Source organism: Odocoileus virginianus, chromosome 11, assembly GCF_023699985.2.
Source record: "Odocoileus virginianus isolate 20LAN1187 ecotype Illinois chromosome 11, Ovbor_1.2, whole genome shotgun sequence".
NCBI classification, from domain to species: Eukaryota; Metazoa; Chordata; class Mammalia; order Artiodactyla; family Cervidae; genus Odocoileus; species Odocoileus virginianus.
In genome coordinates this window covers 29,087,940-29,202,608 of record NC_069684.1, presented here as the reverse complement: position 1 = coordinate 29,202,608, position 114,669 = coordinate 29,087,940, and the positions used below count along the sequence as shown (strand labels likewise).

Below are 114,669 nucleotides of genomic sequence, written 5' to 3'. Positions count from 1 at the left end.
AGAGGATGAGGGTGCTGGGGTGGCTGGAAGTCCAGGCCCCAAAATTGAGTTACTATGTCAAAAAGAGAAAGATTTAATTTGCTGGATATTGAAGGCAGGAAGGAAAGACCATGCAGAGACTAACAGTGGCAGGGAGCCCCTTGTCCACCAGGGAAGGAGAAACAACAGGAAATGTCACAGTTCCCGAACCCAGGAGTGCAACCCCGGAGGCCATGGTACCTTGGGGGTCTCTGGGCATTGGGCACCCAGGTGCCACGTGTGTAGTTCCACACCCCACCTCTCGTCTCTCCAGGGTGCAGCAGCCCTTCTGAGATGGAAGCAAGCCCTGGGACCAACAGCACAACGGCATAGGACTCATTCCTCCTGGAGCGTTTATCATCTGGCACTTGGCATGATACACTGGCCAGGCCTGAAAACCAGAAAGTCACCTGGTGAGCAAAGCTGTGGGCCATCCAGGCTCAGGTCCCCAGGAGACCCTCCAAGCTTCATCCCTCAGACCCAGAGGAGGCAGACACCAAGAGTCTCCCCAGCATTCCTTACCCCTTGGGAATGCTGACCTCCTGAGGAGCCAGAGCCACCGTGTCGTGAGGTCTCTCGATGGCAGGGGGGAGAGGATGCGGAAGCCTCTGCCCAAGGAGCTCTCTGCCTCCCTGATGCCCACTCGCTGCCATGGACTTCAAGCTCCTGTCCACCCTGAGGGGGCAGTGGGGGCACAGGGCAGGCTGCAAGCAGCTGGGAGAGGCACTGGGATAAAGATGTAGCAGTCCTGTGAGCAGGGCTGTGTTTGTTCATTTATTCCCTTCTCTTTCCTGCCCTGCCCTGGGCTCCTCGTCTGCGCCAGGTCCCAGCTGGACACCAGGATCTGGGCTGTGTAGACCCAGCTCTGACCTTTAGGAAGCCCCATGCACACCCGAAGAGAAGCAGATTCTCAGCAATGATAGCCAAAATAGGGAGGTCGGCAGTCATCTCAGGGTGTGTCAGCACATCCTTGCTATGTCCTCACCCTGGGTCGCCTGGGTTCCAGTCTCCAAGCAGGCCAGCCAGACAGCATTCAATGTCCTCCTTGAAAGGTGGAGGGACCCTCCTCGCTGAAGTGCTGACCCACTACTCTGTGCCTGATGGTCAGATTGGGGCAAGCTAGGCACCAGGGTTTGGCAGTGAGGAAGTGGGCAGGGTTGCCCCTGTATCTCTTCATGTGCCCGGGCCATTGGGGGTCAGGCTGGCAAGCAGCCCTGTCCCCCTGGCCTCACCTGTCTCTGAAAGGGTCAGTTTCTTGGGGAGAGGCCCCCATCTTTGCTTGGCCCCCTCCTGACAGGTGTATCTGTTTCACAGGAGACCCATCAGAGGGAGAGTTTCTCTCCAGGTGATAATGCCTGTCCCTCCAACCCAACTCAGGTGATGCTGTTAGGATGGGCAGAAGCTCCCAGGCCTCTGGTGCTCCTGGGCCCTTTGTCTAGAGCCCTGCCTGCAAACCTGGAAAGAGAGACCCAACTCCTCCCTTAGAAACAGGGGTCCTGAGACAGCTGGGGGCTGGAGCTGGGCCAACCCTAATGAATGCATCCCGCAGGATAAAAAGTGGGCACGGCTCCCCAGGAGCTGCAAGCCCTGCTGGATGTCACTGCAGGGGCTGTGGAGGGCACAGCAACCGAGGTCACTGGGAGGCCGACCTGCTGACAAAGGGTCCAGGACACGGACGCCTGAGGTATCTCGGATCATGCCTGCTGGGGGCTTCAGGTCACTCAGTCCCAAGTGTGGAGGCAAAGGGAGCTGGTGGGACCCCTCCTGAGCTCGCTTCAGACTCTACCCTGCAGAGAAAGGGGCTACTACTCAAAGGGCTTGACCCCACCACCACCCACCTCCTCATCAGCCACAGGCGGCCTGAGCCCGCCCCTCACCCCTGAGCAGCGCAAGCACTGAGCCAGCCCTGTGAGGCGGCAGCCACCAGCCCCTCGTGGCACCACACCCCCCTGTTCCCCCAGCCCATGAGCCCCAGTAGTTCTCTGGGCCCCTCCCTCCTGGGGCTGGACTGGACAGGGTGGGCCTGAATGCAGCCTCGTAGGGATATCACATTCGGAAGGGATTTCTAAACAAGAACCATGTTCAGCTCCATTTCCTCCTTTCTTATGTTTGTTTCTTTGTTTTGTTGGTTGGTTGGGTTTTGGCCACGAAGTTTGCAGGATCTTCGTTCCCCAGAAAAAGTGAAAGCGTTAGTCACTCAGTCATGTCCAACTCTTTAGGACCCCATGGACAGTAGCCCACCAGGCTCCTCTGGTGGTTTAGTCGCTAAGTTGTGTCTGACTCTTGTGACCCCACGGACTGTAGCCTACCAGGCTCCTCTGTCCATGGGATCTTTTGGGCAAGAATATTAGGGTGGGTTGCCATTTCCTCTTCCAGGAGATCTTCCCAACCCAAGGATTGAACCCAGGTCTCCTGCATTGCAGGCAGACTCTTTACTGTCGGAGCCACCGACGCCCCCTTAGATCTCCAACCAGGGTCCACAGAAGTGAAAGCCCCGAGTTCTAACCACTGGACAGCCCGGAAATTCCCTTAGTTTGTTATTGAAAGATATATTTGGGACTTCCCTAGGGGCTCAGTGGTAAAGAATCTGCCTGCCAATGCAGGAGACACAGGCTCGATCCCTGGTCCAGGAAGATTCCACGTGCCGTGGAGCAGCTAAGCCGGTGAGCCACTGCTACAGAGCCCGCCCTCCAGAGCCCAGGAGCCACACCACAGAAGCCCTTGCACCTAGAGCCCAGGCGCCACCACTGCAATGAGAAGTCTGAGCTCTGCAGCAAAGACTAGCCCCCCGCTCACCACAACCCAAGAAAGCCTGCGCAGCAACAAAGACCTAGCATGACCAAAACTTACTTAATTTTTAAAAAGATATATTTGGAAGGAGATGATCTGAGATTCTATAAATCTGTTTCTCCTCAAACTTTCTGGGAAGTCATGAGAAGCAAGGACACTTCCCAGCAATGAGCCTGCTCCAGGAGACACGTTGAGACTGTGTAAATATCATATTTCTCATCAAGCTCTTTATCCACTGATTTTCTTCCCTGAATAAAGCAGCTGGATTGCTTGAGGCTCATATGCCCACAAGGGTCCCCGGCCCCACAGCTGGGCTCAGAGAGGCAGAGGCAGTGGCCTGGGTGACATGGTTAGTGGGCAGCTCTGTGTGTGAACACAGGTCTATCTGACTTTCCGGCCCCCATGCTGGGGTGGAGGGTGGCAGGTGGGGGTGGGGACAAGAGGAGGGAGCTGGAGGAGGGAGAACAGGAAGGAGTGAGGAAGGAGAGATGGGAAAGGAGAGGGCAAGGAAGAGAGGAGAGTGAGGCCTCAAGACCCAGAGTGGGAGAGAGACAGACCCAGAGGAGGAGGAGTGTGGAGAGAACCGTGTCAGGGATGGAAACTGTTGGAGCCAACACCACAGACAGAGGGACAGACCTGGGAAGACGAAGGGGGTGCAGGGTGGGAAGAGAGGACCCTCAGACTCCCTAACTGTGGCAGTCCCCTCGCTGCCCAGTGACCTCAGGCTCCCTCCAGAGTCTCTGAGCACCCAGGTCAGCTCGGGGGCCAGGGGATCAGCCTGTGGGGTTCCGCTTCAGGAGAGGGGTCCTCACTTCCAGAACCTCCCTTACAGGACCCCTGGAGCCCTCCCCCAGCCCTGACCTCAGAACCACAGGAGGGGCATCAGCACCCCTCTGCATCCACTCCATGGAAGGGCCATCATCCACCTCCAGGAAACCAGTACCTGCTGTCTCTGCCTCTCTCTGCTGGGGTGATGCGTGTGTGAGCCCAGGGTGCAGGTGACATCTTCTGGATGCTGGCACACGACGGGGAGCAGCCAGGGTGAGGCCTGTGGGCTTTCTGCTGGGGGAGGGCCCTTACCTCCCAGGAACATGGGGCTAAGACCAGGAGGACCACCTACTGGGTCTGGGGCTGGCACTCCTCCAGGGTCTGGCAGGAGAGAAGATCCCAGGAGGGCAGTTTTCACAGCCTGTCCAACCACTCAGTGCCTGAGCAATGAGAGGGACGGGCACAGGGGCCCAAGGACCCAGGTCAGGACGGGGAGCTGGGCTTGCCACCTCAGGCTTGGATCTGGGGTCTGTGTCTTCAGAGGGTTTCAGGGGACTAGGCTGCTCTTGTGCTGGCCAGAGACCTGGGAATCAGGGTACCCAGCCCCTCCAGCTCACCTCGCTCCAGAGACCTCTGGCTTGCTCTGCAGATGGTGTGGGGCCAGCCCCAGGATGGTCATCCCCATTCCTGCTATCAGAAGTGGTCTTGGTGGTGGCCACATGTGGTACCCTCTGTAGTGAAGCATGTCTGCCTGGAATAAGGGCATGCATCAGTTGGCAGCAGGATTTCGGGGTTAGGGTCAGCTTCCTACCTGGGTCACAGAGGGCACTGCAGGCCCTCAATCAGGCATTGGGGGGGGATGGTGGGCTTCCCCAGGGTGCGGGGAGCACACAGCATACCAGGCAACTCCCCCCAGGGCTGTTTCACCTGGTACCTGCCACCCAGGGGTCCAAGGGCACTCAGGGCTGACAGGGCCAAGGGGGCCCACCCACCACTGCCACCTGGATACTTCCCGCAGGTACAACCCACCCACAGGGACCTAAAGGCACCTGAGCTCTTCCTGGCCCCACAGTGAGCCTGCTGGGGTATGTCAGATCATTCTGCAAGTATGTCAGGCCCTCTAGGGGCCTGATTCTCTCACAGGGGCCACTCTGAGCCCCAGGCTCTGGCCAAAAATGAACTGGCAGGTACCCAGGCCAGGTTCCCTGTGCAGTGTGGCTGTGAGAATCTCGGGGGAAAGAATGGGAGCCACAGGGGGTGCCCGTATCTGTGCCTCTGTCAGGAGCTTCATGCCGCTGCTGGTGGGCGCTGTGAATGGAGGGGCTCCTGGACCCGGAGGGGTGGGGTGTCTGCCCTCAGCACATAGTGCTGACCCCCAGAAACAGCCCCTCAGAGGAGGTCCTTCCAGGGCTGCTCTCGGGCAGCACTCAGACCCTATCTCCTCCTCTTTGCCCAGGGTCATCACCAGGACACAGCGATGCAGGAGGAGGAGGTACAGCGCCTAAGCGAGATGGCACTGGCCTCAGTCTCTATCTCTGTGAAATGGGGCAGCAGCTCTGCTGCTGACCACGCTCTGCAGAAATGCCACAGTGGACCCAAGACCAACTCCAGGAATGGCTGAGTACGACTGCCCTGCTCAGGCCACAGCCTCCCTGTGGCAGAGTGGGAACCCCACCCCTCGGGATCCCAAGGCCCTCCAGGCTGAACAGCTCATCAGCCTCCCTGCAGGCCAGCACTGGGCCTGGGGCCCAGCAGGCCCGGCCAGAAAGAGAGAGACTGCTCTGGGCCAGGGGCTGGGAGAAGCCCCGCTGGGGGTCCTAGTTCCAGAGCAGGTTCTGCCTGGCTGTCAGGGGCCTCCCTGAGGAGTGACAGCTGGACTGGCAGGGGAGCCACACTGGCCAGGAGCAGGTGGTCTCCACCCGGCTGCAGGAGTATCTAGGCTTATCACCCAGGACCGGCTGCCAGCTGGGGGTGGAGATGGGCGCCAGCCACAGGGCCCCACCCCAAGGCACATTCCAGCCAAGTGCAGCCAGGCCAGGGAGCACCCTTACCTGCAGTGGGGTCACCTGAGACCCCTGAGTGGAGCTGTTGGGAAGGGGCCCACAGAGGGGTCTTCTGCTGAGGGTGGGTCTGGCTCTCCGGAGGTCAGGGGGACTGGGCATCAGCAACGTGGGTCAATCCAGGAGATCTGGATTCTGGGGGACAGAGGCCAAGTGAGGTCAGGACAGGGACATGGCCCAGGCTGGGACTGGGGAGAGAGGGGGTCACTGGGGTGCACCCAAGAGGTAGGAGTGGAGACAGGGCTGGCTGGTGAGACAGGCAGAGCCTCGGGGTCTCGCCAGGCTCCCAGTGTCAGCCTTGGGCCCCGGGCACCAGAGTGTGGACCTTACCTCGTAGAGCTCCATGTCCCTTCAGGACCCTTCAGACCCCGGCTACAGTGCCCTGGAAAGCCACACAGGGGTCACCTGAGGCAGGAAGGGCTTGCTCCCCACTCCCCAGTGTCCCCTGGGCCCACAGCTGCCGGTGGAGCAGCTCAGAGTCAGGTGCGGCTATGCTCAGGGGAGAGACCAGTGGGGAGACCAATGTCAGGCTGGGGGGGGTGCAGCCTGTGTGGGCGACAGGAGCTGACCAGCCAAAGGAGGGAGAGTGAAAGTGAGTGTTAGTCACTCAGTCATGTCTGACTCTCTGCGACCCCATGGACTATATCCCACCAGGCTCCTCTGTCCATGGGATTTGCCAGGCAAGAATACCAAGTGGGTTGCCATGCCCTTCTCCAGGAGATCTTCCCGACCCAGAGATTGAACCCAGGTTTCCTGCATTGCAGAAACTCTCTTTACTGGTTGAGCCACAAGGGGAGGGGCACATAAGTGGGGAGGTGAGGCCCCCCACAATCACAGATCCTCCCCCTGCCTCACCCAGTGAACCCGCTTCCTGGCCCCTCCCTCATGCATTAGCGTTCCTATAGAAGCAGGTGACCCCCAAAGGTCATCTGCCCCTCCCCTTGCTCTGACCCCCAGAGAGCCCACCTGCTGCTCCCCACAACACTGAGCCCACCAAAGAGCTCAGCTTGGCTTCCCCCTTACCAGTCTCAGACTCTGCAGAAACGGTAACCAGTCCTCCAGAGAAGCACCAGCAGCCCCCATGCAGCATGCCCAGTGCATGTCCCCACCTCTGCCAGGCTGTAGTTCTGGCTGTTTACCCCATTTCCCTCAGCTCTGCAGAGGGTGGCTCCTCTCCGACCACCGGAGGACCCGTGAGCTGCAGCAGGGTGTACTGAGCCATCTCTGATGACCACAGGGGCTCCCCACTGTGTCCACCCCCACCTGTCTCTGGAAAAGGGCTGGGCTTGACAGTTTTGCTCCACGTAGCTGAAAGGGAGATGGGGCTCAGAAAGGGAAAGGCCTCGCCCAGACTCTCCCCCGCAATCCTGGCCACCTGTGCTCGGACCTGAACCCCGATCTTCCCGTTCAGTGGGTCTTGGGGCTATCCCCACCCAGGCTTCTCAGTGCCTCAGCAGTCCTTAGATGGACAGGGAGCAGGCCTGGGGACAGGGACCTCTGGGCTGCAGAAGGAGGGTGTGAGGAGCCCCGCTTCCCACAGAGCAGGACACTGGGAGGGCAGGACTCCACGGGAAGGTCACATCCCCAAGCTGCAGGCACATGGGTCAGCCATTTTTGCCCAGCTCTCCCCAGGCAGGAGTTCTGCTGGTAGAACTGGCTAGCAGCCACCACGTGCTCATGGTCACCACCAACTTCCATTTCCAGGGGAGCCTGAGGAGGAGAACCTGGGATACGGCAGGGTTTCAGTCATGAGGGTGAGGCAGGGATTGACCGCCTTCCTGTTCTGCAAAGCTTCCCAGAGCTCAGAGGCAGAGCTGGCCCCCAGCCCGGCCTCCAGCCCCACGGACTCCAGGGCTTGGAGGCAGCGTGGAGGGCATTCAACCCAGCAGCTTGGGAGCCCCTGTGAGACGCCCACCAACACAGCTCTCATCCCCCTGGGAGGGTACATCAGATTGGGCTCCTGCCCCACTATTTACACAGACACTGTCTCCCTGCTGCCTGCAGGCACCTGGGGGTTTCCAGTGAAGGTCGCACCCCCCTGAAGCCTTGGCTCAGCCATGATGGACTCTGAGGAGTGCTTTAGAACATTCTGGAACCCCAATAGTACGTCAGGGGCCTATGGCCTGGTCTGGGGTGCTAGCACCTCCTCTGCTCCCTCCCACACCCTCACTGTCCTCCCATCTCCTGGGGTGTTCCTCCAGATGGGACTACCCCAACATCTTGAATCCCCCCCCACATCTGATACATCCTCAGAGATCATTTCATTCACCCTGCCCATGCTGGGCAGGTAGGGAAATTGAGGCACAGCAAGGAGCAGGACTTACCTGTTGAGGCCCGCCCCCAAGGCCACAGAAGCAGAGCCCAGAACCAAGGTCACCTCTGAAGCTGACTGAGCCCCTTTGTAACTGTTGCCAAAAGCCCCTGATGATCACTCAGGAGCTTCCTGACTCCCCATTAGGCAAAGATCCACTCCAGTAAGCACCCTGTAGCTCCCTAACCAATCACCTAACGCCAACCATCCAGCAGAATTTTGTTATAACAATTGGCTATTAACCCACAAAAACTGTCCATTTTCCCTGGTTTGTCAGGAGGTCAGCCCACTGTGCTTGCAGTGCACACATTATCTCTGCTCTTTGTTCTTAATAAACTCACTCCCTTCTGAAATGCTCTGTGTCTGGAAATTTTTTTCCAACTTGCTCTTGGACTGCTCCGACATTACCCACACGCATCAGTGAGTCAAAGCCTGAATGGGGAGCCGCACTGCTGGCTGGACCATCCTCCCCCTGCCCCACCCCTTCACCACCACACTCAAGCATTGGGTTGCAAGGCCTTGGATGGCCTCCTGGGGCTCATAGTCTAGTGAGGAAGCCAAGTCTAAAAGTCAAAGTAAGGCTTCTGTGGTGGTCTAGTGGTTAAAAGTCCACTGCCAAAGCAGGAGACACAGGTTCAATCCCTGGTCAGGAAAGATCCCACGTGCCGTGGAGCAACTAACCCCAGGTGCCACAACTATTGAGCCTGAGCTCTAGAGCCCACGAGCTACAATTACTGAGCCCGGGCACCTAGAGCCCATGCTCCAAAACAAGAGAAACCGCTTCAATGGAAAGCCCTCACACAGCAAGTAGAGTAGCCCCCACTCGCTGCAACTAGACAAACCCGGTGCCCAGCGACAAAGACCCAGGACAGCCAAAAATATAAGTAAATCTTTTTTAAAAAATAAAATTTTTTAAAAAGCCAAAGTAGCTTCATGCGCTGAAGGCTCACTTCTGGGCAGCAGATGCCAGGCAGGGCTCTGAAGGATGAACAGGAGCCCTGGGAGTCCGGGGGACAAGGTGAGAAAGGTGTACAGTGAGGACGGATGTGTGCTGAGCAGTGTGACCGGGTCCACTCTTGGTGAGATCTGGAGGGGGTGGTGACACTGATGGCCATGGCCCAACCTGTAGAGGGGCTGGAGCAAAGGCAAACCACCTGCAGGGAAAAAATACATCACATACATTAATATCTTGGAGCCAAAAGATATAACTGTTACAGGGTCTGCGCTTAGTCGTTCAGTCATGTCTGACTCTTTGCGACCCCAAGGACTGTAGCCCTTCAGGCTCCTCTGTCCATGGGGATTCTCCAGGTAAGAATACTGGAGTGGGTTGTCATGCCCTCCTCCAGGGGATCTTCCCAACCCAGAGATCAAACCCAGGTCTCCCGCATTGCAGGCGGGTTCTTTACCATTTGAGCCACCAGGGAACTGTTACAGTAAGACAATCCAATTTGCAGAGATTCGAATAATCCTTCAAACCCAATAAGATGAATAGAGAGCACTGGCAAAGCGGTGCAACATCATGAGTCAACAGGGAAACGCAAAGTGAAACCAACGGAAGGGCCAAGATTAACATCTGACCAAATGCTGACGAGCACACAGAGCCATTGGGAATCTCAACACTCCCAGGGACGAATGGAACATGGAACGGCCACTTTGGACCACGGATTGGCAAGTTGTTAGGAACTTACAGACACACCTAACACAGGACCAGGCAATTCCCCTCCTGGGTAAATAGGGAAGAGAAATGAGAAGACGTGTCCACACCAGAGGGCTTCCCAGGTGGTTCCTAGTGGTAAAGAACCCGTCTGCCGATGCAGGAGACCTGAGACACTTGTTCAATCCCTGGGTCAGGAAGATCCCTTGGAGGAGGAAATGGCAACCCACTCCAGTATTCTTGCCTGGAGGATCCCATGGACAGAGGAGGCTGGAGGGCGACATACGGTCCATAGGGTGGCAGAGTCAGACACGACTGAAGCGACCTAGCCTGCACACACGTCCAGAACTTGTTTACAGAAGTCCAGAGCAGCTTTCCCAGTAATAACCAAGAGCAGCACACCATCCAGATAGATGAGTAGACACATAAAGCGTGGCATATTCGTACAGTGGGACCCTACTCAGCAATAAGACAATGAGTCTTGGTGCACACAGCATCAGAGGAACCCTGCAGTCACTATGCTGCATGAAGAGCCAGGCTGCATGACTGCACTGATGTGAAATCTGGGAGCAGGCGGACGTCACCACGAGTGACAGAGATCAGGGATGCTTGAATGGGGCTGGGGCCTCCCTGGAAGGGGGCAGGGCTAGTGGTGAGGGCTGCCATGGCAATGTACCTGAGTCTGGAGGGCTCAAACAAGAAAAACTCATTTCTCACAGGTCTGGAGGCTGGAAGTCTGAGATCAAGGTGTCCAGGGTTGGCCTGAGGCCTCCCTCCTTGGCTTGCAGATGGCCGCCTTCTTGCCATGTCCTCACCCACATCCCCCATGTCTGTCTTCTTAGGAGCACGCCAGTCCCCTGGGACCAGCGCCCCTCCCTTCTACCCACCTCCTGAGAGCTTGTCTGCAGATGCAGTCACGCTGGGGGTCAGAACTTCAACATATGAATCCAGAGTAGATGGGTTTCAGGGCAAACAGTTGAGGAGCAGAATGCAATTCCCAAGGGTCACAAACTTTCCCCCTCGTTCAGTGCTGTCTGTGTCCCCAGCACCTGGCACGGAGCAGAGACTCAGAACAAACCCGATGGGCAACAGTGAGGTCGAGGAGAGCCGCTTCCCCACCTCGCTGTTCACTGAGAGAACATCACAGCACAGCCAATGCCCACAAAGACACGCCGACCAGGTCGGACCGTGGACGGAACGCAACTGCAGTCAGGCCACAGAAGTGACCCTGCTGATGCATTGACTGCTGCTCCTTCCTTCCTCAGCCTCAGTTCCAGCCTCGCTCCACCCACTCAGCAGGATGTACTGAGATGCTCCATCATCGACTTACCGTGTCCCTGACAGTGAAACCTATCAGAGCCTCTGGGGCTCCCAGGCATGGAAGACTTTCTGTGTCCACCATTTCTTGTTTGTAAGGAATAGATTCCAGCTTCCATGACCTTCCCTGAGTTCCAAAGAGCAGTTTCAGACAGTTGCTAATCAGGGAAGGAAGGGGACAATGGAGGAGAGCAACTGATGCCAGATTAAAGGAGTGCAGGCCCTGCCCGCACCCTGATCCTTATTAGCAATCCCACCCCTGAACCACTGTTGTAAAACTCCTCACCAAATCCCCCTGTGTGGGGACACCGTTTTTTAGGGAAGGCACCCACCATGGGCCCCTTTGCCTGATAAAGCTTCTGGATCTGGGGATGGGGGATGGAGGGATAGGAGTGTGGGGGGAGGAGGAAGGGCTGCCACAGACAACCTCCACTTTCTCCTCTATCCTCTTCTGCGGGCTGTGAGTTTTTGGAACTGCATTTTCACTTTTAAGAGAAAAAAGCTGATGAGGATATGGATTAACATTCACTGCTGGTCAAGGCCAGGTGACCAGGACAGCCCTGGGGGCCCCATACTGTCCCCAGAAGGAAGTCTTGCCAGGTATTCCTTGCCTGCTGCACCCCCCACTTCCTACCCTCCACAATGGGCCCCCACTAGTCAGCCCTGGACTGTGGGATTCAGAAATGAATCAGGTCTAGTCCTGCCCCCAGGGGCCATGTCCAGCACTCTGTACACTCACGTGGCACAGCAGAGTTAGTCACCTTTGTCACCAAAAGGTGGAAGACACCCGGGAGTCCAGCCACAGAAGAATGGCACCCCCATACAAGGGAGGGTTATTCATCCAGAAGAAGGGATAAAGCTCTGGCACCTGCCACAGTGTGGATGAACCTTGAGGACATGATGCTACGTGACAAGCTGACGTCAAGGGACAAGCACCGAATGACTCCAGTCACATGAGCGTCTAGAGCAGCCAAGTCCACAGAGATAGCAGGTGAAGAGGGGAAAGGGGAGTGAGTGCTTAATGGGGACAGACTTTCTATGGAGATGATGAAAAAGTTCTGGAGACGGATAGTCCTGATGGCTGAACAGCAATATTTATATCCTTAAGGTTGCAGAATTACACACTTAGAGACGGCTAAGGTGGTAACTTGTAGTATGTATGTATGTTTTATCACAATCTGAAATTAATGATTCAACAACGTTTTGTTTGCAAAGAAAGCAGGAGTGATCCTCGCACAGTTTTGGAATGTTCTATATCTGGACCCAATCAGCACCCCCAGTCTGATCCCTGTACTATAGTTGGTCTCCCCACCCCTGACCGTGCCATGCAGCATTCGAGACCAGGGATCAAACCCACACCCCCTCACCCCTGCAATGAAAGCATGGATTCTTAACCACTGGCCAGCCAGGGAAGTCCCCCTGCACTATAGTTTTGTGAAGTGTTACTGATGGTGAAGGGTGCATGAGCTCCTTCTGTGTTGTTTTGCACAATTCCTTGTGAATTATCTCCAAAGAAAGCATTCAACTAAAAGAATATAAATAAGGAAGCATGTGAACTAAAGGTCTGCACCTACACGCAGGAAGAGTTGGCCAACAGGTAGCCAGGCTCGTGGGCCATGGACCCTGCACCTTGAGATGCCACCCCGGGGTGTTGCTCCAGCTTCCTTCCTTGGCCAGAAAAAGGAACCACTGCCTCCAGGAGGTGACGCTGGAGGGTGGGGCCCCAGGGCCTGGGAGCTGGTGTTGTCCACCTTCAAGAGTTATGGTTTCCTTTTTAAATGTGAACCATGATCATATTCTTCCCCTGAACTGTTATCAGGACATTTAAAAGATGCTCACCCCGGCCTGTCTCCTTTGTTTCAACGTGGTCACAGGCTTCATTTCACAAAGAAAACCTGGGACATGAGGGGAATGTTGTGTGGCCACAGCCTGGTGAGAGGCTCCCCACCCCCAACTCGTGCTTTCTTGCCCTTTTGAGCAGCACTGTGAGTCAGCCCTGAGTCTCCACTGCCAGTGACATGGACATGGTCAACCTATCCCCCACATTCTGCTGCTGAGATATCTGACACGTGACAGATTGGCTCCCTGGATTCGCCAGCCAGCCACGCTAACCAACTGCCCAATTGACCCGGAAGCAGAGGACCGTGTCCACGGCCCCAGCCCCGCCCCTGAGCCAAGGTCCCCAGATAGGCTGGCGGGGAGGGGGGCCCTCCAGGGCCCAGGGACCAGGCAGTCACCCGCTGCACAGCTGAGGGTCTCTGCCCGCCTTTGATAGGGGAACTGGAGGGCTCTGAGCCAGCGGGCCTTACACTGAGTCCAGGCTCTTCAGGCCTCCAGGAAGCCAAGCTCTGTGTAACCCACATTTATTAAACACCTACTGGATGCTGGGGAATGGGGCAGAGGGATGGCCCATCGGTGGCTGCCCCCTCCCTCAGAGGAGTGACCTGCTGGTAGGGGGAATAACTGGAGCCCTGAGTGTGGAGCAGGGGGCTCAGAGATGGAAACCTTCATAGGGGTGGGGGATGGCTTACAACCCCACCATCTGGAGCCACTCCAGGCATAGAGGCAGCAGTGCCATCCACAAGGCTGCTGCCCGCTGCTGTGGTCACCACCTCTGCCCGCTGACCACCTTCTCTGACTCCCGCTTGCTCTCCGCATAGCCTCACCCCTTTTCCAGAGCTTGACTGAAGTCCCGCCCAGGCGGGGGCGGCCTCTGGCTGTCCGTCCGCACCGGGCCTGGGGCAGGCTTGGGCCCAGGGACCCTCCACCTCCACCTCTGCTGAGAAGCGAGGGAACTCGGAGCCCCTTCCCTTCTGGAAAACGCCAGGCGGCAGGACCAGGCCAGGAGACACCAGGGGGCAGCAAACCCCAGATCTGTGCCCCGGTCTTTCCTGGATGGACTTTAGTCAAGGAGCACGGAGAGGCGGGCGGGGGAAGGAACCTGGGGCCACACTCCCTTTAAGATTGTGAACCCGCGTCCCCTCCCATCCCGGTTCAGTGCGGGACACAGGCTGGGCCCAGGACCCGTGACTTTCTCAGCCTTGCCACCAAGGGAGGAGGGGGCTCTAATCGTGGGGAACAGATGGGGGCAAGATTGAGGGCTCCACGAAGAGGTACCTGGGGGAGCCCCAGTCCTTGCTCTGCTCAGTAACGTTGGCCAGCCACTGCAGGGGCAGAATGGGAGGGAGGGAGGTTACGGCCAGCCCACCCCCACCCAATTCCCAGTGCGTCCTTGTCAGGGTCCCTGGGTCAGCTGGGTCACACTAGGAATGCTCTGCTGTGAACTGGGGACAATGTCGCCCTGGCTCAGAACCCACATCGTGGGCACCATAGGGAGCTCACAGAGACAGGAGGCTCCCCCTAGGAGGCCTGGCTCAGAGCAGCCCCAGAAGACAGAGGGTCTTCTTTGTCCTTAAAGGCTTAAAGCACTGAGCAATGACCACTGTTCCAGGGAAGAGGTCAGCAGAACAGGGATCCAGCCCAGGACACCCTGGCACAATGCCCCACCCCTGGAGGTCCAGACCCCTCCCCATGCCCTGGGCAGGGACCCTGAATCTCAAGGGGGGTGGTCCCCTTGAGGGTGGGGCAGAGACTCAGGTGGAGTCTGCAGACCAGGACCTTTATTCAAGCTCCACGTGGTCCAGTGCTGAGACACACATGGTATGAACCCTGCGCCTCTGCAACGCATACCCCTGTATGCCACGGAGATGGCACGTGCCCCTTAGCCCACTGATGTCCAGCAGGTGGGCACACCCTTCAAGGACACAGCATACCACCACCTCACTCCCTCTCTAACATAAAGCATCCAGTCCTCTCCCAGCCTGAAAGAAGGAGAGGTGGAGCTGCAGGGCCCCGCTGGGATGACCAGGCACACCCGCCCCGGCCCCACCCCACTCCCTGCCGTGGACAAACTTGATCATTTACCGCCTTTGTAATATACAAAACCCTTGTCCCCAGGACTCCTCTTCAAGGTGAAGGCCTCGGCACAGCCCACAGCGGACAGTGGCAGGTCGGGCTGCTCGGCCTTGGCGGAAAAAGCGGCGGGGGGGGGGTGGGGTGGGGAATCCACATTGCCTTCTTCGGGAGGAGCACTGCACCTGGCCATCACGGCTAAGCCCCGACCTGGGCCTCATCCGCACCCTAGAGGGAGGGGAGTGCTTTTCGCGTGCGGCTCCCGGGCGGCGGGGGGCAGCGGTTCTTCCGCAAGTCGCCCTTCAGCTCCACCTAGGTCTCCATCCTCACTTGGTGCAGGGGAGGCCCGGAAGGCTTCTCGGAGGCCGCAGGTCACGCTTTCCCTGGATCCATCCGCAGTGTGAACAGTGTCAGGGAGAGTGAGCCCAGCTGGGGACTGCGCGGGGGCAGCGAGGGCTGTCTGGGGCCCGACCTCCGGGTTTGGGTGACACCCCTCCGCGACCCTCGCCAGGACGGACCCAAAGCGCACCAGGGATGGTGCCACCGCCGTCTCCAGCACGTCCTTCCCGGGCTCCGACCTGACGGCGCCTAACAGGAGGGAGAACAGAGCGGTAGCGCGAGGCGTCCGCTGGACCCTGCAGGAACCCCCAGGGACGCCCTGCGCTGCAGTCTCTCCAGACCCGGGTCAAGGTTCACTCTGAGGGTACTCACGGGGTCATGCCAAGGGCTGGGGCGCCTGGTGCAGGAGGGCGGCAGGAAGGCGGTAGTGGCGGTGCTTTTATGGGACCGGGTTGGGACGAGGGCAGGGGGCCCAAGGGCGGTCACGCTTCCCCACCTCCCCAGGCTCACTCAGCAGCCAATCGGAGGCCGGAGTTGGATGAAGCTCGGACGCCAGAGGCCGCTGGCTGGGGTAAGGAAGTGCCTCCGCCCCCAGCAGGTGGGGGTGTGGGCGGGGCGCTGGAGGACACGTGGGCCCAAGCTGGATATCTCTGCTCCTGATACCAGTCTTCAAAGCCCCATGGCCCGGCCCCCAGCGGCAGCAGCCTTACAGGAGGACTCAGGACCAGGCAAAGTGTCCCTCCCTGGGGTCTTGGCATACGGATCAGTTCCTTCCCAGACACTGAGGACAGGCGTCCCCAGTGGCCACATTCTGGTCACTGTCTGTCCACTGGTGACACATTTGGTCCCTCCTATGAACCTCTCCAGTGGCTCACACCTGACCAGGAGCTCTCCCAGTCAGGGGACCTTCTGGAGAAGGCCATCCTCACTGGGCGGCAATTGGTGCAGGGTCCCCCAAATGTGGAGCCCCATGGAGGCATGGCCTGAATCAGAAAAGGGTCCGACCAGCTGGGCTGCACCGAGAGGCCATTGCCTCTGCCCCCAGGAGTTCCCACACTCCTCCTTGCTTTTGAGAAGCCAGCCTCCAGCTGCCACCTCTTCCAGGAAGCTCCCCTGGCCTCCCCAGGCTGGTCCTTGTCTGATGTGCTCTGGGCAGTTAATTCCTGAGGCCAGGTACCCTGCCTCCCCTCCTCCCTTACCCCACCCCCTGCTTCCTCCAGGACTTGGCATTTTGAAACACCTGAATTTAGGGGGCTCTCACACCAGCCCAGGGAAGTGGCAGTGCTATCCCCCATCTTAGATGAGGAAGCTGAGGTCAAGGTGGAGGCTGTGCCCAGCCTTCTGCCTTCACCATGTCTCCCTCTTGTCACCTGCATGGTGTGGCAAAATGGGATTGGGGCAGGTGAGGGTGTCTAAGTAAAAAGGAGGTGAGAGCAGCAAGGCAACATGCCAGCGGGTGATGGGTGTCCTGAGGCCAGCGGGGGAGTGGGAGAGGGCAGCCCAGTGGCGAGGCAGGCACGGCAGTGGGAGTGTGCCAGTCCGAGGGAGGAGGCCAAGGATGAGTGACAGGCCCGAGAACCATGCCAGCTTCCAGCAGAGGGAGGAGAGGGGCGGGTGGCTGGCCTGGTGGCCCCATAGGGCTCTCCCAAGTTCCCAGGCCCAGGGACCTCCCAGCCCCCGGTGGTCAGTGGGCAGGCACCACCCCCATGGTCATGAGCTCTGCCTGGGGGTGGCCAGGTAGGCTGCACTGCGCCTCTGCTCACCCCGCCCGCAGCCGGGCCCTGAAAGGCTGGGAGCCTTTTGTGGGAGAGCAGCTGGCGGCCGGCCTTTATGTGGGGCTGTGGGAAAGTCCGCGGCCAGCCTCTCACAGCCTCTCAAAGGCAGGGATTATCTCGGGGCCTGCAGGACACCCTCTCAAGGACATCCCTCCCAGCGGGGGTGGGGGCAGGGCGCCTCCGCAGAGGTCCTGTCCGCTAAGCCCTGGCCCCACAGCCCCTTGGACAGGAAGGATCCCTGAGCGGGGGCGGGGGGGGGGGCGAAACCCTGACGCCCCGCTCCCTGCCCCCAGCCATCCAGCTGCCAGGTTCAGAACCTCCTGCCACATGAGGTGGAGTTTTCAGGGAGCCCCCTACCCTGCCCCTCGGGCTCTCCCCTCGGATTGTCCAGGTCCCTGGCCCTTCAGGGGCTAGTCAGCAGAAGGGTATGCTTGGGGCTGTGCCCACCCTGGGCTGACTCAGGGCAGGCCCAGGGTGGAGGTCAGGGGGCCTGAATGGGGAGAGTGGGGCACACTTACTTAGTGCCTATGGCATGCAGACTGAGCAGGACATGTGGCTTCTCCCCGGAATTGCTTGGAATCCTGAGACGGAGGCAGGCCCACCTGTGCTCTACTGGACAGAGGACAGACCAGCCCCCTACTGCTGAGGTCACATCATCCTGGGTGCTCCTTGGCCCTGCACCTGGCCTTTTCCTGTTCCATCAGGTGGCTTTCATGTGGCCCAGATGTGGGCAGGGATCACCAACCCAAGAAATGGAACCAAGTGGGGTGGGTGGGAACAAAGGCATTAGTACCAGCAGCGCCTGCATGGCCACCTGAATAGTCTGCCTTTATCCCCTCCCTTCGTCCTCAGCATGGTCCTGCGGTGGGCTGTTGTTAGTCCCATTTTACAGATGAAGAAACTGAGGTCCACTACTAAGTGGTAGTAGTAGTCGCAGTGCCTGGGTTTGAGTCCTGAGCCCACAGCCCTGTCCTGAGGCCATGCTGCCCCCAGAGGCTCTCTGATGGGTGCATCCAAAGGGTAGCAATCCTAAGGGCTGGGGAGGGGAGGCAGACATCCCCCTTGCCCCCTCGTCATCCTAGCAGTGCCAGGCTGGGGCATGCATGGGAGACCCTGGGGGCTGTGGGACAGGAAGGTGATGCCAGGCCAGATGTGTGGCCTTCCAGCCGCTGCTGCTTCCTTAACCTTCAAAGGCAGCCCGGGGCCCCGCCCTGCTGGGACGACTGCTCCCCAGATGGCCTCTGGGTCCGCAGCCCCGCACACAAAGCCTGGCGGCCCGTGTGAATGAGTTTGTCGCCGGCCACGCGCCTTTTGTGCTGGATGAATGTCCCCAGCAGGGGGCGGGGTGTGGGAAGCCACCCGGAGCGGGCCTCCCACCCAAATTCCCGCGGACTGGGGGTGGGCAGGGCTGCGGGGCGGCTGCTCAGAAAAAGCCCCAGAGCCAAGAGCCGGCATCAGGCTTGGGCAGCACAGGCCCCCTGTCCACAGGCCCCCCGGCTTTCTCAAGTAGCATCTGACGAAGGGGGTCCACAGAGCCAGCGAGACCACTGGGGTTCCCCCTGTCTTGTTCCACACGCAGGGAAACCGAGGAGCTCCAGGGTAGGTGGCAGCTGCCCCATGGGGCCCAGAGCTACTGGGTGAAACCAGGGGGTCGCCTGCTGGACACCTGTGATTGAGACCAGGAGCCGTCTGAGTCCCAGAGGCTAGAGGCAGGACACCGAAGATGGGGTCATTGCCAGACCCAGGGACAACCAGAGAAGGGAGGCCTCTCCTCTACCTGAGCGGAGACCTCATGGCCAGGCTCTGGGCACTCTGCCTGGCATTTAACCACCACTTTAAGTAGCTGGGAGTGGGCAGGCTTGATTTTGCCCCCTCCGCTAAGCTTTTGGCTGGCCAGGAGCCCAAGATTGGTTTGGCCACACTTGCCTTCACCTGTGAACCAGGCATCGTGTCCCCTGCCCCACTGAGTGGGTCCAAGGAGACTCCCCAGCCTAGTGGCTCAGGGAGCACCAAGTGTGCCCTGGGCCACTGCTGAGCCTCATTGAGGGACCCCCTCAATGAGCCTGGAGCCCCTGGCATTGGGCTCTGACTGCCAGTTATAATGTTGGGTCTGCAGGAGGTGGGGGCCAGCAGGTACCCACAGGGAATGCTGATGAAGTAGTTTGGCATCAGGACAGGGGTCCTGTGGGGGCAATAGGAAGGAACTGAGGGTCCAGGGATCAGGGAGGAATGACCAAGAAGGATGTGGAGCCTCACATCTGTGATCCCCATAATACCTGGGAGCAGAGGGTCCTGGCTGGGACAGTACCTGCAGAGCTGGATTCTTTTCTCCTTTCAGTCATCATAGGGTAGGGGGATGGGGCTGGGTCAACCCAGTGAGGCAAAGAGAACGGATTTCCAAACTCAGTGCCCCAGAATTGCAGGTCTCCTTGGCATCCCCCCATAATTGATCCAACAACAGGCAGGCCCCAGTGGGCCTGCCCAAAGCCCCCTTCCTCTGAGCTGCTGACCCCTGTATTTCCCATCCCTCAAGCCCCCAGTGACCTAAGCACAAGGCAGGTGAGTGCCTTACAGATCAGCTAGACCAATCCAACCATCAGTTGGGACACTGAGGCCCAGATCTGGGCTGCCGGTGGAGGAAGGGGTTGGACAAGCCAGCCTAAGGCCCCCAGTGAGCCCATGGAGGTAGCCATGTGAAAACTAACTTTAGCCCGGGCAGGGGGCGCGGGGTGGAGCTGGGTGCTTTTAGCACAAAACAGATCTTCTCTGTGGTGCACAACAGCACCTGTGCTGGGTGGCATGGAGTCCTCCCAATGGGTATGAAGGGGAAGATCCCCCCCAGGCAGTGGAAGACATGCAAGTGGGGTCTAGGAGCTGAGTGACCACTGTGGTGCTTTCTGCTGCCCCATCTGCCCTAACCCAGGATCCAGTCTGGTCTTAGCCACAAACTGGGCCTCAGTTTGCTTACCTGTACAATGGGCATGAGGGCTTCCCAGGTGGCACTAGTGGTAAAGAATCTGCCTGCCAGTGCAGGAGACTTAAGAGACTGGAATTCGATCCCTGGTGTGATCCCTGAATCAGGAAGATCCCCTGAAGGAGGGCATGGCAACCCACTCTAGTATTCTTGCCTGGAGAATCCCATGGACAGAGGAACCTGGCACGCACAGTGGCCATGAAAACCCTCACCCTCAGCAAGGTATCCCCTCTGAGTGGAGCTCCCACACCAGCCCCAGAAGCAAGAGGGATGGAGGGGTGGGCAAGACCTATCCCTGAGCTGGGGCTGGGGGAACGGCTAAGAATAGCAGTTAACACAGCAACCGTGTGGTGGGTGCCGTTCCTGACTGCAGGTGAGCGAACCTGCCCTACAGTAAATATGTCAGGGTTTAGGGGTCTGTGGTTCACCCACTCGGGTCTGCCTCCATCCAAGAGAACAGCACTCCTCATATTAATAGCAGAGGGATCGCCTGGCTGTGGTCCAGTAATATTTTATTTCTGGATGCTGAAATTTGAATTGCATCTCATTTTCACGTGTCTCAAAATATATTTCTCTTCTTCGGATGTTTTTTTCAAGGATTTAAACATGTAACAGCGCTCTTCTCGGAAGGCATGAAAAATGGCGGAAGGCCGCGGCCCGCCCCTGTTCAGCACTCCAAAACCTAGTAGGTGGGCGCAGGCATCCTCCCTGATTTACAGATGAGGAAACTGAGGCACGGTAGGGTTCAGGCTACCCGGTGAGGGCCGCCAGGAGTCCTTCCGCCCAGCCCGGCCCTCGAGCTCTCCACGGGCGAGCAGCCCCGCGGGAGCTCCGTGCGTGCCCATCCGTGCACCTCCCCGCGGGCGGGCTGTGGGTCCGCACTGCCGGGCGGTTCCCACACTGCGCGGCGGCCGCGGAAGCGTGCCTGCTCCCCCCGCCCCCAGCCTCCCGGCGGCATTAGCGCCGGGGTCTGCCCCTGAATGAATGAGGGCGGCCGCGGGGGGCGAGGGGGGGCAACTCCCAAAAGACCATCTGGCTCCGCGTTATAATAGAGCAATAAAGGGCTTGTCTGCCTTTCAGAGGTTGGGAACGAGCTGCTCTCTGACACCGCGGGGTTTTTAACCAGCTGGGGACAGCGACCTGGCCCTGCCCTGGCCTCGCGGGGCGGGGGCGGGGCGCGGCCACGTGGGCCCGCGCGGCCCCTAATCCCTAGGCGCCGTGAGACGCGCGGCTCCCGCACTTTCCCACCGCCCACCTCCACGCGTCTCTGTGGCTACCCCCCTGTGCCCCCCCCCCCCGCCCCCACCACCACCACCACCTTACACCTGGAAAACTGAAGCCCGGGAAGTAGGGGCTGATGGAGCCCTTGGTCTGTGCTCCTGTCTGTCAAGTCTGCCGGGCAGTTCTTTTGGGAACCTGGGGCCTGTTTGGTCCGCAAAATCCGGGGGAGGGAGTCCCCAAATCTACAGTCCCTGGCTGACCCCCCCACCCCCTCATGGAATGCAGGGGGTCCCTCCGATCTCTGGACACCTTGCTTCAACCCCAGGATAGAGCATAACCTTGATGAGATGAGAAAAGGGGGTAAGGGGTGGAGGAGGCCAGGCAGCCATCCAAGGGCAACTTCTGGGGAGGGTCCAAGCTCTGGGATCCCAGAATCTGATCCAGTTGTCAGGTTTATGACCTGGCCCAGCCCCTCTTTGGCCACCCTCAGTTAGCTCCAGCAACCTGGAGCCGGTCCCCTGCCTCAGGTGGTCTTGGCAGAGAAAGCCCATCCTATTAGAAAGCCCTAAATCGAGGCACAAAAGGCAAGGGCAGAGCCCAGCCTCGGCCTGGACACACTCTGTGCCCAGTCAGTCCCTCCTCCCCCAAAACCAGCTCCCCTCAGTGTACTACTGAAATGCCAAAGGGAAGGAGACCATCTTCTGGGTGGTGGGGGGTGGGGGGGGGTCTGTGTCTACACAGACAGGGGCAGTACAGAGCCCAGAAACTGGGAGCTGGCTGCAGAGTTGCCCCACCACAGGATGGGCAACTTGGTCCCACCCAGCACCCGGGGTGAGAGCTGAGAAGGGCACTGTCTGTGACCCCAGCAGTGCCCCTGGAAACCACCCCACTTTGGATGGGGGTCTCAGTGGTTCTCTGGGCACCCAGCCTGGAGAACTTTGAGCCTGGGGCTGAGAGCCTGACCCCCAGAAGCAGGCTTGGGCAGGGGCTCTGCGGCCTTAGGGCACAGGAGCAAAACTAACAGGAGCAAAGGGTGGGTAGAGAGGAGTGCAAAAGACAAAGCCACCAGCTCCTGCTTCAGCCCCTGGAGCTGCCACCTCCTCTGACCTGTGGGCAGGAGGAGCTGCACGGCCCTGGCTGTCTGGCTCAGTCTGCGGCCTTGGGCCAGACCCCTCCTCTTTTGAAGCCTCAGTTTCCTCATCTGTGCAATGAACATGATAATAATCATCCTTGGATCCCAGAGTTAGATGCCAAGCCTCTCCTCTGGGGCTCAGCATGCGGTGGGTGCTCAGGAAATGCCGGCTTTACTTTAGTGCCCTGTGAGCTGGGGTGGCCCAGCCTCCAGGTTGACTGGAGGAGGAGATGTGGAGAGAGTATGGCAGGACCCCCCCTTCCCGAATCGCCCCCTGCAGCCTGCTTTCTGTCCTGGAGCAAAAGGGGGTACCCCTGGAATCCCTGCCCAGCAGCACCCAGAATTGGCCAAGAAGCTGTCTGTGGAACCTCAACTGCCCTGGGGAGAGGGCTGGGGGCCCCCTTTCTGCAGCCTGGCCTCTATTATGGAGGCTTCAGGCTGAGGGACAGGAGGAGGCATCTGTGTGCCCCCTCCATCCCGGGCCTCGGGTTTCCTGCTCTTTGAAAGCATCCCCTGGCCCGCCATCCCCGGACTTCCAGTCCACCTCCCGGGTCCAGCATAACCCGGGAGCACTGGTCCTGAGCTCTGAGTGCCGTGCTTGGGGAGAGGACCCTCCCCAGTCACCCTGAACCCTCAGCCCCTTCTGGGCTTGGGGGGCTGGCTGACCCGCCATGTGGCCCGGCACCACGGCCCAGCCCCAGGAAGGGTGGTGGTGGACCATGGCACTCTCAACACCTCAGTTTCTCCTGTGAGATGGGGATAATCTTTCCTGCCTCTAAATGTTGCTGCAGGCCTGGGTGAGGCATGGTGCTGCCCTGGGGAGGGCACTGACCCCCAGACAGTTGAGGTCGGGGGTTGCTAACAGACAAGGTCTTCCCACACCCACCCAGAGCCCCGAGTTCACCTACTTCAGGAGGGGGCACCCAGAGTAGCCCAACTTGGGTCCTCCTCCAGCTGGGGCCCCTAATGCCAAGCCGCAGGAGGGAGGAGAGGACGCCTGAGGTGCGTACACACACTGACCCACCAAGGGAAGCGAGCCAGGCTGAGGGGCTGAGGGCAGTGCCAGGCCCTTTACCTCCAGAGCCCAGGCATGGGTGCACATCCATGGGTGTGCATGCCAGGGCACGCATGCATGTACACACATGGGAAAGCCTCCCCAGCCAGACCTGGAGACTTCCCATCCCTGCTTCGGCTCACCCCCAAGTCCGTATCCTCCCAATCTCTTTACCTGGATAAAGCTTCTCAGAATTCCTTACCAGGCACACAGCCAGTCTCCCTTCAAGGACCTCCTTGGGCACCGCCTCCTCCAGGAAGTCCTCCCTTGATACCCACACCTTTCTCTTCAGCCCTCTAAATCCAGGGCTCTTCTGAAAAATGTCAGTGTCTCAAGCTTTCCCCAAGACGCCCCATGTTCCCTGGGGCCCCGAGCGAGCCTAAATGTACCTGTTTAGAAATTATACAAGCAGCTGATGCTCCTTCCAGAAAATCTGAAGAAAGCAGACAGAAGAAAAACTAAGTTTCTGACCCCAAACTCTCAGCATTTGGGAAGCTTCTCCCCACCTCTCTGCTAATGTCAGGTGGACATTCTTTCTTCCATGTAACTCCATGGTGGGCTAACTACTCCCTCAAAGTGACCTCCTACGTGTAAGGTCTCCCAACCCAATTTTAGCCCCGCCCCAGCCCCAGGACAGGGGCCAGGCCTCAGTCCCCTCTCGGGCCAGGTGCATCATCCAGGTGTCTGCTGACCCAGGGAAGGAGAGGGAAGCATCCACAGTGGGAAGAGGGGAGAAGAGCCCTCTCTCACACCCAGTTCTCTGGTCTGGTTCTGGGGGTGCGGGGAGCTAGGGTGGAAGACAGAAGACAGTGGAGGGCCCCAGAGCACTCCTCCCCCAGAGCGCCTCCACCGCAGTGCGGCCACGTAGCCAGAGGTTCCCACACTCTGGACCCTCTGCCTTCAAGCCACAAAGGCAGTCCGCGTGCCTTGCAGCTTGCCTGGGAGCTGCGGCCGCCCTTTGTCCAGAGTCCTGGCCACCCGCCATCTGGAGCGTGGCTCCAGCCAGGGGATCCAGGGAGCGATCAATGTGCCCCCTCACACAGACCCGGGGGTAAGGGAGGGGGAAGCCCTCCCCAGTCCCATCTCCACAGCAGGCTCCACTCAGGTCTGTGCCCCAGGCCCCCAGCCCTGACTCTGCACTCCTTCCCCTCCCCAACCCCACCTCCGCAGGTCCAAGTCCTAGCTCCCACCCTCACCCTCCTTGTGGCTTCAGCAACCTCTCGATGTGCCTATGGGCTCTGCCCGCCTCGTACCTAGTAATAAATGCTCAAAAACATGGAATCACCACCATCACCATCATGTTAGCTGTCCCTGAGTTCATGGGACCGTGGGCAAGATTTAACCTCTGTGACCCCCTGGTTGCTGCCTGTCAAATAGGGAAGGGACAGTCCCCTCCCTGGGCAATCCTAAGAAGGCAAATTCTTGTTCCTTGTGTGGTGCTTAGTAGATGCTGAAAAACTGAAACTCTTATCCCCATCCAGCTCCACTTGGATCCCCACAGAGAGACCCCAATGCCCTCCCCACCCCTCGACAGACTCAGCAGCCTGCAGACCCTGGCCATCCAGGGCCCTCAGGGGCCTGCCTGGCTGGGGGTGACTGAGTGGCAGCCTTGTCCCTTCACACTTGGGGAGATGAGCCGGCTGCCTCCCTGCTGTCCTGGGTGCTCCCTCAGGGGTCACAGCAGGTGGTCCAGGTGGTGATGGAGGGCTGGCCCGGGACTCGCTGGAAGCCACTAGACAGTAGGAGGCAGCACAGCCCTTGCTGCGTTTGGATGGGCCAAGGGCGAGGGCCATGGCACAGAACAATCCCAGGGGGCACCCATCTCTGCCCTGTGCACAACCTGGGGTCCCTGTGGTGGCCCTGGATGTGGGGGCACCACTGTGGATGGTGGAGTCCCTGCTTTCCCAGAAGGCCAGCCTTGCTCCTTACCTGCCCCAGCCTGCCCACTCCCCACATGCCAAGGAGGAAACCCTCCTGTACCTGAGACACTGGGGGTTCATACAGCCCTGTGGACGGCACAACCTGTTAGGGAATCTGGCTCCAGGCAGGGTGGAGGGGCAGTCTGGAGCTGGGCAGAGGCCAGTGGGTATGGCAGTGTCCCCTCCAGACCAGTCCTGCCTGCAGGGGACTGGGAGGTCCGGGGCAGAGTCGCCTGGGGCCAAATACAAGGCTGGGCGGGAGTGACTGTGTGGCTCTTCATCATAGAGTCCTCCTTGTTTATATATATTTTAAAACTGTGGTAAAGTACACATAACATTAGAGTACCATCTCAACCATTTTTAAGTGCACAGCTCAGTGGCATTGAGGACATTCATGTTGTTGTACAGTTGTCCCCATGTCTCCAGAATGTTCTCACCTTCCCAAATCGAAGCTCCATCCTCGTCAAACACTCCCCACCCCTTCCCCCTCCCCTGGCCCCCACACTCCTACTTTGTGTCTCTGTGTCTTTGACTCCTCCAGGGACCTCGAGAAGTGGAATCACATAGGATGTGTCCTCCTGTGTCTGGTTTATTTCACTCAGCTTCGTGTCCTAACGTCCATCCACATTGGAACAGGTGTCAGGACCTCCTCCCTGTTTAAGGCTGGATCATATTCTGTCATATAGATGAACCACATTTAGCTTATCCATTCATCCATTGATGGACACAGGTTGTTTCTACCTCTTGATAATTGTGAATATGCTGCTGTGAATGTGTGTGTTCAAGGGTTTCTTTAAGACCTCGCTTTCAATTATTTTGGGTACAGAGCACGAGTGGAATTGCCAGGTCACGTGGTGATTCTGTTTAACTTTGGAGGAACTGCCACACTGTTTTCCACACCGCTTGCACCATTTGCCTTCCCAACGAGAAGACCTCCCTGAACACAGGGAGCAAATGCCCCTGGAGCAAGCCCCCCCCCCCCATGGTGCTATTGGCTTTGCAGTCAGCCTGGGAGGGGTGGACTTGGGGTGTGGGTTGTGGCCCTAGATTACTGAATACTAACATAATCACCCCCAGCTAGTGTGTTTGGCCTGAGCCCCCACATCCACAGCAAGATGTCTCAATGGTTGTTCCCAGATACCCCACCCCAGACTTAGTGAGCTCTCCAGGGTGGGGGCAAGACAAGCTCCCCTCTCTCTTCCCCAGATGCTGGGGGCTGCCAAGGCAGAAGATCTGACCCCCTCCATACCATGGGCTGCCTCTGCGCTAAGACTGCCAGCCAGGAGCAGCCCTGGGTTCTCCCCCTGCCCCCAAACCCTCCCTCCTCGGCAGCCCCCCCAGTCTGCTGGGCCACTCACCTCGGACGTGTGAGCCGGGAGCCCAGCGACTTTCCCACACTTTGGCCCCATTCACAGTGTTAAGCGGCCCACAAAGGCCAGGCGTGTGCCTCGGAGGCCGCGCTGCCATCTGGCCCACACGCGGGGAGGGAGCCAACGAGCCTTTCATCCGGCCGGGCTCAGATTTAACACCATTCATTTCATATTTCCCACAACTCAAAATTGGATCAAAGCTGCTCCTGTCAGGGGGAAGGGGTGGAGGGAGGGAGGAGGCAGCTCCCCCATGGACCACCCGCCACCCTCACCTCCACCCCGGCCCACTGCAGGTGGGCATGCAGTTGGGGTGGTGGGGGCCGGACCACTTCTGCTGGCACGTGTCTCCTCTGGGCCGAAAGTTGGCTTGGGGGAGGCAGCCAGGGCAGGGCACACGCCCCCAGCCAACTGCCCCTCTGAAGCCGGGGGCAGGGGACAGGTCCCAGCTTGGGTGCTGCTCTCAGTTCTGGGCAGGACTCTGGGGCACCACTGCCAGCAGCTGGGCAGTCAGGCATACGTGGCCTCAGGTGGGGGCTACAGTCAGGGCCCACCCCTTACTCCTGCGTTCCCTTTACCTGTCCAAGCTCCTCCTTGGCACTGGGTGCTGGGCTGACAGGGTGTGGGAATGGGGACACAGGAGACTCAGCCACTCTGCTCTCCACCCACAGCCTAGCCCCCAGGGAGTCCATAAGCAGGCCAGCCGCCCAGCATAAGCCCTACTTTGGCTGAGTGTCACCAGGTCCCCCTTGCAGCATGTGGGAGCTGCCAAATAAGCTGTGGAGCAAAGTACAGAGCACATGTCCTCCACACACCCACCTCCATTTTGCCCAGGTACCCTCTGCCCTTTGGCATCAACCAGAAATGGCCAGATATCTGTGGCAGGGATCCCCCTGCTCAAAGAGGAGCCCAGGCCCAAGGCGGGAACCTCAGGGTCACCTGCCTCCCACAGCCAACCTGGGCCTGTGTCCCCTTCAGGAGAGGTGCTTCAGAGGAGAAGCAAGTGCCAAGGGTGAAGTTGGGCTGCCTTCTATCTCAATCCAAAGTCACCTGATATTTCCACCCCCAGAGCCCCTCACCTAATCCATCCCAGGGGTGACCAGGGGCTCTCAGGGCTGTCTTGGGCTGACTCCAAGCCAAGCCTGCCCATTATCTTCCTGCTTCCTGGATGGGCCCCTCTCTGGGTCACCAAAGGCTTCCTGTGCTGTGGCCTTCTTGAGCAGGTCCACCAAGCAGGCCACTCAAAGCTGCGAGTCCCTGCCAAGACCTTTGTTAGGCCCCTGTGATTCCCAGCCGCGCTCGGACGTGGCTGCTGTCCAGGGAACTGTGCTCCTGGATTTGAACTCCAGCTAATGCGCCCTGATGCCAACTGCTGGCTCCCAAGACTGAAGCCCTGCTCCCCCTTGGACCTTCCTGGATCCTTCCCTGCCCCTAGAAGGCAGCCCCAGCCCCACCCCCTCGCTCAGTCCCTACAGAACGGGATTCCTGGCTGCAGAGAATCAGAGGACAGTGACTGTTCTGGGTGGAGGGAGGCTCCAAGCAGCCACTCCCCTAGGGACCCAGGGTGGGGCTGGCCCCCAAGTCATCACTGGCCCTCAGCTGGACTGACCAGGGACCAGGATCAGCCATTCCACTAGTGGGTCTGAGCTGGTACAGCATTCATGTGGGCTCCAGGCAGGGGCCTCATGTCTGCCTCCTGGCACCCCTTCCCCATCACTGGCAAAATGCTTAAGGACAGCAGACCTTACAGGTGCCCCCAGGGCTGGAATAGGACAGCATGTGGCTGAGGCTTTCCCCCCTGTCCCATGGGAAGGGTGACCACACACCTGTAAGGAGCATGCCTGGAGCCACTGTGACAGCCAGGGTCAGACTCCCATCCAGATGGGGGTGGAGTGGGGCCATGGCAGCCACCTGTTGGGTCAGAGCACCCCAGATGCTACAGCCTGATAAGCCTTAGCGCCCCAGAGGAGGGGGCACAGAAGCTCCTGGAAGGCATCTCAGGGACTTTGGCTCCCTGAAGCGACCCAAAGCCCAGCCTAGGAGGCGCAGCAGCACCTTTTCCAGCTCTTAAGTCACATGTCCCAGGTGACAGCCTGGGGACTTGCCACATAGGCCAGTAGGTCTAATGCTGAGAGCCCCTCTTCCACCTGAGCAGAGGGAGGTGGCTGTGTCTGCTTCCTCCGTTCCCCCTCCCCTGAGGGCAACAGGTCCCTGCCTGGGAGGGTACCCAGCCCTCTGGAAGCTGCCACACTTGTACATTCTAGAGCTCTCTCGGTATCTGCGCTCCTGGCCTCTGCAAGCCAGCAGCGCGGAGTCGCTGGGGAGGGGGCTGTAGGGAGAGAAGGAGGCTGGGGATGCCAGGGGCGGGGAGGGCGCCGCTCCTTCCTGCCCCCCCGCCCTCGTCCCTGCGGCCTGGGAAAAGGCAGCATATTGAGGCGCGGGGCTCCCAGCATCAGGCCCCGGGATGCTAATGAGGGCGAGCGCGTTCCCACAGCCCGGACATTGTGCCGCGCGGCCCACCTGCTCCTCGGGGAGCGCCCATTGTGCCCGCGCCAATTCACAGGCAATTTAGCGTGCGCTAATGGGCCGGCGCCTTTGTGCGGCCCGCGCCGTCATTGGCCGCGGAGTGTGGGAACGGCCGCGGCACCCGGGCCCCAGGCGCCAGCCCGCCGCCCGCGCCTATATAGGGGCCGGGGTCCGCGCCAGCCCGGGACGCGCCTGCTCCGCTCCCTGCCGCCTTGCCGCCTCGCCTCTCCCCGCGCCAGGCATGGCTCCCAGCACCGTGGCCGTGGAGCTGCTCAGCCCCAAAGAGAAAAACCGAGTAAGTGCGCGGCCGGCTTGGTGCGCGGTCCCCGCGGCCCCCGCGCCGGCGTGGCCCGAGCCCGGCTGACGCCCCCTCCTCCCGCCTGCAGCTACGGAAACCGGTGGTGGAGAAGATGCGCCGCGACCGCATCAACAGCAGCATCGAGCAGTTGAAGCTGCTGCTGGAGCAGGAGTTCGCGCGCCACCAGCCCAACTCCAAGCTAGAGAAGGCCGACATCCTGGAGATGGCCGTCAGTTACCTGAAACACAGCAAAGGTGAGCCGCCCTGCGTCCAGGAGTCGGGCCGCGCGACCGGCTCACCGCCGCCCCGCGCTCCCTGACCCCGTTCACCGGCGACCCCCTCACCGCTGCCCCCCTCCCTGCGCCCCCGGCCCCGTTGCCTGCTACCCCGCTCCCCGTACCCCCCGGCCCGGCTCACCGCGGCCCCCGCTCCCTGCAGCCTTCGCCGCCGCCGCCACCGGCCCCAAGAGCTTGCACCAGGACTACAGCGAAGGCTACTCATGGTGCCTGCAGGAGGCCGTGCAGTTCCTGACTCTGCACGCGGCCAGCGACACGCAGATGAAGCTGCTGTACCATTTCCAGCGACCCCCGGCCGCGCCCGCCGTGCCCGCCAAGGAGCCCAAGGCGCCCAGCCCTACGCCCGCGCCTGCCCCGGCCAAGGCCGCCGCTGCCGCCACTGCGCGACAGCCCGCCTGTGGCCTCTGGCGGCCTTGGTGACCAGCGAGACCCGCGGGCGGCCGCCCAGCCCCGAGGACAAGAGGGCGGGGCGTTCCTCTGGATGGGGAAGAGCCTTCCCATCGGCTGTGCGGCCTCAGGCTTGGATGCACCCCTTCTCCGGAAGGCTCTCTCTCCAGGCTGGCCGGCCAGCAGGAGAGTCATTCTCAGAGAATGTGTGCAGAGTCCTTGTCATTTAGGACAATCAGGGCCCGTCTTCTGCCAAATGTCTGACCCTATGGGGTTGCTCTATGTTTGCATTTCCGCAAGTGACTTCTGGGAAGTCCCCACTGCTGGGGTTCTATGATATTTGTAGATGGCGGGGCGCGGCCAGCCGGCGCCCCGTGCTGTGCGTAGAGGGCTTTCTCAGATCAGGTGCTGCCGTGCCGCATTTGCCTTTTGTGAAGGCAGAACTCAAGGTGTATCCTCATAGGAAGGAAAGCGTCAGCCAGGATGGGCGTGGGGCTGGGCAGAGCCAGGCCGAAAGGCCCTACATCTGCTTGGTTGTCTGGTCGGGGCTCACAGTGGGCTGTGTGGGGCGGGTGGGGGTCTCCGCCGTGATCCTTAAAGGATTTCCGTGTGGGTGGGTGCACGTGGGCACAACTTTGTACTCAGAATTTGTACTCTTGGTCATGTGGGAACCACAGGACTGCTCAGCAGACTGATAATAAAATCCGACTGTTCAGCCCCCTCGCGATCTGTCTCTGTGCCTCACACATGTCCTTGGCGGCCACCAGGCAGGCAGGTCGGCAGGGATGAAGAGGAGTAGGCACTATTGTGATATATGCAGCCACAGGTGGGCGCTGTCCTTGCCAATGACCCTGGACACCCGAAGAAGGGCTGGGCTCCGGCTGAGGAGGGAGGGAGGAGGGGAAGCAGAGGAGAAGCAGGGGTGCTGGGAAGCAGAGTTGACCATCACGGAGGGAAGAGAAGCTGGGAATGAGGAGTGAGGGGACAAGTAGGTGGGGTAGGAAGTGACTGAGAGACAGGGAAACAAGGGAGAGGCAGGCTGGAGGGGAGAGGGTCTCTGAACACCTTGTGTCCCCTTGTGCAGTAAGGGGGTTGTTGGGGGGGGGCTGCAGGACCTCTCACTAGCTCCCTGCAGGTGGGGGTGGAGTGCTAAGAGGGACCCCACGGCCTGCAGCAATCTCGCTACAGTCAAAGGGGTTTAGTTGTGCCAAACACAAGAGACGTTCCCCTCCACGGTCCTCCCCTCACACCTGGAGCCCCTGTGTCCCGGGACCAGCCCCTGGGGCACCTTCCTGGCCAGCCCAGAGGTGGCCGGCCTACCTCCCTGCAGGTGGACTGCTCACCAGGGCTGAGACAGGCAGTGCTGGCAACAGGAAGGCCAGCCCTCGACTCAGAAAGGGCAGCTGTCTATTTTTAGGCAGGCACGGGGTGTTGGTTGAAACTGCAAGAGACCCAGAACCACCCAGGCCGGGGCTCCCTCCTTCCTCTTCAGCACCTCTCTTGGCCCCGCCTTCCAACCCTTTCTGTCCACTCTGGAGGGGAGGTCCACAGCACCCCTTCCGGAGGAGCACAATTCTGCTCTGCCCTCAGGTGCCTGCTGAGCCCTGGGAGCAGCCCCTCCCACACCCACACATTTATTGTTTGTGTGGCAGATACATGGTTGATCTGTCCCTGTGGGTGTGTCTCCTGGCCAGGCCAGCCGGCAAGGCTGCCTCACTCTCCTGAAGCCCTGCCTGAATCATCCTGGAACTGAGTCTGTGCTGCTCACAGGTCTATGTTCCAGTGGGCCTTGCCAGGCAGCCAGTGGCATGCTCAGAAAGAGGCTGAGGTCAAAACCCAAAGTAACTGGCTCAGGAGTTTGGCACCTAGGAGACAGGTGCCAAAGACACCTGGCACACTGCCTCCAACACTGGGCTCTTTCGCAAAGCTCCCACTGCCTTTACAGGGTACACTCCCCTTAAGAGTCTCCAAGCCTTCCAGGGCCCTGAAGTCTGTCCCCAACACCATCTGGGAGCTTCCTCAGCTTGTTCCCTGCAAACTCCCACAGACTCCATCTTTCAGGAGGAAGATGCTTTCCCCTGCACACTGAGGATCTCTCCATTAAAGCACACTTCTTGCGCAGCTGCTAGGGTATCTCCCACCCCGGTGGGGTGGGGGAGGGGCTCCTAGAGAGCAAGGTACCCAACTCCCCCCGTTTGCATGGGATTTTTGGCAGCGACGGGCCTGTGCTCCTAGGGAACCAGTCTGGTGAGGTCACAAGTGCTTTCGCGTGCAGGAGTTGGTCTCTCTGGTGGTCTGCACGTTCCAGGTGCCCTCTTTGCACTAGCTCATATCACACGAGGTCAGCAGCCGGCTAGCTCAGCGAAAGAACAGAGACGACGACAGCCCAGAGGTTTTGTGTTCAGTTGCCTCGCTGGCCTTGTCAAGAGTCTCTTAAGACCCGCGCCCGCCGGCCTGTGTCCGCCCTCCAGCCTTCACAGCAGCAGCGGCGGGAGGGGCGGGGCCGGGGCGGGAGCTAATTAGCATAATCTATGCGCGGGAGGCGTTTAGCAGTCAAATATATGCGCATATATCTCCATGGCTGATGAGGCTGGCCGGGCACTTTCAAAATGGCGGAGTGTGGAGCGAGCGGCAGCGGGAGCAGCGGGGACAGCCTGGACAAGAGCATCACGCTGCCCCCCGACGAGATCTTCCGCAACCTGGAGAACGCCAAGCGCTTCGCCATAGACATAGGTCGCCGCGGGCTGGCACAGGGAGCGGGGCGGCAGGGGCAGGCGTAGGCGCCGGCGGCGGGGCCGGCGGGCCGGGGTGGCGGCAAGGACGAAGGGAGGGGCGCTGGCCGCTGGTGCCGCACGGCCTGTCGGGCCTTGTGGTCTGCGGCGGCCGGCGTGTACCGCCTGTAGGTCCTTGTAGTCTGTGGGCTACCAGCGCGCGCGCGCTTGCCGCGGCGACCGGACTGCAGCTCCCAGCAGGCGCCGCGTGGCCGGAGCAAGGCATGCCGGGGCTCGCAGTCCTGAGGGAGAAGCCGCCGGGCGGCCGCTCTGGCACCCGCCTCGGGGCGGGGGTGGGGTGGGGTTCTGGCGCCGCGCGAGACGTCTCCCCGCTGGCGGGAGATCGGGGGCCCAGTATCTGGGACCAGGGTTTTGGAGGACCCGCCCCCCACGGGGGCCCTCCTCCCTCCCCGACGCGCTGACGCCTGCCGGCGACAGATTTCTCAGATGTGGTCGCTGCGGCTCGGAGACCCGGCTGGTCAGTGACCAGTGCGGGCTGCAGCCTGAGCGCCCGGGACTCCCACGCGCCTGGCCAGGCCTGGCCGCTCAGTAAACGCTGGGACTGACCGTGCGATTCTCTCTGGAAGGGTTGGGCGGGCCGCCCCGCCCCTCCCCCCCCCTCCCCCGGTCTTTGGGAGTCCCTGGAATCAGGGACTTGGGTGGGGGGCATCCAGGGAAATGAGGAGCGCCTTGAGTCCCAACCTGCAAAGCGCGAGGCCGGGCGGAGCCTGGCAGAGGGCGGGCATGGGCAGCTCTGTGAGCCGGAGCTCGTCCTCCTTGGGGGAAACTCACCAGAATGGTGCCCTGCTGGACTTTGGGCTGGAAGCCGGTGAGCGGAGGCCCAGCCTGGGAGCTCGAGTGAGCCCTACCGCTGTCCTCTGAGCCCTGCTCACTCCGGAGGTGACCCCGATCCACTGGTCCTGTTCTCTGAGCTTCTAGACTTGGTACTGCTGCCCCAGCTCTGGGAGTTCTGCTCCAGCCAGTCCGCACCTAACGTTTTTGAAGTGCTCCCCAAAAGTTCCTGGACACAAGTCTTACTTCGGTTGTTTGGTGTGGCCCCAGCTTGTCTCTGCAAAGGGAGGAGTGTCTGCCTGTCCTCCCTAATCAAGGTTCCTTGGCAGACCCAAACGGATGTTTCCAGTGTTTGTATTTATTTCCTCTGAAATCCGCCACCGCGCCGCCTCCTCCCGCGCCCCCCCCCCCCCCTCGCTCCTGCGCCACCTTGGTCTGGGTCCTCTGTCTCTGGTAAGGACACGTTCATTGCTAGTAAGGACTGACTTTTGCTAGTGCAGCTAGCTGGTGAAGGACCACTTGGGGCAGTGGTCCTCACCCAGGAATCCGCAAAGCCACTGTGCTTGTCAGTGGTTTAAGAGCAGGCTCCCCCTTTTGTCTCCCCTCCCCTAGCCTCTCCGTCCAGGAGGGCTCAGCTGCAGGGTCCTCGGAGAGCCCCTTCCTCTCTATGGTGGGGCACCCCTGTCTGCTGGTGGAGTCCCTGCTTAGAAAGCCTCAGGGAGGCTTTGTATCAACACATACTTGAAGCTGATTTGACTCCAGGCTTTTTTTTTTTTTTTTTAGTTTTGGCTGGGCTCAGCCTGTGTTGCTGCACGGGCTTTCTCTAGTTGTAGGCTTCTCACTGTGGTGACTTTCCTTGTTGCAGAGCATGGGCTCCGGGGTGCCCAGGCTTCACTAGTTAGTTGCAGCTCACTGCAGAGGGCCGGCTCAGTCATGGTGGCTCACAGGCTGAGTTGCTTCTCGGCACGTGGGGTCTTCCCAGACCAGGGACCGAACCTGTGTCTCCTAGACGTGGATTCTTATCCACTGTGCCACCAGGGAAGCTCTGACTCCAGGTTTCTACTGGGCGGAGGGAGGGTTCCTTGGGCGAAGTGGAAGGGGCCCCAGGGCGGGAATGTGCGCAGTAATGTCCTGCACCTCTGGGTGCCTTGAGAGGAGGGACTGCCGCACACTAGGCCCCCAGGGATCTGGATAAACAGCTCTTGGTTCAAGTTCCTCCCATTAGTCGGGGATGCTGTGGCCCCCAGGGTGGGAGCAGGGGGGCGGGAGGCCTGGAGAGCCCATGGTGTCTACCAGAGAGCACAGTGCTGTGTGGGTGCAGCTGGTCACTGCCCTTGTCTGGTGTGGCGTGTGGAGCCGGGGGGAGGACAGGTTGACGTGCACTCTAATCCCAGGGGACCTGAGAGCAGATGGGATTTCCTGGTGCCCGCAGGCTCCTGCATGCTGCCCTGTGAGCACATCTGGGCTCAGACAGAGCAAAGGCTGCAGCCATACCGCTGACTCCTGCTGCTGCTTTCAGGAGGGCTGGGTGACAAGTCTGGGCAGGGCCAGGCTTCTCCCACTTGGTGCACATGATGTGCAGTGCACAGAACCCAACTTACTGCCCCCCCACCCAGGGCCCCCCACAAATCATCGCAGTCATGGTTGTGATTTGTAGCTGACCCGGAGAACACACCATCTGCAGTTGGATTGCTGTGACCAGAGAGTTTGTTGATAGTAACTTCTGATGAGCTTCTCAAATAGGTCTTCATCCCTTTGCATTTGCCGGTATGTGTGTGTGTGTTTTTGGCCATGCCACGTGGCATGTGGGATCTTAGTTCCCCAATCAGGGATCGACCGAACCCGGGGGAGCAGTCTTAACCACTGGACCTCCAGGCAGGTCTTGTGTTGCCTCTTCTTAGGAAAGGATTTGTTCACAGAGGTGAATCCGGCAACAGGCATTTCAGTGAAAGGTGCTGCGGGCCAAGCTGGGATTGAGGGCAGGGAGGAGGGATAAGGAGGCTTAAAGCCGAGTTCTGTGTCTTAAGCTCTTGGTCTCGGGATGGGAGCAAGCCCAGGACAGTGGATTCAGTCACCGGACGTGGGCCCCTCTGTGCCTGATGAGGCTGGCTCACAGGATGTCTCTGGAGGCCCTGTCCACACTGCCATGCGGGCAGCTCCAACCAGGATGGTGCACTTGGTCTCAGAAATGGGGCTTTGATTTCTGTTACCTGGGAGAGCCGTGGCCCTCGGGTACAGAGATGTTTCCAGATATGTGTTGTGACTTGAGCGTTTCCGGTATGCTCCCTTGGTGTTGTGTCACAAAACAGTGGTTGTTGATGATTTTAACCTTCCTCTCATGATGAGGGCTTCCTCCTTATTTTTGTCGGGCCTTCTGAGAAGCAGTTTGTTCCGAAGTCGCTTTGCAGAGCTGAGCCTTTGCCTCTCTCTACTCTGTGTGTGGTTGGCTGCTTTCACAGCCCTGCATCACCTGGAGCCTCCCTGATGCCTCCTCTCTGACTCTGGAAAGGACCACTCTGGGCATCTTTTTAACTTGCCCAAAGGCCTCATCTGCTTCCTGATGTTCCATTCTCAGTCACATGCCAGGGGCGTTAACAAGTCCTGCTGCCGATCTCTCTGGCGAGTCCAGGCCTCAGGCCACTGCTCCCAGGGCCCTTCCTTCCATGTTCCTAGTGAAAACAGTCCCTCCCCCAGCCGTCCACTCTGAGAAATGCTTCTTTTAGCGCCTCCTCCACCGCTTCTCCATGGACTGTGAAGTGTGTGCTTTTTAGTGAAAACAGTGGATTCGTCAGCTTTTTCCTTTGGTTCATCCTCACCATCAGAGCTTGAAACCGAATTTTCCTAAACCACCAGCAGTCACCGAGGTCACCCAGAAGCAGCCCTGTCTCTTTGCTCCTCGAGGAGAGACAGTTTCCACTTCAGCTGTGCCCCGAGGAAGAACAGACCTTTCTTTTCAAGGAAGGCAAAGGGTTGGGGTCTCACAGTTCACTCCCTTTCTCTGTTTGGTGCCCTGCAGGCTTTTCAAGTTCAAGTAGCACCAAACTCCTCGTGGGCAGGACCCGGGTCTGGCAGAGGAGGGCCTGTGGAGGGGCAGCCTCAGGTCCCTTCCAGCCGCTCCTGAATCTGCCGCGTCCGTGTCTCCCCCGCAGGCGGGTCACTGACCAAGCTGGCCTACTACTCCACCGTGCAGCACAAAGTCGCCAAGGTGCGGTCCTTTGACTACTCCGGCAAGGTGAGCTTCTGGGAGGGGCCTGGGCAGGCCCTAGCAGTGTTGAATGCTGACACCCCTCTGTGCCTCCTAGCTCAGTTCCCCTTCTGCCCCCTCTCATGCTTCTGGCTCCCACCTGCGTTGGCACTGCTCAGGGTGCTCGGGGCTGTGTCTCAGCGTTGCCCCCTCCCCAAAGCAGTGCACACACGTGGTTCCCCAACTTCTCCCCAGGACACAGAGCAGGACCACGAGCCACCCTACGAGATCTCCGTCCAAGAGGAGGTAACCGCCAGGCTGCACTTTGTAAAGTTTGAAAACACCTACATAGAAGCCTGCCTGGACTTCATTAAAGACCACCTCGTCAACACCGAGACCAAGGTCATCCAGGCGACTGGGGGCGGTGCATACAAGTTCAAAGACCTCATCGAAGAAAAGCTGCAGCTGAAGTAAGTGTGGACCTCAGGATGGGGTGCAGTGAGAGCTCGGAGGCTGGTTGGCCTCGGCTCACAGGTGGGGCTCTGAAGTAGTGACCACAGTAGCCCAGATGCTCTACACCCCCTCCTCCCTGCTCTGGGGATTTCTGAAACCCCACGACCACAATGAGGCTTTGGGGAGCTGCCAGGGGGCCATGGGCCTGCGGTCAGGCTCTGGGTCAGCTGCAGCGGGATTTGGGTGGCCAAACCTCAGGAAGGGAACTGTGCAGGGTGGGGCGAGGGCTGAAAGGAAGGGAGGGGAACCCCGAGACCAAGTCTGCCTGCTCCCGCGGTGACATGAGGCTCCCTGGCCCACTGGATGGAGGCTCTGGGGTCCATGGGCACACCAGCTCCAGTGAGCGGGCCTCTCCTTCTCAGGGTTGACAAGGAGGATGTGATGACCTGCCTGATCAAGGGCTGCAACTTTGTGCTGAAGAACATCCCACATGAAGCCTTCGTGTACCAGAAAGACTCCGACCCTGAGTTTCGGTTTCAGACGAACCACCCCAACATCTTCCCATATCTCTTGGTCAACATCGGCTCGGGGGTCTCTATCGTGAAGGTGCGGCCTAGCTTGTGGAAGAGGGCGGGACTTCCACAGTGGCATGTCGAGCCCTGGCCGTGTGTCAGAGCCGTGCTGGGCATAGGGACATGGACGCACGTGGGCCTGGCTCCAGTGTTCATGGGCCACAGGCAGAATGCTGGACACTGGCTGTCTGTGGGGAGGTGGCATCTCTACTTCCGCCATGAGCACCTGCCAGGCATCCCCAGACTTGGCCTCCAAGAGACCTGTCACCTGGGTAGGGGATACCCCGAGTTGCCACATCTGCTGGCTGGTGGCTGGGGGCCTGCTTGCTGATGCACCTGCCCTTGTTCTGCTCCAGGTAGAGACGGAGGACAGGTTCGAGTGGATTGGCGGCAGCTCCATTGGGGGTGGCACCTTCTGGGGGCTTGGGGCTCTGCTCACCAAGACGAAGGTATTTCGGCTACTGGGGTTGGATGCTTCCAGCTCCAGTTCCCTCTGGAGAGGGCTGGAGGCTGTGGGGTTGGGGCCTGTGCTTGACGGGGATTGTGTGCAAGTGGCTCTCCCCTTGGCCTCTTCCTGTTACTTAGTCTCAGGAGGATGGGCATCTGAGTGGCCAGAGCATCGCCCGGCTGGGTGCTCCAAAGAGGGTGCCGACCTCCCCCCTCCCCATACTCCCAGGCCCATGTCTTGAGTTGGCCCTAGTTGGCAGCTGGCATCCTTCACATGCGGTGGGGCCGGCGGAGGAGCTCCCCCAGCTCTCGGTCCCTGACAGCCCTGTCTGCTCTGTCCCCCAGAAGTTTGATGAGTTGCTGCAGCTGGCCTCCAGAGGCCAACACACGAACGTGGACATGCTGGTTCAGGACATCTATGGAGGGGCCCACGAGACCCTGGGGCTAAGCGGCAACCTCATCGCCAGCAGCTTCGGGAAGTCTGCCACTGCGGACCAAGGTACCGGCCCCGCGCCTGCTCTTGCTCACCGCAGCGCATGGCGCCCACCTGGCTGCCTGCCCAGCGCGCTGCTTCCGTCCCCCAGAGTTCTCCAAGGAGGACATGGCCAAGAGCCTGCTGCACATGATCAGCAATGACATCGGGCAGCTCGCCTGCCTCTACGCCAGGCTGCACTGCCTGGACCGTGTGTACTTCGGCGGCTTCTTCATCCGCGGCCATCCAGTCACCATGCGCACCATCACCTACAGCATCAACTTCTTCTCCAAGGTAACAAGCTCCACTGCCCTCCTGGCTCTGCCCGCCCTCAGCCCGGCCTCCCCTCTACCGTGTCTCTAAAACTAGCAGGCCTGAGGGGATAGGGGAGCGAGGCAGGACCAGAAGCTGAGTGCCCCCAAACCCCAGCCCCCAGCCCCTTCCCACCAGCTAGCTTTGGGTGTCCTGTGTTTAGGGTGCTGTGGCTGTCCCTAAGTTTGGCGGGTTGCAAAGGGTGAGGTTCAGGGACTGCTTCTCACTGAGAGCTCTGGGTGAACTTTGAGGCTGGGGTGCTGCGGGGGTGACCTAGTGAGCACAGGAAACTGGGTGGCTGTCTGTTTTTGTGGAAGATGCTCCACACGCTCTAGGTGATGGGCTTTTAAATTCCACGTGTGCGTACAGTCCTGGGGACCAGTGCACGTGTGTGCGTACAGTCCCGGAGGCCAGTGCACTGTGGGCAGCCTTCACCATGTTAGGAGGGAGGCCTCCTGCCTCAGGTGGATGTGTGTTCTTGGGCCAAGCACTGCATGTGCAAGGCTGGCTTCAGGGGTGTTTCTGTGGCAGGGGGAGGTCCAGGCGCTGTTCCTGAGGCACGAAGGCTACCTGGGCGCCATCGGAGCCTTTCTCAAAGGAGCCGAGCAAGACAGTGAGTCCAGCCTGGCTATGGCTCCTGGCCCGTGTCTGGCAATTCCAGAAGGGGAGGTTTCGGGGAGGCTGTGAGTGGGATGTGGGGGCTTCGTGGGCCTCTCCCAGCAGTGGCAGGAACCTTTCCTGTGATCCCTGAGGAGCCAGTGGAAACCAACTCATGTGGGTGCCATGCATTCAGCCCACAGGGTCCTCGTGCATGGTGGGCTTCATGCAGAGGCTCCACACACATGACATTGGCCCTCCTGCACCCTTTGGCCCCTTGCCACTGTCTCTCCAGCTGTTGAGATGTGCTTCCAGTCTGTCCTCTTTGAAGGACACGTGAAGGAATCACAGGTGTGATTCTGTCCCCAGAAGCATAGGGCAGGCTTCTTTGGGATCAGCGCCAATCAGAGTGGCATGCGCTGACCCTCACTGTGTCCTTGAGTCCAGTTTCTTACGTGAGATGAGATAAACCAGGGAGACCTTTCAGAAGCTTGGAAAGGTCTCAGTGATTATCTTGCCAGGTCTCTGAGCCCATGAGAAACAGCACAGCAGAGCAAACCCCCCGGCTTGCCTGGCACCAGGGAGACCTTCAGCGGCTGGTCCTCCCAGACGTGGCCCAGCCACCCCCAGCTTGTAGCTTGCTGAGCTGCTCGCCCCCTGACATTGGGTCTCTTGTCCTGCAGACCCAAACCAGTACAGCTGGGGAGAAAACTACGCCGGCAGCTCTGGGCTCATGAGCTCATCACCCGAGCTCTGCCCCACCCAGCGGGCAAGGAGCGGGACCGTGAGTACGGGGTCAGGGGCCCGGGGTCCCACATGTGCCACCTCTGTGGTCCCCCAACAGAGGCCCTGTGTTGCTGCAGCCAGGCTCAATCCTGCCCCTTCCTGGTGCAGGCCGGTCTCAAACTACATACTCTGGGACTAAGGAGCGATGTTTGTACCTGCAGCTGACTTTCCTCCTTCTTTCTATAACATCTCAGCTTTTTCAGACATTTAGCTGGAGCTCCAGAGCCATGCAGTCCACCCCGTGTTTGCAGAGTAAAGATAAAGTTTAGGGAAGCTGGGGATCTCTCCCCAGAGCTCTGGCCCGTTCACAGCACAATCAAGTGAAAACCCAGTGGGGCCCCTTCTCTTAGGTCATGTTCTCTGCACAACAGCTCCACGGCAGTCCTGGGTGTGCGGAGCTTGCTGTCCTTGGGAAATACTGCCTGTTGCTCAGTCTCCCCTTGGGCTGAGGCCTGTGGAGCTGATGTGAAGTGGGGCTTCCAGCTGGGATTGGGTGGTCCCACATGGCCCACCCTGGCCCAGGGCAGTGTTTGAACGCTGTTGCTGGCTTGTTGACAACATATCCCAAATAGCCCAGGAGTGGTTGTGAGAACCACATGGGGCAGGAGGACAGGCCGAGCCTGCAGGAGCCGGGTCTGGGTACGCGGGTCAGGGTGCCTCCTTCAGGACAATCCTGTGGGCTGTTTGGAGGGAAGATTGCTTTTCAGTTGTGGATGCAGTTTCTAAAAAGTTGGCATAAACATGGTAAGGATGTGCCTTATCCACGCTCTCTCTCCTGGGAGAGCCCCCCACATGCGGCAGCCCCGGTTCCCAGGCGAGGCCCATGTTCCACACTGTGTCCTTCACACCCAGCCCAGCCATGCAGGGTAGCTGTGTCCTTTCTGAGCGCAGATGCCTGGGGCAGGGGTGGTGAGGCCCAGGCCTGATCAGAGCTGTGACTGATTTTCAGGGGAAGGCCCCGTTTTTCTGATTCTCGGAGGACAGGCAATGCAGATCCCTGCTCTACAGGTTGCAAAACTAAGTGGGCAGGTGGGAAAGCTAGAAACCCTTAATCCAGCCCTGACGTGCACACAGTCACCCTCCAGGACCTGCGCCCACCTGGTGTGCTGGGCTCCCTGCAGCCTTGCGGGTGGGTGTGGGGATCCCCACTGTGTCCTGGAGCCGCTTCTCTGAATATCCTCCCATCAAGGAGGTGGGGGAGCCCATGCAGGCCGGCCCAGCTGGAGGCCGCCACCTTTGACCTGGGAACACAGCAGCTTTTACTCTGCTGAACATGCGTTCAGGAGTGTCCTCGAAACCAGTCTTTCCCTCATGGGGTGGATCTTCTCATGGCTCCAAGCATGCCTGCTGCCCCAACCCACTAGTGGGCCAGTCAGAAGTGCTCATAGGTGGGCAACTCCCTGGAGGGTTGCAGGGACGCCTGGCAGGCGAGCCTGAGCTTGCTCCTGTGGCCTCGGAGTGGCGGCCCGCCCCAGTCCTCATCCGAGGTCAGGGCCGAGTACATGGAACCTTTTATTCCCATGACACTGGCATCAGCCTCGAGTGTCCAGGCCCTCGCAGAGCACGGTGGGAGCAGTGGTTCAGCACTGGGGCCTCGGGAAGGGGCAGTGTGTCCTTGCTGGAAAACTGGCTCTGGGCAGGGAGTGAGGATGGTGGCAGTGGCGCCCCCAGCAGGAGAGGTGAGGACCAGACAGGTGGCTGTGTGCACAGCGTCCCAAGCTTAGACCACAGCACACGGGGTGAAGCAGGAAGACGGAAGGTGTCCAGGAGGTCAGAGCATCAGGCTCAGGCCCCAGACAAGTGGAGGGGACACCCACCTGAGAGAGGACATGAGGGGCCCAGAGATGGGGGGGGAACGGGGCTGTCCACTTACCATGGGACAGCTTCCCTTTGTGCAGAGAAGCCAGTTCTTGAACTTGCGGGAGCAGGTTTTAATTTTTCTGAAAAGACATGGCTGACAGACCTGCCTGCTTCTCATCCTTCCAGTTTGACTTGCTGGAAATGGACCGATTGGAGAGGCCACTGGTCAACCTGCCTCTCCTTCTGGACCCATCCTCCTATGTGCCCGACACGGTCGACCTCACGGACGATGCCCTGGCCCGCAAATACTGGCTCACCTGCTTCGAGGAGGCCCTGGACGGGGTGAGGACCAGAGCCGGTGGGGTGGGGATGGGGTGAGAGATGGGAATGGAGCTGGACATCCCCCCCAGGAGTAAGACATCCAACCATCAGGAAAGGTGACTGTGGGCCTTTGATCACAGCCATCTCTGAATGCCGCAGGTTCCCAAGGGGTCGTGAGAGGCATGGTGAAGGACAGGGACTTTTCCAGGATCCATTTATTTGCAGCGTTGTTTATAGTTCAAAAACGTGGCTCTGCATCGTATCTGGTTGGGACACTGTCAGCGAAGCTCATCCTCATGGGCTCGCCCGGCAACCCATGTTTCCTGAGAAGGCAGGCAGGTTGCAAAGTCACAGGAGCAGCAGGGGCTGGACCCTGGACTCAGGCTAGTCATGTCTCAAGCCACAGAGCTCCCCTGGGAGCACCTCCTTCTCCATGGAGCCCCTGAGAGAGGCCCATGGGGTCTGTCCTCAGAGTGAGGGGCCCACTCTGCCCACACAGACTCTGAAGATGGTCCAAAATTGCCTGTCCCCTTGGCCAGATGGGAGCTGGTGGCCGGTGGGCCCTGGGGATCATATCGGAGGACATGAATATGAGCTTTGGGTCAGGGCAGTGGCGACTCCGTTTCCACATGGCAGAGGAAGCCCCCAATGGCTGCTATCCATGGGCTTGGGGCTGCCCTAAGCACCACTGGCCACCCTGTCCTTGACAGGTCGTGAAACGTGCTGTGGCGAGCCAACCGGGCTCTGTGGACGCAGCCGAGAGGGCCGAGAAGTTCCGGCAGAAGTACTGGAACAAGCTGCAGACGCTGCGGCACCAGCCTTTGTGAGTGGCCCCCACACCTGCCCAGGCCAGGTTCAGGAAGCTGGTGGTGCCCTTCCCCCACACTTGGGGGCCGTAAGCACAGCCCGGTGCCTACTTAGCCTCACCACCCACTGGCTTCCTGGGCTTCTCCTGTTGGCATCTGACACCTTGAGGACGTCTCTGGGGGTGGAGGGCATGATGGGCAGGTACTTGGCTGTCCAGCCCACTTAGCCGCCTTCCACCTGGCTCTGTCCCCAGCGCTTATGGGACCCTGACTGTGCGCAGCCTCCTGGACACGAGAGAGCACTGTCTGAATGAGTTTAACTTCCCAGACCCCTATTCCAAGGTAAGCACTGCCGTCTTGTGGGTGGGCAGGTGCGTGCTTGTGGGGAGGTGCAGGGTCCTGGCGACAAGCTGCACCCTGGAGTCACCCTGGTGAGGCCTCATCCGCTAGAAGCCCTGGGCGGCCTGTCAGCAGCATCAGCTGTGGATCGATCGCAGGCAGCACGGTGACCACCTCAGCAGAGCAGAGTCGTGGGTCTGACGAACAGCCGGTATGGGTGTGGGTGATGGCACCTCCTGAGGTTGGCCCGGACGCTCAGAGTTAGTGCCTGAGGATGTCCTGCTGACAAGCCTTCCAGGGCCTGGCAGACAGCCTGGAAGCACCTCTTTGGGCTCTTTGACCAGGAGGCCACATGCCCGGGAGCAGTGGGCAGCCCCGGGGCAGTGGGCAGGGTCAAGAGCCAGCCTGACACACCGGCTTCTGCCCCCCACCTCCTCCCCAGCACACGGGGGTCTGGGACGGGATCTGGGTGCTGAGGATTTCATGGTCAGATCAGCAGTGCCCATGAGGATCTGGGCCCCCGCCCTGGCTCTCCTCTGCCCTGCCCTGCCCTTGGCCATGACACAGTCACCCCTGGGCTTCAAAAACCTGCACCGACCAGTGCCCCTGGCTCTTCTCACTCCCACTGTTCTGAGTCAGTGCCATTGTTAAACTGACATGGCCTGGGTGTGTTTGGTCTCCCGGGATGATGGCACTTGGGGTCTCCCGCCCCCTCGGGCAGGCCCACAGTTGGTGGTGTTCCTGCAGGTCCCAGCAAGGTGCCAGGGCTGGAGGAGGCTGGCCCGCGTCTTCACACACATCTCTCTACAGGTGAAGCAGAAGGACAATGGTGTGGCACTGAAGTGTTTCCAGAGGGTGGTCAGTGCCCTGGACGCCCTGGACTGGGAGGAGAGGCAGCTGGCCTTGGTGAAGGGGCTGCTGGCTGGCAACGTCTTTGATTGGGGCGCAAAAGCCGTCTCTGAGTAGGTGCCTCCCTGGCCTGTCCCGCCCCCTTTTTCCAGCTCAGGCTCAGAGCCGCAGCCCCTCGGCCACATGTGACCCTGGGTGGCCCCAACCCCGGTCTCAGCTGGCTCAGCTTGGCCCACCAGCAGTGGGTCTTAGCAGATGGGTTACAGCTCAGGGCCTGCTGGACACCTGTGGCCTCGGGAGTGGACAGGACAGGCACAGGGGTCAGCCTTCCCATCCATAGGAGAGCAGGTGTGTGGGTTTTTTCAGTGGGAAACTCCACATTTACGGTGACCATGTAGAGTAGGTGGAGATGGTACGGGGTGTGTGGAGGAAGCAGGTCCCTCACCAAGTTCAGCAGCCCTGGGTCATGAGGTGCGTCTCCCAGGACCCCCATGCCCCGTTCAGTGCCTTCCCTGGGCTCACCTCCATCTCCACAGAAACAGCACTTCCATGCAGGGGCCTCACCCAGTCCACCCTTGGGTGATCCTGGACCCGGGCTCCTAGGAGAGCCGCCGCCTCCCTCCTTGCCCACATCCCTGGCCACCCCTTGGGCAGTATGTTGGGGTGAGGCTGGTGGCCGGCACCACCCAGGGCCTAGCCCACAGCTGTAACACGGAGGTTCCTGGACCACCTCCCCGTCCCCAGAGGACGCGGCAGTGATGGTGACCGTGTGCTTGTCCAGCTCGGGGCCACGGGTGACCAGGGCTGAGGTTGGGGCTAAGGTCAGGGAGGCTGATGTCAGGGGTCTGAGGTCCAGGGCTGAGTTCAGGGGCTAAGATCAGGCAGGCTGAGGTCGGGGGCTAAGATCAGGGAGCAGGGCTGAGGTCAGAGGCTAAGGTCAGGGAGCTGAGATTGGGGGCTGAGGTCAAGGGGCTGAGATTGGGGGCTGAGGTCAGAGGCTAAGGTCAGGGAGCTGAGATTGGGGACTGAGGTCAGGGGGCTGAGGTCAGGGCCAAGCTAAGGTCTGGACTTTGGGTGACTGTGTCTTTCTCCCTGTGCAGCGTCCTTGAGTCTGACCCGCAGTTTGGGTTCGAGGAGGCGAAAAAGAAGCTGCAAGGTAGGGGCACCCAGGGCTCACCTCTGGTGCGGGGACTTGGGGGAGAGTAGCGGGGGCCACACGTCCCAACCAAGCCAGGGGCAGGTAAGAAACAGGCAGCGAGTGACCTTGTCTCTGTTCCCACAGAGCGGCCCTGGCTCGTGGACTCCTACGGCAAATGGCTCCAGAGACTGAAGGTACACGGAGCTGCCACACCTCTGTCCTGTGCCCTCCGGGCCCGGGGGCAGGGGGCTGAGCAGGATTCACAGAATGGGAGGCGGTGCAGGGGATGGGCATAGAGCTGCCCAGGGTGGGGACCAGGGGAAAGTCAGGGCTCCCTAGAGTCTCCCCCCACCCCCAAGCTGGGAGTACAAGGTGACTTCCCTGCTACAAGCCTGACTCCCACAGGACAGACATGAGGTCGCTGGCCTCAGCTCAGAGGTCCTTCAGGCCAGCTGTTCTGGAAGAGGCCGGGGCTGCCCCTTGACCCCGGCGCTGGCAGATCTGGCAGCCCTTGCCCGGCCATGGGGAGTGGACTGTGGAGGTGTCTGGAACGCTTGGACGCGCCTGTTCCCAACTGAACGTCCTGGTTTTGTCTTACAGGGGCCCCCTCACAAATGTGCCTTAATTTTCGCAGATAACAGTGGAGTAGACGTCATTTTGGGAGTCTTCCCCTTTGTCAGGGAGCTTCTCTCTAGAGGGACGGAGGTGAGTGTGGGGGCCACGTGGCAGGACCCTTGCCCCGCGCACCTGTGCCCGGTGGGGTTGGCGTTGCCCTGGGCTCCTCCGTGCGCAGGTAGGTGTCAGGGAGGCGGCGGCAGGGCGGGAGGAGAGGAAGAGACCCCACGTGTCGGGTTCCAGGGCTTATGTCAGCCTGACCTTGGTCAGCCTGACCTGAGAGCTGTCCAGGCCGTAAGAGGTCGCCAGAAACCGTGCTCTTGGCCAGCAGCACCCCCAGGGTGGGGGATGCAGGGCGGGCAGGTGAGCCCAGGCTGTCCCAGCACCGTCATGGTTGCTAAAGAGCTGGGCATCTTGCCACAGGTCATCCTGGCGTGCAACTCGGGACCCGCCTTGAACGACGTGACCTACAACGAGTCCCTCATCGTGGCCGAGCGCATTGCAGCCATGGACCCCGTCATCCAGTAAGCTGGGAGGGGAGGCTAGGCCTGGCACCCTGAGGGGGCAGGGGCAAGGACACGGTGGGGCGCTTCCTGGGACGTCACCTCACAGCGCCGACTCCTGTGCTCGGCAGCTCGGCGCTCAGAGAAGAGAGGCTCCTGCTGGTACAGACAGGCTCCAGCTCCCCGTGCCTGGACCTCAGGTAGGTGGCCCTCCACTCCCAAGACCCCTGGGCTCCCTGGGCATAGCAGAGGTCAGCCAGGCTTGCTGCAGCCCTATGGCAGGGGACCTGGGAGGATGGGTGGAGGGAGCAAGGGCCCTTTGTCCCCCTGTAAGTGGCGGGGCCGGCTCCCCACCGGGGGTAGTTGCCCTCAGATAATCAGTTCATGGCTGTGGAGCTCTCCCTCCAGGGCCCCTGGAAGGTGGCGCCACCCATGTAAAGGCAACATGTCTAGGCTCTGGGTGTCAGCCTCTCCATCTCTCCTTGTGACGCCTCTCTGGTGTCGACTTCATCCCTCCCAAGCGGGTATGGGGGGCCGGGGGGGGAACAATAAAACCCTATGCAAATAGAGAAGCGTCACGAAGGCCCAGTTTTCAGGACAAGCCGCCTTGTAGAAATGAGAGCGCAGCTGCCGCGGGTCCCCGAGGCCTTGATCCCCAGGTCTTGGGAGGGCGGCTGCCTGACTGGTTGTCTGGGGAGCAGGCTGGACTCAGGGCTCACAAAGTTGGCAGGATCAGGGTCACTGCCTTTGGCAGGAGACAGGGTGTGACTCAGTGCAGGGCTCGGGGCCCGTGCCTGCACCTCCCTCACTGCCTCCTTCCTCCCCAAAGCCGCCTGGACAAGGGGCTGGCCGTGCTGGTGCGGGAGCGTGGTGCTGACCTGGTGGTCATCGAGGGCATGGGCCGTGCCGTCCACACCAACTACCACGCGGCGCTGTGCTGTGAGAGCCTCAAGCTGGCCGTCATCAAGAACTCCTGGCTGGCTGAGCGGCTGGGCGGCCAGCTCTTCAGTGTCATCTTCAAGTATGAGGTCCCAGCTGAGTGAGGTGCGGCCCCCAGGCTGCTCTGCTGGTCACGCGTCAGGAATGTATTTCGACTGCAACAGGGAACCGTGTTCAAATCAAAATATTTATATTGTGCTTCAGTGACTCGGAGCCAGGTGCGTCAGGGTGGGCCCAGCGCTCATGGCCTTGGGCTCAGTGTTCCTTTAATGCTGCCGTGTTCGTGGTGGGAGACACAACTTTCATCCCATGAGACATTCGTATTGGAATCTATTTAACTGTTAAATAATCTTTTATATATATATACATATATATATATAAATATATATACACATCCGCCTCCGACAGGATGCCGAGGTCGGGGCGCAGCAAATAGAGTTTCCAGAGTGAGAACAGAGCGCCTCTGTCTTTGCTGTCTCCTGTGATGGGGGCCCATCCACCCTCCTGGGGCACCCGGCAGTGGGGTCTCTCCCTAGGTGGCCTCCAGCGTGTCTGAAGATCTCCCCCTCTGTCTGCCTTCCATGGCCTCAGGGACAGACTGGTCTCTGAGAAGCTCTCCTAACTCAAGAGCCCGCTGAGAGGAGGCCCTGGCTTCGAGAACCCTCGAGGGCTCTTGGGCTTAGTGATGGGTCCGTTCTGCTCAGAGCACCTCTGACCACGTGGGCGACCGGGCTCAGAGCCCTGCCCGGCTCTGGGAGTGCTCCGCTCCTCTCTGGACCCGTCCCTCAGGCTGTGCCGGACCTGAGCTGTAGATGTTGGGTCACTGCAGAAGGTGTGGAGGAGCTGCAAGGCTGCCTGCGTGTGGCAGGGTCTCGGGAATGAAGAGTTACATGAGGCCCTGCTGCCACAGCTCTGGCCTCGGAACAGCCCTGTGCACTGGGGAGGACCAACTGCCCAGCACCCGGGGCGGCTGGAGAACCCAGCAACGTGAGGACAGGCGGGATGAGGAAGGCCAGCGAGGCTGTCCCTGCAGGGACCAGGGTCCAGTCTTCTTTCCCCAAGACCCCCTCACACTTGTGCTGTTGGGCCTGGGGAACTGGGGCCCCGTGCCCCATTCCAGGAGCCTAAGCTCAGTGGTCTGGGACCTACACCGAACCCCAAGGTGTGCAACGTGTCTTGCACCTCAGCAGCCACCCCCGGTGACCTGGGTGCTGGCCCTGCTCCTGGGTGGACCTCAGAGCTCTTACTGGGTCAGCAGAGAGGGACCGGCTTTCTTGTGAGTGGCTGCCAGGGTGAGCAGAGGGCCCAGCCAGGCCTACCCACTGTGTGGTCCCTGAGAGGCGCTTTCCTCCAGGGCTCCCCCAACTCCATCCCGACATTCCCCCCAACCCCCGGCACAGTTTAGCTTCCCGTGGCTACCTTTGTGAAGTCTGCCTGGCCCCTCTTCTGCCCAGGCCGCCCCTTGTCTTCCCCTTCTCCCTGGTGGGAGGGCAGCACTGTCCTGGTTGGTCTGGGGCTCCCTGTGCAGAGGGCGCCTGGCCCAGACACTCAGCAGGGCTCCAGGGGTCTGATCTAAGCCCCACTCGGCCTGGGTCATGACCCCCCACAGGTCTTCCCACCTGTCCGGCTGGGCCCCTGAGCATCACTGGACAGGCCAGGGCAGCCTAAGGGGCTGCACAGAGAGGGCTTCAGGGCTCTGAGCACCTGCCCCACCTGTTGTTCCTCCTGCAACCCCCATTCCCTTTCTCAGCTGGAGCAGAAGGGCCCTGGGCCTTCGGCAGCCTCTGGAAGTTAACGCCACAGAGGCAGCACCCACTTGGGGCTAAAGAAGCCCCACAGATCGCCCAGGCTGTGTCCCTCCATGCCCACACCCCCACTGTTCCAGAGACCCTGGGAGCCCAGATGCCCTGCCTTGGATCCCCCTGCCTCCCGAGGCTGGGCTCCAGCTCCACAGACTGAGCCCCTCCGACCAACCAGAGGATGGAGGCAGCCTTGCCAGTTCCCGGGGGCCTGGTGGGGCCTGGGAGGAAAGTGGAGCCAGTACAGCTGCCCACCCTCAGGCCTTTGCTGAATGTGGGCAAGTGACCAGCACAGGTCCCTAGGGCCTACGAGGGACATGGCAAGAGAACACCCACCCCAGGCCATCCACACCCACCAGCACCCAGCCTTTCAGACACTGTTCTGGCACCCATGGCCTCCGGGGCCTCAGTCCAGACCACAGAGCTGGTCCTGGTGCGGGCCTGCGGCCTCCCCAAGCTGAGCCTGGATGGGGCCACCCCAGTACCCCAGGAGCACTGTCCCTTGCATAGGGGCTTGGAGTGGCCCCTGACACCTCAGCTGGCTCCTGTGCCAGCCAGATTCTCGGCAGGAAGAGTGAACAGACTTCCTTATGACCCCGCCAGCTCCCCAGCTTCTCCAGGGAGGGGCAGTCCTGGAAGGGTGTGCACAGAACTTCTCTGGGGACCTTAATCTGGGGTCCCCGGCAGGGCCAACGTCTGCCCCGGACAAGACAAGCGGGGCTCAGGTCAGGGGGCAGGCTACAGGGTGGTTGGGGTTGTGGCCCTGGCCCCGGGCAAAGTCCAGCCAAACCATCCATGGACAGAGGTAAGCGGACAGGAACACTGGGTATGCGGCCAGAGAGGGAGTGGGCCAGGAGCCCACATGGGCAAGCACGGACGTGTTTATTGGAGTTGTGCTCAGGAGTTTACAAGCGTATACAACATCCCATACAGAGCAGGGTTTGTGCAGAGCCAGCCAGCAGTCTGTGGAGACGGCCATGCCCTGGTCACCCTGGGCGCCTGACAAGCACACCAGGCCTGGCACAGCAGGACCAGGCAGACGCGTGCCCGCACACGCCACACGGCTGAGACTGGGAAAAGTGGGAAGGGACACGGCACCATTTTCATATTGTAGAAGCTTTTGTCTCTAAAAAATTTAAATATCCCTCTATGTGTACATAAATTTTAAAAGGTCATGGAAGCTTTACCCAGCCCTGGGACAGGGGTCCCTTCCTCCCCAGGAGGAGGGGTGGGGGCTAAGGGGCACAGCCACACCAGGGACAGGTGGGCAGCCTCCCATCCTGAGCAAACACTGGCCTGCCAAGGCCCAGACTACAGTGAGGGGGGGCAGGGGGCACCTGGGCTGGTCAGAATCGGAGCAGAAGGCTGGTGGCGGCAGCACCTAAGGGCTGGTGGGTGGCGCCCTTGGCAGGGGCCAGCACATCCCCACAACCCTCTTGGCCCACAGAGCAGGCGCCCTCAGGGGCACCCCGCTCCTCCTCCGGGGGCCCCCGCGGACCCCGCAGCCGCTGCTGCCGCTCCTGAGCCTGGCGGGCCCGGCTGGCAATGGCGCGCACGCGGCTCTGGCTGCGGGAGGAGGAGCGCCGCAGGAAGCCCGGGGCACCCACCACACCCTCCCCGGCAGGGCCCAGGCTGGTAGGCGATGTGATGTCCCCGGCCTGCTGGAACCCTGTGAGCCAGCGCAGCTGCTCCGTCAGGGCATCCGGCCGCGCCCTCCGCCCGGCCGGTCTTTCTCCAGCCAAGCCCAGGCTGCGGCCCAGGCTCTCCACGCGGGGAGCGAAGTCGTCTGCAGTCAGGTCCCCGAGGCTCTTAGACTTGGCAGCCACAGTGCAGTCCGGGAGGCCTGCCAGGGGGAAGCGGCGCCAGGGCGGCCCTGGGGCCAGGGGCGGGGGCTGCAGCCCGTCGGGCCCCACAGGCAGCTGGCCGGCAGCCCGCAGGTTGGGGTTGGATTTGCTCTTGGTCACAGCGGGTGGGTCCAGGCGGGCAACCGGGGCTGAGCAGGGCCGCAAGGGCAGACGTCCCCCCAGGGTCCCTGGGAGGCTGTCGCAGCCCAGGCCCAGGCCCAGGCCTGGCAGGGCGAGCTCGATGACCGTATCACTGGATGACAGGCTGGAGGACGAGGACACGCTGCCGCGGTGGCTGCCTGGCTCCAGCCGCTGCCATAGCCGGTCCCCTCCAGTGGCATCTAACGACACGGCGGGGCAGGGCCCGGCCAGGGGCCACCGTCCACCCAGAGACTCCGAGGGCACCTGCCCCTCGCTCTTGGCCCTTCTGGGCACGTGACCCAGAGCCTGGGGGTGGCCCTTGCCGTCTATATGGCCGCTGGGGGCCCCGTTGCAGGCCCCAGCAGGGGCCCCAGTGCTGCACGCCCACTGCCTGCTTCCCGGGGCTGGCTCAGCGCTCGCTTGGCTCCCTGTCCGGAGCTGGAGGGGCCTGGGAGCTCCCAGAGCCGCCCTTGGGGGGCTTGCCGAGTGGGCACTGGGCCCTGCAGAGCACTGGGGCCCTCCAGGGGCATGGCTGGGGGGAGTTGCCCCAGGCAGTAGGGGGCCGGGACCCAGGGCTGGCTCCTCGGCAATGGTTTCCAAGCTGCACAGCGAGGAGACCGACCTCTGCATGGAGAAGGGGCGGGGCTCTGTGGGGGAGAGAGAGAGGCCTGTGTCGGGAGTGGCCTGGGGCTTCGTGCCCACAGGACACCCGCATTCAGGCCCCTCCACGTGCATACAGCTGCCCCCATGCCCCCCTCCCTCCAGCCCACCCTCTGGTTCTACTGCTGCTGGGGAAGGAACTGGGTTCTATGCCCATAGGCAGGGGCCTCCCAAGGCCAGGGCAGCAGGGCACACGGGGGCCGGGCCCCGTTACCTGGCACTCGGCTGCTCTCAGTTCCTAACTAGGGAGGCAGCGTGGGGACAGAAAGGAGAACAGGGTGGTCAGCGGGTGTGGGGCTGGCCATGGACACAGGAGGGGAGGCTGGGCACGTGCAGGAGGGAGGCTCAGCTTCCAGCGCACCCTCCCCAGGTTGGGTCTGCTCCCTGTGACCAGGGTCGGCTCCCCAGTGAGCAGGGGCCACAAATAGGTCTGTCACTACCACCCCAAGGGCAGGGGCAAGGGGAGGGTCCAGAGCAGAGCTGCTCACACGTGTGTCCCCGTCCCCAGGGCTGAGGGCCACCTGCAATCTGCTCCCCTCACACTTTGCAAGCTGAAGCCCTGGCATCAAGGCTCCGAGCCCCTTCCAGGAGCCCAGGCCAGTCTTTCCAGAGGACTGCGGTTCAGGCCAGGGCTGGGGAGAGGTGGGAAGAGGGCCTGGAAACTGCCCTCGCATCCTGGCAGTCAGGCCAAGGAGGGAGGCTGGGCTGAGCACTGGAGCTGGTCTTCAGAGGTCACGCTTGGGCCTCCAGGCCTCGGCAAGCAGGGCCCAGCTCAGACTCCCCAGTCCCCTCCTGGGGTCACTTCCCAGCCTCAGAGGTGTCAGGCCCGCGGGGCACATCGTGGGCACACAGGGAGCTGGGGGCAGCAGGGCCCGCGGGACCAGCTGATGGAGCACAGACAGCACACGAAGGCCACGGTTCTGGACACGGAAGCGCAGCGGGATGCCGGCCAGGCCATGCGGGGTGGGGCGGGGCCAGCACGGGGACGCTGCCGAGGAGCGTCTGGTCTTACCGGTGGAGAACACGGGGGATTTACTTCTAATCTCCTCCAGCTTTTGAATGAACAGGGCGTTCATCTCCCTCTGCAGGGCCCCTGCCTGCCTGCGGGCACCCTCGGGCCAGCGGGTGGCCCCCTCAGGGCTGCCCGGGCTGCTGGAGTCTGAGGACACGGAGCCGCTGCCGCCCAGCCCTGGCTGCCGGGCCCTAGGGCCCTTGGGGGCTCCTCTGCTTCTCCCAGGGGCAGCGTGGGGGGCCCCCAGCGAGTCCTCCCAGGCACGAGGCTGCTGGCTGATAGCCAAGTGCCCGCCCTCAGGCTCCGGGCTGGGCAGCCGCCCCCTGCGCAGGCCCTCGGCATCCTCGCCAGCACAGGAGCCCACCACACACTTCATGCAGGTGGCAGCCATACCGGCAGGCCCGGGGCCTGCGGGCACCCGCGGGGGCTGCCCCTGCTCTGGACTCCTCTCCACCGGCGCCTTACCTCGGGGGCTGTAGCTGCCCGGCTCCTCCTGGGTTGGGGCCTCTGGGGTGGGGCCAGGGCTGGAGGGTGCCACATCGCCAGCCTCCCCCTCAGAGCCCATGTCCTGCAGGCCCAGGACCAGCTCTGGGAAGGCCTTGCGGCCTGGCTTCTGACTCTTGGTTGGGGCGCTGGCCGTGCGCCGCAGGAGCCGCTGGCTAACGGAGGGCCGGGGCAGGGGCCGCCCAGCAGCATGACTGTCCAGGGAGCCGGGCTTTGGGCCTCGGAGGAACAGGCCTTTTAGGCCCAGAGGCTGCTTGACCTGCAAAAGAAGGAGATACATAGGGGACAGCCGGACACTGGGAGCTGGAGACCTCCCAGCCCCATCCAGCTGAGCTCCAGAGGGTGCAGCCTGAGAGACCAGCTCGCTTTGAGGCACCACTCGGGGCTGAGCCTAAGGAGGAGGTTCTCCAGGGCGTCTCTACCAGGGTCAGCAGCGGCTGCATCTGCAGCCTCAACCCAGCCTGCACCAGGTGGAGTGAGTGGGTGCTGGCAGAGGGGCTGCAGGTCTCAGGGCAAGTGTCCCAGGAAGGGCTGGAGGGTCTCCTAAGCAGAGACCTGGGCCCCAGCCCCGTGCCCACTGCACGTTGCACCCCTCCAGCCCTTGGCCCCCAGCTCTGAGGGCAGGCTGGCACAGGGCTGGTGCAGAGAGCGCTGCAGGGTAAGATCCCAATGGAGCAGCCCCAGTCCCATTCACCCACCCCAGGCACTGTGGCCGAGGCAGCAAGCACAGCCAGGTGTAGCCCCGTGCTCTCGCCCAGGCCCCTGCCCGGCCCACTGTCTGGAGGTGCTGCTTCTTCCAGGAAGCCTTTCCGGGCTCCTGCCAGGCCATGCTCCCAGCCTTGCCCTGCTCTCTGGTCATGGGGCCTCAGGAGCAGAGCCCACGCTCACTTGGTGCCCACTGAACCAATGCTGGTCCAGGGCCTTCCCGGGCAGCTGGGCCCAGGAAGTCCCTGCAAGGCCTCTCCCCGTAGCCTCCCTGCCTGAAGAGGGCAGCCAGGGTCCCCAGGACCGGCTGACAAGTGCCTCGGTCAACACCGGACAGGCCAACTGGGTCCTCGCATGCAGAGACCCTGCAAACAGTCACGGTGCCCATGACATGGAGCACGTCAGGGTGGAGGCGTTAGTGGCCAGCACTTGAATCAGCTGCCTGATTCAAGATCCCAAATCCAGAGCAATTTGGTCAGAGTCAGCGAGAAAGTCATTTAGAGGAAGGTCCAGAATTCAAGCTCAGAGCTCCTGCTCCCTGGGGCCTCTCCCCTCCTCTCCGCCCCTAGCACGGGGCATCGAGGCACAGAGAGATCAGAGGGGCACGCAGGCTGTGGGTGGGGGGGCACACAGAAGGAGGGGGAGGGAAGAGCACAGGCGCCAGGAGGGCCAGCAGCTAGAGGACCAGACACAGGGAGGGGCAAGAAGAGACGGGCCGGACCTTGGGGCGGACACATGGGAGGCCTGGCTGAAGTCCTGGACCTGCCTCGTAAATGCTGCTCTGTGCCTGAGGATGGCCCCAGGGACCCAGAACCACATCCCGACCCACGTCACGTGAGCTGACAGTCTGCAAAATGCTACCAGGAATCACAGATGCTAACGGGGTGGCCTGAGCATGCAGGTGGGGGCGGGCAGGCCACGCCGCCCCCGCGCTGGGGTACCTTCGAGCTCCTAACAGAGCTGTGCTTCTAAAAGTAGACTTTGGACACACAGAAGCCCACTGCAAGACCAAAGAGACAGAGTGAGGCCGTGAGACACCAACAGCAGGCGTGCAGCGAAGAGACGGAGACACAGGACAGACAGGGCGACCACGCACGCACGATGGAGCTGGGAGGCCTGCGGGGTCCCCGCTGGCAGCACCCGGGGTCAAGGAGCGAGGCAGGAGAAAGACAGTTAGTGCCGGCAGGCGCGCGGGCCCCCGTGTGTGCCTGACAGACCACCTCCTACAGCCCCGCTGGGCCCCGGACACAGAACCGGGGACCCCTGGGCCCTGCACACTGGGGAAGTGGGAGCAGACCCTCTCCTGGGATAAATGTGCTGGGATGAGGGGGAGACAGGAGGCAAAGCCAGGCAGATGCCTTCAACAATAGACAGAGAACTGGGGGCCCCAAGCCGTAGAGGGGGGCTCAGGGGAGACGGGAGGGACCAGGGGTGCCCGAGAAGGACCATGGCTCCCACATCCTGGCAGACATGGAGGCAGGGCTGGCGGAGGTTCATCGGGGGCCCCACCAACCCCTTCCTGGATGGAGACACAGGCCCATCAAGATATCCACCAAGGACAGAGATGAAAGGGGTGGGGTGGGGCTGGTGTGCCCCATATGACAAGTGACCTTGTAGGTGGCACTCACCTTACCACTGATGTCACTGACGGCCACGTGGACAAAGATAGAGGCTTCTTCCATCCCCTCCAGGTACACGTGCCGATAGCCTGAAACAGCAGGGGGCGTTCTCACCCCAGCGCCATGCTCTACTTAAAGGTCCTGAGGCCCTGATTACAACCCAAGAGCTGGATCCTGGGGACTCTGCTTCCTCCAGGAAGCCTCCCAGAACTGCCTCAGCTGCAAGGATCTTTTCCTCCTCTGGGAGCTGAGGGGTTCTGTGGTTAGAACTCCCCTCCCCCATCCAGCCACACAGTGCTATGGCCTTGAACCCTCCTCCTCAGCGCCCGCAGTGTCCCCAGGCCCAAGAGAGGCAGGAGCCAACTCGCCCCATCCTAGAGCCCTCTGCTGGCCCTCAGGGGACACACTGTAGGGGCACTGGCCCCGGGCTCTGCCCTCCCCCACCCTCACAGGACCCCTGCACACCTGGCATCATGCTGCTGAAGGCCAGCGTCCTTTGGCCGATGAAGTCACGCCCAATGGGGTCGTGGTCCCAGACGAGGAAGCGTACTAGCGCTATCTCAGGCATGTGCACCGTGAACACCAGGGTCTCCTCCCACATGGGGTTGAATCCTGGAAGCCACCAGGAGGCGGTGTCTGTCACCTTTGTCCCATCCCCACCTCTCAGGCAGGCCTGTCCCCATCACAGCTCCAACCCGGAGGCCACCTGGGCCCACACCCTCTCCCAGCAGCTTCTCCTAGGCTGGCTGCCGGCACAGAGAAGCAACACTGGAAGGCCAGGTGGCTGTCACTGGGCTCCCCACCAAGAGGGCAGCCTGGCCAGTTATGTGAGTTACAGGCTGCAGCCCTTGCCCTTCCCTACCTGGTCAGCCAGCATCACCAGCACAGGAGTTGTGATGGGGCCTGGGGGCACAGGCTGGCCTCTGGGTGCCCACGCCCCTCCTGCACCCCCACCCCGCCCACATGCTCACCGTTGTCGTCCACCACTCGGGTCTGCTCCTTGTTGCAGTCCACCGGGAGCCCGATGACCTCCACCTCCACGAAGGGGTCGATGATCTGGTACACAGGGCAGGGTAGCACCGCGGGCCAGGCCAACAGCCAGGCCCTCCCGCCTGCCCAGGCCCTCCTGCCTACCTCCCCTCGGTCCCCCAGCATCGAGTCCCGCGGCTTGGGCAGCTGCTGACCACTGATGATCCGCAGCACCAGCTGCTTCTTGAGCTGCCCAGGCAGGGGGTCCTCGGAGTTAGGGTTGAAGATGCCTATGGGGGGCCGGGACAAGAGGATGAGCAGGCAAGGTGAGCCCCTGACTGGCTCACTGGGGCAGCCCCAGGGCACCCACTCCCACCTCTACCCCATCAACCAGACGGGAGTCCCAGGTGCAGGACAGGGAGGGGAGGCAATGCTCCAGTGCAGGGGTGTCGAGGGGCCGGTCACCTCTGTGACCACCCCGTGATGTGGTCCCAGCTCATTTCCTCCATGGGTGAACCATAGGGCCTCAGCGTGGGTGCAAGGCCACACTGCCTCTGGATGGGGGACTGGGTGCCCAGGGATGGGGTCCAGGGTGACAGCAGGAAAAGACCCACAGGTTGCTTTCAGCACATACGGGAGAAGCTGAGGTGTCTGAGAAGGAGGAGCAAGTGCCCAGCCAGACCTCACTCAAGGGCGCCTCACCCAGGGAGCTTCGTGTAGGGGCGGGCTGGGGAAGGGCTCCAGATCCTGGCATGGTGGGGGTTCCGGGGCCATGTTCTCACCCTGGCACATGCACTGAGGCTTGAGCACGTAGCCACAGCTGCCGTTGGCGCTGAACTTGGCCCGGTTCAGCTGCAGCATACGCCCCTCCGACTGGTAGTTCAGGGCGACTGCCAGGAAGAACGCAAGGGGGCTGGGTCAGCGCCGGGTGCACGCGTCCCACCTCTGCACTGCCGGTGAGCCCAAGTCTGCTAGGGTCACACTGGGCACAACCAGGGCTGTGCGACCTGGCAGGACTTTCTTAGAGCCAAAACAGCTGCCCCGGCGCAGGGGCAGAGCTTGGGCAGACTGGGTCTTTCACCACCTGACCCTGGAGTCCTAAGGTCCCCGCCCTCAGGGCTCCCACCAGTGCCATCCTGGTGAGGGTGACTGGATACCTCCAAGATTCTCCAGAGTCAGGGGCGAGAGAGCTAAGCAGAGCGACTGCGGAGTCCGGCCACCTCCCCCTCGCTGCCCCGGCCGCCTTTGCTGCCCCAGGGCCCAGGCACCCACCCATCTGGCAGCCGGCGTTCCAGAAGGGCTGCGGGTTGTAGTTGCTGGAGTCCACGCGGTAGGAGGAGGGGTAGATGCGCGAGAGCTGGTGCTGGTTGAAGCGCAAGTACTGCGCCGGCTTCTGCTGCAGGATCTGCTGAGCCTTGGTCTCGCTGAAGGAGGACACCTGCCAACTGGACGCCACTGTGGGCCGAACGGGTACGGTCAGGGCACCGGGTCTGGGAGCACCCCCCTCTGGACTCCGCCCCAATGGCCCTGCCCCTCCCGGCGCACTGTTCCCAATGACCCCGCCCCTCTATGGCACCGCCCACATCCATGGCCACGCCCCTCCAGGGCCCTGCCCCCAATGCTCAACCCCCACGGCCCCGCCCCAATGTCCCAGACCCCGAGGGCCCCCAGGGCCTTGCCCTGTCCCCATGCTCCCATCCCAATGGCCCCCGCTCCTCCCAGGGCCCCACTTGTAGCGGCCCCTCACCCTCCGTCTCCACGTCGTGGGTGCCCACAGACTTAGTGTACTTGACCAGGTCCGAGAGGGCCCGAGACAGCTTCATAGTCTTCTTCTGCCGGGCGGCCCTGCGGGAGGGAGTTGTTGGGGTCAGGACCTGGGTCTCACTCCTCCCCTTGAAGCTCTGGGGAGCGTGTATCAGGCACCCACTGTGCCCGAGTATTCCAGGGCTCGGGTCACACATGGATGCACTGAGAGGGGACGCTGGGGAAGGGGGCAGGTGCTGAACCTACGGAGGAGCACCGACCCTGACCAATCCTAAGGAAAGGAGCACGGGGAGCTGCCGGCCCTGCACCCGGGGGGCCCTGCCTCGGGCCTCCATGCCCCCTCTGAGCCTGCGCATCTGACGCCTGCTGTTGCCGAAACAATGGCCTCAGCACTTTCCACGCAGCCATCTCTTCAAGGGCGGAGGATGGAGGTGGGCACTGACCCCCGGCTCTGGCTGACTTGCGAGTCCAGGTCCTCGTCCCCCTCCTCCACACTGGCCGCCTTCTTCAGCTTGCTGCTCTTTTTCTGTGCAGAAGGAGGGCAGAGTCAAGATGGGTGGAGCCTCAGGCTTGGGGAAAGAAGGACCTGCTGACCTGGGGTCCTGGCACCCACGCTGCAGCTGGGCCTGCCCCTCCTCTGCAGTGCCCTGCTCAACCTGGGCCCTGGAGGACCTGAGCTCTGGGCATTGGCCACTGTTGACCAAGGGAGGGCCATAGAGACACCTGCTTCATCCAGCCCTGATCAAGGCTCCACACTTGGCACCTGTAGCCCGAGAAGGCAGCCAGGAATCCCAGGGACCCTCAGGGCTGGAGAAGCCTCCACCCCACCTCTAGCTGGGGGACATAGGGGCAGGCTCCCTGCCTGGGAGCCTGGCAGACCTTGCGCTTGGAGAAGCTGCCCACGAGGAGCCGGCTGTTCCGACGGCTGGTTCCAGCCTCCTCCCCGATCTCCACGTCCTCCTCGAGCTGGAAGCAGAGACAAACAGGGGGCCAAGTGAGCCCGGCCTCTGACCAGGCCGGGGGCATGGGCAGGCAGCTCCTCCCAGTGGCTTCTTCCTGGAAGAAGAGGAGCTGAGAGGGGGCTGGAGGAAGGGGGTAGCTGGGCCTTGGGCTGGCCACTGTCCCAGGCCCTCAGGAGGCAGAGTCGCCACCCACATGGGGTACAAAGAGGCAGTTTCCAGGAGCAGGGGCCTGGCCAAATCAGCTCCCCACAATGTCCCACTCTAAACTCACTAAGTGCCCAGTTCTGATTCTTCCCCATGGATAGTGATTGCATAATGAATACCATCAGTGTGTCTGGAATATTCCGTGGAATGCCTGCTTATGTAATCCTCGTTCGAGGATCCCAAGCTCAGGAGCCCTGACCTGCTTCTCACAGCGGCAGAGGTGTTACCTCCTTAGACAGTCCCCAGGGCTGTAGCCATCCACTGCTTGCACTTGGGGCTGCAGCAAGACTCCTGAAGCCACAGGACCGAGCCTCCTCACCACCATTTACAGAACACACATGTGGGCAGCTCCCTTCCCAGCCCCTGCCCCCTTCACCAGGCGGGGGCCCAGTCCTGGCAGCACTGTGGCCTGTCCACCTCTGTCATCTGTCATTGAAGCCCAAAGCTGTCATCCATGAAAGTGAAAGTCACTCTGTGGTGTCTGACTCTTTGTGACAACATGGACTATACAGTCCATAGAATTCTCCAGGCCAGAATATTGGAGTGGGTAGCCATTCCCTTCTCCAGGGGATCTTTCCAACCCAGGGATCGAACCCAGGTCTCCCGCATTGCAAGCAGATTCTTTACCTGCTGAGACATCTAGGGAAGCCCAGGCTGAAGCTCAGTTACACCCCTGGAGTGCCCGGTCCCTGAGGCCACTCGCTGCAGCCACCACCAACTGCCCCCCCAGCCCCTTCCACAGAGGCCCCCACAACCCTCCCAGGTTTGCTCAGGGTGTGCCTACCACACCATGGCAGGAGCTGGTTTTGAAGCCGATGTTCCCTGTCAGGGAGGGGCTTCAGCCAAACGTACACACCCTGTGTGTGAGCTTGTACACACACCCCTGGGGGCACCCCTGCACATACTCCTCCCTCAGTCCGCTGGCCTCAACCAGCGGATGAGCAGAACCCTTCAGGTCTGGGTTCTGGTCACCAAGCAGGGAGCCTGGAGCTGGAGTGAGGGATAGGAGGCCCTCAGGCCCAGCAAAGAGGGGTGGGGACAGCCACAGGCCCATCCCCCCAGATGCCTTCTCTGCTCTCGTGCTAGAGAAGGGGCACCTGGCTGGAGACACTGCCTGCAGTGTCAGGAGGCTCCCAGGAGTCGCCCGCCCCCCACCAATTCTGCTGCTCTTCTGACCCCGGTCCCCTCCTCCACCGCCCGGGGAGTCCTGTCTCCCACCGGCTGGCAGGCTACATGGAGGGGCGCTGGCAAATCCCAAGCTGCAGACCCTGGGTAACAGAGGTGCTCAGGAAACCCATGAGCTGGCAGAGGTGTGGGAATCTGTGTTCATGGTGTTTGCAGCCAGGAAGGCTGACACACTTCTTGGCTCTTTAACCCTCACCTGAAACCCCATGGTCACCCAGCATAGCAGTACCCCTGAATCTGGGCACAGAGCAAAGAGGTGCATGCTGGCCCGGCATCCTAAAGAGGTACTGTGGCCAGGGCCGGAATCTGCTGTCACCCAACCCCTCCCCTGGCACCCCAGCTTGGCAGAGAGACAGCACCCCTCTCCATCCTCGGCGGTGGGGGTGTGTGGGCAGCAGGGCCATGTCAGCCCCTCCTACCAGCACACAGAGCCGGATGTATCTTGTCTCGCAAAATGGGGTCTGCAAGACCAACTGGCACCCTCCTAGCCCTAGGGCCAGCCACCCTGCCCATCACAGCCCCCACGGGTTTCCCCCCAGACCACTCTGCTGATGTGACCCCCCTCCAGTGTCAGCCAGTCCCTCCAGATGGCACCATAGCCGCTGGTCCTGGCCAGCCCAGCCTGGCCCCCAGGCTTTATGTCTGCCCTGACAGCCGCCACACTGTTCTCCCTGCGAAGGTACTTCCCGGAGCTCAGCTGCAGTTCCCTGTGAGGCTGGGGGCCTCTGGACAGGAGGCAGCTGGACAGCTGCCAGGACTCACCACTCTGAGCCCCTCCCGGTCACCACCAGACCCCCGAGGCCATGCCCAAGTCCTCTTCTGGGAGGAGCTGGAGGTGCCTCGGGGGCTGCCATACGCTCCTGCCCACAGGTGGGGAGGGTGGAGGCTAGAGGAGTTGCCCACAGACCTCTAGGGACAAATTGTCAGCCATACACATGGGGAGGCCCCACCGTGGTCATCTGCCTTGTGACACTCACGGCTGCAGGTGTCTCAAGAAGAGACTCCGAAGAGCCAGGTGTGAGCTCCTGGAGGACCCGGGGTGGATATATGCACCAGGGGCAGTGTATGTGCGCATGGGTGTGTGTGTGTGTGCAGATGTAGGTGTGTGTGTGCACAGGTGAGTGCGCAGGTGTATGTAGGTGTGTGTGTGCAGGTGAGTGTGCAGGTGTGCAGAGACCTCACGTGCCAGCCCCTCTCCCAGCTGCAGGCAACCCGCCTCATAGCCTCTGGGCACTCACCTTTTTGGCCTCTGCCTTGTGCCCAAGCTTGCCAGGTGGGGGCAGCGTGGACACGGTGAAGTCGCTGGGGTCCTCGCAGTCCCGAATCTTGGACTCCTTCATTAGGGAATCCAGTTTCCTCTTGGCAATGTTTTCCACACGTTTCCGGTTGGTGGAGGCCTGCGAGAGGCGGACAGCCAGCTCATTGGCCTTCATCCCCAGCCTGCGGGCAGCAGTGTGGACAGCGTTTGGGGTCTCGGCAGGGTCAGTGCCACCCCACCGCTCCTCTCACACTTGGCACTGGCCACAGGCTCACTCCTGCATCAACGTGCTGGTCCTCACCCCCCACCCTGCTCCCCCCGGGGTGCACAGTAGGTGTGCAATTTGTCCTGGGGCCCCAGATGGTGTCAGCAGGCTCAGGCCCAGCTGATTCCAACACCCGCCTCCTTCAGCTGCACCGCGTTGCTGTGGGACCCGCAGACGAATCATGGGCGCCCAGCTGCCATTATGTGCTCGGGGCGGCTCAAGATCGGAAACCGACCACTAGCCACCTTGTGTCTGGAGGAGATGAATGGGGGTGGGGAGCAGCCCCAGTGTGGCAGGGTATCTGGGCACCCCCACACCCAGGGTACAGTGGGTGCAAAGGGGCCAGTGCAGATGTAGGGTTTACCATCGCCTCGGGCCAGGCAGGGAAATGTGCAGGCCCACCCAGAGCGGGAAGAATCCACTGCCTCAGGGCTTTCTAAAACAATTAGCCAGCAGGGCCGAGAGCTCCACACAATTGCTTTCTCATCCGATGGCCCCTCAGGGAGAAATAATACCTCAGCAGCGCCCAGAAAAGGGAGGATGCTAATTAGAGGCCTCCCCACCTCCCCATGGCCACCTCCCCATGGCCCACTCCTCTGCTGCTGGAGGCTGGTGCTGACTCCTCAGCCTCTCAGCACTGCCCCAGTCTCATGATGCTGGGAAAAGAGGTGACAGTCACTCACTGGGAACTCGGGATTTGTATCCTATGGGGGAGTGGCTGGGCAGGGGGCCTCCTGTGGCCCAGGCCGACTGCATGCCCAGCAGCCTGGCAGCTGTGCAACTTACCCTCAAGCTTTCCCATGCCCCTCTGTCCCTGCTGCCTCCATCCCACAACCAAGCCATGAGCTGGCCCTTCAGGGCTGTGGCTCCCCGATCTGGGAAGAAGGTCCCCCCTCCTCACTCACATCCCCATTGAGGAGCTTGCAGTCCTCATCGATCTCATCTGCGCTGTCCTCATCAGACACCTCGCCCTCCTCAGCATCCTCGCTGATGTTGGCTGGGAGCTTCTTGCCCTGGGGGAGCAGGTGGGCCATGAGAAGGGCCCTGTGGGAAGTGCTAGGAGGCCAGTACCCACAGGAGCAGCAGCTAAGGGTGGGTGCCTTTCCCAAGCTTGTTTGTGGCTCTCAGGCCAGGGGCAGGGCCAGCCCTGCAGCAGCATCACAGGAGGGACATGCCCTGATGTGCCTGCCGAGGGCCCAAGGTTGATGGACCTCCCTGGGGAGATGGAGGCCAGGGCAGGGGCAGGTCTTGTCCTGACCCTTCAAATCTATCACAGATGCTGTGGAACCCCAGCCGGTCTGGAGCAGGGCCCTACCCTGCCCTGACCCTAGGTCGGAGGTCGGAGGTCGGAGGCTCAGCAGGATGCTGGCACCAGGAATGGCAGGCAGGGTCTCACCTTCACCAGGATCTTGCCCTTGAGCACCTGGGGAGAGGGCAGCATGGTGGCATCCTCGCTGCTCACTGATGACAGGTCCAGCTTGTCCCCAAGAATGTCAGTCAGATACTGGGCCATCTTCTTCTGCTGGATGACACTGCAGTGATTCTCGATGGACAGAATCACTGGGTACCTGTGGTCCCAAGATGGAAGGAGCAGGATGAGGCTGGGGGAAGGCCAGGTCCCACCATGTAGGACCACAGGTCACCTGCAGCACTGAATGAGGAAGGGGGGTCTTCACAGGAGCCCAGGAGAGATGTGGCTGCCAGCCATTCTGGGAGGGTGAGGACTTTTCCCTGTGGCCCAGTGGTTAAAACTCCACCTGCCAATGCAGGTCTTCCCAACCTCTGGTCTGGGAAGATTCCACAAGCCTTGGGGCAACTAAGCCCACAGGCCACAACTACTGAAGCCCAAGTGCCCTGGAACCTGTGCACTGCAATAAGAGAAGCCACCCAGTGCAGCCAAAAAGAAATAAATAAAAAAAATTTTAAAAAGCAACTGAGTGTGGAGGATAGGAACCAGGAGACCTTGAGGGTAGGTAAAGAAGGCATGTACTTCTCCCCACAAGAAAAAAATCAAAGGCAATTAGAAACTCCAGGAAAAACAAAAGGAAACATTCAAGCAAATCATGAAATGGGGTCAAAAGAACTGAGGTGGAATGTGGAGCAACAGACAGACTGTGAGAAAGATTCCCATTCACCGAGATCCTGGAGACGCTGTCCGGTGTGTGGCCCTGGGGCCCAGTGTTAGCCCAATAAGGAGGGAGATACAGTCTGGCACAGCTATGACCTGCATCGTGCAGGTAAGGAGAGCAGTGTGGGCATTTTTGTAATAGGCTCTTCAGTTGTTTGATTTATTCTTTTCAGTCATGTGCACAGTTACTTGGATTTTTGCCAAAAGGCAACATAATCCTTTTAGAAAATGTAACTGACCCCAACCTAGAAGTCACAAACTAGAGCAAGAGATGGGTGAATCCTGTGATGCAGGGAGGCAGGGCCTGAGGCAAAGGTGCTCCTCTCCTCAGTTCTCAGGCGAGAACCAAGTGCCTGTAAACATGATGCTGACGTGGGAGGTGTGGCCCCCGTCCTGAGACCCCAGCAGGCCCCTGGGTCTTTGACAGATTCAGGAGACCTGTGTGTCCCAGCCCCACTGCCCAGGATGCCCCGTCACCTGCAGTTCCAGAGGCCAGGCTGTTCTGCAGAGGGCCCCCAGGCCCACCCACTTCCGAGACAGAGCCTGGGCCAGGTCCTCCAAGAGAAACCCCTCTGTTTCTAGTTCTTAAGTCAGCCTCCTTCTCCTCTTCATTCAATTAGCTCTTCCCTCGCCTGCGAGCCTCGCTGATTTGGGGTAACCAACAGTGTGGGGAGGCGGTCTTCTATTTTCAGAAACTAAACTGGATTTTGTTCAATAGTGTCTATAGCCACAGCTGAGTGACAGCAAAGTGAGTCTGGACGCCGAGTAGCTTCTTAAGGACAGTCAGTGCCAGAGCCACTGTTGGAGGCGTCTGACACCTGGTGTTGCCACCAAGTGTGTGGGGGCGGCGTTGCTGACACACACACCCCTCCCAGCCCATGCTGCTCTTGCACCTACCACCTCTCCCCTCTTCTACCCCTTCCCTGCCCCTCATCCTCAACAAGAAAGCCTGAAACCAGCCCCGCGGCCACTACAACCCCTGCTCCCCAGAAATGATGTGGGGGAGGGGCAGAAAGAATCCCTTGATTCCCTCCCCCACCTACCCCCCCGGGGCCAGCCCCCCAGTCCCAGTCACTCACTCATTCTTGATGAAGGCGTACTTGTTGATGGTCTCAATGACGTCTTTGAAGAGGATCTTGGAGGTCAGCGTGTAGCCATGGTGCACGATGGGCTCCCCATCAGGCCCGTCCCAGCAGTCCACTGCAGGCAGGCAGACCTCAGTGGGTTCCAGGGACTGGACCACCAAGGCCTAGGGACCCACAGCCCATGGGCTCCAACTGGAAGCAGTCTTCTTGCTCCGCAGTTAACACCAAGAGATACCTATGCCAGCCCCTGCCAGACACAGGGCTCCTCGGAGAGGCCAGCCCACAGCCAAGGCCTGGCCCCCAGGGCCAAGCGGGGGTGCAGGGTCCCGGAGCCCAGCACTCACCCTCCACACAGCGGCAGCCGGCCTGCAGGACCCAGGCGTACATATCCGCCCTCGACTGGGACATGAGCTGGTCGCCCACGAGGTAGGTGTTGTGAGACGAGGTGATGAAGTAGTGGCTCAGCGGCCGTGTCATGTCCTGGTGCACGCAGTGGTGCTCCGGGTTGAAGATGTCACCAGCGGGGCTCCGCGTGTAATTGGTGAAGCCTGTGGGGAGGAGCGTGGGGCGGGGGGGCAGCGAGGGGTTTAGCCCCCGTGTGCCAGTCCCGCACTGGGCTCATCTCGAGACCACCCACCCTCCTGGCATGTGGCCCCCTTGGCACCCCACTGGCCTGGCAGCACTGCTGGGCCAGGGTGGCACCCACTCACCATCAATGCCCATTGCCCCTTTACTCTTGTTCTCTGGGCAGGGTTCAAACTGCTCAATGATGTCGCGGCAGCTCTCAAGGGTCACACCCGTCATCTAGGCCAGAGCAGGGGCTTGAGACCAAGTTGGCCCCAGGCAGACCCTCATCCTCCTCCACCACGGCCAACCCTCCCACCCCACCTCTGACCGCTGCATCACCCAGGGGCCGACATGGCGGGGCTGAGACTCTGCTCCTTGTAGTGTGCTCACCCCACCAGGAGGTTCACTGGCCACCCCTAGTGTCACAAGACTTGGGACTCGACGGCCAGCAGAAGATAGAGGGTCCCCTGGCTTTGGAAGAGCTGGCGCTGGTTGAGGATCCCTGCCAGGGGAAGGGTCTTTGGCCTCATCAGCTGGGCCATCCCCAGCTGACGCCATTCTGGGGGTCTCAGGACCCCCAGGGTGCGCTAGCAGGAGTGAGACCTGGTATAAGAAGGCACAGGAGGGCCAGGATCATGTCCCATCTTGGAGGAGCGGAGGTGGCTCACCTGGCCCCTCCTGCCATCTGCCCAAGTCCCTCTCAAGAAAGTTGCACACAACAGCCGAGCCCAGGTGGCCCCATGTCAGAGGCTGAGCGATTCTTAGGGCCCCACAGTGCAGCCCCCAGGAACCCCCAGCTCTTGGAGACAGGCCCACCAGCAGGGCTTCCTGGACACCCCCAGGAATCTAGGGCAGGTATGGATAGTGGAGTGGACAGATGGGGTCAGAGCTTGGAGCAGCTGCAGACCCAGGAGGCCAAACCACCCAGCTGATTTGGGCCCCAGACTGTAGGGAGAGCTGTGGAAAGCTTAGGGCAAAGGTCAGGGAGCAAGGGGTCAGTGCTGCCCTTCCCACACTGGGCCCCATTCCCTTCCTCCACCCCCAGGTATGCCAGCTGTTGGGACAGTTGCCCCTCAGCCTCATGCCAACACTGCCCACAGCCAGCCTGGTACCCACCTCTCCTGCCTGGGCAAACCCCAGTGTCCCCATCAGCAAGACAGGAGGAAGGCCTCAGCAAACTGCGTGATGGTAGTGGTGGGGGAGGGGACCCAGGAGCATAGTGCAGGGGCAGCTCCCCGGGTCAGGACACTGGCAAGAAGTCCAAGGTGACCACCACCCAGACCCAGAATGAGTCCACAGCCTCTCCTGGTTCCCAACACCCAGCCCCCAGCCCTTCCCAGTGGTGGTCACCCCCCAGCCCATCACCATGAGCTGACACTGCACATGAGGCAGGTGGGATGAGAGCCCTGAGCAGTCCTGGGGTCAGAAAGTCTGACCCCAGAAGGGCAAGGCAGCTGGGGCCTGAAGGTTACCCCAAAAGTAGCTCTGCAAGGGTCCCGGGAAGTTACAGGCCCAGACCCTGGTCCTCATGGCCTTCTTCCACCAGCCTGGGGGCAGTGTCTATGCAGTCTGTGTCTGAGCACCCCTATCCCCCACCCCCTTGGTGAGTGCTGTCTCCTCAGAGGATGCTGACCTTCCCCTCCCCCTCCATGGACTTCCAGCCTCCATCCTACCAGAGCGGGTAGCACCTGGCCTCCACCCAGACTCCTGAGTTTCTGGTCCCTGAGCTTTAATTAGGCAATGCCTCTCAGAGGGATGGAGCTGCCCGGGGTCTAGGACAGTGGGCAGGCATACTCAGCTGGCCCCCACAGGCACCCACATGTCTGCTGGACAAATATTTGAATGAGTTGGCAATGGGCGCAGAACCCTGGGGGTGTGAGCCCAGGTGGGAAGGCTGGGTCATGTATCCTAGGCCAGGAGATGCTCAATGCTAAAGTCTGGGCTGTGGTCAAGCTCTGGGCTGGGGCACAGTCAGAGCTGAGCTGCCCTCCTTCCCCACCTGCTTGGCAGCGGGATGGCTGATGAGAGCCTGGGCAGGTCCAGTACATGGGCCTCCAATGCCAGGCTGGTGCCCACCCTTCTCCCACACTGTGGACAGGCTCAAATGGCCGGGGAAGCTGAGGGGAGGCCACCTCGACCAGGAGCCTCGCTCCTGCTGGGGGGCCCTCACCTTCTGCTCCACCTCTAGGAAGCGCAGCAGGTCAGCAGCATCCAGGTGATCCTTGTGGTTGCTGTAGGTGAGCATGAGCAGGTAGAGGTCCCGGCGTGTGGACATCATCTTGTAGAAGGCACAGAACTCCTCAAAGCCGAGTGTCCCCTGGTGGTCATCCGTGTCTGCCTCCTGTAATGCAGCGTCTCTGCGTCCCCTCATGTCCCATCCTGGGCCTTGACCGAGAAGAGGCCTTCAAGCCCCCCACTCCTCAGGCAACCCTGAGTCAAGAATCACCTTTCCCCCTCCCAACACCACTGCCTGTATCACAGGCTCCTGAAGAGCTCATCATGCTCCCCAAGCCCTACAGCAGCATCCTCACTCTGCCTCTCCCACCAAGAAGCCACCATGTGATCCATTAACACAGATCTCACCCCACTTGCTCCTTCTCTAGCCTTCCAAAGTCAACCTGCACCTGAACCCGGCAATGTCCTCCCACCTGCAGCCAACAACACCCACCCAGTGCCCATACTGGGCTGTGATCTGTAATCACAGTTGGTCACCCATCAATTAGAAAAGCACAGGACTGCTGGGCATGCAGGAATCCCTGACTTCAGCCTCTATAGCAGCAATGACAGGCCCCTGATCTCAGCCACTGTCCTCACTTTTCTCAGAGAACAGCTCACATGATACCCACAGGAACCCCCGCCCTAGGCAAGCCCACTGGGCTGCTAGTGAGACCACAGGCTCCTTCATGAATCCACTAGCTCAGGAAGCATGCACTGAGATGTCAGACTCTGGGGACACCAAGAGTCAAGGCCAGGGGCAGACTCAGAGGACAAGGGTACTCAGTAACGAAGTCTAGGCTGCCCAGAGGATGCCAGAGGTGCTATGGGGCAGTCAGGCCCTGAGTGCTGAGGTCAGGTCCTTGGCCCATCAGCCAGGGTGGGGGTGGGGATGTGGGGGGAGGTGACTGCCTGGCAAAAACCGACACCAGGTTCAGCACCATGGACAGCAGTGCTGTCTGCACATCTTTCCTCCTGTGGCCACACTATCTGGGATGGCTGGAAGGAGGCCCCTCTGAATAAGGAGAATCACCCACAAGCCAGGGGTCTACAGACACCCCCAAGTCCCCAGGCCCAGAGAGAGCGGGGCTCTCGGGAAGTTTGGCCCTGCCTCTCCTGACCCTGTGGCCTGGCACCAAGGTGGGCACCCAGTAAGCCTGTCTCCCTCCAGAACCAGGCACCCAGGTGGGGTGCCCATGCCAAGGCTGGAACAGGACCAAGCCCAGAGTCACCTATACTGAGGCCAGCAGATGCCAGCGAGGACCCCGTGTCTGCCTGGTTTGAGGGCGGCCCTGCGTCTCAGAGCTGGCAGGACACACCCTGGTCAAAGGGCCTTTTGGGGACAGAGCCGGGCTGGGAGCACTTCTGGGGGCTGAGGCTGGAGCTGGCAGGGATGCCCATCTGCTGAGCATCCACCCACAGGGTCACCTGGCCTCTCTGTGGGCTCTGAGCTGGGCAGCACACTCACGGCATGACTGAAAACCCTTTGGGATGATGAGCCCCTCTGGGCCCAAAGGGACTGCCCCGACCCCTGGGCCCAAAGAATGTCTCCCGATGTGGTCCTACTGCCACTCTCTTCTCCACAAAGGGAAACCGCCATGGCTGAAAGCACATGCTGGCCAGAGCCGCGCTGCTGAGCCAGGCCTGGAGCCGCCCAGGGTGCTCATCATGCAGGAGGCCCAGGGGCCACACCGGCCTCGCCCACATTCCACTGTTATTTTAGACTTAATGAAATTATGCTCAAGCCTCTCTTTACCCACCACACAGATCTATCCTTTGATTAGGGAAGTTCCAGGCAGTAGAAACAACATTGAGATTTCTTGACAATAAAATTGATGTTAAGTATCAGAGTGGCTCTGCCTGGCTGGAGGTCAGCCCTCTTTCCCTGGGCCCCCGAGTGCCCATGGAGGGCCCCACACAGATGGGCCAGGAGGCCCAGGTGCTCAGGGGACACCGGGGACAACAACCACTGGGGGCAGAGCTGCCCGGGGTCTGAGTTCAGCACTCCTGGTGACAGCCCCCACTGGACTCTCTCCAGATCCTTACCAGTCCTTCTCTCTTGCTGGTCCACCTCTCCAGGTCCTTCTCGAAGTGATCTGGACAGTGCCCAGACACCACCTGGCCTGGGGCTGCTCAGGGGTCTCTGCGTGGGCCCCTCTTGTGCCCAGAGGAGCCGGGGGTGTGGGCTCCCTGGAGCTCCCAGCGGGGACATTTTCAAACTAGGACTTGACCTTAAGGTGCCAGGAGCCTGTGCCCACTCCATGAGGGGCACTCATCTCTCATCCTGCCTCTGAGGCCGATCTGAGCCCTGTTGCCTGGCCTCTGGCACAGCCTCATGTTCTGGAAGGGACTGCAGACACCCAAGCTGTCCTGAGGCAGAGCAGGCAGAGAATGGGGTGCAGGTATGGCTCTGCAAACCTTAGCCACCTGCCAGTTCCTCATTGCCCAGGCAGGCTCTGTCCCCACTGGGCCTTCAGGATGGGCCATGTGAGACCCCCAGTCCTCAACCAGCATCTGAGATCATCCAGTTCACCAAGGCCCCACCCCTGCTATTTACACAGACCCACACACTCTGAGCTGGCCAGCTCCCCTCACTCCAGCTGAACATGACCTCCTGTCCATCACAGGAGCCCAGGAGGGAGCTTCCAGGGCTTGTGCCTGGAGGGGCAGCTGTCTATGTGTGTGCATGTGTGTGTGTGCATGCATGTGTGTTCGTGTGTGTCTGTGTTTGTGTGTCTGTGTGCGTGTGCATATGCATGTGTGGATGTGTGTTGGGGCATGGCACCTCGTTCAAGCTCACAGAACCCTTTCCCCGGCAGCCAGCAGTGAGACAGCGAGTCCTGAGTGAGGGCAGGCTTTGCTGGCCCAGCCCTGCCCAGAACCAGGACCCGCTGACAAGGCCTGGCTTCCTCCTCCATCCCAGCAGAGGTTCCAGAAAGAGAGAAACTCATTACAGACAATAAAGGCAGCCGCTCAGCTGAAGATGCATTTTCAAAACTGCTAACAGCAGTGGCAACAGACCACAGGGGAGGCGGTGGGTGATCAGTGCTGCTGCCGCAAGGCAGGGCTTCTGCCCCCCATTGCGGCTGGGGAGTCGTGGGGCAGGGTAGGATGAGGGTACAGGCCCTGTGAGTGGTTTCCTTTGCCAGCCAGGCACCCGCCACGTGCCCAGTCCATCGTCCAGGGGAGGCCCCGGGAGCTGCTTCAGGGAACCAGCACAGCCAGAGGCAGCAACTTGGGGTATCTGACTGACTGCCCTGCAAAGGTCCAGACCAGCTGCTACCTCGCTATTTGCTTCAGCTCAGACGGCACCGTCCAGGTCCCTCTGCAGCTCAGACAGGGTGGGGCTGCTCCCAACACACACCTGGGTCTGGGCTTACCTTGAACATCTGTTTCACCCGCTGCCGGGGCAGGTTCACATTCAGCTTGTGCAGCAGCTGCAGAACCTCGCCGATGCTCAGGCTGCCATCCCCGTTCTTGTCGGCTTCATCAAATGTCTGCTTCAGCCACTTTGGGGCCAAGTTAGGGACCAACGTGGGTCCAGCAGGGCCAACCATACCTCCCCTCTGCTCCCATTCCCGAGCAGGAAGGCATGAAGGACCCCACCCCAGTGCCCCTTCCCCCAAACACATGAGCCAGCTGAGGTGGGGAGCCCACCAAGGTGGACAGTGAGGATGCGTCCTGGGGCCCCCCCGCCCGCCGCACGTGAGGATATTGGTCCCGGGTGCGCTGGCGGCGGGCCAGGCTGTCCTCATCACTGATGCCGGCCATGAGGTAGCGCAGGCCCGTGACCCAGGTGCGTGCCTCATCGCCGCTGGGTGAGACCAGGTCCAGCGACTCCCGGTGGCTGCCATGGTAGATGCTGAAGCAGCAGTTAGGGTCGAAGCTGCCGTCAGGGTAGCGCTGGAAGATCTCCGACTGCCGCCCCTCGCTTACCTCCTGGATGGAGTCGATGGAGACTGCAGAGGTGGGGGGATGCAGCATGGTCATGGCCTTCCCCAGGGTTTCCTTCTTGTCTGAGGCTAGGGGAGGGGACATTTCAAGGGGCCCTTGGGGTGTTGCTGTTCTGTCGCTCGGTTGTATCTGACTCTTTGCAACCCCATGGACTGCAGCACCACAGGCTTCCTTGTCCTTCACTATCTCCTGGAATTTGCTCAAACTCATGTCCATTGAGTCAGTGATATCATCCAACCATCTCATCCTCTGCTTCCCCCTTCTCCTCCTGCCCTCAATCTTTCCCAGCATCAGGGAAATCTTTCCCACCCTTGGAGAGAAGGAAAAACCACAGATATGCTGGGGCTGGTGAGCTCACCTCTTCCCCCTCCTCTCTGACTCTGGGGTCTGCCTTGCCTGCCTTCCCTCTGGCCATGAAAGAGGTCCATTCTCCCCAAGAGAAGGGCTGCCTTCCCCCGGTCAGCCACCCTGGGTCTGTCCTCTGTGTCCAGAGTGAGGAGAACCAGACAAGCCAATTCCATCTGTCAAGCTCCGGCCAGTTGCCTCTCATCCTGGGAAGGCAATTGCTGGCCAGCACGGCCGAGAGCCTGCAGTGACCTCTGTGATAAACTCTGGCGCCAGCAGGTGGGGGCCGGGGGTGGTGGGATCTTGCTTCGTGTGCGCCAGATCAGGCTGCAGGAAGAATTTCATTACTGGCCACAGAGCCTGCAGCTCCGTGGAGCCTGTGTTCAGAGACTGAATCCTCAGGAAGAGATGAGCTCAGAGGTCATCCTTAGGGTCTGTTCCTGTGCATTTGGCAGGGTCCTTTCACAGATACCAGGGCACAGGTAGCCAGCAGCCCCTCTGGGAACAGGTGCCCTGAAGTCGGCACAGCCAGGGACCCCTAGCATTGCACCCTCCGCCTGGCCCCTGCTGCCTCTACCCCCAGCGCCCCCTGCTCCCAGAGGTGGGCTTGGCACCACTGTGGGCATTACCGTGTCTGGTGCAGTAATGGTGGGCCTCCCCCACTCACACTGTGAAGGGTGGCCTCACTCCTCTGTCTGCTGCCCCTACTGCCCCCTCCTCAGGGGCTCCCGCTTTCCCTGCACCCCCTGCCTGAAGGGGGCCTGTCCTGCCTGCTTCTCCATCCAGCTCCCTGTGGCTCACATGTCCTTGGCAAGGAGACAGGGGTTTGGGGCCTCCAGATTAGGGGATGCTGACAGTCAGGAAACAGCTGCCTCTCACCCCATTCCTCTCTCCCAGGGATCTCTCCAAGGCCAGCCAGCTGGTGTCCCCCATCCTAAGCCTGCTGGCCCCAGAGGGGCCAGCATGACCCCGTCCACCTCTCCCCTCTATTTGCCATCCGGTGTCCTCATCACTCAGCATGATGTGAAGTTATCCCACCGTTAGGTGGTGTCACCACCTCACACGCAAAGACCAGAGTCACTTGGGCTAAGTCCCCACAGCAAGCCCAGAGCAGGAACAGCACCTCCGAATGGAGCGTAGGGGCTCCTGCCTGCACGGCTCACAGCGACTCTACCTCCCCGGGGCCCACAGAGCAGTCCCAGCCCCTTCCTCCAAGATGCCCTCCCAGGGGGCTCCACGGTGTGTCTCTCCTGGGCCCCGTGGTGGCAGCAGCTCACGTAGCAACCACTGGGCTCAGGCCCTGCCCTGGCACATCTGCGTCTCTCCAGCTGCCAGAGCCAGAGGAGGAGCAGCAAAGTCCCCTCTGTCACCTGAAAGGGTTCATGTGTCCCTCCCTGACTCCCAGGACCCCCAGCATGGTCCCTGCACAAATCCTCACAGCTCATTACCCCCCTGACCCATCCAGACAGCCCTGTAGCCTCCATGCCCCTGCCGGCTGCTCACACCCCAGGCTGCCTGGGCCAGCACTGGGCACCTGGTCCTGTCCTCAGGGTGCCCAGGGGGCCAGACTAAAGGTCCTTTTGCCTCTTAGCCCCTCCCAGCATCCGGCGCAGGGCTGGGCATGGGTGCCACCCAGTCTCCACGGAGTCCCAGAGGATCCGCTAGGTGAACAGCAAGGCCGGGGCCCTCCCTCCCCAACTGCATCCAGAGGCCACCGCAGCTCTCCAAGGCCAGCTGAGCCTGTGTTCCAGGCCTGGGGACTTTCAGGGCTCAGGGTCTTGCTGCCCCTCCCACTGCCCGTTGGCTGCTCTGGGAGGGTCTCCTGCCCCCACCCCTGCCCCAGGACTGCCCCACTCACTCTTGGCCTTCTCATTCTTGCATGAGGAGGGTCCCCTCTCCCTCCCGCTCCGGACCACCCTACTCACTCTTGGCCTTCTCATTCTTGCGTGAGGGCCGCCAGCGGATGCAGGAGCGATGCTCGTCCAGGAAGTAGAAGCGGACCAGGCCCTTGGAGCTGCCCCGGAGCTTCACCATCTGCGTCCCCGCCTGCATGGCGCTCATACATCGCTCCACTGGAGGCCCGCCAAGCCGCCACACAGACAGACCGACACAGACAGACAGACGGAGCACCGGTGAGTGCTGCAGCAGCCTCCTGGTCACCACAGCCTCAGGTGTATCCCCAAGTGCTCACGGGGTGCAGAGACTACCCCCCACCCATCAGGGCACCAAACTCAGACCCCTCCAGGGCTGCCTGTGACCCCAGGTGCTGGCCCAGGCCACAGATCCAATCTGGGACCCTGCTCAGTGGCCAGAGTCCACACAGAGTTTGGACCAGCTCTGCCCAGACAGGCTCCATGAGGCCGAGGGTGCACCCAAGGGCACAAGTCTTGGAAGGTTCTGAGCCCTCACCTTCCTCACAGGGCCTAACTGCTCCCCCACCCCCACCCCTCCCTCCTCCATCCATTCAGCCTCCTGTCTGCAGCCTGCACATCTCCCATGTCCCAGGGGAGGGGATACTGGCCAGGACAGTGGCCCCCAGGGCTAGAGAGGTAGCAGGCTCCTGAAGTCCCAGGGACAGGACAGTCCCGGGCCCCCCTTGGGCCCTTCACAGCTGCTTACGGAAGGCCCAGGACCAGGAGGTGCCCTCTGGGGAAGCACCAAGTCATTAACCCACGGGATCCCCTGATGAGGGGCCCTTAGGTGGTGTGGAGGCCTGTAGCAGTGCCAGCCCCAAGGGGCAAAGCAGTGGGAGCTTCTCAGAGGAAGCCAACCTCTGTTCTTGAGCTGCAGGCATGGTGGGCTGCAGGGGGTGGGCGGGGGCACACAGCAGGGAGGGGAGCACAGGGCAGTGGGCTCCGCTGAGACACCAGGAGGTGAGGGGATGGCATGGCCGTGGGGACATAGTAGCAGGTGGAGGGAGGAGGCTGGGGGTGAGGACAGGGACAGTCCAGGGGCCTAGAACAACTGGGCCAGGCCAGCCCCTCTGGGACAGACACTACCATCCCATCCTCCCCGGAGTCTCACCACAGTCAAGAGCACCCACTCTGCCAGCCTCCCAGGCTGACACGTCTGACCCCAACATGCTGGCCTTGCCCCACTGGGGCTGAAGGTGCCACTGACCCCAAAGTACCAGGGACCCCCTCAGAGAGTGTCCGGCCAGCACATCCACCAGCACCATGCCCCTGGCCCCTCCTTGCCCCTAACTCCCCCACCCCTTGCCTCCCTACTGCCCGCCTGGGGTTCAGCCTCCAGACCCTGAGGTGGGGGGATCAGAGAGGCAGACCAGGGGATGCTCTCAGAGCCCCAAGACCTTCAGGGGGATACCGAGGGATTGGGAGGTTATAGGTTTCCATGGGCGGTGGTGGGAGCTCCCAAGTTTTTCACACCCCGAGGAGCAGCCCCACCCTCCTGATTCCAGTGACCCTAGGGCTGGGCGGGGCTCTGGCAGGGAGGAGCAAACCAGTCCCCACCCCAGACGACCAAGCGGGCAGGCCAGCCCCCTTACCTAGTGGACCAAGTTGCCACTGCGGGGACACAGCCACGCTCCCGCCGACCCAGAGGAGGGCCTCCGCCAGGCAGGCCACGGTTCCCTTGGTCCGGCTGGGGGTAAGTGGCCAGGGGATGGACATGCCCCAATGATGGCCGGGGTGGGCTCACAGAGGCCAGGGAGGACCAGTGCCCCCCACCCTACCTAGGCAGTGGGTCAGGTAGTGGCGGGCAGCCCCGGGGCTCCACAGGGCCCCCTTCTCTCCACGGCTTCCTCTTTCCCTCTTCGCTGGCTTCTAGCTCCCCCGCAGGGCTGCTCCCAGGCGCCTCTGGCATTGGCCTGACTGTCACCCGCTGTCTCTGATGGCCCCTGTGCCAGTCCACCCCCCTTCCAGGGCCACAGAGGGGTCCTGGGAGAAGCTGCAACGCAGCAGGGTCTGGAGGTGGAAGAGCCACAGCACCACTGCCCGCCCCGCCTACCCTCTGTCCAATCCCCTGCGCTAATCCAAGCCTGGATCCGGCCCAGCTGGCCAGAGGATTTAGGCCAAGGGAACTCCCAGCTGGGGACCGGCAGGGACTGGCAGTGTCATCCAAGGCCCCAAGTCACCAGCCCCTACAACCGGCTGAGTAAGGACAGGCAGGCCGGATGGGTGGTCTCCCTGGGGACCAGGACCCCAGCTGTGAGGCCTGGGGTGATGATCCTCACAGGACCATCACTGGAGCACACTCTCAGGCCCTCAGAGGCGGTGTCCCCCACCCTTCCCATGCAGGAGGCCCTGCCCCAGAGACCAGGGTTGGCTGCCTGGCTCACGACTGATCGGTCCTGAAGGAGGAGGGCTGGGCCCAGGAAGGACCAGCCTCTGCCCACTGACCGGACACAAGGCCCAGTCAAGGCCACCCAGCTAAGGCCCAGACAAGGGAGGCTGGGGGCAGCCAAGCCCAGAAGGAGCCAACTGCTCTGTGGGCAGCTCTGGGGCAGCAGGAGAGGTGAAGCAGAGAGCACACCCTCCTCTCGTGGGCCAGGGACCGCCGGGTGTCTGGGGCTTCCGGGGCAGACCAGCCTGGTAAACAATGGGGCACAGGCCGGAGGGCAGAACCCCACTGAGTCACGGCAGCTGACCTCAGGGAGGACCTCACATTCCTCTTGCCCCTGGCCCATGAGCCCCAGCCACCCTGTCCCCCCACCCAGGCCCGCAGGGACAGCGACAGCGCTGGGCCGGCACCCCTGAGTCCTCATTGCCATAAACCCTACGGCTCCTGGGCGGTGCGTCAGCCTTCCCTCCCCAGCACAGACGGTCAGGGCCAGACCTGGGCCACAGAGACCAGGACAGAGGGCACCGGAAACCAGGCAGCCGGGATCACCCGCTGGGGTCCTCATTGGCTCAATGGGGAACCTCACTGGCTCCAGTCTGGGAGTGTCCTCCCCTTCCACCCCATCCAAGGCTTCCCGTTCAGGTCACGCCCTTGAGCTCTCAGCTGATCAAGGGTCTCCTACTACCACCCAGGGGCCTTGGGTCCCCATCTTCTTGGGCAGGGCCTCTGGGAGAGGGCACAACTCCTGAATCCCAGACTCCCTGCGTCATCATGGCTGCCCCGGGCCATAATCCTGCACTGACAAGGCAGATGAGGTCGGGCTAATCCAGCTTCACTTTGGGCTCTGCAGCCGGGGCTCCTCTACCGCCTAGGGGACCCACACCACCCCTGATGCTCCATGAGACAGATGGGCACAGGACTGCAGCCACTGTGCAAGGCTGCAGGACACTGAGGGGAGCCTCCACCCAGGAGCGCCGCATCACCTCCATGGTGCGCCTGAGGACACTAGGAGCAAAAGCTACGCCCCAGGTAATTGCCAAGCTGGGCTTGAACCCACGACAGGCCCCAAGCCCAAGTGGCTCAGTCCCCCAAACAAGGAGGCCTGGGTCCCCTGCTTCTCACCACCCCCACCCCCCCACCACCAAGGGCACCAGGCTGGCAACACCAACTGGGAACCCACATCCACACAGTCACCTGAGCCAATCCCACCCTTCACTCCTTCAGAGTCACACTTGGGGCCCAGGACCTGAGAAACCCTCTCCAGGATTTGGAGTCCTCTGTCCTGTGACCCTGGGGACTCTTTCAAAGCTCCTCATCCACCTTGCAGCTACTGATGGGACCGTGTATTCGCCTCTGCAATCCCCACCTCCTGGGCAAGGAAGCCCAGGCCTGTCCTGCTCTGCCCCTGCAACTGGCTGGGACTTGGCACCCGAGTGTGGGTGGGCACAGGGCCCAGGCCACCAAGCCAGCTCCAGGAGGTGACACAGAGCCAGCGTCTGGCCCAGCCGTCCAACCTTCTAAGGCTCAGCCTCCTGAGGCAGCGCCAACTCCCCCAGCTGCAGCCCTGGGGGACCCTGGTCAGCGGACACAGCAGACAGGGGGGCAGGCACCTCCTGAGGCAGGGAGAGAGCACAGTGCCCTCGATCCCACAGCAACCCCGGAAGAGAGGCCCCAGGGGCCCACCCCACCTCAGCTGCTGCCCCACGGCAGGACTGCTGGCCAGGACGCCTGGCCACGGCACCTGCCAGGAAGTGGAGGCCTCAGGCGCCTCACCTTGCCCCCCGCCTCTGTTCTGCCGACTGTCAGAAGGCGGCCCCCAGCCCTCCCCTCCTTCCTTCCCCAAGCCCTGAGGAGGACGGCGGCCACGGGACACGAGCGGCCACTGCTTCGAGGAGGGAGTGCCCTCATGGTCCGGTCAGAAGCTGGGCGGCTCTGGCTTAATTTTGTTTTTATGGCCAAGATCGATCTTGTCCTAACACGGCAGCCAGCACCTCCACCTCCCCTTTGGGAAGACTGGAAAATCAATTTAATCTTCCAACAAAACCCACAAATTACACCCACAGTCTTCCTGGCACGAGCACACACACACATGCACACACACACGCACACACACACACGCATGCATGCACATGGACTCTTGCGGTACACGGACTCTTGCGGCGCCCGGGCTCTCCACGCAGGGCACCTGCCTTGTCCACTCGCCTTTCAGGAGCAAACCTGCATCTCCTCTCTTGCTCGCCTGCCTCCAGCCCCTCCCTCCTCTGAGGCTTTTGCGCTTTCCTGAAGAACCTTTGAACAGGCCATTCCTGCATCCACTCTGCTCAGAGTGGTCAGCGACAGTGGGACACATGGGCCCAAGGCTGCTCTGGCCCTGCCCCCACTGCAGGCCCCCACTGGGTCCTCAGCCCTCCGCCCTCTCCCCACACTGCCTGGAGGGCCCAGCTCAGCATGCAGTGGGCGCTCAGACAGTGCTCGGCTGGAGAAGGGGAAGGAGGACAGGGCCAGTGTGCCAGGCTCCAGCGCCCACGGGGCCTCAGCCCCTGGCCGGCGCCTCCAGGAGGGAGGGACGGGCCCACTCACATATGGCGGAGATTATTTAAACGTCTAGAAGCAGCACGTCCCCCCGCACGTCTGGGAGCCTCCTCCCCAACTATTTTTATTTTATCAGGCAGTGTGAGCTGGCGCCTTCAAGTCCACCCTCCCAGGCGAGACCTCGGGGAAGCTGTGCCCAAGGCCTGGGGGCACAGAGCCCAGGCTGGCCCGAGGGGTCCACACCAGGCAGTAGAGTTGAAGGGTCACTGCGCCAGGTCAGCAAGGCCTGGGCCTGGCCCCCGACAGTCCTGGGGTAGGGCTGAGGGCTGGTGGCGGGGGCAGCTGCCGGGGAGGGAGACACTGTCACCAGGCTGTGCCCTCTTCCTCCTGCTGGGCCCCTCCCACAGGCAGGCAGCTCCGTCCTCCAGCAGAAAGAGGAGACTTTGGTGGGCGGGGGCCTGGCCCTGGTGTCTCACCCAGCTGGGCAGTGAGGAGGGTCAATGGGGGCAGGGGTGAGCGGCCAGGCTCTGCTCTGCCATCTCGGGCTGCTTCTGACTACCAGCCTTCTGCTAGCCTGTGCACTGGATCTCAGGAAGCTGGGGATCGAGAGTGTCCTAGAGGATGGGGACAGACTGACGGCCAGCCTTGCCCCATCCAGCAGGCCAGTCGGGCTGAGCTTGTCCCTTCCACCTGCCCAGAGGCCCTTGGTGCTCCTGCTCTGGCCGGGGACAGCAGCAGCCTCCCCGCCACCCTGCTCCCTCTGCAGCCGGTGGCCCAAGTTCCTGCCAGGATCAATCCCAGGAGGGCCTGCGGAAACTTTCTGTCCACCGACCAACAGAAACCGGAGCCGAAGCACACGTGGGGGTCAAAGCTGTCCACAGCTGTCCCACAGCCTCCTGTGGCAGTGGGCATGGTGGACAGGACACTCTCGGGCAGGGGGCGTCCGGTGCCCTGCACCTGCACCCTGGAGAAGCCCCTTCCCACACAGTGTGCCCCCACACTCTCCTGGAGCCGTCTGAGCACCACCATTTCCAACATTCAACCTTCCTCTGCCCACACAGCAGAACCAGGGTCGCCTCGCACCAACCAAGGACAATGCCAGCCCCGGGTCCCCTGCCCAGCTATAGTGGCACTCATCCCATTCCACAGATTTCGGGAGAGGACTCCACTAGCAGTGTTCATGACTTCCAGCCCCCAAAGGCACCCCGGTGCCATGTTCTGAGGGCTCCCAAGTCCCCTCGTGGCATCACTGGGCAAGGCTGTGAGGCCATGTGGGCCAGCACACATCAGGATGGGTCCCAGGGAGCCACCGGGAGCGGCTGGAGGGGAAGGGAGCAGCTCACAGCGGCACTGGAGGGGGGGGGCACTTTCCTGAAAAGTCACCAGATGGAACCTGGCCTACCTGGGGGGAGAAGAGGAAACTCCTGCCGTGCTGGGGGGGGCAGCTCCAAGGGAGGGGTCCTTGTGTACTGATGAGCCCGTCCTGCCCCCACCCCATACCCACCCAGTCCCCGTGGGGAGGCCGCGCAGCAGCTGTGGGCTGGATAGCCGCCGGGCAGAGTGGGCACAGAGCCACGGAGAAGCAGAGAAACAGAGGACGCCCGGGCCCGTCCCCCAGCCCAGCCACGCCTCCCAGCCAGGGCACTGGCCACCTCCAGGCAGCTTCCTCGAGAACCCTGGGGCCTGGGCACCGAGAAGATGTCCCAGGATTGGGCGGGCCCCCGGAGCCTGACTTCCTGAAGCTGCCCACCCTCCCCACCAGGGGCTGGCCCAACAGCCCACTCCTGCCTCCTGCCCTGGGGGCCCGGTGGACCCCATACTCATGCCACCTGCTGACCGAGGGTAACACTGAACCTGTCCCACTGGCAGGTCCACCACAGGGCCCTAACCTCCAGGAGGAGTTTCGGAAGGAAACAGAGCTTGGCTGAGGCAGGCCGAGGCCTGGGCCAGGCTGGGTCCTGTTCAATGTGAAATAGAGACCACCCTGAGTCACCTCGAAGCCTGTCTGTGGGTCCCCGGATCTGAGCAGGCTAAGGAAACCCCCCGGGACCTGGTTGCGGGTGACTTCCTCATGGCTCGGAGACTTCCCAGGCCACCATGCCTGTGCTGCCCACCCTTGGGACACAGAACTAGAGGGGTTCCAGGGCCCTGGTGCAATGGGAGCAGGTGGACTCAGAGCTGCTCACCCCCCCTTGGCTGACCGGCCGGTGCACGAGGCCCCACCTTGGGCCCCTCCACGCAGGCTGCCCAGCAGGGGTGGAAACCCTGGCCCACTTCCTCTCCCCACACTTCCCAGGAGTGGGGAAGCAGCCTGTCCTGGGGAGGGAGCCCGCTGTCCCACCTGGAGGCCCACGCCCACTGGCCTGCCCCACACAGGAAGGCCGTCCAGCCGGTGGGAGCCCACGTAGCGGAGCGGAAAGTGTAGTCCCGGGTAGAAACAGACGTTTCCGATTACTCATACCCCTCCTCAACGCCCCTCCCACCACAGCCCTCAGTGTGGAGCCGCCTGTGCTCAGCACAGGAGGGGCCCTGAGCCCCTCAACCGCCCACCCCCAATCCCACCCCAGGAGAGGAGCACTTTCCGGTGGGGGCCGGGCCTCTGACTTTCCAGGAGCCCCAAACCACCGCCATCCGCTCATTAGCTGGGCAGATGGAAGCTGGACCCAAAACTCCAACCATCTGCTCCATCCTCGGCTGCACGTTTGAGGCTGTTCTCTCCCCAGAGAGGGACCCCAGCAGAGAAGGGCCAGGCTGCGTGCCCCCCAATTTGAGCTGGCCGAGCCCTCTGCCCAGAGGATGGGGCATGGAGGGTGGGCTCCCAGTGGGTCCTGCTGCTGACAGCCCACTCCCCTCCCAGGACCAGGCTCCTCCCTCGCTGGTGGCATACCCTGGCCATGTCGGGGCTACCTCGACCTTGAGACCTTGGGGCCATGTGGCAGCAGCCATGCCCACACAGTCTGTAGGCGGGCACCCTGTACCCAGAGGCTCTGAAGGAGGCTGGGCCAGGCCAGAGCTCCCTGCAGGTCAGACTGGCAGGAACACGCTGGGTCAGGCCCCCCCCAGGGACCACTCACTCATGGGAGCCCTGCCCTGCACTGGGGGCTGTGGTCAGGGAGTGGGTGCTCCCGGGGTGGCATGAGCATGCAGCCAGACCGGGAACTGTACCACCATCACATCTGTACCACCAGCCACACTGTCCTCCACTCATAAAAGGTAACTCAGCTCGGGGGAGTGGGGGGAGGAACAGGAGAGGGGACAGGCAATCCTGGAGCAGCCACATAGGCCAGGCACCAGGCACACTCTTCTCAAGCCCACCCTATGCGGGCAATCCCATGCTGTCCTTCTCTTCCACGAGAGGCTCAGAGAGGGCCAGTGCCTTGCTTGAGGTCACACAGCTCATCAGAGGCACCACCAGGGACCCATGCTCAGTCCGCTGGCAATAAAGCCCCTGCCTTCTACACAGGCTCTCCAAGGCCCTCCCCCCACCTGGCCCTCCCTCGTGCCCATGCCAATCAGAGGGCAGAACAAACTGGGTCTAGAACAACCGGATCCAGACAAGTCACCAGAAGGCTGTTCCTGCTGTCCTTGGAATCCCAGCCCTTAACTTAGAATCTCAGTTCTTGTGTTGTCTGGCCAGAGTCACTCCTGCTGCAGCCGTGGGGCTGGACCCCTTCCCTCCCTGCCTCTCCCACCCCTGGTCCAGACCAAGTGCTGCACTGGGGACACACAGAGACCCTCTTTGGAGAAGTTCTGTCCATCCCATCCCTGCAGGATAGGCCCGACACTCAGCACTTGGCCCCTCTACACTCAAGTTCCTTGTTCCAGGAAGCTCCGGGCAGCCTCAGAGGACTCCTGTCACCCCTGCTGGCCTGGGCTGTCTGCCCGGGGCAGTGCCCAGGCCCCTGGGTCAACACAGCATGACAGATTTGAGCAGGAAATCGCCCACATAGGTGCCAGAGTTCAGCATCAATGGGCAGGTCCCTCAGGCAGAGGCTACCGCTGCCCTGTCCATGGTGCTGATAGAAGGTTGGGGCTGCCTCCACCGCTCTGGATCGGGGTGGGGGGTGAACAGACTCAGCCCCAGGGTCCTTCAGGTCAGGACACCCCAGATTTGCGCCCCCACCGAGGCTGCTGTCCACTGGGGGCAGGCTGGCAGTCGGGGACTGTGTTGGCTCTGCCAGGCACCTCTTCCCACTGCCCATGGGAGTGGGATGCCAGCACAGGTAGGGACGATGTGGGGCCAAGGCGGGAGCAGAGGGAGGGATGTGTGTGTGTTGGTGTGAATGGGGTCGCCCCAGAGATCTTCGATCGGAGTGCGGGGTGGATAGGAGTCAAGCATTGCTCACGTGGGGTCAGAGGGTCACCAATGGGCATCTCAGCACCCGGTCCTGGGCTCCCCGAGGAGCTGACCGCAGCCTTCTTCCAGCCCCTCCCGACCCCTTACCTTGGTCCCGGCTGAGCCCGCCGGGGTCCCCAGGTGCTTCCATGGCCCGCAGGCGCCACCCCCACCGCTAGCGGAACAGCTTGAGGGGTCCCCAGGCAGCGTGCTGGCCCCGTGAGTCCGTCAGAACCGGGCGCCCCTTGCGCGCCCATGCCCGATCAACGAGCTGAGTGCTGCCAGAGCTGCCGCTGCTGCCGGGACCGCCCCTCCCGCGGGAGCCCCGCCCGCCTTAACCCTTCACTGCCACTGCCACGGCCAGGCTGGGAACCACAGAGGGTGGGATGGAGCACCCCGGGCAGGGGTGGGGGTGGCAGTTGGCATGAGGGAGACACTTCTCCAGCAGAGGCTCCAGGCACCATCCCTGGCTGTCCCTGACCTCACTCCCATCCTCTGGGCCAGCCCTCCTACCAGAAGGGGCAGCTGCATGCCACTCTCCCAGGAGCCAAATGTGGTCCCAGCTGGCATCCCCCAACATCACTGCACAGCCCCCTCCCAGGCAGGTGGGCTGGATCCAGGACAAGTCACTCTGCCCCACATGGGGCCCCCATGAAGGTTCAGCACTTCAGGGGTGACATTTCACTGGTTGTCCTGGTGGGGGTTGTGCAGGATGACAACAGTGGGGGTCCAGGAGCCCCTGGTGACAGCCCAGTCTCTTAGCATCCAAATCCCTTCTGTCCCCTCCCCTGCCTACCAAAGTCTGTGGGGTCTGGGAGGTGGTGGGTCTGTGAGGTACCAGAGAATAGTCCCCTAGCATGCTGCCCAGGGCAGGCCCTGCCAGGAGCCAAGCAGGGGCACAGTCTCAGGAGGACAAGTGTGGAGCAGCACTCCCGCCTCAGCCCCGACCCCCAGCAAAGTCTGCCTCCCCGGCAGTGCTCCAGTTTGACCTGCTGTAGCACCATCACAGGGAAACAACACTTACCAGATCAACACAAGAGGTTTCTCTCCCTCGGGTGCTGCTTTGAAAGCTGCTGCTTCTGCCTGAAGCCCCATCTGACAAGGCTGACCCACAGCCCAGGGGCATCCTGGGGAGGTTTACAGGGACGAGGGAGCCCGGCCTGGGGCCAGGCAGGCAAAGGGCCTGAGCAGGTGGACTGGGGGCTCCTCGGGGCTCTCTGAGCCACTGCCTCCCCAGGGGCTGATGGCTTCCTGACAGGCGAGGCCCCCAAGTACGGATGGGGAATGGAGCCACATAGGCTGTCACCACCACCACCTGGGCCCTACCCAGGGAGGGCCCAGGGTCACCTGCCCGGCCCCCTGAGAGGGCAGGGAGCAAAGCGGGGAGGGGCAGTCCAGCAGCCACACCTGGGCTTAGTAAGTCCGGTCCCCACTGGGGATGGGCCAGCAGTCCCAAACTCTCAGAAGGGGAGAAACTGGGGCAGGAAGGGGGGAACAAGGGAGAGGAGATGACAGGCTAAACCAGATCTGAGATGGAGAACACGCCAGGTGGGGAATGGGAGGCAGGGGTGTCGGGGAATCACAGGGCCCTGGGGGTGGGGCTCTGGAAAGCGCAGCACATCTCCCTGGAGTGGACCAAAGGCCCCTTAGCCCTCCCCTGCAGAGCAGCCGGATGAAACTCAAGTTCAGGTTCTAATGAATAATCCATCGGTGTCGCCAGCCCCGCCCACTGAGCTCAGCCCAGCGAGATGATTTCCGTTACTGGGGCCTGCGATTAAAGGCGGTGATTAAAAGCTGCCTGCTGCACATGTTAATTTGCTTAAGATTCTGATCTCCTAAATCTCCTTTCTGGGCATTTAAGCAAAATTCCGCCTTTGGGAGCATGTGATGTGGCCTGGCTAGTGTGGGTGGGGCTGCACGTGGAGGAAGGGCCACCAGCCTCCAGTTCAGTTTGATTTCCTTCTTGTTTGAAGAAGCAGACAGGAGGACAGTCAGGTGATGGGGAGTGGGCAGAGGGCCCCTGCCTGAGCCCCCTCTCTGGGGTGGGTGCCCTGTGCCCCTGAGCCTCAATTCTGTCCTCCAGGCTGGGCGCACTGCCCTCTCCCCCGACCCCTCCCATGTGTGACACTCCTGCTTTGGGATCAGGCCCGGCTGCCTCAACCTGCTTCGGCTTGACTGGGGGACCAAGGGCCTTGCTCGGGCCTGGGGTTACAAGGAAGGAAGGGGCTTCCCAAGCCCTGGGGACAGAGCCCAGACCTGGACACCCAGAGCTGGGAGGTGCATTTGGCCCCACAGGTCAGAACAGTTGGCGAGGACCAAGCCCAGCACTGTAGCCCCTCTACCCCACTCTCTAGGGCGGGGCCGCGTCCCAGCTCTAAAATACTGTGTCCAGCAGGGGCTGGTCTGAGGTTGAATATGGTCGTGAGCTCCAGTTTGGTCCAAACTTCAGTGCCCAAGCACTGCTGGGAAGAGTCAGGAGACTGTGCCCTAAGACACGTGCGCCAGCCTGCGCCTTGGACCTGGTTTCCAGCCAGGCCTGCAAGTTGGGCAGACCTCACATGTCACCTTGGTTTCCCTACCCGAACTGGAAACACTGCACATGTGCCCCCAGGACCAGACTTTGGACGGGGGCGGCCACTCACTACCAGCTCCTGATAGCCAGGGCCACCTCAGGACCCTGCCGAGCCCATCCTCCCCACCTCAGGCTCCCTGACCAGACCTGAGCTGGCCCTGATCCCCCCCAACATGCACCAGGGGTCGCCTCCTGCTAACGCCATGCTCGGTGTCATGCGTGTATACTGCCATCACCCCTGACCCTACAGTGTCTCCACCTAGCTCTGTCTCTGCTGGGGTGGGGGGGCTCTAAAGACTGGAGAGACTCCGAGAGGCGCGGGGCTGCCCAGGGTCTCAGAGGGCAGAACCTGGTCCAGCTCCCGCGGCCCACCAGTGCCCTTCCACAGCCTGAAACCCACCTCCCACTTAAGAGTTTCATGGTTTACTTAAAGGGGATGGCACAGCCCCTGTCCTGTGGTCCTGCCAGAAGAGGTCCTACACCTCTGATCCCCAAAAATGCATCAGGCAGCCTGTCCCTGAGCAAGGTTGGAGACCTGGGCCATAACAAGGACAGAGTCTCTTCGAGCTCAGGGGACCCCCAATGGCCTATGTGAATGCACATGTGTGTGCCCCAGGGCTGGAGGGTACCCCTGTGCACAGCCTGTGGCAGCCTCTACCTTATCCTCCAGCCTCAGCTTCCCCATCTGTAACTGAGGAAGTTCCAGCAGTTCTGAGGGGGTGGCCAGCCTGGAGCCCCAGCTGAGGCCACGGATGGTCTGGAGGGCAATGAGGAGCAGAGGGCACCAGGAGGGATTGTAGCTGCAACCAGGCCATCTTGTGCCACAGGTCCAAGTGCGACACCCTTCGTGGGGGCTGCTGTGAGAAGAGCCCAGCCCTGAGCCAGGGGCCACCGTGGAAGGAGGCCAGCCCTGAGCAGTGCCTGGGCTGCAGGACAGCTGGGCAGCCTGGGCCACAGTGGCCACAGAGCTGGATGGCCCTCAGGAGCAGACAGCCTTGAGGAATCGCCTTCCCACTGGTGGAGTAAGTAAGAAACCCTCAGAAACCTTCACGGGGCACCTCAAGGTTCTGGCTTCCGACTCCTACATGAACCTCCAGGGAGATGTGCCCCAGGACCCTCTGCAGGACACCAGCATGCAGCCACAGCCCGGTCGCCTGTGAGGCTCTGCTGAGGGCCCATAGTCACCAGGGATCCAGCGCACAGCAGAGAGGCCCTGGTAGGTCCCTGATTCTGCTTCTCCAAGGCTGCTTCGGAATATCCCAGTTAGCAGGGCCCTCAAGGCACCGGGTCCAACGTCTCTTCTTTTCCACAAGGAAGACCAAGCAGAGGGGTCTTGCCCAGGGTTCACGGCCAGGCAGAGGCAGAGCAGAGACCAGGACCTAGGTCCTGCCCCCAGGCAGCACCCCATCCAGATGGGTCACCCCAACAGTTACACTGGCCCCTGCTGCCGCATCCAGTGTGGGCGCCGTGGCCCAGCGCGCATACGCATGTCTTAATCACCTCTGCAAGGAGTCAAGCGCTTGTTTAAAGATGGAAAGGCGGCCCCTTGGGCAACAAGGCGGTACTGACAGCCCCGCCACTGGGAGTGACACACAGCCCAGCAGCGGCACCAGGGAAGTTTTATTAATTATTCAACAATGAAACCAATTTAGTGTCGCTTTCTTGGTTGCTTTGAGAGTTCTGTAAACGTTACGGCTTCTGTTAAGGGACTGAGAAGCCCAGGAGGCCTTCACGGGCGGCCTGATGTACCCCACCATCTTAGATACGCACTCAACACACCAGTACGGGCTGAGCAACATCCTGCCTTGGGAAGTAGCTGGGGAGGCAGAGGCAAGTGGCACACGGAGGCCAGGCAGGGATCAGCCCCTCTGTCTGGGCCCTGAGATGTCCCCCTATGAAGATTTCCTGCTCCCTCAGGCCCTGATCCATGGGGTCACCCCTGTGATGAGCTGAGCCCAGGGCTTGGGTTGCAAGTCACAGAGGAGCACTTGGCCTGGCTGGAGAGGACTGGCCAAGAGCAAGCAGCCTGACCAAGCTGCCTGGAGTGACCACAGCTGCCCAAAGTGACCACAGGCCATGGGAGGAGATGGAGGCAGGGTGTGAGGTAGCAGTGAGGTGTGCGGCCATCTCAGGCCAAGCTCCAGAGAGCATCTGGGAAGATAACTGAGAAAGTGGAACCCAAGAAACCAAGAACTGGACAGAATTGTGGAGCACAGGGTGAACAGCCCAGGAGGCCCCGAAGCAGACATCCTGGGTGGGAAGGGTGCTGCTCTGGGCCTAGCATCCCCACCACCCCCGACACTCCCACGCCAGCTCCCTACAAGAGGGCATGAACCTGCCTTTTGGGGCCCCAAGCCCGGCGGAGCCTAGCAACCCTTCAAAAGGAACATTGTCGCTTGATCCCCAGGCAGGAGAGGGATAAACAGAGTCACACACAGCAAGGAGGGGCTGGGTTTGAGGTCGGTGGATTCAGGGGGCAACAGGGGCGGTGGAGTCCCACTGACCAGGGAGGTTCCCGTCGCCACAGCCTCTTCAAGGGTCACCGGGCAGGATGAGGGCCAAGGCCCCAAAGTGGCCAGATCCCTAGGACCTCAGGTCAACCCGTGGGAGGAGGCAGGAAAAATAGGCTGGCAGAGAGAGGAGGACACAGACAGGGGGGAGGAAGGAGGAGTTCCCAGAAGGTTTTGCCTGAATGGCCAAGGCCACACCCTCACGTGCAGGCCCCCAGCTGCCCAGGGGCCCGGTCCCCACTCAGGCAGGGGCACCGCAGCCATGACACACATCCACTCACCTCCCCCCACCCTTCCCCTGGGACAGTCTTGTGCCTAGATCACCAGAGGGACCTGGCGAGGTCACTGGGTCAGGGCCCAGCCCCAGGCTGCTGCGGCCCCCCAGACACAGCCCGCGGGAACAGCACTGTCCTCACTGCCCGGCGCAGCCGCCCTGCACCAACCTGACCTAGATTCTGCGCCCTCATGCAGAGCTGGGCAGAGCCATGGCCGCCTGGCACCAAGACAGTGGGCTGGTTTCCAGGCTAAATGTAGCCGCAGAGCCGCCGGTCCAGCCTACCCAAGGCAACCCCCAACACCCCAGAAATGGCCTACCATTGATCCCATATCAGGCTGGGCCAGCCCCCAGGACCTGGGCGTCCTCTTCAGCCTCACCAAGCTGTGCACCATCTTGGCACCTGTGTGCCCCTGGGCACGGGGACGGAAAGCCACTTGGCCACTTGCATCAACTAAAACTATACACATCTTTGAAATTAGAAGCACGTGCATGCCAAGCCCAGCCTTTGGCCACCAGGCCCACAAGCCTTGGATATCCTCCTGGGCCAGAGAGGCACAGGTGGCATGCATCCCCATGCTCTGGCCACATTCGGCCACCCGTGTCCCTGGGCTGTCCTTCCTCGCCCTTCCCCCCACCTGTTCCATTGCCACACACAGACCCCCACCCCAGCCAACAGCCAATGTTTATTAAGCACCTGCTGTGTGCCAGGCATTGTGCTTGGGGCTGGGAAGGGAGTGATGAGTGAAGTGGAAGCAGCCCATGCCCTCAGGGAGCTTGTGGTTCAGGGAAGGTGGAGGAGTGGCCAGGAGTCCCAGGTTCTTGGGAGAGCCGTGGGTTGGGTATGCAGAGTAGGGGACCCCTGGAGCCTGGCAGCTTTTGCAAACCCTCGGAGAGGACAGGTCACTGCACTGGTGGGGGGAGGGCGCCTCTGACAGGGGTGGGGAGCCGCTCCTCAGGCTGGGCCCAGACTGGGCAGAGATGGGGCTGAGGGCACAAGGAGGCCAGAACAGAAGCAGAGATTTCAGCTGGACCACATTCACCACAGTGAGATGAGTTCTGGGCCCAGGACCCAGCTCAGGGCACAGAAGAGTCAGAGAGGGGTGAGTGGGGGGGTGGGGATTACTGGACCCTTCCTTGGCCATCAGCTCCCGCCCTGCTCCCACCAAGGACAAACAGACAGTCCTGTCACTGGTGCTGGCCTGAAACTGTCCTCTAAATGCTGCCTGCCCCAGTCTTCCCGGAGGTGCAATTTCATGTACAAATTATTTCTAAATTTACTCCATTGCTATATCCAGACGGCCACTTGCTGGGTGTTCATTGGTAGAATGGAAACCATTTAAAAATTCTGGGCACTAGCACATGCGTCTCCAACCACAAAACAGAATAAGCGAATTAGAAAGCATTTACGATGAGGGTAGAGTCTGTCCTGATGACTTGTAGGGGGAAGGTGAGGCCATTGGGACAGGGCCAGGAGGGAAGGGCTCACGGTTTAGCTCTAGGGGCTCCAGGCACGTGGAGAGCACCCTGCAAGCTCGCGGCACCCGCCAGATTCCCAGTTTTCCCTCAGCACATGCTGAACTCAGTCTGGACACAGACCACAAGGGTCCTTCAGGACTGACCCTTTACAAAGAGAAGCCAGGTCCCTATGAAGCCATGGTCAGCATGTGGGCAAGGACACCCTGGGTGTCACCAAATCCTGACCAGTGGCCAGGGCCGCCCTAGTCACTGGGAGAGGGGGCCCCAGAGCAAGGAGTTAGCCACTAGCACCATGACACTCCAGACAGTCAGCTTTCCACCAGCAGGACAATGCTTGCATCCACACAAGTGTTCAAGCCCAGCAAGACTCCAGGGACACCGGAGGCGGATGTGGGGAATGAAATCGGGACTGTCCCATGAAGACGGGTCTATGGGGCGGGCACCAGGTTTTGAGAGCACAAGTCTGCCCAGGAGGTGCCAAACAGAACCACTGTCACTCCACACCCCCGCCCCACACTGGAGTTAGTGGGGTCCTAATCATTACCCTCCTCCTTCAGAGAGGTGGGCAATGCCCTGAGCAAGAGGGGTGCAGGGTGTCTGGGAGCAAGTGTGAGCACACCTGGGAGAGTGAACACAGTTCAGGAAGGGGGTGTGAACATAGCTCAAGAGATAAGTGGGGGTGTGAAAACACAGCTGGGAGAGGTGTGAACACACAGCTGGGAGGAGGTGTGAACACACAGCTGGGGGGAGGTGGGGACACACAGCTGGGGGGAGGTGGGGACACACAGCTAGGGGAAGGTGTGGACACATAGCTGGAGGGGAGGTGTGAACACACAGGTCAGGGGAGGTGTGAACACACAGCTGGGGAAGGTGGGGACACATAGCTGGGGGAGGTGTGAACACACAGCTGGGGAAGGTGGGGACACACAGCTGGGGAAGGTGTGAACACACAATTCAGAACCAGGGCACCTGGAAATCATACTTTCCCTCACGTTCAGACAGAGACACCAAGATCCAAATGGACCAGGGGTCCCACCAGGCCGCCGAGGGTTCAGGGCCTGGTGGGATGTGGAGCGGCCCCTCTCACGACTCTGTGCAGAGGACACTGCCCACAGAACAGGCAGTCTGGGCCCCTGTATCCATCAGCCTCCTGCTCAGCTTCCCTGAGCCTCGACCCTAGGCAGTCGCCTCTCCTTTGCTTTCAGGCTCCCGGGGACGACAACCTGGGGTGGTGACAGGTCACTCCCCTGCCACATGGTGATCACCACCCAGGTTCCCTCCACATGCATTTCCGCCCACAGCCCAGGGCGTCAAGCCCTGGACAGACATAGCACTGGGAGCCCAGGCGCCATGCCCTTGGCCTCCTGCTGTCCCCCTGCCCTGTGTACCCCAGCCCCCCTGCAATTGTGTGGGCCCCCGCAGCCATCAAGTGCTACACACGCAAATGTTTATTTTCTCTTAGGGCACAAAAAAAGAAAAACAAGACGGTTGGCCTATCCAGCGGGTGAGTCACTGGGGGTGTTCAAGCAGAGGCGGGGAGCAACCCCCAGCACCTCGCAGTGGGGATGGGAATGGCCCCACCCACCCACCCCTGCAGGTGCCACCTTGACACAGAAGGAACGCTTGTCAGCCTCTGGCTAGTCACTCCAAGGAAAGCTGCCTCCTCCAGGGAGTCCTCACTGACCACCTGCAATCTCCTGGTGCCCCTCAGAGGTGGGAAGTCATCCAGTAGGCTCAAGAAGGGGGCATCCCCCACTTCAGCAGACCATGGTTCCCTAGGGAGCAGCTGAGCCTCATACTTCTGAGTGACCACTGTTGGCAGCTGGAAACGAGGGCAGAGGGGTCAGGAACCCCATATCATAGCCCTCGGGGCTGCCGAGGCACAAGGCCCCCCAAACCCCGGGTCCCTCAGAGCCCCCACTTCATTGCTGCACCTGCCCCCGATCACTGAGTGGGCAACCGGCCGACTGACCGCAGGCTGGAATTCCAGCAAGCCAGGGCGGGCTGACCCAGAACAGCCCCTCAGGGCCAGACTGCACTCCTGCTCACCTAGGATGAAGGCACCAGCCCGTCGGTCCAGGCTGGCTTCCGAGGGTGGCCCCACCTGGCCCATCCTGAGAGATCTGTGAGTGTCCTATCCCCAGACCACTTGGGTAAGGACTGACCACTGTGATGACCATTAGGGCAGGACTGAAAGCCACTGCAATAGCCTGGAGATGGCTCCTTAGGAAAGGGGATGGCAGCCAGGGACCCAGGCTGGACAGAGGACCTGAAGCAAAGGCCCAGGGACAGTGCCGACCACCCTGTGGTGCTTCAGTCATGGGGGCAAGCCCCACGGTCTTTTCCCGCCTGGGAGCCAATGTGGCCCTGGGACCCACTCTCCGCCTACCGAGCACAGCCCTCCCCCAGCCCAGGAAAGGATGGGAGGGGTTGTCCTCTGAGGACTAGGTGGGCTACAAGCCAGGGCCCTCCTCCCATCCAGACCCCTGGACAAGCCCAGGTAAGGGGAAGGTGCCGAAGGTGCTGGCGGCTTCCAGCCCGGTCCTCCACATGGACCATCGCCCTGCCCTTCCATCTTCCCTCCTTCCCTGCAGGGCCAAGGGGCACTCACAAATGCAGTCTGGGCTCCGCGAGAAGCCAACTGCTGGGGGGCTGCCTGGGCCCCCACCTGACGAGCCTGCGGGTTTCAGATGGGCTGAGCAGCCCCGGTGACCTTGTGTGTCACCAGGAGCGGGGCCCAGTGGTGATGGCTGAGTCACCTCCCAGGGCTTTTTCAGGCACAGCTGAGTGCAAGGGGGCAATTTAGGTCTTTTTGAGGAGACAGGAGAGCATGTGATAGAAAACACGAGGTCAGGACTGAGCACGCAACCATGTGCCCCCTCCCCCCAACGGGAGGCCCCCAGCTCCTACAGGTGGGGGGCCACAGATGCAGCATGGGGCCTTGATGGGGTGGAAGCAGGCACCCCAGAGGTGGGGTGTGTGGTGGGCTTGCTGGGCTGGTGGAGCCAAGTGGGCCTTGCTGCATGACTGGGGGGTTGGGTCCTAGAGACCAGCTGTGGCTCTTTGAGTGTCTTTCTAGGAGGGGTGGCCCAGCAGCCCCCACCGCACTCCTATTCTGTCCTGGGCAGCAGACGGAAGAGGTCAGAGGCTAGCAGGGGTCTGGCGCTGTGGTCTGATGTATCATCTGGTCAGGTGGCTGGCTGACCCTGACTGTGACTACAGACCGACAGGTATGGGCTGGTGGCCTCCCTGTGCCTAATGTCCCCCTCTGGCCAAACTGACTCTCCCTGGGCCTCTGTCGGTCCCTGTCCATCGCCTGTCTGCTCTCCTGAGAAAAGTCCCCCAGAACCAGGCACCAGCCAGAGCCTGTCCTGTCTGGCTCCTCGGCCGTCCAGTTCAAGCCGGCAGGTCTCTGCAGAGCAGCCCCTATGAGGGGGACCAGGGAAGGACTCGCCGGGCAGGACCGTCAGAACCCATGGGCCAGAGGAAGTGGGCAGCCCCAGGGAGATGCCTGCCCTGCCCCTCTTATAGTCCCCGAGGACCCCATCTCACTCTGGGCTCCGCTTCCTAAGACGCATCAAGTACCCCCCAGCTCAGCCTGTGTTGATGCTGTTTCCTTACAGACACAGAATATAACTCCCAATAATGCCAAGCCCAAAATAACCCCACAATGCGCCACGTGCCAAGCACCCACCGGAGAATGTAGCCGAGCAGAGCACAGCTGCAGAGTCGCTTTAAAAATACTCTAAACACGCACATGCAAACACACACAAACCTGCTTCGAGGATGCCTGCCCCGCCCACGGCAGGTAGGGGGTGAAGGTGGGGACACAGGCAGGAGGGGGAGCCCAGGGGCTGACAGGCGCCCCCAGGCAGCAGCACAGGTGGAGGGGTGCACAGGGCACCCAAACGTGCTCTTGCACTCCTGACCGCAGCTCTGACCCCCAGCCTTTCCCAGCCCTGCCCCTAAGACCTCATGGGATGATGCTACCCCAGCGGGGAGGCCAGTGAGGGGGGCGGTGCCCTGGGCGAGTTCCCCTCTGCTGGAAGGCGTGGCTGCCTGGACCTCCACCTTCCCCGACCCAGCCCAGCCCCATCTTGGGCCCTCAGCCCCTTCCTCCTCTCCTTTGCCACCACCCCCGCCATTTCAAGGGCCCGCCAATGCCCACCATGGCCGAGGGAGGTACAGGTGGGCCTTTCAGGGGGCCGTCCTCAACTCTGCTGGGGGACGGTGGGCCTCTCCCAGGACGGGTGCATGTCTGCCTGAGGCAGGTGGAGGAGACGCCGACTCGGCCTCTGGTGCTCAGTCCCAGATACCCACTGGCCTCGGCTCCCACGCCGGAAGGTCCTGGGCCTGGCCAGCTCCCTGCACCCACAGCCCCAGGGCTGCACCTGAGAAACCCAGTCTAGCAGCTCTTTAGCTACTGAGAGGCCAGCAGGGCCCAGACACTGCAGAGGCCAACCCAGAACCCCCTGAATGTCAGGAGAAGCTCACTGGTGCCTAAATTCTCCCCTCCCCAAACTCAGGGGCTTCATCCATGAGGGGCGCTCCAAGGTCCCTCATGGTCCCCACATCCCAGGATTGCAACCAAGGGATTCCCAGGAAGGTTAGGTCAGCCATCAAGCCACCTGCACCTGGTAAAGGGGCCAGGCCCACCCAGGGCATTGCCGGTCCAGCCCCGGCAGAATGAGGGGCTGGGACTTGGACACCTGGAGCCTCCCCAGAATGACCCCTCATTGAGCCGTCCGGGGGGGGCAGCCATGCAGGCCACACCCCACGCAGGCAGGAAGGGTGACAGCAATAGGGACAGGCCATTTGCTCAGTCCCTTGGGACATAGCTTTGCCCAGAGGGGCACAGGCTGGCTTTGCTCTGGGGAAGCAGACCCCCTGCCTGGCCCCGCCAACCCCAAGCCCATCTAGGCAAGCAGAGTTTCGCTGGAGCCCGGCCCTTGCTGCTGCCCAAGGGCCGGAGTGGATGGCCACCTGCTGCTCTGGAATTCCACTGCGCCAATCCGGCTGCAGCTGAGAAGTGGGCCACGGCCTGGCCTGGAAAGCGGTTGCTCAGAAACGCTCCATGGTCACGGGGTCTGCTCTGCAGCAGACGGCCTGCGGGAGCCGCATGCTGCTGAGGTGCCTGGACCTGGGGTGGGGCTCCCAACCATCCGCTCCTGCACCCCTGGGGGAGCGGACCCCAGCAGCCCAGATCCCATGCTCACTGCCTGCCCCACCCCCAGCAAGGTTCAGGAGGTGCTGGGTATGGAGGACTCCAAGCCTCGGGCTCACCGGGGGCTGGGGGCTCCCTTTGCTACCCCACCCCACCTGAGGAATGCAGAAAAGGCTTTCCCAGCAACCCCTGGCCCGGTGTGGGCCACAGTCCTGGGGACACTGGCAGCTGCAGCAGCCCACCCCAGCTGGGGGAGGGGGGCACACACACCCAGGCAGGGCCCACTGCTGGGGTCGGCAGGAGTGTGATGACAGCACCCCAAGGGGCAGGGTGCACAGGAATGAGAACCCCAGCAGGGTGGCAGGACTGGATCCCGGGGCATGGCTCTCCTCTCGGTGGGGGGACAGAGGGCAGCACCGAAGGTGGAGGGTCCTGTTTGTTCCAGGAGCAGTGGTCCCAACCCCCACACCACAGCCAGCATGACCGGGCCCCATGGCCCCTTCCATGAAAGGAAGAGGAACCAGTGCCCAGTGAGCGCCTACTGTGTGCACAGACTGTCCTAGTTAACCAGCCGCCACGGGTCTCACCTACGCCTCCACCTGCTGCCCTGAGACCCCAGCAGATCACCCCACCAAGCCTCCATGTCCTCGACTTTTAAATGGGGCAATAATAGGACCAAGGCCTCTAGGCCTGAAAAAAACACACATAAGGGGGTTTCCCAAGACCTAGATGGAGGGACGAGGCCCCTGGACCTGACTGGAGAGCCCGGCCAAGCCTCCCCACACAGAAATTATTTAGGTGCCTCTCCAGGCAGGAGAGGAGGGCGAGGTGGGGGGAGGCGACATGAGGCGGGGGCAGCCTGCCTCTGGCTGGTCCTCTCCCCAGGGATCACTCCAGGTTAGCGCTGCCTCTAAACTGACATTAAATCCTCCCACCAGACTGCTCTCCTGCACGCAGGGTGGGTCCCAGGGACCCCAGTCCAACACCGCTCTGGGAAGCTCCAGTTTGCTCCCTGAAGGCTCCATCCAGTACACAGGCCCAGCTGTCCCCTGGGTTCACCTCTCCTTTTGCAAACCCAGGTGGACATGGTGCCCGGGGGCAAGACAGTGACTGCCACAGCCCCATGGGGTCCCCAGGGGTGCCCCCTCCCAGAGGGGCCCTGCTCAGCCTGCCCTCCAGGCTGCGGGGAACACAACCCCCACTGCCCAGGCTTAGCATTTCTGGAGGGTGACAAGATCCCAGGCTCGGAACGTGTTTTCTGTGTGAACAGACACTGGCACAGGGAGTGCTGGGTGCCAGCGCCTCCCCCCAGCTCAGCCTGAATCATCACCTCCTGGCAGCCCCAGTAGGGGGCGGGGGCCAGGCTGGGGGCCCAGAGCCCATGGACGCAGGAGGCAGAGGCCATCCACTGAGGGGTTGATCCACAGTTACAGGGGAACTCTCTGCTCCGAGTGCAGGGGACCCTCTCCAGGCGGCCCCTGCACTGGCTAAGGGTCCCACAATGCCAACCGATAGGACTTCCCATGGCCCTTCTCCTGAGGAACGGTGAGGGTTACGGCTCCAGGGGTGAGCTTTGGCCCATGGAGCCAGTTCCTGGGGCTGAAGAGAAGCTACCAGGCAGGGTGCAGGGGGCTTCCGGGGAGCAGGAGTATACGGCCAGCACTGCCCCCAAAGCCATCTTCATAAGCCATATTCTTGGTGAAAGTTTCTGGCCTGTTGCTGAAGGCTGCAACCGATGGACATCCCCTCAAATAACTGTGAGGGGTGGCGGCCCATCTGAGCGCACACAGCTCTGGGCTCCAGACCCCCAGAGGAGCTGGGGCAGGCCTACCACTCCACCTCCATCCAGAGATGGTGGGATGTGGGGGGTAGGGAGCCCATGGCCCCTTGGCAATATGGAAGCCAACAGAGGCCTCCATCCTGGACCACCAGGCCCCATCCGCCAACTGCTGCCTGGCACCCTGGGTCCTGCTTCGAGGGGCCGAGCGACAGGAACCCATGTCCCCTAGGGAGAGCAAGGAAGCCTCAGCTCAAGTGGAGTAATTGCCACCTTCTGGCAGGCTCCTCACCTTGGCTACAGGTTAACTTACTCACTCTGCCATCACCCACACCCCTTGTGACAGGTGAAGACGATGAGGCTTGGGGAACCAGCATCTGGCCCAGGAACCCACAGCCCAGGGAGCTGCAGGTCCGGAAATGCTGGGAGATGGTGGGGCTCAGGACCAGGCTGTGGATTCACCCCTCTCCGTTTTCTGAAGACTACACCAGGCCTCCCGGGAGGCCCTCGTCCTCACTGCTCAGGAAGGCGATCGGGGGCTCCCAGAAAAGTGGGCCATTTGGTGACTGGCCCAGAGCAACACCCTGTGCTGATAGGCATTCCTTCCACCCAGGAAGGATGGGAGCCCGGAGGACACGGAAGGTCTCCAGGGAGGCAGGAGGTGCAGGAGGCCCCGGCTTCACTCCAGATGGAGAGCCAGGCCCTCAGCTCCACCAGGGGAGGGGACAAGCCCTCCGACCAGCCTCAGGATGCCGGCCACTGCAGGGAAGCTGTTATGCAATCCCTTAGGGGCCCTGGTGAAGGCTGGGCTCCGCTGAGCTCTGGGTAGAGAGAAGTGACCGTACTCACCCAAGTTCCAAGACCTGCAGGCAGCGCTAGGCGCTCGGAAGCATCAGAGGCCGCAGGGGACGGTTCTTCAGGCAAGAGCCAAGTAGGGGGCAGTGGCAAGGGGGCCCCCGCTGGGGTGGGGCAGAGAGCTACACACACAAACAGCCTCTCCTTTGCTGCACTGCAGGCTGTTACTTCCCCATTTCAGAGGTGAAGACACTGAGGTTGAGTCCCTGCCCAAGGGCACAGAGGGGCTGCAGAACTGGAGCTGAGCCAGGCCTTCCCACCCTGGGGCGGGGCCCCCCCACCCCTTATCCCAGCTGTCCTGGGAGCGCCAGCCCAGAGCAGAGGGCCAGCGCTCCCAGGAAGCAGAGCTACCTGCAGACCTGGTCTCCACCCACCCCTGACCTGGCATCCTGTTTACAACGCATATTTAGTAACCCATACCTCTCTTGAGTGTGTGTTTTCCATGCTCTCAGCTAACACCTAAAGCCCGCTACACACAGTTTTGGGGCGGCAAGGGGCCACACCGGGGCCAGAAGGGCCTGAGAGCAGCTGACTGAGGCACTAGAGCGCCCAAACCGCTGGCTGCAAGGGTCAGACTCTGATGTGGGGGCTTTTGGGAGAACCCTGCCCCCCGCAGGGGGTGCTGTGACCAATGGCCAGTGGGATCTGGGAGCAGCCATTCACTAAGAGGATGAAGCCCCTGCCCAGGACACACCCAGCCTCCACACCCCCCCAGGAGGCCAGGACCTCCAGAGCCCCCTCCGCACCTTCCCCCAGGAGCCTCTTAAGTCAGTTCGCATCCCCGTCTCTCAGCCAAGGAGAGATGGGGGTGTTGGAAACCAGGAGGCAGCCAGGCAGGGCTCCACAGCTGGGCAGCCCTGCTCATATGTCAGAGAATCCCATGCCAGCCCTGTCCTTAGCCTGGGGGGCCCAGAGGTGTGAGATCCAGGCCCTGGCTCACATGTATCCACCAGTGGGTGCAGTAGACAGACAACACGACCAATGTGGGGTGCTGAATGGTGGCCCCCAAAAGATGTGTCTACACCCCAGATCTTATCTGGAAAAAAGTCTTTGCAGATGTAATCAAGTTAAGGATCTTGAGACAAGGCCATCCTGGATTACCCAAGGGAGCCTAAATCCAACAAGTGTCCTTATAAGAAGAGGGGGGACAGGACGCACAGAGGACCAGGCCGAGTGAGGACGGAGGCCGAGGCTGGAGGATGCAGCTGCAGGCTTCAGAGGGAGTGAGCTCCTGCCAACACCTTGACCTCAGACTTCCCACCTCCAGGACGTGTGAGAATAGCACCAGTAATTTGAGGCCCCCCAGTCTGTGGTCATTTGTTCCAGAATCCCCAGGGCACTCATGCTACCTTCTGGGCTCGTGGGTTCAGGAAACGAGACATCTTCTTGAGGCCTCTGCCAGGGTCTGACTGTCTGGGAGCCACCAGGATGAGGACCACAGAGGCCTCAGGCCCAGGAGCCTCCCACCTGGCAGGGAGCCCTTTAAAGAATGACTCGGAGGACGGAGGCAGCTCAGGGGCCAGGGGAAGCCAGGCAGGAGAACCAGTGCCTCACTCAAGTCAGAGTGTCCACCAGGCTCTCCCTCCCTGCATGAGAGGGCAGGGACATTTCAGAGCCTGCCCCACCACCACCCTCCCTGCCCTCCTGCCTCCTGGGGTTGAGGTCTCAGTCAAAAATGAAGCCCAGGGTCATAGCCCACCCCTCGACCCACACAGGTGGTCCCTGCCTCCCTCCATCACAGCTTTCCTGTCTGGCTCACATGTCTCTGTGCTCCCCACACCCATCCAGCTGCTTGGTCCCATTAACCAGTGGGACGGACCCGTGGTGGGTGCCTCCAACATGCCAGCCATTCACCCTCTTCCCCGGGGTCTGGGAGCAAGACCCTGCACAAGAGCCAGGGTCCATGCACGTCTCCGCAGGCACCACAAGGATGGAGGCAGTGAAGTGGTTGCTGACCCCACAGGATGCAGGAGAGGGGAGACTTTCGGGGCCTTCCCCACACATTTTCAGGGCCACCTGGATGGGCTTGTTTGCCATTCAGCCTGAGCCTCCTGGAGCCCCCGGCCCAACCTGTCTGATGCGGAGCAAGAGCTGTGAAAAGAGGCGTGAAGAGTCTGCTCTGATCTGCCGGGGTGGAGACCCTGTGATCAACCCCAGAGGCTGCTGGGAGCACAGAGCAGGGAAGAAGCAGGAAGAAGAGCCTTGGGGGGCAGACTGGGAGCAGAGTGGACCCCTAGACCACTCTGCCCCAGAGGGATACACACACACACACACACACACACACACACACACATAGCTGCAGGGGCTGGAACCCAGGCCAGATGAGCCCCAGGGAGCACATGCCCTCGGGCCAGGCCCTTTCCCCAGGTCGGGCTAGGCTGGGTAGCCAGGCGGGCTCCTTTGTCCCTTTGTGCTGGGCTGCGAAGGGACAAACTGGCTGGCTGGCGGCTGCGCTGGAGACATCTCCCAGGAGCCCTCCCTCCCCGTTCCGTGGATGCGGGCCTGTTACACAACAGACCTAAGAATAATCCGGAGGGCGGGCAGTGCAGGGAGAAGGCTGTCCTGCCTCCCGGGACCCCTAGAGCTTCGGCAGGGGGTGGAGTCAATGGCATGTAGGTCCTGCTGATGCCCGGGGCCGGGGTCTGTCTGGAGGCTCGGGGACACCCCAGGGCATTCCCACCCCCAGCACCTGGGAGACTGGGCAGTGGAGTCCTGACTCCCACCCCAACCCTGGCTCCCAGGACAGGTCTGGCAGTTGGGAGGGGCAGGCAGAGCCCTAGAAGGCCCAGGGCCCTGTCTGTCCAGTGGCCCTTGGGGTCAAAAGTCCTCCTGGGCTGCAAGAAAGCTGCAGGCTCAGTGGGTATGTGCCCTGAGCCCCTGAGGGCTGTCCTTTCCCAGTGGCTCCCAGCATGTGGGGCCTGGGGAATACAGTGGACATGGGTGCAGGACAGGGTAGGGGACAGTCAACCCAGCAGTGACAGGAGGGGAGCAGGTGCGGAGCAGCAGGGGACCCACCCATGGGTCCCGAGCCCAGACTTCCTTCCTTCCAGGGAGCAGCCGGCAGGGTGGGCAGGATAGTTGCCAGCTAATGAAGTAGTCCAAATAAGTGCAAGGTAGCAGAATATATACAAATTGGCCCACAGCTCTTCATCTACTGCAGATATTAAAAATTAAAATCCAATTACAACTCATATTGTCAAACCTGGCTGCTGCCGCTTACGGCAACCTGTGTGCAGGGTGGGGGATTATGTAAGCTGAGCTCTCAGCTGCAAGGAGTGAGGGCCTCGAGGAACCTCCTAGAGGGTCTGCAGGCATCTCTCCTATCCACTGGCCCCTCTGGCACCTAAGGGATCCCACAGACCTGCCAGCTGAGGGAGTCCCTGCCTGGCCACCCCCAGGAGGGGTTGCTGCCAGCCTGCTGGTCGTCCTCCCAGGGCCCCCAGCAGCCCCCTGACAGCAGCCGCATCAGCTCTGCCGGTGGCTGGATGACAAGCCCAACCCCGGGGACCCCAGCCCAGCCTCCGGCTCACTGCACTCCCTGGATGTGCCTCATACAAGAGGTCAAGGCCGGCAGACCGCCCCACCTCCGGCCAGGGCACCCAGGCACAGCACACACTACCTGGCCCAAGAAAGGGGGATCCCTCTCCCACCATGGGCACAGGGTCACAGCCTCTGGCCAGGCACAGGCCAGGGCCTCCGAGCTCTTGGACCTTGGGAAAGGGGGCTGTGGGGACCCTTCAGCCACGATCCAAGGGCATACGCTCCACCTGCCTCCCCGCACTTTCCGGAACCTCTGATCTTCCCCCACAGGGCCACATAGAGGATGTGGCTATGGGTTAAATGCAGATGGGAGTTGGGGGCGGGGGGCTGCTTATCCCAGAATCCTAGGGGAGACAGGCCAGCTGGCTCCTGTTCTCACCACCCAGGAAAGGAAATGATGACCTCTGACCTCTGTGAACCCCCTCTGGGGCTGCAGCTCTCTGACTGGGCTGTGGGCTCAGAGGACCCTGGCTGATCACAAATGCTGCCATGAGTGCAGCGTTCGGGCCCCAGGTGCCCCAGTGTCACCTCTCAGGGGTCAGGCACAAACGAACAGAGAGAACACAGAGCCCGCACATTTTCAGGGGTGAAGGCCATAGGGAAAGGCCAGCCTGGGCAGGGGGTCTGTGGTCACTCTGTGCTGCTCAAGGGTCCCTGAGCAAGACAGGTGGAAGAGAGGGGTAGGGAGGCCTTCTGCTTCCTGGGCTTCCTCCCTCAGCCAGCCACAGAGGTGTCCACATCCCCAAAATGACACTGGCCCCCTAGCTCCATTCGCAGGCCCCAGGCCCCAGGAAGGCCTGCTTCTCCCACCCCCACCAGCAGACCACATGGGCAGAGCTTTCCCTGAGCCTGGCTGTGTCCTGCCAGCCACAGCAGTGCCCACCACATGCACCCCTGCCTGTCAGCACTGGAAGAGGCTGGCCCAAGGCCAGAAGCGGCACCTGCAGCCCCAGGAGACATGCCAGCACCCTCTCTGCGCAATGTCCACCCAGCACCCAAAAGGCAGGGCCCCTGTTGCGCTGTCCATACCCAGCTAGAGAGCATGGCCTCTGGACCAGGGCTCTGGGGGGCGCAGTCTCAGGTCAGACATCCATCCCCAACCAGGGCAGGAAAGTTTGCAGGGGGCGGCCTCCAGATCCCTCAGCCCACACCTGCAGCCTCCAAAAAAGCCCAGGACCTTTCCCATTCCATCCTACTCCCACACCCCGGCCAGACCCCTATAAGATCAGGGCCCCCTCCCGAGGTCTGGACCTCAGAAGCAGCTCGACCCACCAGGCGGCGGCGGCGGAGGCCGGCCAAGAGGGGAGCCGCTCGAGCCCCCTCCCCTCTGGGGCCCGGACCCGCCGCCCAGGGCAGCGGCGCCCCCGCGCGTCCACGGAGCCCCGGGCGCAGCAACAGGAGCGGCGCGGCACCTACTGTGCTTCCGCGGGGCGGCTCCCGCGTCCATTGTCTCCGAAGCGGCGGCGGCGGCGGGGGGCCGAGGCAGTCCGGGCTGGGGCGCTGTGAGCGGCCGGCCCGAGGCTCGGGCTGGGGCGCTGTCAGCGGCCGGCCCGGGGCTCGGGCTGGGGCTGAGGCTCAAGCTCGGGCGGCATCGCCCCACCGACTCGGAAGCCCGCGGCGGGCTGTGAGCGCGGCGGGCTCGGCGCGCTGACACTGCGCCCCGTGGAGGCGCCGCGCGCGGAGAGCGCTGTCACTCGTGCCTCCCGCACCACACCCCCTGCCCGCCCCGCGCGGGGAGGGGGCCGGGGGCGCGGGCTCGCAACCGGCGCAGAGCTGCGGGCGCGGGCCGTGGAGCCGGAGCGCAGAGCGCGGGGCGCCGGGCGCATAGTGGGGCCAACCGACGGGCCCCACGCCGGCCCGGCCAAAGTATAATACATTCGGGGCAAGGATGCGCCGGCAGCCTCCCCGTCCCGCCCCCACCCCCCCTCTCCGGGCCTCGGGTACGCCCGGGCCGCGGGACCGGGAAGGGGGCGGGGCCGAGAACCGCTTCCCCAAGCCGAGGCAGCGCACTTGTGGAGCCGGTAGTTGGCTCCGTGAAACGGATATGTGCCAGGCGTTGCCCTCCCACCACACTCCCATCCACCGCCACCCTGGTGCTTGAAGCAGGGACCTGGGCCACCCCTCACCCAAGGCGTAAGGTGGCATGTGCAGAAACCTGCAGGAGTGCCTGGAGCTGGTAGGGGAGGAGTGGCGGCCCAGCCTCAGAGCGGTTCCTGGGCAGGACACCAGGCACCCCCCCACCCTCAGCTCACATCAGGGGGCCGAGGGCCCTGAGTCGGAGGAGGGGCTCATAGCTGCCGCTGTCTTGGAAACTGCAACACTTCCCCGCCCCCACCCCCACCTCCCCCACCCCCCCCGCAGTCGGGAGAGAGCCTGGACACCAGGGGCAGCAGTGGAACTGCCCACCGCCCGCCCACCACAAAGGACAACACTCCCTAGCAGCTGCCCCAGCACACTCCTTGTCAAAGTTTCAGGTCCTCGGGGGCCCCCTAAGCAGTGACACACAGGCTCTGGACCATAACCTATCCTTCGTGGGACCTTCCAGCCAGATCAGGCTTCCTTGAGAGCGCCCCACTGCCCCTTTCTACTGCAGTGGAGGAGGCAGGAACAGGCCGGTCAGAGAACAGGTCCAGCCAGGCACCCATGTCCAGAGAGGCCGAGATCCCACCTGCCAGTCCTGGTCTAGTAATGACAGGAGATAAGATGCAAGCTCAGGTCCAGGCTCCCCACAGACCGGTGCAGATGTAACCTCAGCTCAACCCCTCCCCTCTCTGGGCCTCAGTTTCCCTGAATATAAGACCTGTTGATCTCTAAGGTTCTTTACAGACTGTTGCAGCCTGGAGGGGCCCAACTTTCCCCAGGCTGCATGGTAGGTGCCACAGACAGTGGGATGGACCTCAAGATCCCTCCCAGGCAGGGCCTCACTGACCCCCGAGAGACAGCATGCTGACACTGGTCAGGGCCAGCCTATCTCCCAAGATTTCTGCTTTCCCGGTGCACCGGACAAGGGCTGAACTCCTGCTCCCAGCCCCGCCCACACACCTGCACTAGGAGCTGCAACCAGACAAGTACTCTTCCTTACCCAGGTGTCCCTGGCTGGCTGCTATGCAGGCCTCCCCATCACCACCTCTGGCCTCAGGGCCTCCCTCCAAGGCACCCTACCCCTGCTTCTCCTACACGGGCCTGAGCGGGCTGCTCTGGCTCCAAACCCTCAGGGACTCTGCTCTCCTGTCACTCAACACAGACCGCTCAGCCTGATGCCCAGGGGGCCCCACCCACTGGCCTCCACCCCTGTCACTTGGCTCCCAAGGCCTGGAGTGAGACCCCCACCTCCAGGAAGCCTTCCCTGGTTCCCTCATCCTCCGGGCTCACTTCCTCTGGGACTGCCACACAGAACTTCCCTTGAGATGTCACAGGGGCTTTGCTCTTGTTTCCAGTCTGTCTTCAGCAAGATGATGAGGGCCCTGCAGGCAGGGCACCCTGTGCCCACTGCTCCCCCAAACACACCAGCCTCTCTGGCTGCAGGTGGCCTCAGGCACATCTGCTCTCCAGACTGACCCGCTGCCCCAGGCACCTGGAAACCATCACCATGGGCAGCATTGCCTGGCTCTGGAAGCAGCAGGTGGTCCAGGCGAGAGCCCAAGGTCACCCCTGAGGGCAGAGGCCCGGAGACACACACGTCGAGGCGGCAAGAGGCACAGCGCACGCCATGGGCAGAGCAAGGGCACGCTCACCAGATCAATAAGCGTAATTGGGTGAATGTGCAATTCTCACCCACTAAATTTAGAAAGTGTTTCAGTTTTCACCAGCATCTGGTCTTAAGACATCTCGTTCTCCATCAGAACTCAAGATAACATGCAGGATCAGAGCCAGCTCACCCATCTCCCGCCTCTACACACAGTGCAGGGGGCAGCCCTGGCTGGGCCAGGGCAACCAGCCATCTCCATGGGCACTGGAAGGGGAGTGGGTGAGCTGCCCCCAGACCTCCCGGGAACTTTGCTGCCCCAAGATGGCGCTGACTGGGGGGATCTCTGATGGGCTGGAGGTCTCTACAGGCTCTGCCAGCCCTTAGGAACCATCTATTCCTGACCCTGCCTTTCCTTGGAGAGGGAGCTGAGGTGCAGCAAGAGGAAGGCACCTGCCCCAGGCCTCCCCCGCCAGAGACCAGGTATTTGGCTCCCAAAGTGCTTTTTTCATTGGCAAGGGTGGGCACTTACATCTGGGTCTGGCAGGACAGGGAGGGTGCCTGAGCTGGGTCAGGACTCAGGGAGCCTGGTCCAAGCCATGTATAATGTGGCCATCCACAGGGCAGGCCAGCCTGAACCCATGGGTCGGGCAGCACAGTCCGCATCTAGATGAAGGAGGTAGAGCACATGAGCAACCCCCCCACCAGGGGCTCTCAAGTCCTGGGACCTGCAGGGGAACTGCCTGTGGACAGGAAGGGTGGGAGGCTGGTGGATAGGCAGGGGTGGGGCAGAGGGCTGCTTCCAGAGCAGGAGCCAAGGTCAGCTGGGGAGAAAACAGTCAGTGGCTGCAGCTCACAGCAGCATGGATGTGAAGGTCAGCAGGCCAGGGAGGAGGTATGGATGGGGCTGGGCTGGGGTGGGGAGGGGAGGACAGAGTCCTTGACCTGCCCAAGCCAGGGGTGGCTGGAGGTGCCCTCTCCTGCCCCGGATGGGGAACAGGACAGGGTGGAGAAGCACAGCACCCTCCCCGTCTTCCCTGAAGGCACCCCAACCCACTCTCGGTGCCCACCACTGCCTTCTCACCTAGCTGGGGGTCACTGGCCTGGGAGCAGCAGGGAAGGACCTGGGTGACAAGGAGGGAGATGGGGAGGGGAGGGGAGTGTGCCTTGGAGAGTGGGGAGGGACAGAGAGAGAGGGTGTCCAGAGCACAGGAGGGTGGTCCTAGCAGAGAGACCCTCCCCAGGGCCACCCCAGGGGGGTCTCTGGACCAGGAGACACTGGGGCCTGCCCCTCTTCTTACCCCACACCCAAGTCCTGGCCTATTCCACCTACCACTCTTATGAACCAAATATGGCTCCCATGCAGTGGCCAGCCCATTCATTCATTCCATTTGTTTGTTCCTTCAGTCCTGTAACCACTGACAGACACACTTTGTGAGTCCCCAGGGTGCCCAGTGGGATGACTGGGAATTCAGTGGACCCCCATCCCAAGACCCCTGCCCTAGAGGCCTCTGCCCACTGACCAGCATGAGCCAACCAACTTGCCTTGCACACTGGTTGATGAAAACTGTCACAGCTGACACTAGGCAGCTTCCTGGAGGGAGCACAGCAGGAGAGATCCTCAGAGTGGAGGGGCTGAACAGAGGGAGAAGGGCTGGGAGGTGCGAGATAGGAAAGGGATGCAGGGGCCAGATCACAGAGGGTCTTAGAGACAAAAGTGAGGGGGTGTTCTCAGGTCAGGTCCAGAAGATAAGTAAGACAGGTGGTTAGTGGGGAGAGGGCAGGAGACGGGAGATGGGAGGCTGTGCAACAAGAGGTCTGGCTGCAGGCCTTGTTAGGCAGACGTGGACACCCAGGTGGCTCAGACAGGCAGGGCCATGGGCAAGGAGAAAAGTGTGGGGACCCGAGACATTGAGGAGCAGGACTTGGGCTCCTGGACCTTGGGGGCGGTCCTGTCCTCTCAAACTGAGCTGACATCAAATTCTCAAGCTGACGAGTCTGAGATTCAGGCAGAGCCATCTGACTGGCCTTGGGAGGTCCATGGTGCACCTGGCCAGGAGGGGGTCCTGGGCATCTTGAGTGGGGTGACCCCTGGTGGGAGTAGAGAGTGGACCTCAAGTCTCTGGGGCGGGCAACCATGCTCAGAGAGCAGGGGGTCTGAACCGGGCAGAGTGGCACCCTGCTGCTGCCCAGGTGCCTGCCTCGTGGCCAGTTTGGATAGAAAGCAGACCCCGAAGCTGTCATCCAGGGGCCAGGTCTGGACTACATTCTCCCTCTCCCACCGGCTCGGGTCTGGAGTCCTGTGCCCGCACACACTGAGAGCTACCTGTCCCCTGCCCACATAGCTGCCCAGCTCAGTGAGAGGACAGAAGCCCTGGGCACTGGGCTCTGGGGTAGGTGCTGGGAGGGGCCAAGCACGACTTCACGCCCCTCACCCCCACTCCCACCTGAAGGGTGTCCTTCCTGGCCCCACCCCTCCTCATCTAGCCAGACTCAGGAGAGATTGGACCAGCTCCCTCACCAGTTCCTGCAGAGAGCTCCCCACCTGCTACCCCTAACACCCTTCACCTCACAAACACATTCACACACACTCCGGCCTCAGCAAAACCCAAACGACTTCTGCTGAGCTTGCTACTAGCCTGGCTGGCTTCCTCTGGCCAGGATGGTTGGTACGGTGCTTGGAGAGTGAGCTACCAGCAGTGGTCAACTCATCGGTGTCCTGTGTCCAGTGCATGAGGCCCCCTGCTCCCCTGGCCTCACTCTGGAAACCCCTAAGACCAGGTTTCCTCCCACAGGAAGCAGCTCCCAGGCTACCCGCTGCAGCCCCCAACTATCCGCTGGCCCCATACACTGGACCAGCCGCTCCATCCCCTGCTTCTAAAGCCGTGGCCCCTTCCCTTCTCCTGATCAGAGTTCAGTGGTCCAGCCCCCGTTTCCGCACTGCCCTGGGGTGCCCACCCCCCTGTAGACCCGGTGGGATGGTCTGGGGAGCATCTGCCTCCCCACCCGCCATCACAGCCAGGTCTCTGTCCCAGAGCCCGGCCCAGCTCTGACGTGTGCTGGGTTTCTGGTGCATGGGTAGTTGGGAGCTGCAGGCCCCACACTTGTCAGAAGAAATCTCCCCTGTGCAGAAGCTCTGAGCATGGGGGCTCCCATTCCACCCCAGGTATGGAGGCTGGGGTATCCCTCTACACCCAGACCCTGGGTGGATGCTCAGGACCAAAACAACTCATGGCTTCATCCACACAACCAGCCCAGATTTCATGATGACAAGAAGTATCAGTGCACGTGGCACCAGGAAGAGGGGCCTACAGGATCAGAGGACATGATCAGAAAGGTTCTGTCCCCCTGTCCACATGGCCAGGAAACCGTGCAGTCGAGGGCTCCTCTACTTGCTTGGGTGGGGCATTTACTAGAGGAAACACCTTCACCACACGCTTCAAGACTGGGGAGTCCAGTTGGCCTGCTCACCCTCTGGGCCACCTGTTAGAAACTGTGTGTAAATGAAGAGTTAATAGGCCACGGGTGAGCACCTGAGGGAAGCGGATGAGCTCACAGTACTTGGACTTTATAATGTCTACATCATCTACTCACAGGCAGGGTTTGGTTTTGCTTCTCTAAACCAGGCTGCATTCTGGATTCCTGAGGATAAGGACACTTCATGAGGGGAGTGCGCCCCTGCCCAGAGGCCCCCAGGGTGTCCAGAGAATGAAGGAGCCCAAAGCTGCTATTGTCCAAGGAGCCACAGTCACTTTGCCCAGATGCAGATCGTCCTGAAGGTGAGTCCATGAGTTCTGCCTCCTCCAAAAAAGCCCATGGCCCCGCACCAAGCAAGGAAAAGTGGCTGGGGAGACCAGAACAAGGGCAGCAGACGCCAAGGCTGCCCAGGAAGCTGAAGGCGGGAACTTCAAAGAGCTTGGCGCACATCAAATGCCAAGACCACGGTGCCTCCAAGGAAACAACCAGAGGTGCAGACTGAAATGCCTGCATAACTACCAGTGATCACATGCTCACTAGGTGCTCGGTGACGGCCGAGGCACCACATCCACCAGAGTGAGGCAGCCAAGGAAATTCATGCTTTGGAAGAAGATGCGAAGGTTAGAAGGGAGCCACAAGTCTAGGCTCCCAGGGCAGGGCTCGACAGGAGGGAGCAGGACAGCGAGAGGCACAGGTGGTGACCTACAGCAGCTAGAGCCTGCACACAGAGGTTCAGGGAAGGCTGTGTTCTGTGCCTCCAGACCATCTCCTCCAGCAAGTCCTGCTTCCTCCCTCAGCAGAAAAGAAACACAGCAAGGCCAGCACAGGGGGAACCAACTCCCAGGTAAAGCAGGCAGTCTGAACACACTTCGAAGCCCTCCTGCCATATAGACTCATAGTTCACACTCCTGCCATGTAGACTCACTCCAGTCCCCACCCCCAGCCTCATGGCCCAGAGGCTACAGCCGCCACAGACCCTCCAGCCCCAGGTCAGCAAGGACACCCACTCCACTGCCCAAGCACTGCAAGCCCTAGGGTGGTGGGGGGCCAGACCCACGCCTCGAGCCCCTCCCACAGCACCCCCAGATCCATAAACTCAGGGCGGCTCATTTGCACTGTCCTGCCTGTTGCATGGGATTAAGTAACTCTAAATGCAGAAGAACCTGGGTAGGAGACCATGCTGTGGGGGTGGGGCCTGGCCCCACCCTGTCCACCCGCCCAGGCCCAGTAGGAGTTGGTGCGTGTGGTCTGCTTTGGGCCAAGAGCCCTAGGCCGAGATGAGAGCCACAGAACGTGAGCCACACCAGCCACACGCACTGCCCAGACTGGAGCAGGGCCTGCGCCCATCGTGGACACCATGGACACAAGTCCAGTGTGGGTGGCACCGAGGGGGCACCAGGTGTGTCACTGGCCCCACAGCCTGAGCGACCAGGACTCCAGAGCAGCCCCCAGGCCCCCACTTCCTGGGTGCCTCTGCCCACCACACTGGCCTGGCCAGGGCAGCCACTGTGGCCCACAGGAGCCCAGACACGCTTCAGTCCAAGGCAAGAAGGAGCCTCCTGACCATCCCAGACAGCCTCCAGGACACACTGGCCTGCTTCGCCAGCTCTGAGTCTGTCACCCAGCCCACGGGCCACCCCTACCCTCCCGTGCTCACCAGGGCTGCCTCAGGACAGTCTGCAAGGACTTCCAGGCCAGATCAGGGCCCCGCCCAAGCCTGCCAGCCCTGCCCTCTGCCCCACACCCAGCACAGGACCTAGCCTGACGTCAGCATCAGTGAGCCAGGTGTGGGGGAGACAGGAAAGCATGGGGGTGGGGGCTGGAGCAGGGGGAGGGGCATCAGTCTGAGGGTGCAGCCCCCTTTCCTCAACATCACAGCCCCTCCCAACAGCCAGAATTGCCAGGGGCCCAGAGGCCTCCCCTCCCCTCCACTCCCCTGTCCAAGCACCCCTTCCTTGGGTGTCCATCCCAGACTGAGGTGAAAGGCAGGCCCTGAGCCCAGGCAGGGGACCACGTGCCTCCAAGCAGACACCCCCCTCAGGCGGAGAAGGCTTGTCTGGGCGCATCCAGGGAATGTGGAGGAATGAGGTGGGTGGCTCCCTCGGGGCCCAGGAGGGGGGAGACAGGGAGTGTAACGCCCACAGGTGTGCACACACTCTCAGCTCCATGCGCTCTGCTGGGGGCATGGCCCCCCAGGAAGAGCAGGCCCTCGTCTGCACGAGCACACAAAGGCACGCCCTACTGAGACACAAACCCGTCATCATGCCCACAGCCTGGTGCTATCCAGGCACCATGCAGAACCCCACCCAGGACATCACAGGAGAGCCAGGGTCCCCTGAGCTGCTGTGTCTGCCAAGGAGGCGCCAGGAAGAGCCCCCCGCCCCCCAACAACAGGCAGAGACAGACATGCTGCACAGCAGAGGGCCCAGCCAACCAGCCAGAAATCTGCACCCCAGAGTCTCTCCCTCTGGGTGGGCAGGAGACCGCCCCCGGGCACCAGGCCAACCACACACCTGAGAAGGAAACACTGCCGAGATGCAGTGTGCCGGGCCCCTGAGTATTGCCCCTGCGACCCACCCACCCCCCTCCCAGGTGGGCTCAGCCCCCCTCATCCTGCAGCTCCTGGCTCGGGGCTGGCAGGCCCAGAGCAGGGAGGGGCACACACGCTGTGGCAACCTCAACTCAGCCCAGCATGCTGGACCTCGGGGCAGACAGCAACCAACTGCCCTGGGCGGGGAGGGGACAAGCCCCCCACCTCCCTGTAAGTCTGCCACATGGAGGGCTGTGGCCATGGTCTGTCTGGCGGGATGTGGAGCCTAGGCAGCCCAGGGAGGAGCAGGGCACTGCCAGGCGCCCACCCTCCCCTCAGGCAAGGGCTCACACCTGGCCAGGTCCACCCACACACCTCCCTGATTCCGAAAGTTAGAAGTCGAGATGCAGCAGACAGATGTTGGATGATGGACGTGAGAAGAGTGGAGAGCCGGAGTGTGGGGGCAGGTGGAGCCCATGATTCCAGCTGTGTGACTGCACCCAGCTACGCCCATGAGGTCTGTGTACTTTCCAGTCTGGACACTAAACTCCCATGGTTTTTAAAATCGAGACGACAGCGGGCTCTTCAACCCACACAACCCACTTCCGAGGTCACAAGTGTCCCAGCCAACAGGTCACAGAACACCAGGAAATGCACACCGAGGGCCAGGACTGGAGGCACGGCACGTGGTCATAGAAGGCCCAGACCAGCTGAGGACCCCCAAGCCAGCGCAGGGCTCACAGGGGTCTGACCGAGCCGGACGGAGCCGGAGAAAGAGCTGGCAGCCCCCAAGCTGTCTTCATAATAAGTCTGCTTGTGCTGCTTCCCCTGTCCCAGAAGAGGTCCCACTCCTGCCAGCCCACGGCAGCCCCCACCGTTCCAGAGGAGCGGGCCTAACCCTTTCCCCAGGTGGGACCAGGACATCACACCTGCCGGGCGAGCTCAGAACCACATCACTGTCTGGCTGGAGACTGCACTCACCCACAGGCACGATGTTGGTGCTCAGGAAAGACCGTCTGCTCTCCAGATCAGGGCCCAGGTCCTCGGGCGAGGGCGCCATTGCAGAGGGACCTTGACTTTCAGCAGTGGGGCAGCAGGTGAGAGGAAGGGCTGGCCTGGATTAGTAGCTGAGGCCGGCCATCTGCAGGAGGCAGGGAGGGGCTGCACTGAGGTCCCTCTGCCCGAGGGCCCCCACTGTGTCCCCTGCCCAGATGGAGTCTGGGCCTGCCCCTCACCACACCTCAAGAGGCAGGGGCCACGGGGCTGGTGGGGCGAGGCCTGTCCAGCCATCCAGGTTAATGCTGGGGCAGGAGGGCAGAAGGCAGCTGAATGGCAGTCCAGCCCCACTCCCTGTCCAGGGCAGCGTGCAGGGCAGCCTGACAGGAGTCAGGCAGGAGGGCGACCCCACCCGCCCGAAGTATCAAGGCTTTGGGGGAGGAGCCGGTGCAGCCAAGGGCTTCCCAGAGGGCTCAGTGGTAAAGAATCCACCTGCCAGTGCAGGAGATGCAGAAGAGCGGGTCTGATCCCTGGGGCAGGGGAAGATCCCCTGGAGAAGGAAATGGCAACTCACTCCAGGATTCTTGCCTGGAAAATCCCATGGACAGAAGAGCCTGGAGGGCTACAGTCCACTGGGTAGCACAGAGGCGGACACACTGAGCACGCACGTACACGCACAGGTGTAACCAGAGGCCGGGACCATATCAATGGCCTCATCACCCAAGTGCAACTGCATCTCTCTGCTGGGACTTGTCCCACAGCTCGATAAATTTCAAAGGCAAAACAGGGGATGTTTTTACAGAAACCAGACTGCCCCTTCTGCTGTGATGGTGCTGGATGCCCTGGCCATGCAGGGGTCCCACAGACCACAGGGGGAGCCCAAGGCACAGCTAGGTCCCCCTCCGCCCTTTCTCCAGCCCTCAGGTGCCACTGCACTGTCACCCCCAGGTCTCTGGTCTCGGGCCCTCCCAGCCACCACTCGGTCTAGGCAGTGGCTCAAGGCCGTGCTGGCCTCTCAGGCTGCCCCCTGCCCCTGGGCTGGCTGACTGGGCTCTCACCACCCCGAGTGGGCCCAGGCCCCACCCGGCCTCCTTGCAGCCTCCACAGAGGCTCTGTGGCGCCCCGGGCCTCTGTTTAGGCCCCTGTGCTGCCCTCCCCCCACCTCCCCCGCATCTACCCAGCTCCTCACTCACCAAGCCATGTCCTTCCATAGGCTTCCTCAGTGCCCACTCCCTCCTCTGAGCCTCCTCCCTGGGGGCACAGAGAGACCACAGAGGCCTGATGGGGGCCTTGGCCACTGGGCTCTGGAGCCCTCCTGATGTGCACAGGACAGAGTTTCTGAGGCCTGGCCCTGGGAGGGACATCGGGATACCTAGGCCCTCAGACCCTGGGAGCCATGCTCTGCCCAAGGAGGGAAAGACAGCTGGGGGTGGGGGCAGCACCCCCCCCAAGGGCCCCTCAGATCAGCCCTACTTTGTGTACCTTCTCCGGTCCCCCCCGGGAAGAAGGGCCCCTCCTCCACTCTGGCAGGCTACACCCCACCAGTCTCTTCTCTTGCCCCACCCCAAGATCAGCAGTAGCCCCCCCAGAATAGGCTGCCACTCCCCATACTCAACCGCCAGGGTCCCCCACCCCAGCCTTGCTC

At 61.5% G+C, this 114,669-nt stretch overlaps 3 protein-coding genes and 2 long non-coding RNA genes across 5 annotated transcripts; 4 read left to right on the top strand and 1 right to left on the bottom strand.

Moving 5' to 3' along the window:
* The first annotated feature begins 2,259 nt into the window (after nucleotides 1–2,259).
* On the top strand, nucleotides 2,260–8,288 carry LOC110124996 (uncharacterized). The gene is made up of 3 exons (XR_011490317.1): nucleotides 2,260–3,008; nucleotides 3,641–3,849; nucleotides 5,033–8,288. It is a non-coding gene; the product is annotated as an uncharacterized lncRNA (long non-coding RNA).
* Nucleotides 8,289–29,129: 20,841 nt separating this feature from the next.
* HES5 (hes family bHLH transcription factor 5) lies at nucleotides 29,130–30,843 on the top strand. The gene is made up of 3 exons (XM_020873837.2): nucleotides 29,130–29,432; nucleotides 29,524–29,689; nucleotides 29,874–30,843. Exons 1-3 carry the CDS (start codon nucleotides 29,193–29,195, stop codon nucleotides 30,149–30,151), a joined length of 684 nt encoding a protein of 227 aa, XP_020729496.2. The 5' UTR covers nucleotides 29,130–29,192; the 3' UTR covers nucleotides 30,152–30,843.
* A 1,852-nt stretch (nucleotides 30,844–32,695) lies between these two features.
* PANK4 (pantothenate kinase 4 (inactive)) lies at nucleotides 32,696–47,999 on the top strand. The gene is made up of 19 exons (XM_020873802.2): nucleotides 32,696–32,851; nucleotides 36,831–36,913; nucleotides 37,121–37,335; nucleotides 37,741–37,924; nucleotides 38,247–38,339; nucleotides 38,683–38,836; nucleotides 38,922–39,103; nucleotides 39,653–39,734; nucleotides 40,402–40,502; nucleotides 42,491–42,646; nucleotides 43,336–43,448; nucleotides 43,686–43,773; nucleotides 44,581–44,732; nucleotides 45,720–45,775; nucleotides 45,902–45,951; nucleotides 46,358–46,462; nucleotides 46,796–46,896; nucleotides 47,007–47,075; nucleotides 47,705–47,999. The coding sequence occupies exons 1-19, from the start codon at nucleotides 32,728–32,730 to the stop codon at nucleotides 47,916–47,918; spliced, it is 2,322 nt and encodes a 773-aa protein (XP_020729461.1). The 5' UTR covers nucleotides 32,696–32,727; the 3' UTR covers nucleotides 47,919–47,999.
* A 2,477-nt stretch (nucleotides 48,000–50,476) lies between these two features.
* On the bottom strand, nucleotides 50,477–84,481 carry PLCH2 (phospholipase C eta 2). Its single transcript, XM_070474162.1, has 22 exons — nucleotides 84,274–84,481; nucleotides 74,924–75,070; nucleotides 72,405–72,658; nucleotides 72,080–72,208; nucleotides 68,656–68,826; nucleotides 66,629–66,722; nucleotides 66,263–66,466; nucleotides 65,913–66,033; nucleotides 64,102–64,273; nucleotides 63,611–63,718; nucleotides 62,421–62,579; nucleotides 59,711–59,797; nucleotides 59,275–59,357; nucleotides 58,815–58,912; nucleotides 58,340–58,522; nucleotides 57,850–57,957; nucleotides 57,233–57,357; nucleotides 57,070–57,154; nucleotides 56,564–56,710; nucleotides 56,108–56,187; nucleotides 53,736–54,033; nucleotides 50,477–52,245 (listed from the first exon to the last, which is right to left on the bottom strand). The coding sequence occupies exons 1-22, from the start codon at nucleotides 84,314–84,316 to the stop codon at nucleotides 50,960–50,962; spliced, it is 4,182 nt and encodes a 1,393-aa protein (XP_070330263.1). The 5' UTR covers nucleotides 84,317–84,481; the 3' UTR covers nucleotides 50,477–50,959.
* Nucleotides 84,482–104,288: 19,807 nt separating this feature from the next.
* On the top strand, nucleotides 104,289–111,271 carry LOC110125002 (uncharacterized). The gene is made up of 3 exons (XR_002309939.2): nucleotides 104,289–104,512; nucleotides 106,392–106,504; nucleotides 109,648–111,271. It is a non-coding gene; the product is annotated as an uncharacterized lncRNA (long non-coding RNA).
* The last annotated feature ends 3,398 nt before the right edge of the window (nucleotides 111,272–114,669 follow it).

Bases quoted from the DNA above. Each gene is read 5' to 3' on its own strand.
- HES5 (XM_020873837.2), top strand. From the start codon at position 29,193: ATGGGCCGGCGCCTTTGTGCGGCCCGCGCCGTCATTGGCCGCGGAGTG. The intron at 29,433-29,523 runs GTAAGTGCGCGG...TCCCGCCTGCAG, and splicing joins GCCCCAAAGAGAAAAACCGA to CTACGGAAACCGGTGGTGGA. The intron at 29,690-29,873 runs GTGAGCCGCCCT...CGCTCCCTGCAG, and splicing joins TTACCTGAAACACAGCAAAG to CCTTCGCCGCCGCCGCCACC.
- PANK4 (XM_020873802.2), top strand. From the start codon at position 32,728: ATGGCGGAGTGTGGAGCGAGCGGCAGCGGGAGCAGCGGGGACAGCCTG. The intron at 43,449-43,685 runs GTGAGTGGCCCC...CTCTGTCCCCAG, and splicing joins ACGCTGCGGCACCAGCCTTT to CGCTTATGGGACCCTGACTG. The intron at 44,733-45,719 runs GTAGGTGCCTCC...CTCCCTGTGCAG, and splicing joins GGCGCAAAAGCCGTCTCTGA to CGTCCTTGAGTCTGACCCGC.
- PLCH2 (XM_070474162.1), bottom strand. From the start codon at position 84,316: ATGGAAGCACCTGGGGACCCCGGCGGGCTCAGCCGGGACCAAG. The intron at 64,274-65,912 runs GTGAGTGACTGG...TTGGGACCACAG, and splicing joins TACGCCTTCATCAAGAATGA to GTACCCAGTGATTCTGTCCA. The intron at 57,958-58,339 runs GTGGGTGCCTGG...TCTTCCTGGCAG, and splicing joins GAACGCCGGCTGCCAGATGG to TCGCCCTGAACTACCAGTCG.